Source organism: Diceros bicornis, chromosome 23 (assembly GCF_020826845.1).
Source record: "Diceros bicornis minor isolate mBicDic1 chromosome 23, mDicBic1.mat.cur, whole genome shotgun sequence".
In the NCBI taxonomy this organism is placed as follows: domain Eukaryota; kingdom Metazoa; phylum Chordata; class Mammalia; order Perissodactyla; family Rhinocerotidae; genus Diceros; species Diceros bicornis.
Genome location: NC_080762.1, coordinates 1,664,790 through 1,786,685, shown reverse-complemented (window position 1 = coordinate 1,786,685; position 121,896 = coordinate 1,664,790). Strand labels below are relative to the sequence as shown.

Sequence of the window (121,896 nt, the reverse complement as noted above, 5' to 3'; positions counted from 1 at the left end):
TTTGGTAGATAAATTACATGTGGTCACCTCGCAAATAGTACACGTTGCTAAACGTTCGAATGAATGAATGAATAAGCCCTAGTTTTCCTTAATTAGCCCGCTTCTGAGCACTTATTACTATACAATATATGTAGCGAGCATTAAAAAAAAAATCAAAAAGTTGCTTCTGATGTCTTTTCCCCCGCCTCTCTCCGCCTGATTCATCGCTGCTCTGATTATTTACCTGGGGCAGCACAGCCCTCCGTGGCTCTGGACCGCCGCAGGGTTTCAGGGTCGGCTGCAGCTTGTCTCCTTTGTAATGGTCGGAGCATTTCCCGATGGCAGCCTTTCAGAGCCCCGGGACTTACTAAACAGCACACAGCCCCGCGGTGGAGGCTGACGTGCAGAAACAGCAGCTGTCGGAACCACCTCCTAGCCTGGAATCACTGCCTCAAGTCTCACCCATCGCAGGGGCGCCACTTGTTTGTTTTGCCCAAAACAAAAATGGCCTCTCTCGGAGTCACGCCCTTTCCTTCGCAGACCAATCGGAGCCCAGCATTCGGGGCTCTTTCCTTCGCGAACCAATCGGAGTCCAAGCACAGCCTCCGGGGCCCGGATCCTCACTTCCGCCTCGCCTTCCGGGTCCCGAACGCTTCAGGGCGGGTGGGGCCGGTCGGCCCCGAGCGGCCCCGAGCGGCCGGGACTCCGGCGGCGTGATGAGCGCGGCGGCGCGGACGCTGCGGGTGCCGGGCCGGCACGGCTACGCGGCCGAGTTCTCCCCGTACCTGCCGGGCCGCCTGGCCTGCGCCGCGGCGCAGCACTACGGCATCGCGGGTGAGCGCCGGGCCGGGCGGGGTGGACGGGGTGCCTGTCAGTCCAGGGGCAACGCGGGGCGGCACGTGCCGAGGGCCGGCCCCCCTCCTGAGGCGCGCCCGGCCCACGAGGGGGGTCCCGGCCCACGGCGTCCACGGCGTCGGAGGGCGAGCGCGGGTCCCCGGCCGACGGCAGCACCCCGTCCGCGTGCCCCCCCCCCCGTGGTCACAGGACGCTGACCGCGTCCCCCCCTCCGTGGTCACAGGACACCGACCGCGACCCCCCCTCCGTGGTCACAGGACAGTGACCACGTCCTCCCCCCCCCGTGGTCACAGGACAGTGACCACGTCCTCCCCCCCGTGGTCACAGGACAGTGACCACATCCTCCCCCCTCTGTGGTCACAGGACAGTGACCACGTCCTCCCCTCTCTCTGGTCTCAGGACTCCGACTGCGTCCTCCCCCCTCTGTGGTCTCAGGACATTGACCACGTCCTCCCCCCTCTGTGGTCTCAGGACTCCGACTGCGTGTCCGCCCCCCCCCCCCCCCCCCGTGGTCTCAGGACGCCGACCGTGTCCCCCCCTCCGTGGTCACAGGATGCCGACCGCGTCCTCCCCCCCGTGGTCACAGGACAGTGACCATGTCCTCCTCCCTCTGTGGTCTCAGGACAGTGACCTCGTCCTCCCCCCTCTGTGGTCTCAGGGCAGTGACCACGTCCTTCCCCTTCTGTGGTCTCAGGATAGTGACCACGTCCTCCTCCCTCTGTGGTCACAGGACAGTGACCACGTCCTCCCCTCTCTGTGATCTCAGGACTCCGACTGCATCCTCCCCCCTCTGTGGTCTCAGGGCTCCGACTGCGTCCTCCCCCCTCTGTGGTCTCAAGACAGTGACCATGTCCTTCCCCCTCTGTGGTCTCAGGACAGTGACCACGTCCTCCCCCCTCTGTGGTCTCAGGACAGTGACCACGTCCTCCACCCTCTGTGGTCTCAGGGCTCCGACCACGTCCTCCCCCCTCTGTGGTCTCAGGACAGTGACCACGTCCTTCCCCCTCTGTGGTCTCAGGACAGTGACCACGTCCTCCCCCCTCTGTGGTCTCAGGACTCCGACTGCGTCCTCCCCCCTCTGTGGCCTCTGGACAGTGACCGCGTCCTCCCCCCTCTGTGGTCTCAGGACAGTAACCACGTCCTTCCCCCCTGTGGTCTCAGGACACCGACCACGTCCTCCCCACTCTGTGGTCTCGGGATACTGACCATGTGTGGCCCCGCTATGTTCTCAGGACACTGACCACGTCCCATCCCCACTCCATGGTTGCAGGACACTGACCATGTCCTCCCCCCTGGCTGCCCTGTGTTCTCAGGGCATTGACCATATCCCGTCCCCACTCCATGGTTGCAGGACACTGACCCCGTCCTCCCCACTCTGTGGTTGCAGGAGGACACACACACGTGCGACCAGTTGTCTGAGTTCTAGTGGGTTGTCTGGTTGGAGATTGGGTTCAAAGGTGGGCTTCCAGTCCTAGTTTGTCTTCTTTTAATTCATGTCCCGGCTGTGTTTACACACACAAGCCTATGAAACGTCACTGCATCACGTCAGCTCTCCAGAGTAGTTTTTGTTTGGTCCAAACAAAACAGCCCAGAAAATAATGTGATTTCTAAAACTCAGAGGGAGAGAAATGCTTGCTTTCTTATATTTTCCCCATTAGCCCTTAGTGCTACTGCATTCAGATTTACAAAACTCGTCTGCAAGTTAAGTTGAAGACTCGTGAGTCTGTAATGATGTTTTAAATTACATCCTTTAAAAACACTTAAAAGGAGTTGGTATTTAAAAAAAAATCAGTTGTTTGAATAGAAGAGTTTTTTCCCTCTTCAGTCCGTATAACAAATGCACCTTTTAAAATATGCAGTTCCCTTAGTAAAATAATTCATCTTTGGTAGATAACCGGTGTATTGTGTTCGCACTTTCCCACCAAGTATGTGGTAAGTTCCCCCAGGTATTTTGTTTTAAAATCCTGTGTTGACTGTATTTTAGGTTTATTGGCAGGGGAGTGTGCTGTAGGAGGAGGAGCAGAGCCCCGGGGTCTGTAGCTGATAACACCTGTCTGGGAGGTTTGTGCGCCTGGCACCCTGCGTGGCCTGAGTCTGTGCTCAAATATCCCTCCCCTTGCTAGGGCTATGTCTGGATTCTAAGCATAGTGAGATGGGAAGTTTGATATTTAGTGATTGAAGCACAGTGTAGACAGAAATGGAGAGCACAGTCCTGTCATGTTGTGTAGGTGGTCTCAGTAACTTCAGGGAGACACCTGTGTAGTAAAATTAGGTACTCAGTGCTTGATCCCTCATTGACCTTGGACGGTCCTCGGTGGGTTCAACAGCATGACCTCGATTTTTTCTCCTTAGGCTGTGGAACTCTGCTAATATTGGATCAAGATGAATCTGGGCTTAGGGTTTTTAGAAGGTAAGGTGGCTCTAACTACTAAACTTATATGTATTCTCTGTTGCTATTAAAGGTTTAATAGAATTAGGTTTTAAATCTTTTTGATCAGTAAAAGATTTTTTAATTTGCAATATAGAAGAAACGTCAGCATTTCCATAGTATAGAACTTATTTTTGCCATTAAATTGTGATTGTCATTTTTTTCTAAAGCTCTTGTCCCTTAGTGTACATTTACACATCATGAAAGTTAAACATAAAAAAAGTGCGCTAGTTAGTGTCTGGGTGACATTCCTGTCTGCTGTCTTCTTGGCGTAGTTCAGCTTTACTGTCAAGCAGCGGCCCCGTTTTCTCTATCGACCCCTAGGAGCTGGAATAATGAAAATGGTCAGGGGCACAGACTGGCCTTCAGCTACGTCCTTGGCAAGTTAACTAAGAAAAAGAAAACATATGTGCCCCCCCCCTTCCCCTCTGGTAACCACAAATCTATTTGGGAGAACTAATTTTAACCTAGCTCTGCAGGTTTCTAGCTGTATGGCCTGGGCTATTCTTTTAACCTCTCTAAACTTATTTCTCCCTCTGTCAAGTACCTGCTCTACTTATGTCCCACAGTTGTGGACACCATGTGAGATGATGTGTGTTAAAATATGTGATAAACTTTAAAGAAAACTGTAAACTTACAATTTTTATTTTCTGTTCAGCTGCCTATATAACTGGATTTTTTGTTTTAATTTTCCTGGTGTAGCTTTGACTGGAGCGATGGTTTGTTTGACGTGACCTGGAGTGAGAACAATGAACATGTCCTGGTCACCTGTAGTGGTGACGGCTCACTCCAGCTCTGGGACACTGCCAAACCCGCAGGGCCACTGCAGGTCTACAAGGAACACACTCAGGAGGTAGGAAGGAGATCTTTCTGGGCTGATTGTTTTTCTCTGGCTGAAATCCATTTGGGGATGGAAACATGGGGAAGTGTCTTCAGGGGACAAGTTGGAGCTTTAGTGTTTCTTGTACATGTTAGAAGTCACTTATTATTTGATTATTCAACATAAAGTACCTCTTGGCCTAAGGAGCTGGGAAGGAAGAAAAGGTCAGGCTTCTCCTTAGTCAGTGAAAAAGCCTCCAGTCATGAGCACATGTGGCACATTTCCTCCAAAGAGGCCCGCCGCTGTCTTCACGCTGTGGGGATATTGCCTGCTGCATGCTGCCTTAAGGTAGAGTAGGCGGACTTTTCACAGAGACTTCACAAGATTGCCTTGAGGCAGTAAGATTCCTAAGGATTTTCAGAATATGTTGGAGCAAGAGCGTCAAATACTGAATACGAGGCAGGGCTTCCTGAAGTAATTTTAAATCTAAATCTGGTTCATCTGTCTAGATATTGTGTGTGTGTATATGGGGAGCATACAAAATAGTTTGGCCTTCATTCATATTCAAATACATATATATATTTTAATGAATGTGATGGTGAAGACATTCTCTTTTGGTGTTTTACCTTAAATGTTTTAAAATTTTCCTCAAAGTAGCAATAGATCCTTCAAATGAAAATTTGTGAATTTACTTTCACATTTGTGTCTACCACAGTGCCTGGCCCATAGAATGCTTCAGTAAACACTTATTAGATGCAAGAATCGTAGTCTTTTGTGATAAAAGATGTTATGTGGGGATTCCAGACATCATTTTATAGCGATAGCCATTGAAAATCAATATTTCTATGATTTTAATGGAAAATTTTAGTTCCTCTATTTTATTGTGAAGGCTCTTTGAATAAGTGTAGTCATAAATGATCGTGTTTTCATAGAATCACTGAATACTGAGGCAGCATTGGTAAAGGAGAGCTTCAGTTTCAGGATGTTCAATGCAAGAATCTCCACAGATCACCACGTCCAAAATTCAGACGTTTTTGTGGTGCCTTCATGATTTTGCCATTTTCTTATACCATTTATATTATAATTAATGTTTTTCTTTTCTTTTTTTTGTTTTAATATTTTTCCTCTCAAAAGTTTTTTTTTCTTTGTCTTAAGTCTTTGATGCCTTATATTACTTATGTATATAACTTCTTCGGCTGTAACAGATCATAAAATAATATATCTAGTTATGTTAAATGGGATATACTGATTTAATGTTTGTCTTTAAATGAACTTTATTTTACTTATCCTAAAACAGTTATATTCATGAAACCATGGGATTGATATCTAACTTAGTATGTACATTTATTAATTTTTAATGTATGTTAAAATAAGTATATAATGAATAAAATAAAATGTATGTACCAGTTAAAATCATCTCTTGTACAACTAGTGGTCCATGTACTACTCTCTGGGAAATGCTCTTCTAAAATGTTGAACAGCATTTCATGTCTGATGATGATCACTCAGTCTTGACTTCACTCAGTGAAAGTGAATTTCACTTTCTCATGAGATAACTTATTTGACTTTTAGATTGCTCTAATGGTTAAAAAAAATTGCTCTCTTGAGCCCAAATCTACCTTCCTTATCAACCGACTGTTGCTTCTAATGCCCTTTCTCTGAAGTGGTGATACTGAGTCCATCGCCCTCTCCAGGAGAACCCTTGACGATAGCCATCATGCCCCCTTTTAGTCTTCCTTCTTCCAGACTGTGCCCTTGTAATTCCTTCAGCCTGTCTTCACATTACATGGTCTCTATATCTTTGTCCTCCTGCTAAATTCCTTCACGTACTCTCCTGTCTTTCAACACCACTTTTGATGTTGTATACCTAATTTATTCCAGAAATGTGATGGTCAGTGCTGAGCTTTATAAGACTTTACCACTGTAATCTTGAGCCTCTGGTTCTAATAATATCCTCCCGTTTTCCTCAGCCGTGTCATAGTGCTGAGTTACTTTGAGTCCACTAGTAAAGCACGTCGATCTTTGAACTGCTGTTAAACCAGCTTTATGTCATTCTGTAATTATGTAACTGGGTGTTTTGAACTGAACACATACTTTGTGGGCTTTTTTTCCTGACTCTTATTCTAGGTTGTCCTTATTTTCTTTTCAAATGCAGTTTTTCATAAGCATTTAAATCAGTTAGGATGCCTTGGCTGTTAGTGTAATAGAAAATACAGCTAAAAGTAGATTCAACAATCAGTTGATTATTTCACATAACCAAGTATATGGGGGTGGAATGGTCCTGGCTTGGTTATTCAGGGCTTGATGGTGCTGTCAGATACCCAGGTTCTCCCTGCTTTCCATCTGTTGTCCTCAGTGGGTTTCTTCTTATGTTGCTTATAGTTCCAAGTATCATCTTATCACCTTTCAAGGTCAAGAGCAAAAAATGTGAATGTCCCTGTCCTGGGACTCCTTCTAAGAGTGAGAAGGGACTTCCTCAGAGCTCTGCAGCAGACACACACCTCTTCACATCGTAGAAGAGCATCACAGGCCCAGTCCTAACGCTGTTGCTTGTGAAGGAAACAAGCCACCATTCCTGCCTCACCTGAACGGGATTCAGCCTTGGGACGAGGAAAGGACAGAGCTGTCCCTGAAGGACAATATTAGGGTTCTGTGAGCCAGGAGGAAAGGGGGTTGGCTCTTAGGGATCAGCCATCACACACATATCTGCCACCACATTACTTCTTGTCTTTCTCACAATTGTTAGTGAAATCAGACTACTCCAAGCAGAGTGATGATGTAGGATACTCATAAAGGCTGTCCCCCATGAGATTGTTGAGAGAAAGAGCTTCTCATCGACTTGAAGCCCAGTATTATAATACCAGATACTGGGCATTTTTCATTTAAGAGGAATACAGCATTTCTCCAGAGTATCTCTCTTATACCAAATACTCAGAAACACTTCACAGGATTTAAAGTCAAACAAGAGAGTTTTGAGGAGCTAATAAATATTTGTTGAATAAATTAACAAGTGAATGAGCATAGCTGATTCCCCTTTTTTTCCACGAACGTGTGCAAGAATAGCAAACAATGGGTCGTTTTCTCCCATGGGATAGAGTATAGAATAAGGATGAATAGCATGGTTTCAGTCAACCTTGGGTTGAATCCTGGCTCTGTAACTCACCTGCTCTGCGACCTTGGGCAAGTTACTTGTTTTTCCTAAAACTTAGTTTCTTCATTTGCAAACTGAGGATCATAGTAGTGTGTCATAGGGTTGTTGTAAGTGCTTAGAACAGAGCCAGCACTGAGTAACTATGAGCTATTATTATTATTAGGTCTTGGAGAAGTCCAAGACCTAGATGTATTTTAGGCCTTGAGGAAGGAAGGTCTCGGTGAAATAAAAAGAGGAAATCACGGACATTGTTCGCGGGCATGGCTTCTAAACTTGGCATCAAAGCAGGAAGCAGATCTTCTCCATATTGTTTAACTGGTGTCTGCAGAGGCCATTCTGTCTTTAGAGCCCCATAAAATGCCTTTAGCTTAGCCTGCTGCTGAATATTTAACAGGAGTGGAAGTATAGGAAAGTTTTAAAAGATTCAGAGAAGGAGAAAAAAGAGGGTGAATTGAGAATTTTGTTTCTCTACTTCATGACTTAACAACACTGTGCTTTTGAGAGTGGGTTCAAAGTGACTTTAAAGATGGCATAGACTTCATTTAATATTTATTTCAATATCTAGTTTTCAGTATGCTTATTACAGTTTTTTTTTTTTTTTTTGGTGAGGAAGATCAGCCCTGAGCTAACATCTGATGCCAATCCTCCTCTTTTTGCTGAGGAAGATTGGCCCTGAGCTAACATCCGTGCCCATCTTCCTCTGCTTTAGCATGGCTCGCTGCCACAGCATGGCTCGACAAGCAGTGCGTTGGTGCACTCCCGGTATCCAAACTGGTGAATCCTGGGCCACAGCAGCGGAGCGTGCGCACTTAACCGCTTGTGCCACCTGGCCCGCCTGCTTATTACAGTTTTTAAAAATAGTTAACATTTGTCTTCATTGTCAAATAGTGAGGTTTATCAATTTGCTGAATTTTTTAGAAAGATATTTGATGCATTTAAAGTTTTTTTTTTTGGTGAGGAAGATCAGCCCTGAGCTAACATCGATGCCAATCCTCCTCTTTTTGCTGAGGAAGACTGGCCCTGGGCTAACATCTGTGCCCATCTTCCTCCACTTTATATGGGACACCGCCACAGCACGGCCTGACAAGCGGTGCGTCGGTGCGCGCCTGGGATCCGAACCCGGGCCGCCAGCCATGGAGTGCATGCACTTAACCGCTACGCCAGGGGGCCGGCCCCGCATTTAAAGTTTTTGATCATTGCTTGTAAAATCTTATCTTTGAACTAAGTATGCAGCTATTAGTATCTTGTTGTGGAGAAAATGTATTTAACTATACGTTTCATAGTAAAGATGTGCCATATAACTTTAAAAAAAGAATCAATTATTTACCCCTTTGATAATGATAGAAACTGGAAGGTTTATAATGATGGATGTCCATAAAAACTGTTAATGCAGAATAACAACCAGTCATGGATTTAACACCAGTTTTTTCCTTTTAGAAATGCATTTACGTTTAAAACTACACAACAGATTTGTCAGCTAAAGGGATCTATCTTTCTTTCCTTCCTTCCTTTCAGGACACAATTGAACTTGATGTATTTCCTTTTGTATATTTAGTTATGCTCAGCCATTCATTCTGGATTAGGTTACTGCAGTAAGATTTTTATTACAATTTACAAGCGGTTTAAAACTTGCCTACCTAAAATTGTGATTGTAGAGAAAAATAGTTTCTAGTTATGTGTCAGTTGAATCAATTCTCCCTTTTTGGATTTTACTACAGGTAAGATGTAACATCTCTTACCGCTTTTCAATCCTTATGTTTTAAAAGTATTCACTTTTTTTGTCTTTTAAAGTTTGGACTTGTATTAAAAAAGCTAGATCTGTGTGTACTGGTAGCACATGTTGTGTGCCAGGCATGTGCTAGTCACTAAAGATGCAAATATGAAGAGGACTCAGGTGCTCTTCTCTGTTGGTTCTGGGACGTGCAGGCAAACCGTTTAATCCAATGTGGTAATGCTGAGAAGAAGTGTCTGAGAGGTACACAGAGAGGGAACCAAGGACTGTGACAAAAGAGATGCTATTGGAGTTGAGTCTTGGGCAGTTAGTAGGAGTGTGCCAGGCAGCCCAAAGGGAAAGGGCGTTTCTGGTAGAAAAGAGCATCTGCAAAGGGGCCGATCTGTGGGAGAGCATGACAGGGCCAGGCAGCCACAAGTCTTTGGTGTGACCGGAGCGTGGAGGGTGCGGGAGGGGTGGGAGACAAAACAGGAAGGTGGTAAGGTGCACATCCTCATGGGCCTTCACTGTCTGGTTGGGGTTGGACTTTATACTGTGAGTGTTCAGGAGAGGCGTGGATTGACTGTATAATTTTGGGTCACACACTGTGGGCAGAAAACAGGACGTACGTGGATGTGTAGGTATTAGCTGTTTTCTGCTTAATCCACTTTTTCAAATGTTAGGTAGGACTAGACTATAATTTAGGTATTTGAAATTTTAGTATTTGAAATGAAAAAAAGTAGGAAATGCTTGTCTTAACTCAGTGGTTCCAAAACTTGGCTACATATTAGAATCTCCTGGGGAGCTTTTAAAAATCTTCATGCCCAGGTCACAATGTCTGGACCCTGGAGCCAGGCGTCAGTGTTCGCCAGAGATTCCCACATGACCCCGATGTGCAGTGGTGTTTGGAAGCCATTGCCTTAGCTTCACAGGCGTTCAATCCAATGACCTTGATATGTATGTTGTCTAATATTTGGGGGGTTGTAGATTCAAAATGTAGCTTTAAAAAATTACTTAATAAAAGGAGTGATTTGATTTACCTTGCAAAGTGGTAACTCAGTCCATTTAACCTCGAAGCTTTAAGACTTTTATAAGAAGAAAAAGTGATGGTTTTAGGTGGATGGGAGCTGTACTGGAGTGTCTGGGTGGAGGAGGCCTTGCACGCATGCCCCCTGTTGCTGTGTCTGTGGTCTCTGTCCTGCTCAGTGAGGTCGCAGACACTGTGCCTGTCTCTGCAGCACGTTGGTGAGTGAATCGTGACTGGGAATTAGAAGCTTGTACCTCCTATTTTAGGATCTGTTAGGAAACGTATGTAGGAGAATGATGCAGTCTTATTTGATAATTTTAAATCATATGAAACTAGAAATTATTTTTAGTTTAGCTACAAGCTGATATTCTGTGAAGTGAAATGATTGGCAGAGCTGTTTAAATAGATGTAGAATTTACGTTTTATATAAGACAGGGAGGAATACAAGCATATATATATATATTTAAATATGTTAAATATGTACTTTTATATATATGTATATAATTTTTCAAAAAGAAACAGTGGAAGGATAATTTGAAAGCTAATAAAAATGGTTACCTTTAAAGTGAGTGGGGAGGAGAGCAGGGGAGAGAGGACAAGGATAAACACAAGATTTCTCCAAATATAACTTGTATTATAGTTTTGACCTTGGAGCAGTTGAAATCTTTTACATAATTAAAAATCACAATTTAAATAAAAAAGAAAAAAGCAATTGCTAAAAATTGAAAAAAAAAAAACCAGAAACAGAGTAATCTAGTGATATATCCAATTGGTGCTATAACCAGGTATTGAAAATAATTATTTCTAGTGACCTTAAAAACACAGTGTTGTGATTGTACATGTGTAATTGGATATGTCTGATAAACAAAAAGAATTGCAAAGAAGTTTCAAACTGCATCCAGAAAAATCAGTATCGTTATTTCGAAACTCTCTTATGAATATTGTAGGATAAAGCGTATCAGTAATTATGTCATTTAGAAACCAAAAGTTTTAAGTTAAGAGAAAAGTGATATGAGATTAAAGACATTAAATAGAGATATTTAATCTTAAAATTGAATGGGAAATATCCATATGGACTCATGGTTTATTTTTCTCTAAAAAAGTACATGTTTCCTAGTTCTGTGGACTGTCAAGACCTGGGAGCAATGACAGCTCAGTTACAGTGAACATCGCTAGTGTTTGGCCTCTGAATACTGCTTCTGCCAAAAGAAACAGGGATCTTTGGCGAAGTAGTCGATTCCAGGACAGGGCAGGAAACAAACAAGATGAATCCAAGACATCTTCTTGTGTCAGAAAGCTGTGAAAGGCCACTGACAAAGTTCAGAAGAGACAGCCTGAAGAGGCTCTCACTGGCCAGTGGTGGGACAATTTGAACATCAAAAGAGTGACTGCAATGGGTTGAAACACTACTCACACACAGACACGCACTTGTATGTGTATTTTCACTCGTTATATAGAGCTGTGATGATTAAAAAAAACAGCTGGTCGCCACTGAAGATTACTAGGACAACGACTCATTCTGAAAATTGGTAAACAGGTAAAGAATCAAGGTGTTTGTGCTGCCTTTCCCGTATGAATTTTATTGTGGGGTAATCAAACAGTTGATGTGGAAATTTCTTTTAACAGAATTCTAGCTAGTAAATGCAGAAGGAATAGCAGAATTAGAAAATCACCATTTAGTAGCCCCTAATGAAATAATGACTCTAGGAAAGGTCATTCACGATGCTAAAACCATTAATTTAAGATCAGCACATCTTCTGAACAATTTTAATATCACTAAAAGTGGGTCAACCAGAAATTACACACCTCCTAATACAACAGGAAGCTGGAGATTGAACTGAGTCTAATCAAGCCTCTAGATCTAACGTCCAATTTAAAGGAAATAGGACGGGTAGACATTAGGCACCACTGTGAGGAAACGATGAGCCAAAGCCAGAATGGAGAAGGTTCTACAGCACCATCACCCTTGGTTCTTCAACAGATAAATGTCATGGGAAGAGGCGGGGCAGGAAAGCCAGGTAGGGGAGCAGGACTTTCCTAGACTAGAAGAGACTTGAGAGATGTAACAGTGAAGTGGAAAATGTAGATTTTGTTTGGATCCTGATTCAAATAAACCAACTGTAAAAAGACATTTTTGAGACAATCGGGGAAATATGAGTATGGACTGAGTATTAGATGATATTAAGGAGCTGTTGTTAATCTTGTGAGGTGTGAAAATGGCCTTGTGCTTATGTGAAAAAGAAAAGCGTCCTTATCTGCTGAAGTGTTGGTGAGTGAAATGGTCTGATGTTAAAATACTCCAGCAGTCAGTCAGTCAGTCAGTCAGTGATGGGCAGAATGTTGATAATTATGGAAGGTGTGTCATGGATACCTGGGTATTTGTTGTGCTTTTATGTGCATAACAAATGTTACGTTCATACTTTTGTGTGCATTTTTAAATTTCTATAATGAAAAATTTTTTTTTAATTTGAGTTTTACGTTAAATATGTAGTCCTTTCTAATCGCTCAGTAATGAAAAGTCATTGAGTCACTTTCCTTTGTATTGATACAGAGAAGTATGAACATTCTGGACATAGTTTTTATTTGATGATTTTTAATTAAATAGACCAGCTTAAAAAGGGCAATACTGTACAGTAGATTAAAAATGAGCTCTTTGGGAATTGGCTTCAGTAATAAAATTTGTCCTCTCAAACTGTGGTTTTGATGAGGTTCAGATTTCGTAAAGCAGCACAAAATATTGTTCAGTGGTTTTTTTTTCTTTGTGCAGTTTCTCAGTTAATTTTCTTCACCACTGCCAAGAATAGTTTCAGAAGATAGGCCTTTAGAGGACCTGCTTTTTTTTTTTTTTTGATGAGGAAGACGGTCCCTGAGCTAACATCTTTTGCCAATCTTCCTCTTTTTGCTTGAGGAAGATTGTCCCTGAGCTAACATCCGAGCCAGTCTTTCTCTATTTTTGTATATGGGATGCCACCACAGCGTGGCTTGATGAGTGGTGCGTCGGTCCATGCCCAGAATTTGAACACGCGAACCCTGGGCTGCCAAAGCGGAGCACGTGAACCCAACCACTGCGCCACTGGGCCGGTTGCCCTAGAGGACCTACTTTTAAAGTAAAACTGCGTATCTCTCTTTTCTTTTTTTTTTTTTTTTGTGAGGAAAACTGGCTCTAAGCTAACATCCATTGCGAATCCTCCTCTTTTTGCTGAGGAAGAACAGTCCTGAGCTAACATCCATCTTTCTCTATTTTGTATGTGGGACGCTGCCACAGCATGGCTTGATGAGCAGTGCGTAGGTCCACGCCCGGGATCCGAACCTGCAAACCCTGGGCCGCCAAAACGGACTGTGCGCACTTAACCACTATGACACTGGGCCGGCGCTCTCTCTTTTCTTTGTTATCTTTAATTTGGCCATTTGCCATGTCCACTGTTTGAGTGGGTGTGGATGGGATTGGGGGTGGAAGAGTAGGCCACTGTGAGATGTGCTTCCCATTCACATTTGTTCTCTGTCCCTTCGTTCCTTCCAAAACTTGGATTAAGTCTGCTGTCTGCAGGGGACTGTACCAGGCCTACTGGAAAGATGCACGAGTCGAGGTGGGCACCTAGAGGTGCCCTCTCTAGGAGAGACGTAAGCTGCTGATTATCTAGGTTATGACGTGATAAGTGCTGTGAATGTGCAGAGAGGAGAGGATCTTGTCTGAGGAAGGGACAGCGAGGGCATCCCTGGATCTGAAGGGAATTAACTGTTCAGGTGGAGAGGCCAGAGGAATAGGGTCAGAGGCAAAGGAGAGTGCATCCTTGAAGGGGAAGGACTGAATCTGTGTGCCTGGAGCAGTTAGCATTTTGGCTGTGATGCTAAGATCAGTGGAAAGACATTGAGATTTTAAAAAATTTACTGTGAAGTATTTCATACATATAAAATAGGTGTGAGATGTGAAATGTGTAACGAACACTTGCATATTCATCGTCTAGCCTAAGAAATAAAACGTTACCCATACCATTGGAGCCCTGGGTACTGACTCTATCCTTCCTCTACCTCCTTTTTCCTGACTCTATTCATCTCCCTGCTTTTTTCTTTCCTCCCTTCTTCCCCCTGGAGTAACCACTATCCTGAATTTTCTATTTATATTTTCTTTGCATTTCCTTTTAGTTTTACTACATGTGTGTGCATCCCTAAGTCATGCATAGTTTTGCATGATTTTGACCTTTGGGTGATAAGCTGCAGCATGGGTAAATCTCAATGTTGAGTGAAGATGGTAAGTTGCAGGAGCTACGTAGTACGAAACCATTGAAGGGCTTTCTACAGGGGAGTGACATTTATTTCTGTTTTTATTTATAAAAGTTATTTCTTATGCAGTGTGGATATTGGATTGGAGGGAGCAAGAACTGAATGGGAGGGCAGTTAGAAGGATGCTGTGAGTCTAGGTAGTAGCTTATGGTTGTAGCCTCTTAAGAGAAATTATTCACAAACTCATAACCATGGCCCTTTGCTATCTTATCCCTCCCTGGCTGTTTGACCTTGCTGTTCTTTGAATGTGAACGTGACAAGTGTGCTTCCTGCATTGAGGTCTTCCCTCTTCTTCCACTGGAAGGTTTTCCTCTTGAATGTGCGTTATCTCTTTCACTGCACTCAGGTCCCTGCCCAGAGGTCTCCCCTGCCCACCACCGAGAGGTGACCCCACCCTTGTCACTGTTCTCATCTCCTTACTTTGCTTTATTTTGCTTTGTAGTTTTTTTTCTAGTCGTACCCTGAAATCATATATTTATTTATTTACAGCCTGTCTTCCCTGCCAACATACAAGATCGACAGGGGCTGGGATCTTATCTGTCTTGTCTAACATTGTGCCCCCTCCCTGTGCCTTGTGCATAGCAGGTGCTTAACAAATATTTGTTGAATAGGGTAGTGAGTTGACTTGAGATTGGAATAATGGAATCCAGTTGTCCCTTTTTGGCTGTCTCCCAAACATCCCTCTGGCTGTGAACTTTTTTCAGAGCTTGAGGTTAGTACCAGCCCCTGTTCCTGCTAGACATTTCCGCTTGACTGTCTTGCTGTCACCTCAAACTCAGTATGTCTAAAACTACACATTATCTTCCTTCCTCCAGTCTTCCAGTTTTGTTAGTGCCTCCCTCACGACAGTCCCCAGGCACAAAACCTTGGAGTTCTCGTGCGGTGTCGCTAGTCCTAATCCCGAGGGTGCTTTCTGTCCCCGTTGTTGCCTTTGGGGGTGTTTCTGGTCCCTGTTTTCATCTCTGCTTTCTGCTGTTGGCACTGTAGCCAGCCTCAAGGCCCTGCTAGGATCCTTCTCTTCTGGGCATCAAGCAGAGGTTCCCACCTCAGCACCCCTTTTGTACTTAGGTCTATAGTGCTTGTTTTTTAAACACCATATCCTGATTTGTACTGTTGCTTTCCCGTGTCCTAATATTTTAAACACAGTAAAACAAATAAAGCATTTACTGATTTGTCCTGGAGCTCTAACCTTGCCACCTTGTTGTGACAGAGAAGACAGCTGCCAGCAGCACTGCCAGCAGCAGTAGTAGCTTTCTTGCCTCCTGTCTCTGGCTCTCACTGCTGCTGGGTTCTCTCTGACCCTGTGGGGGCTCTTGCAGTTTTAAAAGATAAGTAAGGTTTCAGCTCCGGTGTCATGCTGGAAATGTATAGGTGCAGTAGAGTCTGAGCTGATGATGTTAGTTTTTAGGTGTATTTGTTCAGTTATCCCCTCTGAAAGGAAAACAGCAGCTCTTTATAACTACTTAGAGATACAGGTTGTGAAGCTAAATTTGGTTGGTTAAATTATTTTAACTCATGTTTATTGAGTGCCTATCACATTGCAATGGGCATAGACAAGGTGGTTTTGCTTCTGACAGGTCTTCCAAAATCTAGCAGGTATGGGAGTTATTTAACACTAACTTTAGTCTTTAAATATGGTAAATGCTGAATTAGAAGTGGGTACAAGATGCTGTTGGAGTGCACAGAAGGAAGCGTCTGGCTCACTGAGGGGTTCGTCAGGGAGGCTTGTTGCATAAAGGATGCGACGGGGTTGAGTCCTGACAGATGAGTGGGGGTCCAGCAGGTGGACAGGGGCTCTCAGTTCTTGGATGTGGATAATTGATGAAAACAAAACGGAATCAGTCTAGGCCCAAACGGAGCTCCATTAAAGGATGATACCAACAAGGGCAGGGTTTTATTTCCTTAATATCGCAGCCCATGGTTACCACCGACAAGTTCCAGTTCAGCAGTGCCCTCAGGCAGCATGCTGTATAGACAGCCTCGCATAGTGACTATGGGTGGACTCTGCAGTCAGGCTACCCAGCTTCAGATTTCCCTTCTGCAACTTACTAGCCTTGGAAATTTGAACCAGTTACTAACCTCTTTGGGCCTTGGCACAGTATCTATTCATAGAATTGAAGATTAAATGAGATAAAACATGTCAAGCGCTTATGACAACATCTGGCACACAATAGGTGCTCAATAAAGATTTGCTGTTGTGGTTATTTTTGATTGTTCACATCAGCCCAGAGGTTGGCAAACTGCTATTCGTGGGCCAGGGCCAAACCCTCCCTGCTGTATGATTTGTATGTAAAATTTTATGGGAACACGGCCATGCCTGTTCATGAAGTGTCATCTGTGGCTACTTGTGTGCTCTGCAAGGCTGACTTTAATAGTTGTGACAGAGACCACATGGCCCATAAAGCCCAAAATATTTAGTAGGGCCCTTTACAGAAGAAATTTGCTGAGCCCTGGCCTAGAGGATAAAATCAAACTCTTGAGCTCTCAGGGTCTTCAGGGATCGCTTCCGCACCTGTCTTTTGCCACTCGTAGCTCACAGACGGCCACGGCAGCTCTTTGGTTTTTGCTGCCCCTTCTCTGTCCTCTGTGAGCTGCTCTCCGTTGCTGGATTGTGGTTTCCTTAGTGTTTCAGCTGCTCTGTTCTCTTTTGCATGAATATGGGCAGCAGCAGGGCCATGCCCCGGGTGAGGTTGGTGAACCACTCACCTCAGGTACACTATTTAAGGGGGTCCCCCCAAAATCTATGATGAACAAAATATTGAAGTTTTAAGTAAAGACAGAATCAGTATTACTGATTTTTTTTTTATACTCAGGCTCCAGCATGGCTAGACATAACACTAGGCAGCAGAGAACAGGTAACCCACAACAAATCCCAGGCACTCATACTTCCTACGTAAATATGGTAGAGTTTTTAGGTTCAAAATAACCTGCTGGCTGATCGCATTTACTAACATGTACTCAGATCCATGTCAGGACTACTTTCATAAAGTGTAATTATACATGTATTTTTTGAACTGAGCTTATAGTAGTGATCTGTATATAAGCTGTTATATAAAGTGACAGAATGAAAAATATTTCCATAAGTTTTCAAATGATTCATTTGAAATGGTTCACTGAGAGCCATGGAGCATAAATCAGAATAGCAGCATTGGATAACTCAAGCTGTTTACCAAGAGATCTGAAAGGATCCCCTGGTCCTATAAGCTTTTTCTAAGAAAGGCCATATAGGGATATTAATTGAATTTTAATGCTTTCTGATAAACATTGACCCGGCAAGCTTTTTTAGATGACTAACTTTCTAATCTGCTTTGACATTTCTTCAGGGTGCTGCAAACAGTGGTTATGTTGGTAGGTTTAAAAATATATATAATTTGTTTTAGTGAAGAAGGTTTGGAAATATTCTGTAGAATTCTATTCAAGTAGAATGGAGTCTTGTCTGTAAGGAGTAAGTGTGGAGGAATGGACAAGATGACCTTTCCATTTCTCAGACACTGTGTTGAGATTTGTAGGGTTTTGTTTGATGTTTCAGTGGAGTGAATTAGTTGTTCTAACTGGCTATCACTTATAAAGATATTAAATGTAATATTGAACTTGGTGCTCTTTTGATTTCTAAATGACACTTTAAAATGTTTTTAGGTGTATAGTGTTGATTGGAGCCAAACCAGAGGTGAACAGCTTATGGTGTCTGGCTCATGGGATCACACTGTCAAACTGGTATGTCAACATTACTGTTTTCAAAACCATATATTCCCTTCCCCAAAGCTTCCACTGAATTTTTTTTTTCTTATCTAGAGTATACTTCTATAGCTTTTCAATGACAGCTAATTTTCTTTTAAAAAAAATATATTAAAGTGTTTATTAGAATTTAAAATTTTCTAATATTTTGGCTGTAAACTAATAATTAGCTCAGCATTGATTATTTTGGCCCCTTAAATACCATCTTGCTTTATATAAAAATAGACTTAAAAAAATCCTTGAGATATGTATGTATATTGTGTGTATGTATATATAAATACATATATATAGTATTTTATACATAAAAAGCATAATTTTGAATTTACTTCTGTTAAGTATTGATCTGTTAATTTATTTGTAGTGGGATCCGACTGTTGGGAAGTCTCTGTGCACCTTTAGAGGCCACGAAAGTGTCATTTATAGCACAATCTGGTCTCCCCACATCTCTGGTTGCTTTGCTTCAGCCTCAGGTAGGTAAGTGGGTTTTTACCAGAAGCCTTGCTTGTGGTGAACGTGGCCTTGCTTTCCCCAGCAGGTGGCGCTGGTCACCTTAGTTTCAGAGGAAACAAGGAGAACATGGCTGTCGTGGTGCTCTTTAGGCTGTTTCTTTACCAACCTCTGGATCGCTTTTCAATGATTCTAATCACTTGACTGAACATGTCCCTTTTGGTGAGGTGAGAGGTAGGGGACAAAGAGCAGGTGAGGGCTTGGCGTCAGACTGGCTTGAACGTGGGAGCCGTCTCTGCAGCTGGCTGGTTGTGGGGCCTCGGGGTGACCGGTGAGTTTCCTGGTCAGTAACTGGGGTTGTTGTGGAGATGAAGTAAGGACACCCACGTAAAGTGACCAGCAGGAAGCCCACCTCCCTTCCTCGAGGTTCACCCTACCTTTAGGATCTCTTTGAGTCATTGCTGCTGAGCCATCACAAGGATGTTTTTGGCATGATCTTTTTTCTGACTGTTTGCTTTTGATTAATGCTAGCAATTCTGAGGTAAAGTAGATACTTACATTTACATGTCTCTATTTTTTTGTAGAGAAAAGTCATTTTATAGAAATTTAAAAATTACACCTTGTACTGTTTGCATAAAGATTTATAAGTTTAGTTCGCTGACCAATTCATAAATCATATAAAACCTGAACAGTCTAATGCATGCGTGAGTTGTAGAAAAGCCTCGTTCAGCTTCTGTGCAGTGCCGATGAAAGCAGCAGAGTCCACTTGCCGCATGGGCCCTTAAGTAGCCATCCCCTCTTCACTGGCTCCAGCTGCTCTGGCCGTTTGCCTGCTTCTCACACCCCTGCAGCTCTGCCCTCACAGCTCTTGTGCTTTCATCCTCTCCCCTTTTCTCCCACTGTCTAGCCTGTTTCTCTTCTGTTGTCCGGATTTTACATGATCTGCAGGTCAGTGGCAGGGTCCTCCAGGAGGTGGCGGAGGGAGGAGAACTGAGACAGCAGGAACAGCGCCCCCTCTGCCCACGGCTGGAAGGTGGAATCATCCTCTGCAGTGAGGAGATGGCACTGGAAGGCATTGGAGTTCTAGTTCATGTGGTTGAGAATATGGAATAATGATTCTTCATGTATTATAATACCTGCCACACCATGACTTTTCATAATGTGAATTAGATAGAACACAGCTATTAATGAACAAGTATGGTTTGTCTTAGGCAGATCATAACTGGTTATAAATCTTTCGGAACAGAACCTAGTCTGGCTCTTTTGACTACCCCCTGAGCTGCTTTGCTTAGATGGCTTTATCCTTGGTTTGTTTATCAGAACAAAGATTGCTAAGTCTGAGTAACAGGTATAAGAATGTGTAACATGTGCTTATTAATCATAAATATTTGTGGTGATTGACAAAGCAAGATCATCACTGGTTATTTTTACTTCTTTTATAACTTTCAAAATATAGATTTATAAAGAGAAAACAAACATGGTATCCCAGATGATTCCTATTCTGACCACGTACACAGTAAGGAAATTCAAACAACACGGAAACATGCCAAATAAAAAGTAAATCCTCATCCCCTCTCCCACAGGACCACTGTTAACATTTTCTTGTATTCCTCCAAAAAAATTCGTATGCTCATTCCAGAATATGTGGTATAAAAGTTAAAAATATTAATAGGGAATATTCTTTTTTTTTTTTTTTTTTCTTGTGAGGAAGATCATCCCTGAGCTAACATACATGCCAATCCTCCTCTTTTTGCTGAGGAAGACTGGCCCTGGGCTAACATCCATGCCCATCTTCCGTCACTTTATGTGGGACGCCGCCACAGCATGGCCTGACAAGCCGTGCGTCGGTGCGCACACGGGATCCGAACCCGGGCCGCCAGCAGCGGGGCACGCGCACTTAACCACTATGCCACGGGGCCGGCCCCAAATGGGGAATATTGTTGAGGAATAAGTCAGATATCTTCAAAGGCTGAATTTGCTTAGTTGATGTTAGGTTTTATATACTTATAGCTATAAAATCTTCGTTGTTGTTGAAATTGTAAGGAAAATAATTCTGTAATTTTGAGTCAGGAAATCTCCTGTCCCACATTCATTTTCCCCATTGAAAACGTTGTTATTATGAAACAGTCTTTGGTCGTGGAGATTTCTCTTGGTAGCCTTGGTCCAGTATTATAGCTGAATTGAGTGAAGCACACCACTGTTCAGAACGAGTTCTTATAGTTTTAAATAAACTCAGTGGGAAAGAACGTCTGCCAATTATATATGATGAATTATCATATACGTTTATATATTTAAATTTATGAAATTAAAACATTTAAAATAGAAGAAGAAGTACAACACGCTTCTTTTATTTGATGTACCACCAATAAACACTTGGCTAAAGGTAGTTTTCTGAATGTTGTTTCCTTCCTAAAAGCTCTGACACTTTAATATATATTGCTTCATTTTTCTTTGAGATAATTTGTGTAATGTATTGAGTGCCATTAAAACTGTAGAAAATGTAGAAATAAAACAAAGGTGAGCAATTGGATCGGCGCAGGCAAGGTCAAAGTTGCTCCTCCAGGCCGCCTCCCTGAGCCACTGTCACCCAGCCTTGTAGACATGGGTGGGAAGGATAAACTGATGTCTGTTCAGGGTATTCCAAGGGGAGGAATTATTAAATTAGATCATTTGGGGAATGTATATATAAATATAATGTATATGACACTAATTATTTTCAAATGTGTTTATTTTAGAGCAGCAACACCTTATAGATTAAACAAAACAATAGCAACAGCCTTCCCAGTGCAGATGATGTCAGTTAATTCTAATAGAGAGAATTCTGATAAAGGTAACAGTTATTTTGTTTGGACCTTGAGATGGTAAACAGATGCAGCTCTTTTAAATGTTTTGCCAATTTGATGAATGAAAGGTGATATCTAACTGTTGTTTTGATTTGCATATTTAATTACTAGGGATAGTGAATACTTTTTATATGTCAACTGGCCATCACAATTGTTCTTTTGTGAATCGCATGTTCATGTCTTTGGCCCATTTTTCTACTGAGAAAAATGTTGTTGTTTTTCTGTGTTGATGTATGAGCTCTTTTTATATTTAGGAATTAGTCCTCTGTATCTTACATATGTTACTAATATTTTCCTAATTTTTTGTCTGTCTTATAATCTATTTATTTTATTTTATTTTTTACTGTATAAGCGTTCAAATTTTTTGGTAGTCAAAACTATCAATTTTTTGCTTGATAGATTTCTGGCTTTCATTTAGGATGAATAAGGACTTGGCTCAGTGAAAAGTGGGAGGCCTTGGATGGCAAAGAAAGAGAGAACATTCCAGGCAGAGAGAATATGATGTTCAAAAGTAAGACTTGATGCATTTGAGAAACTGAAAGAAGACTGTTGCTTAAGAGGAAAGGGTAGTAACAGTGAGGTCAGGGTAGCAGGCAGCGGCCCAGATCACACTTTGTGGGGTGGATTCATGATTTTGGATTTTATCCTACGGACAGTGGGAAGGCATTGAAGAGATTTAAGCAAGGGAGCGATATGATTAGGCTTACATTTTTAAAAACCCACTCTGGCTGTCATGTAGAGAATACTTTGGAGGTGAGCAGAAGTGGGTACAGGGAGACCAAGAAAGAGAGAGACAGAGGCATGGATAAGGATGGTGGCAGAAGGGATGGAAGAAAGTAGGCTGATTTGAGTGGTATTTAGAGATGATAAGATGTGGAAGAGGTGAGAGGGAGGGATGAGTAAAGAATAACTCCTAGATTCCTGGCAAGGACAAATTCATGGATGGTAAAGTCATAACTGAGAAAAAGTATGTTTGAAAGAGAAGATATTGAGTTTTGTTTTGGAGCACTTTCAGCCTGTGGACACACATGTGAGCTTGTCAATGAGCAGGTTGAGTTTGGAGCTGAGAATTCTGGCCTAATGGATAAAAATTGTGTCATAAATGGTAACTAAAGCCATGGCAGTGAATCAGAGCACCCAGGAAAGACTAAATAGAAGAAACCTTAGATTAGAGCACAGATTGACAAACTACTGCCCTCAGATCAAAATGACCCACTGATAGTTTTTGTAAATAAAGTTGTCTTGGAACACAGCCACCCCCACTCATTTACATATTGTCTCTCTACGGCTGCTTTCACACTTTAGTAGCAGAGTTGAGCAGTTGTGACTAAGACAGAATCACTCTCGAAGCCAAAAATGCTTATTGTTAGGCCTTTTACAGGAAATGTTTGCTGACCCCTGGTGTAGAGTCTTGAGGGGAGATGAAGAAATGGAAGCTCTTTTGTGCAGTTTAGCTGTCGCAGGGAGGAAAGAAGACAATAGCTAGGGGAGGAGGTAGGGTGCTTCTAGTATTATCTCCTCGTTTAATCACCCAGCATCCAAAGATAGGCGGTTGGTAGGGCAATGGTTCCTTTCTTGCTAATAAACTACACTGGTGCCTGGAGCTGTTGAATTATGTTGAGTGGCTTCCACAGGAAATACAGTCACAGAAATCCTTTCCATTTGTTTATTATTTTTTTAATTCTAAAAATTAAAAATGATCAAATGTTCCTGAATTCTGAAGTATTATTAGATTGAAGACACTCAGAAGTGGAAACCTTCAGATAAATTGTGTACAGACAGATATGTCCATTTAGATGAAGCAACTTTTTAGATCCTAAGATAATAGTGAATAATAGTAACTTATGTGTATAGAGGTTCAGTTAATTCAAAAAATGTTTTATTCACTGATTAAAATTAACAGCATTGTTTTCTAGAATGAAGAATGGTACATTTATAAAATTATTACTATTATTTTTAAAATTTGTAAGTTGTCTAAGTCATAGTTTTTTGGTCCATAATCTGAATCAAATCTTTTCCAAAATATCAAGTCTTTTGATGGACCAGTAATATATTTTTGCTGTCACCTTTCCTTTTCCAAGCCTAAATTTCTTCTTTGATTTTTTTATCTTTCTGTGGCACAGCTAACCTAAGGCTGGGTGTATATTAAGTAAATGATAGCGATATTCATACACTTGTTTGTATTAACTAACCCTTTAGCCTGCGTACGTAACTTGAGTTAGTCATCTTTTGTGCTTTTAATTTAGTGTAAATGCTAATGAGTTTCATGCTGATAGTGAATCAGATCTGTAAGATGACCACAGTTCAGCATAATGGTTATAATTTCACTATTAGTGAAAAGCCCTAACAGAGGGTATTAGTACAAGTTCAATTAAAATTCTTGTAAGGATGTATATTAGATTTACATTAGCATCATTTTCAAAGGATTCATTTCAAACCCGGGATGGAATTAGTGGTACAGAATAGGTCCATCTTCAAAATGAGCTGAAATATGCTTCCCTTGTGGTGAAACAGTGAAGACACATCTGCTGGGAGCTCTGATTGGTACTGTTTATAATCAACTGGAATAAATAATGAGATAATTTTACATATTTGGAAAAGTATTAGTAAGTAAAACTGCTTGAACTACTGATAGATTTTTAAAAATTCCTTTACAAGCCTTAGTATTGTATGTATTTTCGTTAATTTATATTATTATTTAAAGTTCTAAAATTGTCTTCATTTGTTTTTAATCACTGTTCTTTTTGTGACCATGACCAAGTGTGAAATCTGATATTGACAAAATCGTAAACTAATACAGCTGCATTTATTTAAACATCAAACAGAGTTATGTGTATTAGCCCTTTATTTGGGCTGAGTCACACACTCTTCCTCCTCCATGGGCCTTCTTTGGAGCGTAGTGTACATAATATTGACTCTGGATGTTGCATGTAGAATATTCACTATGAGACTGAATAGCAGAAAAAGATGAATTGTGTGTAGAGTTAACAGTATAATCACAAAACTTAACTCCCTGTACGTTGTAAATAGGTGGTATATAAAAAGTCTTTTATCAACAGAATGGCCATTTGCTTTAATAGAAAAAAAAGACCATCTGTTTAATGACATTACCTTCATGTGTTGTATTAGAAATGAATATAAATAGTCGTCATATCAGCCAGGACTTCTTTGGTTGAAAGTGAAAGAAATTGTGACCGAAACTGCCCTAAGGAAGAAGATAATGTATTTGCTCACATAGTTGGAATGTCCAGAATTACGTCTGCCTTTATAGACATGGTTGGATGTAGGGATCAAAGGATGTTCTTGCCGTCTCTTTTGTTATGCCTTCTTTTGAGTTGGTTTCAGTATCAGGTACCACATGATAGCGAGATGGCAGTAGCTCCAAGCCCTACATCCTTTCTGGTTTCTGTCCAGTAGGAAAAAGTGAGAGGTTCGTTCTCAGACATCTAGAAAAGTTTCGTTTTCTCTTATTGACTCTGATTGTCTGTGTGGATGTTCCTAAATTAATCACTGTGCCTGGGAGAGGGGATGTAATGTGTTGATTGGCTTGGGCCTGGCCTGGGAGATGGGAGAGGGGGTGGTACGTCAACTACACACTGAGAATGGAAAGAGTGAGTCCTGATTAGGTGGAAGGAGATGGATACATTCCAGGGGGCCAGTATTCACTAAATTGTCTGCACATCCAAGGCTTAAAATCACAAGGGATTTGATGAAAACCAAGCGCTGGACCTGTAAGCTGTAAAATATGTTCCTGTAAAAAAAGTTAGATACATTAAAGCCGTTTTCTGCCAGCTTTTATGATTTTGGAAACTCATTGGAAGGTTTATTTACTAAGCATTTGCCATTTTCTTGACATACTCCTTCATGATGGTTTTCAAATATTAGCCTCTTAATAAAGTTGAAAAGATTTAAAGTTTTTCTTCTACTCTACAAAAGAGGGTTTGTGGTGTAGTGAATGTTGGGGTGAGCTCTGAAGCTCTCATTGTGCCTTTGCCATTTCAAGTGAGACAGGAAACTTGGCTTACAAGCTATGGACGATGCACTAGTAGGAAATGAACAACTTTGCATTTTTTCTTTGCTTGACTTGTTTTCATACATTACCTCTAGGGCGTGTATGTTCTTTTACATAGCTGAGTGCCTTACATAGGCAAACACTAAAATATTTTTGATGATTATTATATAAAATATGGAGTAACCATCTTATTAGAATTTTAAAATCATATCTAAGTCTAGTTTTGATTGTTGGACATTGTCAGTGAGTCAGTCAGAAATTTAGTGAATGTCCACTGTTTTCTGGGCACTGAAGATACATCAAGGAGGAAAACAGACAGGGTTCCTGTCCTCTGAGAGCATATGGTCCAGTGGGAGAGATGCTAAGAGAAAAACTAGCAGCGGATGAAGAGGAGGAGGGTGATGTTCTCTGAGGGAGAGTGATACAGCACAGTGGTTAGGAACGTGGACTCTGGATAGAGCTGGACTCCCTGGGGTCAAATTCTGCTTTCACAACTGTCATTTGATAACCTCTGTCTTTTCATTCCTCATTTGAAAAATAAGGGTGGGCCGGCCCCGTGGCTTAGCGGTTGGGTGCGCGCGCTCCGCTACTGGCAGCCCGGGTTCGGATCCTGGGCGCGCACCGACGCACTGCTTCTCCGGCCATACTAAGGCCACGTCCCACATACAGCAACTAGAAGGATGTGCAACTGTGACATACAGCTATCTACTGGGGCTTTGGGGAAAAAAAAGGAGGAAGATAGGCGGTCTTCCTCAGCAAAAAGAGGAGGATTGGCACGGATGTTAGCTCAGGGCTGATCTTCCTCACAAAAAAAAAAACAAAAAAGAAAAAAAAAAAGAAAAAGAAGGGTGATCATAATGCCCACATCATGGAGTTTTGACAAGGATTAAGTGAGTCGGTGTATGCAGGAGGCTTAGAACAGTGCCTGGCACAGAGTAAGGGCTCCATAAAATGCCTCTTACTATTAACATGTGTGCTCAGAATTCTGTGGAAACAGCTTTGACATGCTCAAGAATCCTTTGCTATGTGTATGTGCTGTAAGAATGAACAGTTAGTGCTTATCTGCAAACTCAACTCTGAGAGCAGGGTTTTAAAGTAACTTGCTCCAGGTAGACTCTGGAATGCATGGTTGTGTAATAACATCCTAGTCCAGTGATCCTGAACCTGGCTAACCATCAGAATCTTTTTTGTTTTGTTGCTAGTACCATGGAGTGGATTCTGACTCCTAGTGACCCTGTGGACAGCAGAGGGAACCCTGCCTGGTTTTTTTGCGCCATCCCCTCACCTTCCAGTGCTCTGTCAGACAATGCTCCACTGCTATTCACAGGGTTTTCATTGCCAATTCTTTTGGAAGTGGGTGACCAGGTCCTTCTTCCTAGTCTGTCTCAGACTGGAAGCTCCACTGAAACCTGTCCACCATGAGTGATCCTGCTGGTCAAATACCAGTGGCCTAGCTTTCAGCATCACAGCAACACGCAGGCGCCACAGTGTGACAACCAACAGATGGGTGTTGTGCTTCCCTGACCTGGAGACAATCCCAGGCCACAGAAGTGAAAGCACTGGATCTAACCACTAGACCACCAGGGCTGGCTATCAGAATCAGGAGGGGAGCTTAAAAAACAACAGAATTCTGGGCTCCGTCTTAGTCCTACTGAATCAAATCCCTTTGGGAGGTACATTTTTTAGTCACCCAGCTGAATCTAGTGATCCGCCTGACCCAGAAAGCACTGTAGTAGTCTGTGGTGTAGCTCTGTTTGATGTGCCAAATTAATAGCTTATTTCTGTTGATGTAATGGGATTTGCATGTTTGTTTGTTTTAATTTTTCTAGCTAGTCAGTTCTCTTTTAATTCCTTTTTATGTCAATATCAACAACCATTTTACAAGGAATTGCATGTTGGTTTTAGTAGAAATATACTTATCTCTTTTTTAAAAACTCACAGAATGGTTTCAGTGCTGAATTCAGAGAGGAAGTGGTTTCTTAAGTTTGAGAACTGGTTAGTTTTTTTCTCACTTTTGTTGTAGTTTGAATTGTATTATGGTTTTTATTAATTAATTTTCTTACTTAATGTTCTTGCTTGCAGGCAAGAACTTGCTATAAACCATAGTATAATCTTTGCATAAAAATCATCTCAACTGCAAAATTTGTGGATATGGAACCCAAAGTTGTAAAATAGTTGTTTTTACAAATATTACAAGTGGTAGAAGCTTATATGATAGGCAATCAAGATGTATTTTTGTGTCTAATCCTGTGGTGCACATATAGTTAATTACGTAATTCAACTGCTTATAACAGTTTATATTTTAAGATTATATTTGAGAATATAGCATTTCAGTTATTCCAAGAATTTAGTCACCTTCAAAGCTGTGTGGTATTTGCAAACCTAGAACTCAATTTGTTATCATTAGCTAAGTGAAGACGGGCCAAAGAGGGGGATTTTTAGATTTGGGTCTAGGTTCACCTTTCATAGGAGAGGTTCTGCGGACGTTGAGTTTTGTTGTTCATGAAAGTTGTATAGTACTCAAGTCATATTTCTAGATTATATGAGATAGAAGGGGAGAGTATTTGAGCTCCTTACATAGGGAGGATTAATATGAAGTAAACTTTCTTTTGAACCGTGGAAACTAAATTACTGCTGTTACAGACTCCATGTACTTGTGTAAGTTGTAGCCATGGCTGAATGTGTGGGTCCAGTAGTTAAAAAAACCTCATTCTGCTCTAGAAAAAAGTCATGTTACATCTGATAGGCATCTGGCATTTCAATTAAATTATTTGGGCCCAATATGCATCCTTTTGCTACTCATTTCACTTCACAGTTTCAGATTCAACGTTTACACTCATTCTCCTCACCCACTGCTGCGATCTGAAGTTAGACGGAGTGGCAGCCAGCACTTCCTCTTCCGTGGTGTGCACTTCAGTCCACTGGTTCTGCTCCAGTGGCAGGTCTGCAACTGATAAGGGAAGCTGGTAATGCAGGTGGGTCTGTGGCACCATTACAGGCCCTGGTAAATGTCTGGCTGACAATGACAGGCCAGTTGTCTGGAAAATGCAATTAAAAAACAACATAAATGCAGATGTCCTGGTGGCTGAAAGAGTTGAGTGAGTCATGGTACCATTTGGCCAGAAGGTCTCTCTCCTACCTGGAAAACAGAATGATGAGGATGAAGTGCCAAATGTGTGCAGCAGAAGCGACTGTGAGGAAGTGGAATCCTTAGCTCCTTCAGAGCAGCTCTCACTCTTTTGTGCTCTTTAAATCTTTAAATTAGCTGCAAAAGGCGAGAACCTAAGCCATGGCTGCTTTTTTTTTTTTTAAATGCTGTTTGAATATGATAGTGAGGAACCAGAATATCGTCCCAGAGAAATTTGGAATAGCCATCCACCCAGCCTTTGTGGTTGTTTTGTTTAATCATTTATTGAAGTATAAATACAAAATAGTGCATAATCTCAAGGGTACAACATGGTGAATTTTCACAACGAACACATCTGTGTGCCAGCACCCAGATCAAGAAACGGGACTTTCCCAGGCTCCCCCCACATTATTCCAGTCATCACCCCCCGCCCCCACTCCAGGGTGACCACTGTCCTGCCTTCTAATAACACGGGTTAATGTTGCTTGTTTTTATTTATTTATTTATTTATTATTTTTTTTTGTGAGGAAGATCAGCCCTGAGCTAACATCCATGCCAATCCTCCTCTTTTTGCTGAGGAAGACTGGCTCTGAGCTAACATCTGTTGCCAATCCTCCTCCTTTTTTTTTCTCCAAAGCCCCAGTAGATAGTTGTATGTCGTAGTTGCACATCCTTCTAGTTGCTGTATGTGGGACGTGGCCTCAGCATGGCCGGTCAAGCGGTGCGTCGGTGCGCGCCCAGGATCCGAACCCGGGCCGCCAGTAGCGGAGCGCGCGCACTTAACCGCTAAGCCACGGGGCTGGCCCTGTTGCTTGTTTTTATACTTTTGTGTCTGGTTCCTTTTGCTCGACATTATTTTTTGTGAGATTCATTCATATTGTTGCTGGAATAACAGTTACTTCTTAATCTAGTCCATGTTCGCTGTGATGTTTTGGCACTTTAAATCATTCACATACCCATAAAATGTAATTATTAGGATGAACACAACCTCACTGAACTTTGAAGAATGCTTTAGTCATGGCTATAGCAGACTTTATAGTTTCAGACCTGATATTAGATATCTATTTTTGAAAGCTGGTGTTCATCATTTAGGCATTTCCCATGTTTTAGTGGAAGCCTTATGCTGAATTACATATTCTTCTCTGGGGCTAGACTTTTTGGAGACTGAAGCTTCAAGTGAATTCCATTCACTCCTTCCGAGGTGATAAGGGATCTCCTTTGCCTATAGGCGATAGAAGTTGAACTATCTTAGGTCTTGGTAGAATTTATTGAAAGGGAAAGGATGCTTGAATGGCTGCAGGAGACATTCTCAGTCTCTAATCTGGACTCTCTGTTTGTTGACTTGACTCTGCGGGCTGGCGTTCTCCATACAATGAAACACATGGCCACCAGCAGCTCCTCAATTTTATAATCTGTAGATTCTATTATAAGAGAGGGACTGACATTATTTTTTCAGTTATGGTTCAGAAAATCCCAGGTGCCTACCTTTGACCTGTCAGCTGTGGTACTATGGCTGGCCTTGCTGGGACCTGTCCCTGGCTGGTCAGCTGTGTTGAGCCATAGGTCTTTCTAGAATCACATGGTGAGAAGAGGATGCTGTTCCTAGAAGGGTGTTGTTGAGCAGACCAAACGCTAGACAGCCACACTCCCCTACTTTACATTCTGAAAGATCATTTTATCAGAGCTGTTTAGAATTCTGAAACAAATTCTACTGACTGGTGGCTAGACCACTGACAGTGATTATAGTTAGGGCCCCTGAAGATATTTGAAGCTCTAGTCTGTACCAATTCTGAACAATTTCAGTTTGTTACTTTCAAATTCACCATTCCCTCTTATCCCTGCCATCCTTAGCTAGATCCAAAAATGTTAATTACCCTTCTATCAGAGTTTTCAACCTTCTGTAAAGTAGGAGGATGGTGTTTTTAAATAAAAAAATTCAAAAATCCCACATACAAAGCAATAGTACTTACTTATGAATTCATAAAAGTGTAGTAAAATATTACAACAACACAGACTAAAGGGATGCATACCAAATTCATGACCATAGTGGCCTCTGGGCAAGGAGGATGGGGAAGGGGGTTGGAAATACAATAGAGGTTATCCGCCGTGTTTTATTACTTTTATTTCTAAAATAACTGAGGGGCAAATATGACAGAATGTCGTGTGTGTGAGTGTGTGTGTGATTAAATGTTTTCTCCCCAATTTGTAGAAACAATTAACATATAAATTACAAGAATAGTTCCTCAAGATTCAGCCAGCATTGGTTGCACGGGCGCTTCCCTCGGGCAGCGTCCGAGGCAGCATGGTGCAGATGTAGAGCTCCCAGCCTGGGAGCAGGCTGCCCAGCTAGCTTCTGGTGCCAGACCCTGACCCCTCGCTTGCTGTCTTGAGTGAGTTATTTCATCAAAGATTACTTTTTATGTTATCAAAATTTCTACCTCACTTGTGATATTTTTAAAAAGTTAATACATATAAAATGCTTAGAACAGCGTCTGGTACATAGGAAGCACTCGGTAAATATTAGCTATTATTCACGTTATTATTAATAGGGACAGGGATGACTTCTAATCATGGGTGTGTTTTCTTGTTTTATTTTTTAAAACCTTATCTCATTTCAACTTTATAAGGTAGATATTTCATCATGGGGGGAAAATGAGAATCAGGGAAGTTAAGTTACTTGATTAAACATTAACAGCTACCAAATGACTGAGCTGGATTAGAACTAAGCTCTGGAACTCCAGAGCCCCCGCTCTTAAACTCCTCATTCATTACCACCAACAGTTGAGTTCTTATCTTTCTTAAGCAACTTCCAAAGGAATCAGAAAAAAAGTTGTCGAAAATTGCTAAATTTAGCTTAATGACATACGATTTAGAATTGGGAATATAGGAAAATATATGCAGTTAAGCAAAGGATAATTTGAAATTTTAGCATTTTTGTGTACAATATAAAGTATCTACTGTGTGCTAGAGACCATGCTAAGTGCTTTACAGAAACTTTATTACACCAAATTCTTGTACAACCCTGCATCTGGGCGTTCTATTTCTTTTTTAGAAAAGAGAAATCAGTCTCAGATATTGTATAACTTGTGCAGGGTCACACAACTGCTAAATGGAGTTCAGAACCTTGACTGCCATCGTGCCGTGACCACATTCTCTTCATTCAGCTGAACCAGCTTTCTTCTATGATCGGTTGTTGTTTGTGATTTACTTTTGTTGTAGATACATATATCCTGAGTTTTATTCATCTGGTCATTTTGTGGTTTCCTCATAGTTTACAAAAATTGAAGGCCAGTAGCATATAAAACATTTAATCGGGGTGACTTTATGCAGCTAAGCAATGTAAACCATTTTGTAATAATCAAAATATAATCCTTAAATTTTTTCAACTTGTGTTTCCTAAGAAGAAAAATATACCTGTGTCTGGCCCATTAAAATGCAGTAAACATAAAGACTAAAGTTTAAAAATTGTCCATTTTGGCTTGGTAGACTTTGCCCCCATTTAACAGTAAAACTGTTACCATTTTGTTTCTCGTAGAATGTGCTGGTACAAGACGCTAACTTTATTTACAAAATGAGGATTTTCAGGACCTTTTCCGATCCTGAAGGAAAATGCCCTGGTGTGCATTTCGTCACCACTGTGCTTGGCTCAGCGTGAGATTCAAATTTTCCTGCTTTGAGTGGATCTAAAAACATTATCATGGTGCAGCACTCTTAGTTGTTGCTACGTGTTGTTATAGTGAAGACAGTATACGTATGTGTGTGATACACAGAGGGCAGCGTCCTCGCAGGGAAGCAGTGTACGCTCCCTGATTTATCGTCATGAGTACAGTGTGTCCCCGAGCATCCAGGTGGTGTGATGGAGAGTGATCGCATCTTTCTCTTTCCTCAGGTGATCAGACTCTGAGAATATGGGACGTGAAGTCAACAGGAGTCAGAGTTGTGGTTCCAGCACATCAAGCAGAAATTTTGAGTTGTGACTGGTGTAAATACAATGAGGTACCCTGTCCAGCTCTGTCCTGAGCTGCTGAGCCCTTCCTAATGTTGAAATGTTCTAGATTTTATTTCATCATTGTTTATGTAGACTTGGGGAGTGTTTATGGGCCATTAAGTTAAATTCAGTCCCTTTCATTTCTAATTGATGGTTGTGAGTGACCTGCATTAGCATTAATTGGATTTAAGTGCACATAAAACAGGCTTAATAAGAAACAGAAATTCTCAAAGTTCAGCAGGGCAGCCTTACTTGTTTGCTTGGCAAATTGCTTTACAATTTGTGTAATTTTTTTATTGTTCATAACCTCACCGATTTGTATCATCTTTTTCTTTCATTTCTTGTTCACTTTGCTGGTCAGGCTGCTGAACTGTTTGTAGCTTGATTTTTAGCTTGATACTTCATCAGTTTTTAAAATGTTCTGTTTCATCTTCCCATATAAGCCTAACCAAGCTTCAGGCTTCTGTAAGACAGCAGTGTCCATTTGTAACTTTTTGCACAGCTTCAGTTAACCACATGAGCACATGAATTAGAAATAGAGATGGATTAAATATGTGTTGATCCACTATTTATGTACCTGAAGTGATCTGTTGACTTTGATGCTTAGGTAAAACATATGCCTTGTTTTTTCCCAGTTTAAATTAATTAATGAAAGTTAAGAGAACATTGTATTGACAGAGTTCTTTAAATAAAAAGAAAGAGAATATCTTACAAGACAATATAGTACATATTCAATAATAAACTTTAAATAAAAATGTCAATGCTGATAACTACAGTCCTAGTCTCTCTCATCATAAATGAATTTTCCATTTAGGAAAATGAAATGAAATTGTGGACGATATGTTATACTTTTTGGAATTCTAAAAAAGATGCTGTTATACACTTGAGAGTGGTTAAACATTTTTTTCATTCTAAACTATTGAAACTTCTCTTCAAATGAGCTTATCCTGAAGCCCAGCACACTCAAACAGTGAAGTACTGTGCTGGTTGACGTGGGATGGGGCTGAGTGTGGCCCCAGCGCTTGGCCTGTTCAGTCAGGAACTCTGGATTCACCTAGGGTTCCACACGGCAGAATTTGTAAAACCTGACTTAGCACTGTTTGCATAGCTTCTCAGGTATGATTAGATATTATATTAAGACATGGCCCATGAGAGTTGGGAACAAGGATTGATTTAGAGTTAGAAAAACAGAAAAATTTAATTTATACCCTTTGCTCTTTGAAATATTCCTAAATTAACAGGGCTCTTGCCTTTTAATGCCTAGTAAAATCAGAGCATGCTGAAGAGAAAGGGGAGCTCATTTGTAAGACATCATTTTTAATCCCTTACGTACTGATTTATTACTACTACTAAAGGTGGCTTGGAGAGTCCACCTTGCTGTTTGGGCCTGTGCCTTTTTCTGCTGTGTGTAGTGTTCCATCAAATGCACAAAGCATATTGAGTTCCTTTTCTCTCAAATCGTACTAATTTTTGCTTTTTGATATGTGTTTTGATTTCTTTCCATACTTGTCATATAACTTCTCAAGAATGACTCCTGGGTTCAGATTAAATAATTACTAGAAAATAGATCTTGTTTCTAGTAGGAGAGCCTGGGTACTGCTTAACTGAAAAAGAGTCACTGTTGACTTGTCTCTTGTTTCCAGAATTTGCTGGTGACAGGGGCAGTTGATTGTAGTTTGAGAGGCTGGGACTTGAGGAATGTGCGACAACCAGTGTTTGAGCTTCTTGGTCACACCTATGCTGTTAGGAGAGTGAAAGTAAGTTTTTATCTTTTATTTTTATATGTAGAATATAAATATAAATATAATCAATGAAGTATATGTAAAAGGTGTTTAGGGGTTGGGATTGTTGATTCTTTTTAGGAATATTTTTGTTACCCAATTAATGATGATAAACATTGAAAGCTAAAATTAGGTAAAATATTTGAATAATTATTGAATGAATTAGCACAACGTAGCCAATCAGTACTTAAGGTTAAATAAAAATGTTTTTCATGCTGTCATCCTCAATCTACTATTCCTTTTAATATTTAACTATAGTAATTGACTTTTGGTATTATATTCTTCATAGTTTTCTGTTCAATGAGAAGTCTCTCTACTTTGTTGAAACTCGTATAGAGAGATGGTTAATTCTTTCTTTTCTCTAACATGATAATATATATGAATGTTCACAAACGTTGGGGGTGTAGAAAACTTTTCACTCCACAAACGGCAGAAGGTGAGGTAAAGAAAACTTTTTTCTGCTGCTCCTGAGAAATTTTCCTGGTTATAAGGTGACTTAAGTTAGTTTCCCGGCTTTTATGTGGTAGGTTTTGCTAAGTCACTGTGGAAAACATCTTATTAAGTGACATCTCCCAATTTCATTCTTCATTTTATTACGTTAAGGGTAAAAAAGTACCTTATTGATCTTTTCAATAATATAATTATGTTATTCCTATTTCAAAAATTCTAGATTTCAGTTAAATAAATATTTTGAATTTTACTGGCTGCAGTTCAGCATATGAGACACAGTGCCCTGTTTTTTTTAATGGCACACAGGTTTTAGTAGCTGAAAAATATTTTCTGTATGTGTTTCATAGTGCTTCTGAGACTGAAATTGGGTAATGTAGTGAAAATATTTTGCAAACTATAAAGTGTATTCAAATGTAGTTGTATCTGTGTATATAACTATTAAAGTACTGGTGAGAAAAACACTGAAGACGTATAATTGTGAAGGGCAGCCTATTAAAGTATGTTTATTGCTTATCCAAAAGATATTATTTGTCTTTATATTTGCAACTTTTGTCCTTGATATCATTTTTTTGTTTGTTTTTTTGTGAGGAATATCAGCTCTGAGCTAATATCCGATGCTAATCCTCCTCTTTTTTTCTGAGGAAGACTGGCCCTGGGCTAACATCTGTGCCCATCTTCCTCTACTTTATATGGGATGCCGCCACAGCATGGCTTGACAAGCGGTGTGCTGGTGTGTGCTGGGATCCGAACCTGTGAACCCTGGGCCGTCGAAACGGACGCTTGTGCGCTTAACCACTGCGCCACCAGGACGGCCCCCTTGATATCATTTTTCATGAGCTGCAATATACAAATAACAAAAATTCTTTTACAGATGTTTTTATTTAACATTTAAATGTTTATTTCATACTTGTGTGTATAGCAATCATAATATGTATTCATAAAATTTCTAAATTATATATTTGTACTATCACATACTTAAATCCTTTATATTTTGTAGGAGTCGTTTTAGGATAGCCAATGTGAAATTGTACTTAATTTTTCCAGAATACAATGCTTTGGGAATATTTTATTCTAAATAAGCTCTAAAAAGCTTGAGTAATGACTTTTCTTTGGAGAATGTAAAAATAAATGTTTTTTCTGTAGATGATACTTAAAAGGCCAGAAGATTTTTGCCTTGAATTAAAGCATAAAGGTTCAGGAAAGCATAATTTTAAGTGACAGCCCTGACTGAACTTTAATTTATGGTGATGTTCATGGGAATGACCATGTGAAGTAGGATGTTATAGTCACAGCTAACTTCAAAAAGGTTGTTTTTGTTTCTTGTAGTTTTCACCATTTTATGCTTCTGTGCTGGCCTCGTGCTCCTATGATTTTACTGTAAGGTACAGTGGTTTTTGATAAGTTTCATTGTGAAATACCAAGTAGCATTTGCATCTTTGCAACTTTTATGAAAGAAAATGTGTTTATCTTGCTAATATGAAAATAATCTGAGCTGGGCATATTTGAATATTTGCCACTGGGATTAATACTACATTTTTTCTGTTTTTATGATCCTGTTACATATATGAGTAAATTCTTTGCTATTTAAGGATTCGCCTGGCTGCTCTGTTTAAAAGCTGTTCTTCTTGAGTTTTTTGTAACGCATTCCTATGCTATAGATTGCATAGCCAATATGTTTTAAATTTAGATTTTAGAAATTGTGAAATTTCATTTATTCGGGTATAATTATATGAATCTTAAGGCTAAGATTGTTATAGGTGAAAAAAAAACAGCGTGAGTAAATGTATTATTGTGAATGTGTATATGTGAATGTGTGTGTCTGTGTGTATCTGTGTATGAATATATGTGTGTGTATGTGTATCTTTATCCATACCTCCTAATTCTGATCCCACACTACACAGGGTTCATTCTATTTTTTCTTCTTTCCAAGTTTATAACTCCTAATTCCCATTATCCATAATATATTTACTTATATGCTAACTCCTAGAATGCTCAGAAATTAGTTTCAGAATTGCAAAGCCATGCCTCTGTTAAAAAGAATCTTATAATTAGAGTTCAACATTTGTTTAGAGCTTTTTTTTCTAGTCCAAATACTGTGTTTAAAAGTTAAGTTAGTTCTGCTCACCTCCATCAGTGTGGTTATATTACTCATTCGAAACATAGTCTGATTCGTTTCTGTTTGTATTCAATTTTAGGGTTTTCTTCCCATCCTTGTGCGTTTTGTCCATTTTTCTGAGCAGACATTTCTGAGTAACATTAACCTGGTTCCCGAAGTCAAGATGTGCTTAAAGGTATATTCAGAAAGGTGTTGCTCTCCCCCCTACTTCTTCTATTCTTTCAACCCATTCTGCAGGGTCCCACACTGTGTAGATAACCAATCTTGCTCATGTAAGTAGACACATGTATATTTTATTTCCCCTTTTCTTACACAAAAAGTGGAATACTCTGGATACTCTTCAATTTTGCTTTTTCACTTAAAATATGTCCTAGAAATCACTCTGTATCAGTTCCTACAGATCTTTCTCATTCTGCATAATACACCAATATGTGGATGTACTATAGTTTATTCATCTACTCTCCTACTTATGGGCATTTAGCTAGTTTCAGATATTTTGTAAATAAACAATGCCACAATGAATGATAACTTTGTTTGTATATATGTTCACGTTATTAAAGCATTAACTTCAGAGTGTATTCCCAGAAGTGGGATTTACACTTAAATCCCACTTAAAAGGTAAACATATGTATAGTTTTGTTAGATATTACCAAATTCCCATCCATAAGGAATATACCAATTTCCATTACAAGCAGCAATGTTTGAGAATGCCTGTTTCTCTACCATCTAAAGATCTTGATTCTTTAGGGTTTTCCAGGTATATGATCATATCATCTACAAATAAAGACAGTTTTACATCTTCAAGTTCTAATTCCGATGCCTCTAATTGATTTTGAATTGCTTTGGCACATATCTCTATTACAATGTTAAATAGTATTATAGAGAACAGCTAGTTCTTGTATTAGTGAAAATAGCTCTAGTGTTTTCCTGTTAAAAGTAAGCTGGTGGCTTTAAGACAGAGTATATATGTTTATTTATCATGCTAGCAAAGTATGCATCAATTCTTGTTTTCTTGAGTGTTTTTTTTAGTCAGGAGTGGATCTTAAGTTTTGTTGAAGGCTTTGTCATTACCTGTGGAGATTATCATGATTTTTCTTCTTAGAGCTGTTAATATAATGTATTCTATTAATGGATTGAACTAACCTTGCCTTCCTGAACTAAATCCCTCTTGTCCTTTGTATCACTTTCTTACTGTGGTGCTGGATTCTATCTGCTAATATTTTATTTAGAGCTTTTGTATCAATATTCATAGGTGATATTGGTCTATACTTTTTCTTTTTTTTTGGTTTACGTGTCAATGTTTTACATGCTTCATAAGAAAGAATTAAGAAGTTTTCCTATGTTTTCAAAGCTCTGAAACAATTTGTGCGACGTTGAGGCTATTTAGTCTTTGAAGCCTTGGTAGAATTCCTCTGTGAAACCATCGGGCATGGTGCTTTTGTGGAGTATTTTATTTATTCTAAGGAAGTTGGTCTGTTTAAACTTTCTATCTCTAATGAGATCAGTTTTGGAAATTATCCTTTGCTTATAGGTTTTCAAATTTATTTGAACACACGTCTGTGAAGTAGTGTCATGACTTTTTAATTTTTTCTGTTTCAGTGATTATTTCACTCTTGTCATTTCTATTTTGTATATTTGTGATTTGCTCTTTGATTAAGTTATCTAATGGTATATTTATTTTGTTATTTTTCTTCAGCAAATAAGATTTTGATTTATTAATTAGAACTACTGGTTTTCTGTTCACTACCTGGTCAATTGCTGCTTTGATCTTTGTTATTTCCTTCTTGGTACTTTCTTCTGGCTTTCTTTGTTCTTTTCCTAACTTTTGAGCTGGGAATTTATTTATTTTTATTTTTTTATGTAGTTAATAGAGTATTTAAGGCTATGAATTGTCTTCTGGTTACTATTTCAGTTGTAGCCCATAAATTCTGATATATAATATTTTCATTGTCATTTTTAAAAATTTTGTAACTTCTATTTGTTTTTCCCCTTTCTCCCAGAAGTTGTTTAATAGGAAGTTATTTAATTTCCACATGAAAGTGCCTTTTACTTTTTAAAAATTTGTTAATAATTTCTAGTTTTATTGCATTGTGATTAGAGAATACTGTTTTTAGCCATTCTGTTTTATGGAACATATTGGTATTTTTGGGGGGAGGATCTAATAAATGATCAGTTTTTGTGAACATTTCATATGCAATTGCAAAGAAGGTGTATTCTCTATTATTATGCTGTGAAGTTCAATATATAACTGTAAGCTCTACTAATTGTTATTTAGGTCTTCTGTATCCTTTTTTATTTTTGGTCCACTTAATCTGTTTTGTGCTAAGAGTGAGATGTTAAAATCTCCTATTATCCATGAACTTCTATCTATGTCTGTCTGCATCTTTTGTAGTTTTGATTTCATAAGGGTAGATGGTGTGTTATTTGGTGCATAGATATTGACAACATTTCACATAATGCATTGAGACTTTTAGCATCAGAGTTAATGCTTTTTGGTGTGTGTGTCTGAGGAAGTTTGGCCCTGAGCTAATATCTGTTGCCAATCTTCCTGTTTTTGCTTGAGGAGGATTGTCCCTGAGCTAGCATTTGTGCCAATCTTCCTCTATTTTTGTATATGGGACGCCACCACAGCATGGCTTGATGAGTGATGTGTAGGTCCATGCCTGAGATCCAAACCCATGAACCCTGGGCTGCCAAAGCAGAGAGCGTGAACTTAACCATTATGCTACCGGGCTGGCCCCAAAGTTTATGCTTTTTAGTTTTAATTGTGCTTGGTCTCTTATCAGTATTGTTGCTCCTTCTTTCAGATTTTCTCTGCTTTCCAGGTGTGCCTTTTCTCATACCTTTATTTTCAGCTTTTTGAGCCATTTTGTTTTTGGTATACCTCTGTATAGAGCATATATCTGGGTCTTGGTGAACTAAATCAAAAATCTTTTTATTTTGACCTATTCATATTTCTTGATAAAAACATGTTTGGTATCAAGTCTGTTATATTGTTTTATGTTATGATTATTATGTGTTTTATGTTATATTTGCTCTTTTGTGATGTATTTTTGTTGTGTTTTGTTTTTTTGCTCCTTTAAGCATTTGTTTATATTTAGGTATGTGTTTAATTTTTTGTTTTAGTGGTTGCCTTTGATTTTGTAACTTTTTTAATGCCTTTATTCCCTTGTTTTTAAAATTTAACCATTTGTTATCTGATTTGTGAGTTTTAATGGTATTTATTTTAACTCCTACTTACTGCGTATACAACAACCAGTGAGCTTATTCTACTTTCCTTTTTTCCCTCGCCCTTCTGCATCAGATTTTGGGTCGTTTTATTTATAATTTGTCAGAAGATACAACGTAGAACATACAGCACACACCATATGATGTATTCTTCTTCCTCTTGTTTTCACCTTTGTTTTAGTCTTAGATACATAACTAACCATATTAAATACTCATCATCAATCATTTTGCTGAGATCTCCCCGTCATCTCTTGGTTTGATGAAGTTTATCTTCTGGTAGATTCCTCACCAAGAGCTTATGGTTACAGAATTCTCAGGGGCTCTTGCATGTTTAAAACTACTTCCCTGCAACCTTAATGCTTGAAGGACAGCTTAGGGGAATATAAACTCTTTGACTGACATTTCTTTTCTGGAGTTCTTTGAAAATGCTACCTCGTTTTTGCCCTGCTTTCTATGTTGTTTTGAGAATTCTGATGCCTGTCTCATTCTCTTGTCCTCGTAAGTTATTTGATCTTTCTTCCTGGGGATCCTGATTGTTGCATCCCAGTTTTCCCTGATACAGGTTAAAGAGTTCAGTGGGTGCTTTGAAAACGTAGATTTAGGTCTTATTTTATTTTCAGAAAGTTATTTTGGATTATAATTTTCAGTATTCTGATCCATTGTTTTATCTCTATAGGGACTCCAGTTATACACAAATTGAATCTCTTTTACCTGTCTTCTGTGTCAGACACCTTCTCTTTGATATTCTTTACTTCTTTCTTTATCTCATTTTCATTCTCTTGGTTATTTTTCTGCTATCTTCAAGGCCCTTATGTTTCTGTATAAATTTATTCTTCGGGCACTATGTAATGTTGTGTTCATTTCTGATATGATTTTGCCATTTTTCTTCTGTTTCTTGTGTTTAATCAGCTCTATTTCACTTCTTTCTGTTTTTGTCCACTTCTTTTCTTTGTGTTTGAATTCTTGATTGTAAGGGGAAACTGTTTTTCTCCTCTACTCTCAATACCTCTAACACCAGATGTGTGTGGGGTTTTCCCACACCAAGCAATTCTCCAGTTCTCAATGGCTGTCAACTGGATGTCCTACAAACCTAATTCAGTTCTGACACAGTCTACCTGGAGATAACCTCAGATCCCGCAGGTTAGAGGCTCGGTTCCACACACTGCCCCCACTTCAGATGCCAATTGCAAGTCTAGGTTGTCACCTGTACTTCTGACTGACTAGTTATAAATTGGGGTTCCCATGATTCCCTCCTCAGGTTCAGTAATTTGCTAGGATGGCTCACAAAGCTCAGGGAGATATTTACTTACATTTACCAGTTTACTGTAAAAGATATTATAAAGGATATAGATGAACAGCCAGAGGAAGAGATATACAGGGCGAGGTCTGGAAAGGTCCTGTGCACAGGAGCTGCTGTCCCCGTGGAACAGGGGTGCCTCACCCTCCCAGCTCATGGATGTGTTCGCCAGCCTCGAAGCTCATTTGATCTTCTTGTTCAAGAGTTTTTATAGAGCTTAATTTCCAGGCCTCCCCTTCCCTGGGAGTTCAGTGGGTGGGGCTGCAACTTCCAACCCTCTCATCACTTGGTCTTTCTGGTGGTCAGCCCATCCTGAGGCCGTGTAGGGACTCCATCCTAAGTCACCTCATGAGGGTAAACTCAGGTGTGCTCAAAAGGGGCTCCTTATGAATAACAAAAGACCCTTCTGTCGCTTCAGAAGTTCCAGGGGTTTTAGGAGCTCTTTGCTAGAAAGTGGGGACAAAGATCAAATATATTTGTTATACCACTCCGGTCAAAGTCAAGGTTTGTTTTTTTATTTTCTTCACGTCCCCAAATGCTTGTTTGAAGATACTTAATGCAGCTTAGAATGTTGTATTACAATTATCTTCCACTTTGCTGTTTGTTTTTTTGAGGTGAATCTTTTGTCAGGTGAATTATTTTAATTATTATATTCATTTCATTTTTATGGTGATTTTTTTTTTTTTTTTTAACAGATGACGACTTGACGTGTTTCTGCATATCCAGGGACAGGGTTGATGGTTGGGGTGGGCACATTTCCTTCATTTTAATCCTCTTTTCCCCCTAAATTTTAACTTTCTAACATACCTTCTTGTGTCCTGTGCACTTTTAAATCTGTACTCTGTGCTGTACTTTTTCAGTATTTTCACTCGTAGGGTGGACTTTCTCTTTCTAGTGGTGGCTTTAAGTCAATTTTAGACCTGATCCCAGCTCTTTGTTTTGTTCAGTTCTTCCTAAACTGCCCTTGCTGTCCAGTGAGGCTTACAGCTAGAACATGGGAGATAGCTCACTGGGATTCTGTTTTTATTTTTCTTTTTACATGTAATTAAAAGTTTGGATGTGTTGAAGCCTGAGTTTTGTCTAGTTTTATTTGTTTTTCTTGTTCTGTCTTGGGTTTTGTGAAGATACACTGAGACTTTGGATTTATGTGGCCTCGTTGGCGCAGCTCCCTGGAACCCTCTCTCCTTTACATCTGAGTCAGTGTTTGCTGTGGCAGAAGCTGCATGACTTTGTCTGTGTGGAATGTACTCTAGTAGGGTAAATTACAGCATGCCTTGAGAGAAATTACATGCCCTAACTTGGTTTTTTTGAATGATCCAATAGAAGCAGGCAGACAAACATAATCACACTAAAGCTTCCAGCTCTCGGTTAAAAGGATACCGTAACCAGGTTTTGTTTTTTTAATAGTCTGTATAAAGTAGTAATGAGTGATTATAGAATTTTTAGTATGGGAGCTAAAGAAGGGCAACATGGCAGACACAAAGAAAACTTGTCAGTTGCTTACCATCCACCTCAAACTTTTCCAAACTGGAGCTGTGCAGACTTAGGCTGTAAATATGGATTTGAAGGTCATTAACTTACTGAAAATTCAGTCTATAAGAAAGAATAAGCCAAAGGGAGATAAGTTTAGAGAAAGAAGAGCAAAAGCACATTATCTTCTGGAGGAAATTCATGTTGGAAGGAAGAAAGGAACAGGCCACCCAAAACAGGAGGAGACCCCAGAGCGTGCAGTATGTCACAGAAACTGCAGGAGAAGACTTCAGTCAGAGGTGAACGGCCAGTACGGTGAGATCCTCCAGATAGGCTGCGCAGGATGAAGAGTGAACTGTCGGTCTTCTGTCTTACGTGGGGTCACTGGTGGGCTCAGAAGGGATTTCTGGATGTAGAATCTAGTCCTTGGATTTCAGAGACCTTTCCGGTGTTTGAAACTGATCACTGGAGACTTGATCCTCTGAGATGGGGTATTAATCTTTTGATGATCTCACTTTTAGTATCCTTAACAAGTTTTAATTGGGTCTTTCTGATATTTGGATCCTGTCGCTCAAGGGGCATGTTAAATCCATTTCACTGTTCTGTTTCTAATTGAAAGGGGAAACCTAGTGACTGCCTGTACTTTCTTTCCAGAATTGTCATTATGATCTTAGTCCTAGGGGCCCTCTGTCTTATCTACATACTAAAATATCCCTGAACACCCAGTTGGGAAATGCCTTACTTTGTAGATGTGGATTTGTCTCAGGAATGTTTGTTGAGACTGGGCTTTTGAGTGTGAACTGCACTCTCTGGTGTCTTGCAGGTGCCTGACCGTGCTCAGGAACCATCACAGTTTGTGGCTCACAGTCTTACTGTTCTCTCCACTTTTAAGAATTAGGTTTTGCTTCCTTCCTGAATCCTAAGCAAGACTGGAGATTGGGGGGTAGATGTTTAATGCTTTTGGGGAGAGAAATGGCTGAGGTCATGGTTCTGTGACATGCTACAAGATCAGAAGTGTCGTAGTTGTATTGGTAATCATTTGGAAAAATTGAAATTATAATTAAATAATATGAGATCTTTAACATATAGTTGAAAAAGACACTCTAATAGACAATTTTCCTATATAACTTAGTCCAGGTTTCTTTTTTTTTTTTTAAGATTTTATTTATTTATTTTTTCCCTCCAAAGCCCCAGTAGATAGTTGTCTGTCATAGCTGCACATCCTTCTAGTTGCTGTATGTGGGACGTGGCCTCAGCATGGCAGGAGAAGCGGTGCGTCGGTGCGCGCCCGGGATCCGAACCCGGGCCGCCAGCAGCAGAGCGCGCGCACTTAACCACTAAGCCACGGGGCCGGCCCAGTCCAGGTTTCTTTATATGTAAAATGGAATTAGTAGTATCTGTCCTCACAAGCTCACAAGATGATTATAAAAATCACAGAAGAGAACGTACTTGAAAATACTGTGCTAACGTGTCATTGCTCCCTGCCTTTGCTTTTCTTCTCAGGCCACTTCACAACCCTATTCCCTGCACTTTCAGTAAAAGACCTTGTGAAAAAAGGTAATTGTAGGGCTCAAACATAAATTATCTCAGTTTCCACTGCAGGCCTGCAGATTTATCTACATCTGTACCTATCCGTTTCTCCTCTGCTGCCCTTGGACATGCGTGCTCTCAGTCCCATACACTCTGGTGTCCTGCCAGATTTTGCTCCTTGAAACTACCTCTTCCCCTCCTGTGTTATCAGTCTCCAACTCTATTGACCTTCTCCTCAGCCTGCAACTTCTTCCTTTATTCTGTATTTTCCTTAACTCCTCTCTTACGTTTTTCTCTCCTCTCTAGCCAAGCTCTTAGTGTCACCGTCAGCTTCCATTGTCAGGGCCATTTTAGGGCCATCACAGCCCCAGGGGGCTGTACTTGGGAGGTCTTACCCCATGTCAGTTGAATCTATAAAATGGATCAACATCACTGATTAAACAGGGCTGATTATGTTGAAGAGATTTTTATAGTTTTGCTTTTGAAGTGATTTGGCAATGAGTGACTTGCTTATGATTATTTCTTGGCAATCATTATGCTTATGTAGGAATTTCTGTGAAGTAGGAAAATCTAACCTAGAAATTGTTTTCAGGTGGACTGATGTTTAATATAAAATTCGTCAGTTAATTTAACTAATTAATTTTAAGTTTCAGCTCTTAGGCGTTTTTGCAGGCCCTTGAAAGCTTGTAGTCCTAGGCACTTAAGGCTCTATGTCCATTTGCTCCTAAATGCACGGCTGGCTTCAGCCCCACTTCTTTACTGAAATTGCTCTGGCAGAAGCCACCAGTGAGCTCAGCAATGTCACATCTAGCTCACTTGTCAGCACTTGTCATGCTGGACCATGCTGCTGTGCTCTGCACTGTTGATGAAACCTTCCTTCTGGAAACTCCCTGTCTCAGGGATTCTGTGTTCTTCTTGTTTTGTTTTTCTCATCTCCTCTGATCCTTCCTTCTTATGATTCATCATGGAATCTCCTTCTCTTCCCCTTAAACTTGGTGGTCTTGGCTTAGTGCTCTTTCACTTATCTGTTCTAAATGATAGTTCCCAACCTCCTGTTTCTGGCTCTGACCTCTCGGGAGATTCGGGCCTGCATGTTCAGCTGTCTGCTGGACACAGGCCCCTGAGCATCCACACAGGCATCTCACGCCGGACTCGGTTTCTTCCCTTCCCTCAGTCTGCAAGTCTTGTGTATTTGTCTATATTGTTTGTCTCAGTTAATGGGAATGTTATCCCTAGTCAAGTCTGAAACCAGGAATGCCTTTCTTTTGCAAAATTGGTAAACATTTTCCCAATATGGCATGGAATAAAAAACTTAAAAACCAAATTTCTTCACAGGCAGTATATAGAAGCAACATCATTTTTTTTCCAGAAATAGAATTTTAATTTTAACATACATCATGGCAACTAAATTACGGTTTCCCCTCTGTACTAAATGTAACTGGAGGCTAGTAATTATGTGTTTCATTATAGGATTATCAAGGACTTCTTTATGAAAATGAAAGTAAATGGAAAAGGAAAACAAAATCACTTAAAAAGCTTTCATTTTTTAATATATGTATTATACATATGTGTATTTGTAGCTCTCAAAACGTGTTGAGAGCACGACTTGAACTGTACTAATGCCAGTGTGAGTTCAGTCTCTCATGTGTGTGTGGTGACCACTCACTGGAAAGGTCAGAAAAGGTGCGTTTTTGGTTGACTTTTACCCCATGTGATATGAGTTAAATTTATCCTCTGAGGAATTTTAAATCTTATTGGATTGATGATATTTTTAGTGCCAGAAAAAGCATTTTAACAAAAAGATTTAACACGTAAGACCAGCACTGCCCTGTTTCGTCTTTAGCACTGGTGATTAGTCAGATATATCACCTCTCAGTTCTGGAGGGCTAATTTTTGTAACCTACGCTCTTCAAATATAAGTTTTCACTTACCCATTTTTGTATTTTGTTTAGTTTTTTAAGCCTTTAAATTTTATTTTAAAATAGTTCATATGGTGGGCGTTATATCAAAACTGATGATATGATGGATATTTTAGTATTATAAAATGCAAGTTTCGTATTTTTGTTCTATGTGGATATATTATCATATCTAATAGAAAAAGCTTTAACGCCTTTACTTGTATAGTAGATCATTATGTTTCACTGAATAAGTAATAAAAATCTAAAAAGTAATATGGAACATAGCATTTGAAATTATTTAGTATGGTTTAGATTAAGTAAAAACTCCAATCTTTATGAAAAATATCAGAAGTCCTTTCAGTGGATGGCCAGTATACTCTGTAAAGATATACATTGATTCTTTTTAAACTTCACTCAAGATAGTGCTAAATCTAGAATATTTCATAGTGAGTTACTTCTGTTCTTCTATGAATGTTACTGTCATAGATTTCAGCATATTATCTTCTCCTGATAGGCTCTCCGTTAGGTTCCTTCTCCTTCTGCTGAGCCACGTTTGCTGTGCCAGCCACACACAGGCAGGATTTGAGTCCTGAATGCTTGTGTTTGGTTTCATACCAAGTAGATAAACAGTCAGAAATCAACAAACCGGGTATCTGACAGCCAAATGAAAGTAAAAGCTGCCATAATTAAGTTTTTTCATTAGGAAGAGCAACGTTTTGTCTCTTCCACATTGTAGCAACTATTTCTCAGATATTTGAAGATATGACTTCCATAAATTGATATCGCTAAAATGATCAGTTTAGCCTCAGAGTAACACTCGTCACTTTCATGATACTTTTATAAATATCCTGACCTTTAAAACATTTCTTATCAGTGGTCTCTGGTAATAATAAACCAAACAGCAGTGGGTTTTTTTGGACTTACAGAATTGTTGGCAAAAAAATATGCAGCGAATTTCAATTCCAGTGTTTTCAAACTGTACTCATCCACAGCTTATATGATGTGAAATCTCTCTGCCTGTACAAAATGGTACAGCTGTCCTCTGCTTTAAACTTATGACACCTTTATAGAATGTCTGTTACCCGTAGCCATTGTCATAGACAGTGGGAGTATCTAGCTGAGGAGATGAGGACAGTGAAGGTGTGGAGAGAAGTAGAAACACACCTAAGGGCCTGAGTGTCCGTTGTGTTGGTGTCGTGGGAGGTGTCTGGTCACAGAGGTGAGTCTGGCGGAGTGGACGATACATGCTGAATGGACTCACTGTGGTTGGCACAGGTCCGGGTGACACAGGAGTTAGGGCCATAGGCTGGAGCCAGACTGCCTTTGACTATATGTATAGACTTGAGCAGCTGTTTTAAAACAGTGTGGTTCAGTGTCCTCCTTTGTGAAATGGAGATGGTGATAGAATTGCCGTGAGGGTCGGATGAGTTAATGCACACAAGTGCTGGCACACAGTCGTGCTGCAGAGGCATCTGCTGCTGCAGTCGTCACCCTTCCTGCCGGGGTGGGTGCTGATGGAAGACTGTCTCTTTGGCTTTGGGGCCCCTTTCAGCTGTAGGCTTCAAGGGTGAGGTAATAATTTTTATTTTATGGCAACAGAAGCAGGCAGCCTCAGCCTGGCCTTTTGTTGTCCTCTGCCTTCTTGGAGTTCAGTTTCTTGGTGACAATGTGAAACTTTTTGTCAGCCTGTTTTCCAATACATAACTTGTGAATTTGCAGTTCTACTTCTGAGTTCTCCAAGTATAAATATAAGGTAATAGTATTTTCATCAGTGTTCTCTTGTTTATAAGACCTGATAATGACACGCTTTGAGTTCTGTTAACAATTTATTATTCAACATAGAACACAATGAGGGCTGACCAGGGATGTGCTGACACGTGTTTAATAACCAGCTCTCCAGGTGGATGGGGGAACCTGATTTGTAGTGTTTGAAATATGAGTTCAGCGGTGTAAATACTCCCACCGTGGCCAATATCAGCACAATGTGATGTCAGTAAACATGGGTTGGGAAGAGATGTGCGCAGTCAGCTCTCACAGACAGTACGAGCTGGCTCCAGCATGCCACTGGGGCTGAGACCTAGATGACTGCTGTCTTAGTAATTACTGATTTTAAAAACCTTCTGTAATTATAATATGTGCATGTATATGCATTTTCATTGAGAAATGTCTGGAACGTATAGACCCTCCTCTCCTTTCAGTGGCTTTCCACTCCCTGGGCACGACATTTTCCCTTTAACGCATCTTAGCTGCCTAAAGCTTCCATATTGTCTCCATGGGCTCTGATCCATTTATTTGTATGGAGGTAAAAGGGCCTGAGGCTTCATGTGTATGTTTCCTGGTTACATTTACACTTTAAGTTAAACTTGCAGTAGTTTTTAGTAGGGACATCTCTGCTTTTGTGGCAATGGTGGAGGACACTACTGGCATTTAGTGGGCAGGGACCAGGCATAAGGTCCTACGATGGCCATGACCGTCCCTACCGTTAGGAACTGGCTCCCCTTTCTCAGTGTCAGTAGTGCCCCTCTTGGATTCTAGGCAGTAGGAACACTGAGAGGAATAGGTCCAAGAGGAGAAGCATCTTCACTGTGTCTCAGACTCTTCCACATCATCATCTCTTCTCACATTTAACTTCACATGCAGTGTTTCCTTTAATCCGCACAACACTACTGTAGGGGTGTGCTCATTTTGTCCAGAAGACAGTCAACTCAGACAGGTGGGAGGGCAGCCCATGTCACATAGCTGGCAAGTAATAGAGCAAACTTGAGCCTAGATCCTCTATTTCCAGATCTGGTGCTTTTCATATTACTTGATACCTGAAAACTTCTTGTAAGCCCACGCCTTTATGTATTCCCAAATATGTATAATTTCCCCTTATTATGTAACCATTATCTCCATGGGACTAATATTGTATTTCCAAAATACAATATTGCCTCTAATATCTATAATCATTTCAGGATTGAAGTATTCCACCTAAGTGAGTCTTGACCATAAAGGATGCATAAAAGGTTATGTGCCATAACTTTTATCTTAACAATTATGGATTTAAAAACCATTCAGAATTATAATGTGTGTGTATGCACATATCCACACATATACATATGCGTATGTGTGGACATGTATACGTATATGTAGATACACATATGTAAATATATATACACACAAACATACACATATGTATACACATTTTTATTGAAAAATGTTTGGGAAGATATAACTAGAATTTAAAGAAGATTACTGGTGGATGGGATTTCAGTTTTCCTTAGCATAAATTTTTTTAACTTCTTTGTTGGGGTATAACCTAGGTACACAGTCTTAAATCTTTCTTAACAGAAGTCTAACCTCCTCTGACCAGGTCTGACACTTTGTAATGTAGAACTATCCTGAGGGACTGTGGCCCCAGCAAGTTTTACTCTATAGTTTCTTTCCTTTCACTTTTTGTATGTTTTCCCTGTGCTGCTTCTCTGCCAGCTTCATATTCTCCTGCTTCTGTATGTACTGTTTTTAATCTGCTCACTTAATAAAATGCACGTTCACTCCTCAATAAAATTCACAGACTTAAAAATAGCCATTTATCACATATATACACTTTTCCATATTTTTTCGTTCTCAATTTTGGGTTATTGTTCCTCCCAAAAGTCAGATTCCTGAATAAGTGCAATGTTACTATGAGAAATACATGTCAGATGATCTGTCACTGAGTGAACTATGTTACTGTTATTAAAGTATATTTGAGTCCCAGGTTACAAGTCCTGAAAAAACAATATAGTGTAACTTAAAATTATATAACTTTAAGGTGTTATTGGGAAAGATTAGAGTAGAAAATCTAGGACCAAGACTTGGTAACTGTTTCATTCAGAAAGAATATTTAAGTGCAAGATACAGTAGAACTGCTAACTTTTTCTAAATCTCTACTCATAGATTATAATTTAATAAAACTCCAAATTAATGAGATGGTAAGAGAGAAGTTCTAAGTGGGGCTAGAAGGTTATCTAGAGTCAGCCCTGCCCCTCCCTGTCCCTTGCTTTCTGGAGACGTGTAGGGAAGTTCCACTGGTTAGAAACCTGTTGTGTGGTGGGGTGAGCGTGTTAGCCTTGGTGTGAAGGGCTGGCTCCTCCACTTACCAGCTGTGGCATGCATGCGGTGAACACCTACCTTGCGGGCATGTTCAGAGCATTCAATGAAACTGTCTGTCATACTGTTGGCACCTGATAAGTGCTCAAAGAGAGAACAGATACTTTAAATGAGAATATTAATAGTAATAATGTTTCCTGTTTTAAAATGTAAGTGCCATAAGGAGAGGTAAGATATTCGTCCTTCACGTCTTACCTAGCATTACTTTAAATAAATGAGTATGTTGCTCAAAGCCGCCGAGGAGCTCTGTGAATGGGCATTCTTGTTCTGTTGTCAGGATGAAGGGGGAAGCACGAACTGCACAGTGGACACACCATACAAAGTTGAGTACGTGTGGATCCTTTTATTCAAATCCATGACCACGTGACCACTTCACTTCAATTCAACCTATATTTTCCTCTGAATTATTCTATATTATCTATATATTTGTTTAAACAATTATTTCTTAGGGAGGCAGCATAATATAATAGAAAACAAGCTATAATTTAAAATCCTGGACTTGCCATTAGGTGCTATTGTTATATTAATCTCTTATAAAGTCATTTGACTCCCTGAGCCATTGTTTTCTCAGTCATAAAACTTATGAGATTTAAATATCAATATGTGCAAGGCTGTTCACATAGTGCCTGGCCCATATCAAGCACTCAATAATTTTAGTTTCTTCTCTTTTTCATTCACATGTATATTCCTCAAACTTTGTACTTAGTACCATATCACTACAAATATATGCTCTTATATTTCTGATCAAAATTGCTGAGAACAGACTCACAAAAAGACACTCAAGGTCATGATGTCTGCGATTTATTTTTAAATGGTTCAGCAAACATATTATTTTCCATATATGTGTGTAGAGAGAAAAACATAGGAAATGTGGAAAATTTTAACAATTGGTGAATCTAGATGAAGGGTATATGGGTGTTCATTATATTAGTCTTTGAATTTTTCTGTGGGTTGGTAATTTTCAAAATGAAAACATTTGAGAAAAAAGTAAGCTCTGTTTGCTTATGTAAAATAAGACACTGAAAATGTTTCTAATACCTTTTAATAAATGTGATATTTAATGATACTGTTTAATATCAAGATAAATTTTAAATTTTAAGATAAAGATAAATTTTATATTTATGTATTTAATATTAAGATAAATCGCTTTATTATATTGAACAAGCAGGAAAATGGTCTTTTATTGGATTGTAGTAAACACAGACTCTTCACACGGCCGCAGGTACAGAAACACCTTTATCTGTGTCACATTTGCTCTCATGGGATTTGCCTTTACATAGCAAGTGTCTTAACTTGGTGTGGTTGATGGGCCTTTTTGATCCTTGTGTTTATTAGCACAGAGATTTCCACGGGTAGATACTTCTCTTTCTTCCCCTTCCCCATAAAAAAGGTCAGCCAGAGTAAACAGATGGTATAGCTGAATGTGTGCTCTGTCTCACAGCCTGTGTTTCAACCTTCCTGAGTCCCCCTTCCCCACAAAAAAGGTCAGTCAGAGCAAATAGACGAGAAACACGGCCGAATGTGAGCTCGTGCACAGCTTCAGCTGATGGTTCCGCCTCATCTTTTAGGATGGCTGTTTTTAATTCCTCTTCATTTGTTCCTCAAACCACCAGAAATTATGTGGCTAATGATATGATACTAATTGTTAGAATTTGCAGGAACTATGACTGAATTCTTAAAATGATCAAAGAGTTGTTTAATGTTCTGTGCCTTTCAGATGTCATAGATGTAAATGTCTCTGTAACTCTATTGCAGTTTTTGCTTTGTGGCAAAGGTTCCCCAGACTTCTCCACGGATATTAGGAAAGCATCTTAATGTAGTTGTCTTTGGTTTCTTTTTTATGAATGAGAATATTTGACTTCACATATTTGTTTAATACCTATGAGGCTGTATTAATATTGAATATATTTTGTGTTAATGAAGCACATTGCCTGATTATGGGTAGGGTTGTCTGTCATTGCTTTGTTCCTGGCACCTGGGACATGGATATACTAAATAAATGGTTATAAATGTAAGTAAATTTAAATTATTTAAAAAATCGTGATACCCTTTGGTCACTCTGACTGTAAAAGCCTGCAAACAATTGTATTTTAATATGGTTTTCAATTTAATTATGTTTGAAGTAGTTATTAATAAAACTGAATTTAAAGTCTTGTTGGGATAAGAAAGTGGCATTTTTCAAGGAGAAAACTTGCTGTTGTATTGTGTTTAAGTCAGTACTGACTAGATCACAAAATTTTACTATTTAACAAATTTGGAACCATACCAATACAATGGTATTGGTATCCTGATTGTTAACTAAAGTTACAGATAGATATTTTTGTTTTTTATACAATGAAATTATAAGGTACAATTTACTTATAAATCTCTTTGAGTCTTGTATACCTAATGGTTAGGATATTTGTCTGTATGAAGCAATAACTCCTGAGTTTGTTGATACGTCAGTGTTTTTATATATCCCAAAAGAGGTTTTCCATTTGACTCGTTTAAACTAGAAAATTCTTATGTTAATTATTGTCATACTGGAAAGATCTTCTGATGAAGTGAAGTGCAATTTTGCAAGGTAAACGCCAGGTATAAAATGAGAATAATTGCCTATGAAGTGAAACAACATACGTTAATTAGAAAGAAACTTGTAAGGCTTTTGATTTTAAATAGCTTGATTTATAACTGCAGAACATTTTAGGAGTTATTTAGTACTAACATTTTTCTTTAAGAATCTAACCAAATCCATGTCTGATTCATAACCTAACACAAGCGCATGAAGAACTAGAGCTGAAAGGAGTGAGGAATGTTAAGCCTTAACTTAATGCCGTATAAGTCACTGCTTTGAACTTTGAATTGTGCTGATTAGTTCCAACAGAAAATTTATGAAGTTTGTCAGTTAATTTGCATTATAATTTTCAAAAAATTCTGTTGTGCAGTTTCAGTAAGGCAACGGAATGGATTTTGTTGTGTGTTTATATTTTCTAATGTAGATATTGCTTTGCCACTTCCATAGTAGGAAGTCAGAAGATAATATTTGAAAATGAAAATAATCAATGAATTCTATGAGCATATTGTTTAGAGATACAGAGTAACGTATCAGAAGAAACAGCTAGAAGAATTTGGAGTGATTGCCTCTGAGGTGAAGGGTTGAGGGAGTGCTGCAGGAAGCTGCTGTGCTCTGTTATAAGCCCTGTAGAATTGGTGGACTCTAATCTGTGCAATTACAGTTTTTAGGAAAAAGGTAATCGAGCAGAAAAATCTCACTGTTTCCCTCTCTTAGTTATTTGCACATGTAGTAAGCCTGTTTACTTAGATCAACTGGGTCCTGCCGGTCAACTGTTAGCAGTTTACTCTGACCTCTGAGAACTTGGGGATACATCATTCAGCCTGAGGTCTGTCCTGAAACCCCACTCTAGACAGTGGCAACACTAAATAATACTCTAAAATGGAATTCTTAGAGATTTGACCTAATGGAATAAACCATACAAAGAATGAAAAACAATAATTATTAGTCTATTTTCATCTTCAACAAAATTCAGCAGAGTCCTTTATCTTTCTCCACTGAATCATTTAGGGCACACCTCTGTGCATGCCTGCACCCTCGTGTGTAAACAGAAACCATCTTGAGCCAGCTTAACTAGAAAGGGGAAATATTTCTCAGGATGTGGGAGCCCCAGAGCCCAAGGGTGGGAGTGCGGGGGCTTCAGGGAGACTGAGGCTGCTTCGCTCTGAGTGTCTGCTTCATCATTCGTCCCCTTGTCCCCTTTCTGCAGGCTGACTTTTGTTTTCTTTTTCCCCTCCAGCTTTCAGGTGCAGTCACAGAAAAGAAATAGAAGTGTTTAGTTTGCTCTGTCTGTCTCTCTCTCCACCTCTGTCGGTGTCTGTCCCCTTCTCCACTCACCCCTCACTGAATCTGTCCTCTGATGAGGAGAGCATTGGTCAGTCAAGGAGATCCTCACACGCTGTGCAGACGTTTATTCATAACCCACTCTGCTGAGCTGCAGAGATGAGGACGTCAAGTATCTCGTGGTGACGTGGCTGTAAGTTCAGTGTTCGTCAGCCTGTAGGTGTGAGGTGGAGTTCTGCTGCACCCTCCTGACCACGTCGTCATCTGTACATCTACGAATGCTCTTTTGCTCTAGGGAGCCACGTTTTGGTGCCAGTTACAGTTCAGATGTACATGGACTATCCTTATCCCTGAGACATTGATGCTATTTCATATGTAGATAGAGTTCTTACTGTTTTGTTTATTTTCTAGTCAGATATTTGTTTGAAACTTCATTGCAAAATTATTTCATGGTTCTTCACTCTGTGCCAGTAAGCAGTAAACAAACCCTATGGGAGTTTTTCTTTTTTCCTTTTTCTACTCTTGTTGATGTGTAACATCCTTAAGAAAGTCATCCTGCATCCCTGTGGACTGCAGCCATAAACACTCCCAGAGCAAGCCTTCCATCAGCTAATGATGTTCTTTAATTTGTCAAAGTACGCTAGGCTTTGTGGCGTGTGGTTCCTGGGCTTACTGTCTATTGTGATGGAGTGGAGTCACCCTCTAAAATACTGATCTAATTAAAGTTTTAATTGAAATATTATAATTAATTCATTTTGATACAGAAGCTTAAGTCTAGAATTTTATCATATTTAACCTTGAAAATTTGTAAATATGATATGGTTTCTGGATATTTGTTATTGAGTGTACTAAAAGTCATCTTTGAAAAATATTCAGTAATCCTTCAAAATTAATCATATATTCTTCATTTAACAGGCAAGTGTTTTTCTGTTTTAAACTTTATTTTTGTTATTACCAGTTCCAAAAGCAAAAAACCAAACAACTCTCCAATCCAATCGTGCAAATAAATGAGCATTAGCACTCATTAAGTATTTTTGAGTTAATGGATGAAAGTTTAGCTCTTTATAAAATTGCTTTGCTAGTCTACAATTTCTATTTTTTAATCCCCTCCAAAAGCAATACAGACGATGAAATATTAAGCCCATGATTCCACGTCTTCTACTTGGGGGATTCACTTCAAAAGGGTGGGAATCTGTGAGGTTACAGAAAGAGCTGATCAGGTGAGTGATACTAAGTCAGGAAGAGGCTGAAGGTAGATGAAAGGAGGCAGTAAGTGTGTATAAAAGTATTAGAAGAGAGAAAGGAAAGTTCCTAGACTCCAGACTTATTCTGGCTCGTAATTTCCTTAGGTATTGGTTTTAAATGTAAGTTGGCAGACTGATGGAGTCTTGGCGTGGGCTTTGCCTTGTGGAATTTTCTATGTAGTTTGAAGAGTTTGAGGGAAGCCTGACATGGTCCAGGTCCATCTGACCTTCCAGGGTGTTAATCAAAACTGCATGGGCCGGCCCCGTGGCTTAGCAGTTAAGTGCGTGTGCTCCGCTGCTGGCGGCCCGGGTTCGGATCCCGGGCGTGCACTGACGCACCGCTTCTCCAGCCATGCTGAGGCTGCGTCCCACATACAGCAACTAGAAGGATGTGCAACTATGACATACAACTATCTACTGGGGCTTTGGGGGCGGGGAAGGAGGAGGATTGGCAATAGATGTTAGCTCAGAGCCAGTCTTCCTCAGCAAAAAGAGGAAGATTAGCACGGATGTTAGCTCAGGGCTGATCTTCCTCACACACAAAAAAAAAAACTGCATGAAGAATCCCAGATCCTGCCCACGTATATTCCAGATTCCCTGGCATGGCCCAGGCCTAGAGAAGAAGTAAATGGCAGCATCAGTAGAAAAAGTACTTGACATGATGCCAGTAGAGTCTGTGCTTTGGGGCTGCCATTTATTAGCTCTGTCACCATGGATTGCTTAATTTCTTTGAGCATATTCTCCTCATCTCTGGAATGAGAATAATCCCTTTGGATCTGATCAAAAGTGTATAAGATAATGGGAGAGCACCATGCAGACTGTGCTGGTCTTTCTTGCTGAAGATGGGTTGTGTAAAGTGAGAAACTCAGTTTTGGGTCATCTTTGTCTTTTATTTTTGGGAAGCTGGAGCTAACACTGATACTGTTTTGTTGTTTTTTAGCAATAAAGAAGATAGCATCCTTTTATACCTAGTCTGCTGAGTTAATCAAATTATATGAAATAATAGTGTTACTTTTCCTGTGAAAATCATTGCCTGTCTTTTGCTTCTAATATGTTTGTCCCTCCCCAAAGTTTTGCCTTCGCTAGTGGCTAGAGCCATAGTGTATTCGTAAATTCTTCCCAGTAGCAACTGTCAAGATCAGTGGTTTTCAAAGTGTGGTCCTGGGACCAGCAACATCAGCATCTGGGAACTTGTTTGTAAAGCAAATTCTAGAGCCACACTCCGACCTTCTGAATCTGGCTGCACGTTACAGTCACTTGGAGGATATTTGAACCTCCCAATGCCTGTGACATACGCCAAGCCAATTAAATGAGAATTTCTAGGGGTAGCATTCACACATCAGTGTTTTTTAGTTTCTTAGTTGATTCCACTGTAGTCAACGTTGAGAACCACTGCCCTATCAGTTCTTCCCTTCACCTCTCTCTCTGCCTGAAATCACTGTTATTTCTAATGGGAATTTATCAAATCTGTGTCTGTTGAGATAAGGCTGAGAAGTACTGCTTTAGATGGTGATTCCCAAACCTAGCTCTTTCAGCATCAGCATTTCCTGGGAAGAGATTTCTGGATTCCATACAGATCTACTCAATTGGAATTTTCGGGAAAAAGTTCTTCAGCAAAGCTGAGGACTGTGTATGTTCTACATGTCTGATATAATGAGTCTTTGGTCCATCATTTGGAAACCATGTCTGTAGGTGATTTAAAAGGTACCTTATTTGTTAGATTGGCCTTTTTATTTATCTTGTCCTTAATATACTCATTTATTTTATTTATTTGTTCATTCATTCATTCATGAGACATTCTTTGTCCACTTTTATACATGCAAGAGACACAAAGAAGACCAGGATACTGTCCCAGAATTCAAGGAGCTTAGTGCCCATTAGAGGAAAATACGTCTGTAAATAAATAAATGCATGCAAGTGTTATAAGTACTACGATAGGAGCCAGAAACATGGGAATCATTCTTGACTTTTTCTGTTCCATTAATCATTCTTGATTTTTCTGCCCTACTAATTCTTTCACCTAAATGTATTTCAAATCCATCTACCTTTCTTCATCTTCACTGTTACCACCTTAAATCCAAGCTGCCGTCTCCTCTTTTGGGACCAATGATCTCCCCACACCCACTCTTGATCCCTCAAGTTCATTCTCCCCACAGTGGCCAGGGACACGTTTAACAGGCAAAGCTGACCACACTGTACGAGGTCATCCTGTATGGGAATTCTCTGTACTATCTTCACAGTTTTTTTCTGTAAATTTAAAACTCTTCGAGAATAAGAAAGTTTATTAAAATTTTTTCAAAGAAGGCAAAACTGACTATATAAATCTGCTTAAAACCATTCAGGGTGTGTGTGTGTGTGTGTGTGTGTGTGTGTGTGTGTGTGTGTGTGTGTGTGTGTGTGTGTGTGTATCTGTGTGTGTATTTTACACAACAAAATCCCAAATTCTTCACATGGCCTACAAGACCTGTGTGACCCTGCCCTGCTTCCCCTCCCCTGCCCCAGCTCCCGGGCCCTCTCTGTTACGCTGTCATGGCCTCTTTGTCATACCCTCAGGCCCCTCTCTGTCCCATCGTCATGGCCTCTCTGTCACACAGTCAGTCTCCTCCCTGTCACACAGTCAGGTTCCTCTCTGTCACAGTGTCAGGCTTCTCCCTGTCACAGTGTCACGCTCCTCTCTGTCACATCATCGTGGCCTCTCTGTCACACAGTCAGGCTCCTCCCTGTCGCACAGTCAGGTGCCTCTCTGTCACACAGTCAGTCTCCTCCCTGTCACACAGTCAGGTTCCTCTCTGTTACAGTGTCAGGCTTCTCCCTGTCACAGTGTCAGGCTCCTCTCTGTCACACTCATGGCCTCTCTGTCACATAGTCAGGCTCCTCCCTGTCGCACAGTCAGGTGCCTCTCTGTCACACAGTCAGTCTCCTCCCTGTCACACAGTCAGGTTCCTCTCTGTTACAGTGTCAGGCTTCTCCCTGTCACAGTGTCAGGCTCCTCTCTGTCACACTCATGGCCTCTCTGTCACATAGTCAGGCTCCTCCCTGTCGCACAGTCAGGTGCCTCTCTGTCACACAGTCAGTCTCCTCCCTGTCACACAGTCAGGTTCCTCTCTGTTACAGTGTCAGGCTTCTCCCTGTCACAGTGTCAGGCTCCTCTCTGTCACACTCATGGCCTCTCTGTCACATAGTCAGGCTCCTCCCTGTCGCACAGTCAGGTGCCTCTCTGTCACACAGTCAGTCTCCTCCCTGTCACACAGTCAGGTTCCTCTCTGTTACAGTGTCAGGCTTCTCCCTGTCACAGTGTCAGGCTCCTCTCTGTCACATCATCGTGGCCTCTCTGTCACACAGTCAGGCTCCTCCCTGTCACACAGTCAGGTTCCTCTCTGTCACAGTGTCAGGCTTCTCCCTGTCACAGTGTCAGGCTCCTCTCTGTCACACTCATGGCCTCTCTGTCACATAGTCAGGCTCCTCCCTGTCACACAGTCAGGTGCCTCTCTGTCACACAGTCAGTCTCCTCCCTGTCACACAGTCAGGTTCCTCTCTGTTACAGTGTCAGGCTTCTCCCTGTCACAGTGTCAGGCTCCTCTCTGTCACATCATCGTGGCCTCTCTGTCACACAGTCAGGCTCCTCCCTGTCACACAGTCAGGTTCCTCTCTGTCACAGTGTCAGGCTCCTCTCTGTCACACTCATGGCCTCTCTGTCACAGTGTCAGGCTCCTCTCTGTCACATCATCGTGGCCTCTCTGTCACACAGTCAGGCTCCTCCCTGTCACACAGTCAGGTTCCTCTCTGTCACAGTGTCAGGCTCCTCCCTGTCACAGTGTCAGGCTCCTCTCTGTCACACTCATGGCCTCTCTGTCACAGTGTCAGGCTCCTCTCTGTCACATCATCGTGGCCTCTCTGTCACACAGTCAGGCTCCTCCCTGTCACACAGTCAGGTTCCTCTCTGTCACAGTGTCAGGCTCCTCCCTGTCACAGTGTCAGGCTCCTCTCTGTCACACTCATGGCCTCTCTGTCACAGTGTCAGGCTCCTCCCTGTCGCACAGTCAGGTGCCTCTCTGTCACACAGTCAGTCTCCTCCCTGTCACACAGTCAGGCTCCTCCCTGTCACAGTGTCACGCTCCTCTCTGTCACATCATCGTGGCCTCTCTGTCACACAGTCAGGCTCCTCCCTGTCACAGTGTCACGCTCCTCTCTGTCACATCATCGTGGCCTCTCTGTCACACAGTCAGGCTCCTCCCTGTCACACAGTCAGGTGCCTCTCTGTCACAGTGTCAGGCTCCTCCCTGTCACAGTGTCACGCTCCTCTCTGTCACACTCATGGCCTCTCTGTCACACCGTCAGACTCCTCCCTGTCACACAGTCAGGCTCTTCTCTGTCACAGTGTCACGCTCCTCTCTGTCACATCATCGTGGCCTCTCTGTCACACAGTCAGGCTCCTCCCTGTCACACAGTCAGGTTCCTCTCTGTCACAGTGTCAGGCTCCTCCCTGTCACACAGTCAGGCTCCTCGCTGTCACAGTGTCAGGCTCCTCCCTGTCACACAGTCAGGTTCCTCTCTGTCACAGTGTCAGGCTCCTCGCTGTCACAGTGTCACGCTCCTCTCTGTCACACTCATGGCCTCTCTGTCACATTGTTAGACTCCTCTCTGTTACACCGTCAGGCTCCTCCCTATCACACAGGCCCTTCTCTGTCACACCATCATGGCCTCTCTGTCACACCGTCAGCCTCCTGTCACACTGTCATGGCCTGTGTGTCACACCGTCAGACTCTTCTTTGTCACACACCATCAGGTTCCTTGCCGTCACACTGTCATGGCCTCTCTGTCACACCGTCAGACTCTTCCGTGTCACACACCATCAGGCTCCTCTCTGTCACACCATCAGACTCCTTTGTGTCACACTGTCATGGCCTGTCTGCCACACCCTCAGGCTTGTCTCTGTTACACCATCAGGCTCCTCTCTCTCACACTGTTGTGGCCTGTCACATCGTCAGTCTCCCTGCTGACAAGGGGTAGGCTGCTTTCTTTGCTCTCCACCTGGCTAACTCCTCAACCCTCAGATTTCAGCTCGGTGTCACTTCTTCAGGGCATCATTCTTATGTCATCCTGCATTGTCTTTTGGGGCTCTTGTCAGTTGCGATTACATTTGTATTTTTGTGATTTTTAAAAATGTCGGTATATCCCACCAAGCTGTGAGCCTGAGGCAGGAAGGCTGAGGCCTGTCTCTCTTGCTCCTGGTACTCAGCACAGTACCTGCGCATGCTAGGACTCAAATTGGTGAAGGAATGAGTAATCAAATGACGAGAAGCTCTTGTGCAAACAGAGGGAATTACGATGGTGCAATTTGCTTAAAATTTAAAGAACAGAAGATGACCACGAGGCACAACTAGAGGACCTAAAATACCTTCTGGTCCCTGAAAAATTAAATTACGGGCACTGTAAACAACAAAAATAACAAACCCACACACGTAAAATTAATGTACATGTAAGGCATTGAAAAGTAGCCAAAACATTTCCTCATCTTTTTTTTCTAGTTAGAAAAGACTCACTAAGAATTAATGACTAACTCATAAGTTGAGAACAGGAAAGGAAAAGGAAGAACTTTGAAAAATATTTTAGCCTTCTGCTGAATTCGTCTATTGGCTAAATTTCAAAAATGTTAGTATAGAGATTTCAAATTAAAGTAAAAAATGATTTGAGCTTAATTTTTGAAATAAGTTTTGTTTGAAATTTTTTTTGTTTTATTGAACATAGTGCCACATACTTGCTTTGTTAAAGAATTGTGGAGTCAGAAGGCAAAATGGAACTCAACCAAGACTTTATGTTATGATGGATTTTTCTCTCTCCATCTCCAATTTACATGAAAAATGTTCCTACAATTCTGTAATATTTTTAATCATTGGAGGCCTGTCCAGTATATTTACTTCCCATGAGAGAGCTTAAATAGTCCATGATTTCATCAGCAAAGAGACAAAAAGGCACCAAATAGAATATGTGCTGGACCAAAACAAACATTTCACTTAAAAATAATATGTCTTATTTGACTACTTAATGATGTATGTAGCCTGACTTCTCCCAATAAAGAGGAGCCTGTGTGACTTGTGTGATAGGCGCATCATGGGACCCCTGCGTCCAGAAGAAGATTGCAGAGAGACCTTGCCCGCTTTCTTAACTGCAAACATGAGAAAACCTGGAGAAACGCTCACTGCCTCCTTGCAACTCACCCCTTCCTGGTGGAACTTGGGTGAAGATACACAGAAATATTCCAGAAGTGTACACATCAAACTGTAACAGTGTTGCCATTAGAGAGTGGGAATGAGGAAAGAAATACATATATTTCTTTTGTTATTAAAAAAGCCATTAGGTTAAAAAAGAAATTATAGACGCGTTGCTTAGCTTTTGGTTTTCTCAGCTTATTTAGGTTGTGTAGTTTACTGCATTTAACTTGATATTGTTGATAAGATATTTTAGTTTACTGAAAATTATTTTTATATGATTAATATTAAGTTTTCTGGTTTTCCTGGCTCCTTGTCCCCTTGCGGTTAAGAAAACTGAAGCTTGAGATCTCCCTATTTAGCAGATCCTCTCAAGGCAAAAGCTGGCGTCATTGTTCCACGTACTGCTCTGGGTTTCTGTCTAAACAGTTTTTTCCTGAGTGTTCCTCACTGATACTTTCAGGAAGTTTTTGTGGTGGTGTTTGTTTGTTTTTGTGTATTATCTAGGATTTTTAGCGTTTCTTTTAGTAAGAGTGCCGGTCTAGGCACGTAGTCAGCCATCCTGCTGGAAATGAACCTCTCATAATGTTTGCACCATAATACACACTTTGCGTGTTACATGCTTTCCTTCAGAGCCAAGAGCTTGCGTAACAGCCAAGAGCGCTCTTGTATCACTCACTAGACTAATGCTCCCTTCACCAGGTAGTATCCCTCGAGTTTTAGCATGTGTTTTGGCTGATGAATTTTTTGTAGAATGCAGATAAATACTTGCTAGCGTTTCCCAGGGTACCGTTATGACCGGGATGACCCTGTGGTGTGGAGCTGGGGGGACCCTGACTGCCCATTGAGTGACTTTTTGAATAGACTCTCAGCCCTCCTGCACGTGTGACTTCTCTGCTCACACTTTCAGGCTGAAGTTGGATGATTTCACCTGTGTGTCCTTATCAGGCATCCTGATTTTCAGAATGCCTGCCTGTCTTGTCCCCAGTGCAGCCTTAGCCTTAACTGGCTTACAATAACAGAGTAACAGCAAAAACAACATTCCAGGAACTTGTCAGGAGGGTGTAAACGAATCCTTGTTGCTTTTTATTATCCTTAAAAAGTTCTACTGAAAGAAACCAATTTTTATGGTTTGTCTAAAGAGTATTTAGCCCATCTACTCTGTTGAAATAAAATCTAAATCTCGAGTGAAGTCAGAGCGCTGAATACCTGCATTAACTTGACCTTCCCGTGGAATGATTCCACCAGGCTGCTCTTTGGGGTCATGCAGTTGACTCATGAGGAGCAGCCTGTGAAACAGCATCTCCGTGTTTCCTTAAGAGACGTGAGGGTGCTCTTCATTCCGTAAGCAGAGAGTTTCTTCTCCGTGAACTCCCACGGGGGAGTTTCCTTCTCAGATGTTCAGGAGCAGTTTGGTTGCGGACAGTATGAATTCGGGGCTCTTTTTCCTTTGGCTGCTGGAAAGCTCAGCATCTCGAGGTCCTCTGTCCAGTGTGTACAGCTTCCTGGAATCTAGTTTGTTTACAGTCTCCTTTCCTACCCTCACTGTTCCTTTAACTCATTTTTTTGCCATATTAAATGCATATTTTTAAAACCATTTTGAATATTTCTTGGAACATAGTGGGTATATACAAAATCATTTGATTATTGTTTCAAATAATGCAAATCAGTGAATAACTATGTTTTAGAAATGAAATTACACAATTACATGTTTACTTTTGCTTATGTAAACAAAATCGAGATTAAAAAAATTAGATTTCAGTATAGTTCACTATCTCTAGACCCAAAGGAGCAAATATGCAAAGACAGTGGAGACCACTGTTGCGACTGCTGATAAGGGCTGCAGCTTGTTCCATCACTTGTTTGAACAGGCAAATTTTCAAAAGTAAAATCACTCTCTCCTTAAATATTTTGTAGGTTTCAGTAATCTGATAAATGAGCTATTTATTCATTGTCTTCCTGTACCCACACAGTGGATTATCCATAGCAACAATCCTTTTCAAACTTAATAAGACCAACTCTGTATTTATTAGGGAAATAATACCACCGGGTTAAACAAACTGTGACTGTTGGTTCTGTGTATTTACTCTCTTTCAAAGAGATCTGCCAAACCTTCGCTGTGTTCCATGTTGTCTATCATTAGGGAGGCTGAATTAGGGTATGACTCTATGATTCTGAATGTCCCAATTTTATGGTGTGTTTAGCTAAGTCAAGTAAGAAAGATGATGAGCAAATAAAGCTTTAGCAATAAAATAGTACTTTGTGTATTGAAAATAGAGCCAAATTCTTCTCTGTACAGTAGAAATCAGAGGTATATTATGGCAAATATTACCACTCCCAATCTATAGAGGATAAATAGACTACTTAATATTGGCCCGGGAAAACATATTTCAATTTTTGTTGACTCTAGAAATTACATTGACATGGACTCTATAAGAAAGGCTGTGTCTTAAAAAAAGATAGTTTCAGGATTACAGCAATTTTCAAAAGAAAACAGATTCTTTTTAAAGAATTTGAATTGCTGTTGAAATTTAAATTGAACCTAAGATCTTTTCGTATCAATCCTTGAGAAATGAAGTAGTATTTAAAATCACAAAATGTTAGTTCATGTAATCCAATATCCTTATTTTACAGCCATGAATGCTTTTAGAAATTGCTGCAAAAGCCTTAGTGTCTCTCATCTCCAATGTCCTCATGCAATATTAAAAAAATTTTACTGAAATGTGTTAAGCTTCCATCCTAAAAGGTATACTAAAGGGAATATAATATTCTTTTACAAGAGCATATTGATTAATAATCCCATTTTGTTTTGTTTGTTTATATGTAATAGAATGAAGTACATTTTTTTCTTAATTAGATTTTTTATGTAGATCAGTAGTGGGGCTCTGCATTTATGAATTGATTGAATCTGTTTTGATAAAATCTTTGTTACGTTAAAGATCTATTTTTCTTAGATAAATTTTTTGGTAGTTTTGGCACTTATTTCTTTTTGCTTATATTCACAGATTCTGGAACTTTTCCAAGCCTGACCCTCTTCTTGAAACAGTGGAACATCATACGGAGTTTACTTGTGGTTTGGATTTCAGTCTTCAGAGTCCTACTCAGGTAATGGGCACCATCTCATGATGCTTTCCTACCCACACAGTTCACAGATAGCTCTGTGTGTGACATGTGTTGTTGCTTTTATGAACAAAGTGGGTGCCTTTAGGGCAGAACAAAGGACACTTACTTAATCAACCTGACCTCTTTTGCTATATAAACTTGAGCATTTGAAATACTAGAGAAGAGGTATCCAGAAACTTGACGTGCCTCTCTCCTCTTGAAAGACTGACTTTTCTCAGAGGGAAAGGAACCTTCCCCCAAAATGTTGTGCTTGTCATGTTGAGGGCTCTGAGTAGACCTCTCCCAATGGAAAGGGTGACGAGAGAAGAAGGGACTGGGGAAGGCTTGTCCCCAGAGGTTGGTGGGAGTCAGGAGTGTGTGGTCCTAGCTCCAGCGGTCCCACTAGGAAGCTGAGGTGACGGGAGGTCATTTCCTTCCCAGGGCAGTCGCCCTCATCTCTACATCCCATGTTGGAAGAGAGGGAAGCTTCAGATGGGGAGAAAGTAGAGGAGAATGGCTCCTGTTTTAATGAATAAACTTGATATTTTCCCCTTTCTGTTCTCTTGAGGACTTGAGAGTCAATATTTTGGATTGTAAATATTCTTCAGGGTATTTTTTTAAGCTGTTTCAGTTTTGGAAATTGTAAACTGAGGTCAGAAACGCTAGAATATGTGGAGTGATGAGGCACTTTATAGCACAGACTCTGCGAAAGCAGCAACGTATCAATGAAACAAATAATATGTGGAAATTCTAGAGTATGACTAAGAAAATATGCTTTTATCATAAATTTTAGAAGTTATACAAAAGGCAAATCCCATTTCTCATTACTGTGTTCTTAAATTTAAATGAATACATGGGTTTCTTTTTATTTTAGGAATTTAAGACATAATTCTTTAAAATATTCTCATTAGATGTTAGAATAATCTCAGTAACAATAGAATAATTGTTAAAAATGACTTAATAGCATCTAAGAAGAGAAGAAACTGAAATAGTGATGGGTGCAAAAGCATTATCTTTAATGTAAATACAATGTGCTTCAAATGAGCTAGTTCCCTTTCTGAGAAATACATTTATTCTAGATGATTTTTAATAAAATAATCTTACCTGTTTGCTATCCCAGTTAAATAAAAAAGTTGTGATGTTCCTGTTAAAACGTGGTGATACTGAAGAAAGGCCCCTAAATAAAGATTTTCCTACTCAATGTTTCTGTCAGCCCAGACTCCACAAGTCTAGGACTGTGGCCCGAGGCAGCGTGCGTGCCTCCTGGCCTTCCACAGTCCCAGTGGGGCCTCACCCGGGTCTGAGGACTACCAGATGTTCTCCAAGTCCTACACACATAGACCACCCTATAGAAAGGAACTTTGTTTTGAGAGGGTTTATTAATCAGATTTTATGCATCCTTAAATAATAAGAGATTTTATTACAAGGCCATATTTTTTGTTTGTAGTCTGCTGACTGCCACCCACTCCTTCCAGTTGAGTAACCAAAATCCATTTATACTAAGGCAATAGTTGCTGTTGAGAGCAAATGGGAGTGGAGAGCAGGGGTCTTCAAGCTCTAAATAAGCAGCAGGTTCACTGGTATAATGTGTAGTTCAACTGTGCCAGAAAGCTCCACTGAGTTCATTCAGAGTGGGACAGAATCTTGGGATTAGGAGGGTCCTTAGAAACAAGACCACTCCCTCTCATTCATTTATTCTTTCCCCAGATATTTTCCTATGTTAGACCTTGTGCTAGGTACTGGGGATTCAGTGGGAAATAAAAATTAAACATGGACCCTGCCTTCATAAAGCATATAGCCCACTGTTATATCAAATAATCTCACAAATGAACATCAGCAGACAGCTGTGACAAGCCTATGAAGGAGGAGCACATTGTTCCTCGAGTTCATAATCAGGATAGCTATTTGACCTATTTAAGAATTCAGTAAGGAAGTGAGGCTCATCTGAGATATGAAAAATGAGTAGACGTTGATGGTATGAAGAGACAGAAGGAAGATCATAAACAGGCAAAAGTCACAGCATGCCACAGCCCATGATGGAGGAGTGGGGCTGTACCTGAGAATGAAAGAAATTGCTTCCTCCTTATTTATGGCATATTATTCAACATTAGAACTTGAGAAAATATATTTGTTTACTTGTCATATTTTAAAAAATTGAGGGCTGAGATTATTAAGTAAATTTTATGTTTCTCCTACTCTTCAATGTTAGTCAATTTTTCTTTATAATTTTTTGCTATGTGTTGTAGGTCATACAAATGAAATATTGAAGAGTTTTTATTATTTAATGCATCATTCATTATTAATATATTTTTAATCTTTTAAAAGTATTATTGCATAGTTACTATTTCTTTTAATACTCTTTTGACATTCATTGATTCTTTCTGTCATATTCATTGAGTATCTACTACAGCTGTGTGGGACAGGTACTTACAGTGTAGCGTGATAAATGCTAAGATAAAGGGGAGCAAAGGATGCTTAGAGAAAATATGCATTCATTCCTTTATGATGTGATATGCATCACATCATTCATAAACATTTGTCAGGTGCCTGCTCAGTGCTGGTCCTTGTTCTAGGCACTAAGAAAAAGCAGTGAACAGAACAGACTAAATTCCTGCTCTCATGGAGCTTACATATTGTGAGAGAAATCAAATGATAAGCAAGTAAACAAACAAGAGGATTTCATGTAGTAGTAAGTGCTCTTCAGAACTGGAGCAATTTGATAGAGAAGCGGGGAAGGGGTACTTTTGCTTGAGTGGTCTGGGGAAGGCTCTCTGAGAAAGTGAAATTTGAGCTGAAAACTAAATAATGGAATGGAGCCAGCCAGCCAAAAACCCAAGGGGAGAATGTTTTTCACAGAGGAAACAACAAATGTCAGTCCTTGAGATGGCAGTGGGTTTGGTAGGATGAGGGACAGAGAGAGGCCGGTGTGGCTGGAGCCTCGTGAAGGCGGGGAAGAGAATGGAACTGGGTGGGGGCCAAGTCGTGCAGGCCCTGTAGACCACACTGGGTTTGATCTTTGTAATCGCATTATAAAGCCATTGGAGATTTAAAAGGAGAAGAATGATAGAAATTGATTCATGGTTTTTTTTTTGTTGAGACATAATTGACATATAACATTATATTAGTGTCAAGTGTATAACATAATGATTTGATATTTGTATGTATGTGAAATGATCACCACAATAAGTCTAATTAACATCCATCACCATACTGTTACAAAAAAATTTTTTTTGCTGTAATGAGAACTTTTAAGATCTACTCTCTTAGCAACTTCCAAATATACAGGATTATTAACTATAGTCACCACGCTGTACATTACAGCCCCATGACTTATTTATTTTACAACTGGAAGTTTGTACCTCTTGACCTTCACCCATTTTGCCGGCCCCCACCTCCTGCCTCTGGCATCCACCAATCTGTTCTCTGAATCTATGAGCTTGTTTATTGGTTTTGGTTTTTTGTAGATTCCACATGTAAGTGAGATCATACGGTGTTTGCCTGTCTCTGTCTGACTTATTTCACTTAGCATAATGCCCTCAGAGTCCTTCCATGTTGTCACAAATGACAAGATTTCATTCTTTTTTATGGCTGAGTAATATTCGATTGTATATATATATACCACATCTTCTTTATTCATCCATCAGTCGACACTTAGGTTGTTTCCATGTTTTGGCTATTGAAAATAATGCTGCAATGAACATGGGGGTGTATATATCTGTTCAAATGAGAGTTTTCATTTTCTTTGGATAAATGCCTAGAAGTGGAATTGCTGGATCATATGGTAATTCTATTTTTAGTTTTCTGAGGAACCTCCATACTGTTTTCCATAGTGGCTGCACCAATTTACATGCCCACCAACAGTGCACAAGGGTTGCTTTATTCCACATTCTCACCAATACTTGTTATCTCTTGTCTTTTTGATAATAGCCATTCTGACAGGGTGTGCAATGATATCGCATTGTGGTTTTGATTTAATCTTCCTGATGATTAGTGATGTTGAGCATCTTTTCATGTACCTCTTGGCCATCTGTATATCATCTTTGGAAAATGTCTATACAGATCTGCCTATTTTTAAATTGAGTTTTTTTTTTTGCTATTGGGTTGTATGAGTTCTTTATATATTTTAAGTATTAACCTCTTAGCAGATACATGATTTGCAAATATTTTCTCCCATTCAGTAGGTTGCCTTTTCATTTTGTTGATGATTTTCTTTGCTGTGCAGAAGGTTTTTAGTTTGATGTAGTCCCACATGTTTATTTTTGCTTTTGTTACCAGTTCTGAAAAACCATCCCCCAAGACCTGTGTCAAGGAGCTTATGGCCTATGTTTTCTTCTAGCAGTTTTATGGTTTCAGGTCTTATGTTCAAGTCTTTGATCCATTTTGAGTTAATTTTTGTGTATGGTGTAAGAAAGTGGTCCAATTTCATTCTTTTGCATGTGACTGTCCAGTGATTTGTGTTTTTAAAAGATTATTCTGGCTGCTGTGGGAGAACAGACCATAGGCAAGATTGGAAGCTGGGAGGTTACCTTGGAGTCTCTAGAAATAATCCAGGCCAGAGACAATGGTGACTTAAAATCCAAGAGATGGAAAGATTTAGAATATGAGGTTGAACCCTATGAAATTATTGGAAATTTCATAGGGTTCAACCTAACATTTTGGAGATAGTGATAGTAGGATTTGCTGGTGGATTGGAAAAGGACTGAGAAAAACAGAAGAATCAGTGATTCCTCCTAAGATTTGGGTGTAGAAAACAAAGTGGGCAGTGGTCTGATTACTGAGATAGGGGAAGAGGAGATGATTTGGAATAGGAACAATCAGGAGTTATGTTTGAGATGTCTCCTGTTAGACATTCAAGTGGATCTGTCGAGTAGGCAGTTAGATATGGGCTTGTCCACCTCAGGGAAGAGTTTAGGGCTAGAGGTACATATTTGGGAGTTTTCGGCAAATAAATGATTTTAAAAGTTTTGAGGCAGAGTGAAATTATCTAGAGAGAGTATGTAGATGAAGAAGAGGCTCAGAAGTCTGAAAGAAGAGAATTCCAGCAAAGAGGACTGAGAAAGAATGGCCAGTGAGGCAGAAGAAAAACTACAGAAGTATAGTATCTTTGAAGTTCAAAGAAAAAAGTAGTTCAAAAAGGAGGAAATTCCCACATATTGCTGGTAGGAATGTAAAATGTTACTGTCACTTCGGAAAAGTTTAACAATTTCTTAAAAAGTTAAATGTAAATTTACCATACGTCTCAGCAATTACGCTCTTAGATATCTACCCAAAAGAAATGAAAATATATGTCCTATAGAAACACCCACAGCCAGGGTCATACTCCATGGTGAAGGACTGAAAGCTTTTCCTCTCAGGTCAGGAATAAGACAAGCATGCTTGCTTTTACCACTTCTATTCAGTGTAGTATTGGAGGTCCTAGCCAGAGCAGTTAGTCAAGATAAATAAATAAAAGACATCTAAATTGGAAAGGAGGAAGTAAAATTCCCTCTGTTCACAGATGACATGATCTTATATGTGTAAACTTTTAAATCCAGCCATTTCAACAATTAGATTAAATGTAAATGGTCTAAACACCCAAATTAAAAGAGAGATTAAAAGTGATGGATTTGTGAGAGACTTTGAGAAACTCACTAGGTCAAGATTTGTGACCTATTGGATTTGGGATTTGAGGAAGAGGTTTTCTAACTCCAAGTCCTGGGATCTAGTTACTTTCTGTAAGATTTTTTACAGAAATATTCTGTAATTTCTGTAATAATATTTTCAGTGATGAGTTTGTACCATTCTTCTCCCTGTAAATTTATCTTTAAAAGTTTATCCTTTTTTTCTCCATTTTATTTATATTCTGTTTTGGACTTGAAACTTTTATTCCTTTCAAACTAAGATGATAATCTCAACCAATTTTTTTATTTTTTATTTTATTTTTTTTACCTATCTAACATTAACACATTTTAATACAGACCTTAGTATTATTTATATTATTAATTTATGTTTTTACCAAGTACCATTAAACTCCTTTCTAGGGGAAATAAGAATCAAGTTCTTGGTGCATCTCCCTATTTTTCTCTCACTTATTATTTATTACTACATAACAAACTCCCCAACAACTTTGTGTCTTAAACAACAATCTTCTTTGCTCACAGTTCTGTGAGTCAGCAATTTGGGCTGGTCTCAGCCGAGCAGTTCTTCTGTTGGTCTCTCCTGGGGTCACTCATGTGACTCTGATCATCTGGTGGCTTCACTAGGGCTGGGTGGTCTAAGACGGACGGCCTCACTTGCACGTCTGGATATAGTGCGGGTTGTCTCCTGAGCCACGTGTCTCCAGATGAGCCCAGGCTGCTTCACTCGGCAGGTGTAATTTCCAAGAGGGTGAGAGCAAAAGCTGCCGGGCATCCCCAGGACCAGACTTGGAGGCCACACAGCATCCCTTCTGTTGCAGAAGAAGTTACGAGGCCGCCCAGACTCACAAAGTGAGAAAGAGACTCCGCCTCTTGTCGGAGCACCACAAAGAATTTGTAGCCATTTAAAATCTACCACAGTAACTAACCTTTTTTTGGTATTGTTGGTAGTTTAAGTTATTTTTGACGTATTTATACTTTATTCTCACAATATGTGGTCAAGTTTACTGATTGCATGTTAATTTAATTTCACCCTTTGTTCATAGTTTCTTGTCTTAGAACCTACCTTTCCATCTGCCTTCGCAAATTTGCCGTCTCTTGTGGTGATCTTCTCAACTCTAGGACTTTGCTGACGTTACAGAGCTTCTGTGTCTTAATATATTCTCTGTCTTGAAAGAGATTTATCTGAGTTCTTGTATTTATCATTCCTTTTTCTTTTTAGCTTCTCCCTTCTTAGAGATCTGAAAAATGAGATCCAAAGGCATTCTTATACCTTTTTTTCTTCTCGACAGAATGTAAGATCTTGTCTTTAAAGGTCTAAAACTTGACAAGTACGTGTCTGGGGTCCTTCTTTAAGGATAATTGCTGAGAAATACCCTATGCCTCTCTTGTTAACCAGGCTGAAGTTATCTTTCACTTCAGAAAATTTTTCTTTGACTTTTTTTCCCTCTGATCATGATTTATACAGTCTTGGCATTTTTCTCTTTTCTCTCTTACCCTTATTATTTCTAAATTGGATCTCCTTTTTCTGTTTTTAGGTTTATGATTCTAGACCTGTGATATATCCAATTATATAATTGGATTTTCTGTATTAATGTATTTTTAGAATTCCTGACTGTGCTCTGCAGCATCAACTCTGCCCTTTTGAATGCTCATTGATATTTAGTTTAGTAGTTATAAGCTGGCTGCAGGTTTACATATCGTTACACATTCCTTTTGGCAGATAGTTATTTCTCTTTTTAATCTCTTTTAAGGTAGACATTATTAGTTCATTCCAAGATATCACCTCTGTATGTTTAATAAATTTTATCTTTTTTCCCATGACGAAATTGGGAAATTACAATAAAGAAAAAAGATTGCCCATCGTCCCACCACTCCAGAAAGAATCTCTCTTATACCATATTAATATGTTTCTTTTCAGTCCTTTTTTTAGAAATTTTTATTTGAAGTGTAACATCCATATTGGAAAATGCACATATTTTAAGTGTGCAGCTCAGTAAGTTATCAAGCACTGACCACACGTTCAGGTTAGAGTGTGGATCACCACCAGCATCCGGGAAAGCCCTCCTGTGCTCCTTCTCGAATCTCAGCCCTCTCTCTTCCCAAAGGTAACTACCCTTCCAGCCGTTGTCTGTGTGTGTGCGTGTTTTCCATAGTTGTGGTTGCATATATGACTTTATCTTCTGGGATGCCCAAAATGCTTGGTAAACGTAATCTTTAATGAATGAATATCCTAGTGTATTCATGATAGGAGCATGTAGGTACTATACAGCTTTTTCCTTAAAACAGGGCAGAAGAAATTTTGTATATCTTCATTTTGTTTCAGTGGAAGATGCTTAGATTTGGTTCTGATTTAAACTAGTTCTGTAGAGGTATTTTTAAAAGTATCTTTTGGGGGCCAGCCCAGTGGCGTAACGATTAAGTGCACGCGTTCTGCTTCGTCAGCCTGGGGTTTGCAGGTTCGGATCCCAGGTACGCACTGATGCACCGCTTGTCAAGCCATGCTGTGGCGGCGTCCCACATAAAGTAGAGGAAGATGGGCACGGATGTTAGCCCAGGGCCAATCTTCTGCAGCAAAAAGATGAGGATTGGCATCGGATGTTAGCTCAGGGCTAAGCTTCCTCACACACACAAAAAAAGTATCTTTGGCTTTGTTGATGTTTTAGTAAAAAAAAAAAAATAATAATATATACATATATTGAATCATTATATTGTAAACCTGAAACTAATATAATGTTATATTCAGTTATATATCAATTTAAAAAAATAAAGAAACAGCAACAAAAAATTAGGTATCATTTAAAAATTCAGCTCATGTTTTGATTCAAATCCCTATTCTCACAATCCCAGATATCAGGTTTAAAGGTTGACAGTGGATAAAAATGTTTTAAGATTCTCTTTATGATGTTGGAAAATTAGATTTTAGAAGACTAGCATTATTGATAGGATATCTGTGTTCACCTTTGATCTGGGGTGATGCTTTCTGCATCTGTCACAGACTCTCTTTAGAGTTCAGGAATGTGTGCCAGAAGCATCCGGTGTCCTCAGGCATTAGTCTCTGCTGTTTCCTCTTTGATGCTTTCATAATTGTGTAATTTTTAGCTTAGAATTATGTAACAGGTGCTTGTTTTTCCAGCCATAAAACTTTCCCTGGGCCGTGCTCTGCAGGGTCTTGGTGTGCTCCTGAAATGGGTATGTGTCTCCTGCCCTCTGCACTCGGTGCACAGCCCTTGCAGCCAGAGCTTCCAGGATTGTTGACACTTTAGCCTCTGCTGCCTCTGGGTCCCATTCCCGAATCACCCACTCTCTCACTCCTCTTCCTTTCTCTGGACTACAGAGCATTGCTTCTGAAAAACCAAGCAAAAATGCTGACTCGGCACACTTCAGATTCCTTTCTCAAAAAGACTTCATTTGGGCTCTTGGTCCTACCCAACTCACCTCTGAAGTCTTTTTGATTTTCCAGCCCATTCTCCACATTATCTTTTCTTAGCCTTCATAATATCATTAACTCTCTGGATATTTGACCTTACCTCCTACTTTATTGTAAAAATAGACAAGAATGGCTATCTTCTTCCATCCCTGTCACCTCAAAATATTTATGTTCTATCTGTTTCTTTCCCCTTTCCAGTGGGTTCCTAATTTTCTCACTGGCTTCCTTATCTAGGTCTTTGCTTCCTCAATTATCCACTGTTTTTTTAGATCTTCAGTCAGCCCTTTTCTCTATTTTCAAACCTCACTTGATGCCACTGTCCTTTCTACCAGTAAATTCAGTTTCTCTTCTATTATTAGACATCAAGAATTAGTAGATTTACCTGTTGCTTTTAGTTTTTAAAAATCAACACTGTCTTTTAAGCCCCTGTATCTGTCTCACTTTCATCATTCGATTGAAGTTAAGCCCAAAAAGGTCACCCGTCAACTCCTGAAAACCAAGTTAGCCTTCTCTCAGACTTCTTTCTTTGTTAGCTGTATAATTTTGATTTTTTTAAAAGAAAGATCTTCCCCTGCTATTGCTGTAATGCTGACCATGCTAAGCTCTCTTCCTTATCTCCTTGCTGAATGTCTTCATCTCCTTTGCCAGTTCCTTCCTTATCATCCTTCCAAAAGTGGATATTCTCCAACATCCAGCTCAGAGTCCTCTTACTTTTATGCACCTTCCCCTGGAAGGTCTCATTTAATTATGTGCTAGTGATGCTTACCCATGTGTCCAGTTGCCTTTACTGTGTGATCTCCATCGGTGGCTTACTTTTCCTCCAATATTCCTAACATGGCCAACTGATTTGCATAATGGGGCCAGACTAGATACCTGGCAATGCATCTTAGTTTCCTTGTCTCTTTGCACCCGTAAATTCAACTGGGCATCAAGTGTATGAATTTTTCCTCGCCAATATCTCTGAAATCTGGACCATGTCCTTTTAGCCCCACTGCCTTAGGTAAGCATTTATTAGTATCTCCCACTATGAATTACTGCAGTAATCTAACTGGTCTCTGAGCTCTTCCCATCATTCCATTGACTCTCAACGCTGCTTCTGGGGAGAGCTTTCCGTAATGCAAATGTGATTTTGTTAGTCCTTGACTTGAAATATATCAATGGCCCCATTAAAGGCACGAGCAAGATGAGAATTAGCACCATCACTACTGTTAATCAACGTGATTCTAAAAAGTGTACCTAATTAGTCATAGAAGGAAACAGATGGAAGAGAAATGTTTTTAAAAGGTAAAAAATTTTATTGTCTTTTGTACTTCATATGATTGTGAATTGTTATAATCCAAGAACATCAACTTTAAACCTATTAAAAATAATGAGAGTGACGTCAGCGTCATGGCGAAGTGAGGTTTCCTGTAAACTTTTCCCCCGATAAAATACAACAAAAGGAACAGTCATAGACCAACAACGGACTCCTAGACAGCAAAAAGGAAGATTGGAAAGATCCACACTGCCGCACATCTGAGAGTGGAACGTGCTGGGGCCTCTGGAGGAGGTGGGGAGAGGTAAGGAGAACTCCTCTCCCTCCACATCAGGTCAATGATCCCGGTCCGCGTGGCTCCCAGAGAAGGGGGAGGGGCGACCCTCTACGGGGAAACCGTAGCTCTTCAGGCTCTCTCACCCATTCGGAAACTCCCACACAGAAGACTCAGAACTGCTACAAGGGTACCATCAACATCTGAGCACCCCAGGAGAGGGGATAACGAGGAGCGAGTGAGAAGCCCCCCACACCAGGGACCCAGTGGGCAAAAGAGAGAGCCTCCCCGCTCCCTGCATGCCAGACATTGCAGCTCAGCCCACTAGACCAGACCAAGCGGCCGGCCGATTGCAGCGAGCAGCCAGGGCAGAGCATAGGGGGCTCAGATTACACAGCCCTTAATCCCCACACGGTGGCGGTGGGTGGAAAAAAAACAGATATTTCCAGGATGGGGAAAAACAAAGCGAATACAGGAACCACAATGCAAAGGTACATGAAATCACCAGACCAGAAGGAAAATGACAGGCACCCAGAAACCAACCCTGAAGACACAGAAATCCATAACCTAAATGACAGAGATTTCAAAACAGCTATCATAAAAAAACTCAATGAAATACGAGGTAACACAAACAATTCAATGAGATTAGGAGTTTCTTCACAAAAGAGATTGAAATCATAAAGAAAAACCAATCAATACTGATGGAGATGAAGAACACAATGGAGGAGATAAAGGAGAATCTGGAATCTTTAAAGAACAGAGCTGACAATATGGAGGAAAGAATTAGCATTATAGAGGCTAGGAATACAGATATGCTCCAAATGGAAGAGGAGAGAGAACTAAGACTAAAAAGAAATGAAGAAAGTCTCTGAGAAATATCTGACTCTATTAGGAAATGTAACATAAGAATTATAGGTATTCCTGAGGGAGAAGAGAGGGAAAGAGGAACAGAGAGCCTATTCAAGGAAGTAATAGCTGAGAACTTCCCAAATCTGGGGAAGGAGCAGGAGATACCAGTAAGTGAAGCCAACAGATCACCTAAATATATTAGCAGACAAAGGCCCTCTCCACGACACCTAGTGGTAAGGCTGGCTAAAGTCAATGACAAAGAAACAATATTAAGGGCAGCTAGACAAAAACAAAAAATAACGTACAAAGGAACTCCCATCAGGCTCTGGATTTCTCAACGGAAACTTTACAGGATAGGAGAGACTAGAATGATATGCTCAAAATACTGAAAGACAGAAACTTTCAGCCAAGAATACTCTATCCAGCAAAAATATCCTTTAAATATGTTGGAGAAATAGTAGCTTTCCCAGATAAACAAAAGCTAAGGGAGTTCATGGCCACAAGACCCCCACTACAAGAAATACTCAAGAAGGGCCTCAGGCCTGAAAAAAAGAAGAGAAAGGGAATACAAAGCTTGGAGCAAGGAGAAAAATAGATAGACAAAATCAGAAAAATAGTAGATCTTTACCGGAATAGGTTAGCAACCACTTAAATACCAAAATCAAAGATCAAAGGAAGGAATTCACCAAAAATAAATATAACCTCATCACTGTAAACACACACCCATAACACAAGATAGAATAAGGTATAACAAGAATGACTTAGAAGGGGAAGAGGAAAGAGAGTGAATTGACTTAGTATAAGGAAATAAGAGGCCATCAGATAATGGACTATCTCATACACAAGATTTTTTATACAAACCTCAAGGTAACCACTAAACAAATAATCAAAACAAAATGACATGTGATAAACAAAGAGAAAACTAGAAGAGTCATAAGACAGAACAACCAAACTGAATTGGCAGTCCGAAACAAATGAGACAAGAAACAAAGGAAATGCAAAAGAACCGGAAAATAAGTGACGAAACAGCAACATTAAGCGCTCATATATCAATAATTACCCTAAATGTAAATGGATTGAACTCTCCAATCAAAAGATAGAGAGTGGCAGGATGGATTAAAAAGCAAGACCCACCAATATGCTGCCTCCAGGAAAACCTCTCAATTCTAAAGACAAGCACAGGCTCAGAGTGAAAGGATGCAAGACAATACTCCAAGCTAATGGCAAACAAAAGAAAGTGGGTGTTGCCATACTCATATCAGACAAAGTAGACTTCAAGATAAAACAGGTTGAGAGAGACAAAGAAGGTAAATATATAATGATAAAAGGGACACTCCACCAAGAAGACATATCAATTATAAATATATATGCACCCAACATAGGAGCACCAAAGTACATAAAGCAACTATTAACAAACCTAAAAGGAGACATTAACAACAACACAGTAATAGTAGGGGATCTTAATACCCCACTTACATCAATGGATAGATCATCCAGACAAAAAGTCAATAAAGAAACAGTGGACTTACATGAAAAACTGGATGAGATAGACCTAGTAGACATATACAGAGCACTCCATCCAAAAACAGCTGACTACACATTCTTCTGAAGCGCGTATGGAACATTCTCAAGGATAGACCATATGTTGGGAAACAAAGCAAGCCTCAATAAATTTAAGAACATTGAAATCATAACAAGCATCTTTTCAGACCATAATGCTATGAAACTGGAAATCAACCAAGAAAAAAAAACTGGAAAAGTGATAGCACATCTTCTTTATCTATTCATTTGTTGATGGACACTTGGGTTGCTTCCAAGTCTTGGCTATTGTGACTAATGCTGCAATGAACATAGCGGTGCATATATCTTTTTGAATTAGTGTTTTCACGTTCTTTGGATAAATATCCAGCAGTGGAATAGCTGGATCATATGGTAGCTCTATTCTTAATTTTTTCAAGAATCTCCATACTGTTTTCCATAGTGGCTGCACCAGTTTACATTCCCACCAGCAGCATATGAGAGTTCTCTTTTCTCCACATCCTCTCTAATACTTGTTATTTCTTGTCTTTTTAATGGTAGCCATTCTGACGGGCATGAGGTGATACCTCGCTGTGGTTTTGATGTGCATTTCTCTCATAATTAGTGATGTTGAACGTCTTTTCATGTGCCTGTTGGCCATCTGTGTATCTTCTTCGGAAAAATATCTGTTCAGATCCTCCGCCCATTTTTTAATCACATTGTTTTTTTTTTGCTGTTGACTTGTATGAATTCTTCATACATTTTTGGATATTAACCCCTTAAAAACCAGCTTATTTCAATTTTTTACATTAATAAGTAAAATTAATCAATAAATTAATTTATTAATAAACTTTTTACATTAATAATATCAAATACATTTAATATTGATATTAATAATTATTATTTACTAATAATACATTTATTTTACATTAAGTAAATAAATATAACACTTTGACAAACCATTTTTCCTACACTGTTGATAATTTTTTGTGTGTGTGTGAGAAAGATCAGCCCTGTGCTAACATCTGCCAATCCTCCTCGTTTTTGCTGAGGAAGACTGGCCCTGGGCTAACATCCATGCCCATCTTCCTCTACTCTATATGGGACGCCACCACAGCATGGCTTGCCAAGCGGAGGGTTGATGCGTGCTGGGGATCCAAACCGGCAAACCCCGGGGCGCCACAGTGGAGCGCACGCACTTAACCGCTTGCGCCACTGGCCGGCCCCCACTGTTGATAATTTTAATTCTGAGTTTTAATGAAAAAATTTGCATTTTGATCTCAAGTTAAAGGAGATTCAGAGGCCCTAGGGATGAGGTGTACTACAATGGGAGCTTACAGGTTAAGAAACCAGTTTTTTGCGGCCGGCCCGGTGGCGCAAGCGGTTAAGTGCGCACGCTCCGCTGCGGTGGCCCGGGGTTCGCCGGTTTGGATCCCGGGCGCGCACCGACACACTGCTTGGCAAGCCATGCTGTGGCGGCATCCCATATAGAGTGGAGGAAGATGGGCATGGCTGTTAGCCCACGGCCAGTCTTCCTCAGCAAAAAGAGGAGGATTGGCAGATGTTAGCTCAGGGCCAATCTTCCTCAAAAAAAAAAGAGAGAGAGAAATCAGTTTTCCACTTTAATATCCTTGGGCAGAAGAGGTGGAGCCTGGAGGCTCCTGCCCTGTGGTGTCCACACACACACTCACCATAAGGGCAGAGAGTCAAACAAGATCTGCCTTGGCAGCCAGCCTTCAAGAAACCCTAGACGGAGTCAGACAGGAGTCAGGAAAAAGCTGCTCTCAAAAGATGGAGAGTTTCATCAGAGGAGTCATAATGCAGTTTAGGTGCCTTAAAGCTAGAACTTTTAGTTGTTCATTTAGTCTTAGTTATTCCACTGCCTAGAACACTTTCCTTCTCTCTATCGTGTCCCTGCCCAACAAAGAGTAACAAGAATACACGCTCTCTGGCTAAGGCATACTTCTCCTTTAAGCCACAGCTTAGATAATATTTCCCTGAAAGTGTCCACTTTCCTCACGTCTGGTCATGTGACCCCTTCCCTACTTCTGCTGGACCCTGCACTGCCTGTCATTGTCCATAGCCCTCTGCATTATGGTGTCTGTTTACTTACCCGTCTCTCTGCTGGTCTCCATATCTGTGGGCAGAGACCAGGAGCATCTTGTCTACTGTAGTATTCTCAGCATATTGCTTACCCAGAGGAGGAACTCAGTAAATGTGTGTGGAATAAAAGAATGTATATATATACGAATATGTTTTAGATAGCTTTGTAGAGCAGAGAAATATTTGACTAACAGCTCCTGGGACATAAAAGAAGCTCCCTGTGAAACCTCTCTAAGTGTTCATGGCACTCAATAATCCCATATGTCCCCCAAATCCCATAAAATCTATTGCCTTTACCAGGATCTCTGACCTCACCCCAATTAGGAGCTCTAACCATGTGTGGGGCTCTACTCAACAAAGTCTTTCCAGGAGGAAAACCACTGCTCCTACATGGATTCACTCATTCGACAAGCATTTACTAAATACTATATACAGAACACGAGGAATACAGATTTGATCAAGACATATAATTGCTGACTCTAAAAAAAATTCTGTTCAGGTTTAGTTGTATGCAGGTGTTTACATCCACATTTGAATGTTGTTAGAAATGGACACTACAGTCCCCAGCCTGCCTTCACCTTCTCCTTAGTTACCGTAAAGCATGGAGCCTAATTTGTTGTGCAAGTGTTGTAACATGCTCAGCTCTGAGACCTGGAGCTTTTACTCCATTTGTTCTCTTTAGAAGAGATTTTTAAAAAAATCTGTATTTACTTTATTTGGCCTTGTGGGTTAATCTGTAAACCACTTCAGCCCGTTTAGGACTCAACAGGGTGCAAATCTCAAATAAAATAAATAAAATAAAAATATTGTTTTTAACCATAGCTTAAATGATTAATAAAATGTTCTCATTTGTTTAAGTAGAAGTTCTGGATACTGGCTTATGTAGAATAGGATCAGGAAGCTACATAAACTTCTGTTTGCAATGCTGTGGGTAGGGCCAGCGTTCTTCTTTAAAGACAGTTCAGTCATGTGTCTTTTTTCTTAGTCCTCCTCCCAATTCGCTGTCTTCCTACCACATGTCAACCTACCAGAGTTCAAACTTAGATTTTAAATAAAAATGTGAAAATATGGCACAAGGTGTTTTCCATTAGTGGCAAATTAATCTCTTCTTTCTCCTCAAGAAAGGAAGAGAATTCTTCCTTAAGAAGAATATTTGAATCCTGCTAAATTTTGAATTTCTTTTTAGTCAACAACAAAAAATGCCTGCAGAGAGGGTACTCCTCAGGAACTCCAGGTTAGTGTGCGTGACAGAAGCCCAGTTGGGAAACTGATAGACATCAGATGTCCGCAGTCTGGCTGCAGCTTAGAAAGTTCCCTATGTGAGGATAATGCTTGGCTGGATGGAGAATGCTCTGGATTCGCTTTTTTGGGATCAGGGCTTGAAAATCTGAAGGAAATGATTGGTTCTCTCTTCCCTCCCCAAAAATGTGTATACACACAGAAATGTTTCATTTATGGACTTTCTGCAGGCTGTCTGTGGACCTTGGTTTACAGACCCTGGGCTGTGGACCAGCCATAGGGGACACCAGTAAGGTTGATGCTGGGACCAGACTTGAGGACCACTGCCCTGTAAAAATGCCTCCAGGAAACTATAGTTTAATGTAGCTTTTGGCTTATTTGAAGGTTGAGATGTCTTTTAAAAAAGCAGTCATATGAAGAATGACTTTGAATTTCTTGTAAAACCACTCTTTTGGCACTGAATTCTTTTTGTAATGGAGGCATATTATATATTCTCTTAGAGTCAAGTGCTAGGAAAACTTTACCTCCCCTGATGAACTGGTAAATTGGTCATGATGTTGTGTTACATTATTGTTTGCCTTTTTCACCTGTGCTGCCAGGAGGTGTGAGCTCAGTTTCACGCCAAATTTTAGCAATTATTTATTGCCTCTCTTTCTGGTATAATTATCTGCCCCTTCTTCCATTTCATGTTTGTTCTTTTAATGAAATGGCTTTTCTGTTGCTGTGTTGTCTCCTATGAGAAAGCAAGGGCTAGTATGTTCCATGGGAATAATGGTTACCCTGTTGAGCAGATGAGCTCTTTCCCTGTATGTGGCCATGGGAAAGGGTGATTTTCAAAATGGCAACCATGACTCACTCACACACAGAGAGCCTGAACATTTGTCACAGGTTTTATGTAGTTCATGGGGACAGCTAGCTCAAAGGGACCAACGAACAGACATATAGGCAATCACTGGGTGCTGAAGTGAATTTACTAATAGGTGCAAAACAGGTCAGTATCCACAGGGCGGGAAAATGTGCTGTTTGGAACCATCTCCTGGGGCAGGGGTGACATCAGTTGCACCTCCACAGGACAGCATTCATTTGCAACTTTAATGGCTGAGAATTGTTTGATTACTATCAGTTTTTTATAACTTGCAGAGTTGTAAAGTAATCCAGTCAAAGACAGTGAACGGCGGAGACCCCTGTAGAATCAGGTGACCCTGGCCAGGAGAGAGCCGGCACTCCACTGAAAGAACACCTAGCCGTCTTTTTGCTGACTGCAGTCTTCCAGTTTTTCCTGACAGCAAGGTAGTGAGCAAAGGAGTGAGTCCTCATTTAGGACACTGGAACTGAGAAAGAGGATCTTCGGTAGAGGAGAAAGGAGATGCCCTGTTATCGGCTCCTCAGTCTCTATCCCGAGTCTGGCCTTGAAGGAGTCTTCATGGCCACGAGCACCTTCCCGGAGAGGGGAGGGAAAGACGCCTTTGTCTTGAAGAAGCAGGATGGGAGCTAGGAAAGACTCCTTCTTTGTTTGACAAGCTGAAGAATGAGTGGATCTTATCCTGTAAAGCAGATTGTTTATTTTCATGTCATTCGCTTTACCTATTTATTTTTGATCTTTTTGTTAACGCTTATTTTTAGCAGAGTCTTTTTTGTAGTGTCTTTCAGGCTGGCCTCAGATGAGTGGTAGATGACATTAAGAGCCCTGTGTTTACTCTCAGTCATGGAACTGAGTGGGACACAGTGCCTCCAGAGGCCCCTGGAGTGGTGATGATAATTCATGAGAGCCCTCCCCCACCCTGGGGAATGCACCTCATCTCTCCTCAGCTGGAAGTCTCACAGTGCCTACCTCGGAGAACAGGAGCCTCTTGGTTAGTTTAGTAAAGTGCTTTTTCTCTTATTATTTTTTATTGTAAGCTTTTTAAAGCTTGTCGCACTTGATGAGTTTAAGTAATTAGTTAATGGAGAAATATTATTTGCATTAATTTGAATCAGTCTGTTCGTAATTCTGTATCATTGCAGTTTGAGGTCTTTCTCATATTATCAATTAATTTAAGTATAGATTTATGAACATTTGCTGATTCAGTGGCCTTGACATTTATTAGTTATTGTAAGTTCTGAGAAATAAGCTGGATTGAAGAGTGCTGAGTCAGGATTCAGAAACATAATTTATGGATACCTTGTGTTAGAAACCTGGGTCTGATTTCTCTGATTCTCGTCTGCATAGTAGGTGACACTTAACATACAGAAAGGCCCAGCACTTGAAAAAATACATGTAGATGAGACAGGTAAACTGATATAATGACCTTTGTGTCCCAGGTATAGAAACTTACACTGCGGGATTAGGCAGAGAATGAGTGTCAGTCTGCCTGTTATGAGGCACTGTTTTCAGTGGACAGACTGCACAGATTTAGGCTCTGGTTCCAGCTCTGCGACTGTAGTGTGAACATGAGAAAAAGTTCATCTCTGCAGTCTTCATCTGTAAAATACAGTTTGAGCTAAGGTTTATTGAGTTGTTGTTATGTTATAGGAAGACGTGGTCCGTACCCTCAAAGAGCTGAAGACACACCTGTCAGTAAATAAGTACAGCTGAACATTATGGGTGCTGTGAATGACTTCATAGAGGAAATGAGGCTGACACTGATTCTTCCAAGGAGAGCTCTCATCTCCAGGCAGAACCCGGCTGAGGGGCAGGGGAAGGGCGAAAGAAGAGAGGTGATTCAGGGGAGGGTGTCAGTAAGAGGACAGAGCACAGAGGCATCGACGAGACGCCTGGACTGAGTGTCTGAGCCCGTGCCAGGAGAAATGGAGAAGTAGGTGGCAAGCACATCTTGAAGAGTCTGGTTTTTAATGCTTAAGTAAAGAAGTTTGACTAAAAGGTCTCTAATGTTCTCTCTAGCTTAGATTCTGATCTAAGATATTGTTAGTGGGTGTAAGGAGTTTACATGTTCTGGTTAATCTGAGTGGGTGTTGCATTCAGTTAGTGACAGCCGAGTAACTAGACTGACCACGAATGCCAGTTTCCGTGTGACTTTCAGCTTTTGTAACCACTGAAGGGTGGGAACAGAGTGCAGAGTTCTTTGCCAGAATCTCTCTCCTGCTACTCATCCTTCATATTACTGTCGACATTTTTTCTTTACTTCCTTTTTTTTTAATTGTGGAAAATTCAAACGTATAAAAAATAAACAGACTAGTATAATGAACTTCCATTACCCAGCTTCAACAATTATCAACATTCTTGCTTTATTTATTCCTCTACTCACGACCCACCCCTCATTCAATAATTATTATTATTGTCATTATTATTTTTACTATTTAGGTATTGTTTACTTACCTTGAAATGTACAAATCTTAGATATAGGTTTTTGACAAACATCCCATCACAATACAAAACGGTTGCATCTTCCTCCAAAATTCCCTTTTATCCCTTCCTAGCCTCTCCCTACCCCCACCCTACCTCCAGCTGAAACAACAAAATACAACATTGCCCTCATTTTTGTTTTTGTAGATTAGATTTGCCTGTTCAAGGACTTATGTGGTGGAACCCCCTGTATGTTCTCGTTTCTGGCCTCTCTTGCTCGGCTTGTTAGTTGTGAGATTTGTCCGTGCTGTTGAGCCTTGTCGTTCCCTCCCTTGTATGGCTTAGCGGCATTCTGTTGTATGAATTTACTGCAATTTGTTACCCATTCTTTTGTCAAGTGACATTTTAATTTTTCCACTTGTGCTGTGAATGAAGTTGCTGTGAACATTCTTGTATGCATTGTTTCATAAAGATGTTTTTGTTTCTGTTGGATAAACTCCTAGGAGTGGAATTACTGGGTCTAGAGATAGGTACATGTTTAACTTTATGAGAAATGGCCTGACAGTTTTCCAGAGTGGTTGTACCAGCCATGTATGAGTTACAGCGCTCTGTATCCCTGTCTGCACTTGACATTGTCTGTCTTTAATTTAGCCATTCTTGTGGGAATGTGGTGGTATCTCAGCATGGTTTTTATTTGCATTTCCCTGGTGCCTAATAATGTTGAACATTTGTTCAAGTGCTTATTGGTCATTCATATATCTTTTTTTTTTGTCTGATAAAGTCTTTTGCCCATTTCTAATTGGGTTGTTTTTTCATTATTAAGTTATAGTAGTTCTTTATACATTCTGGATACAAGTTCTTTGTCAGATGTATGTTTTGTGAATATTTTCTCCCACTCTGGCTTGCCTATTAGTTTTCTTAACAATGTCTTTTGATGAGCAAAAGTTTTATATTTGATTGAGTCTAAGTTGTCAACTTTTTATGGTTATTGCTTTCTGTGTCCTCTCTAAGAAATCTTTACTTACCTTCCGATTGAGAATATATTCTCCTGTGTTTTCTTCTAAGAGCTTTAGTCTTTCAGCTTTTATATTTAGATCTATGGTCTATCTCAAATGCATTTTTGTTTATGGTGTGAAGTTGGAGTTGAGGTTCATTTTTTTTCCATACAGATATCCAGTTCTGGCACCATTTCTTGAAAGGACTTTCCTTTCCCTATTGAATTGTTTTGCTACCTTTGTTGAAAACCAGTGGTCCCAGTGTGGGGTCTGTTCCTGAGCTCTGTTCAGTTCCTTGGTCTCCTTGTGTACCTTACCCCAGCACTGCACTGTCTTGATGATGTAGTTTTATGGGGAGTCTTGAAGTCAGGCATGTAAGCAGTACGACTTGGTTGTTCTTTGTCAAGATTCTTTTGGCTATTCTAGGTCCTCTGCATTCCCATGTAAATTTTAGAAATCACCTTGTCCATTTTTATTGAAAAGCCTGCTGGGATTATGAATTATCTATAAATTACTTTGGAGGAGAATTAACTTCTTAACAGTATTAAACCCATGAACATGGTACACATCCCCATTTATTTAGGCCTTTAATTTCTCTCAGCAATGATTTTGAGCTTTTAGTATGGATGTTTTCCATGTCTTTTGTTAAGTTTTTTACTAAGTATTTTGTTATTTGATGCTATTGTAAATGTATCTTTTAAATTTTTATTTTTTAAATTTTTTCCTACTAGCATATAGACATAAAATTGATTTTATATATTAATCTTATACCCTGAGACACGACTCCCCTGACTGAGTTTTTAGCACACAGTTCCTGAGCACCATGGACTGTCTTCCCTTCATGTTTTTATAGGCTTTTTAGACTTGACCGTCCTTGTCTTCCAAGTGGCCCTGAGGAGGGCCATTGTGACGGCCGCGGCACTCGTGGAGCCTCCTGACAGTGCCCCACTGGGTTCAGATGGCCTCCTCTGTGTGTCTCTGTCAGGGAACTTCCCACGTTGGTCTTGAGTCAGCCCTTCTTGGAGCGCGAGGAGTGCGGCTTCTCAACAATTAATAACTATGGGCGTTATGTTGCTCTGGGGCGGGGTGGGGCTGGGGGAAATCCTTCAGTCAGTTAGAAACAATCCCTGACTTATATCTTAGAAAGGGAAAACAGGCCTCTTATCAAAAACGTATCCCTGTGTTCTTCCTATTTAAAGGTGCATTTACTAGTGGATGATCTTTCACAATCTAAATGACTTAAGCTTTTGCTGCTGATGTTGAATGTTTGTAGATTATGTGTCTTATTCCTTTTTGTTTTCCAGGTGGCTGACTGTGCTTGGGATGAGACGATAAAGATCTATGATCCCGTTTGTCTCGCCATGCCTGCTTGAGGCACCCCACTCCGGTCAGAGACAGCAGAAGAACACAGAAGAACCACTTAACAGAAAATCAATTAACTATTGATAACATAGACATTAGGTTATCTTCAGATTTCAAATTTTAAAAATTTACCCTGGAATCAATTTTGAGGCAGCTGATAAAGGTGTTGGCTCACTATTTAAGCCTAGTTCATAAGCCATATCTCTTAAAACCCTAAGGAATAATTGATGTTATGGTATATCTTGTAGTATCTATTAAAATGTAACCTCTGTATTGTAAAATGGATTAAAAAATGGGAGATCCATAGACTCTATTGATAGTGATACATTTAATTTTTAATTTGTCATTTTTGATGTAAAATATAATCATTGCTGTTGATAAAAATCAAAATAAACTGCATCTCTTGATCATTTATGACTGTATGACATCCCCAGCGAGACTGCTTTTTCTCTGTAGTGCATATGTGAATATAACACTGTATATGACGTAGATATGTATCTGTGGTGCAGTAACAGGCACTGAGACAGAGCTTACTTACTCAGCAGCTGTTCACTGAGCATCTGCTCTGCGTGACGTACACACTGACTGAGGCTCTCCAGGGTGGTCCCGTGCTCCGAGAACGTGGAATGCTGTGAGTTAAGAGCTTCCATGGTTTTTACATTTATTCAAATCTTTTTAGATATTGTACTCATGACCCTATATTTCTCTCTGCCTACTTCCCCACTATCAAATTTTTAAAAAATTAGTCACTGGGCAAAAAGTCTTAGATCGTGCTTAGGTTTCAAGCAATTGCCCTTGAAACTAGCCCTAAGTAATGCTGTAAACCTTCCTTGCTACCTCCCTAAGTCTCCTCAAAAAATCTCCAGGGCTGGGGCTGGCCCGGTGGTGCAAGCGGTTAAGTGCGCGCGCTGCACTGCGGCGGCCCGGGGTTCGCTGGTTCGGATCCCGGGCGCGCACCGACGCACTGCTTGGTAAGCCATGCTGTGGCGGCGTCCCATAGAAAGTGGAGGAAGATAGGCACAGATGTTAGCCCAGGGCCGTCTTCCTCAGCAAAAAAAAAAGAGGAGGATTGGCGGATGTTAGCTCAGGGCTGATCTCCTCACAAAAAAAAAAAAAAAAAAAAAATCTCCAGGGCTGATGATCTGTAAAAAAGTAGGGTAAAAGGGAAAAATTAGTAAAACAACTTTTCACAATATGTATATTTTTATATATTAGTAAAATAAAACATGTTATAAATGGCAAAAATTGTCATTAAATTTTTAACAAGTTTTTTGAGAATTTTTAAAGAGCAAAATATACTTTTTTGTAGTAATCAGAAGAAAAATAAAATACATGTTATTGTCTTATTTACATATTTCTTTGTTTACTTTTTCCAGAAAAAAATTAAGACAGCTTACAAAATACAGAAACATGACAGCATAAAAGGTAGGACAGGAGGAGACAGAAATGGAACCAAGAGGGGGCCTGAAAATATAGGCCTCAGAGGCCTAGAAGGTTGCTCCTGGCAGCAGAAAAGGGAGCCTGGTCAGAACACAATTCAGTGGCCAAGACCTCGTCCCAGTCCCAGGCATGGCCGTCGCACCATGCTGGCGATAGAAGGTGCTCCGTAGATGTTGCTGAAATGTTGAATGGTCTCGGGGAAGCACAGCTCTTTGGTTCTTAGACCAGTCAATACTAATTATTTTTGAGAGGCCCTGTGAAGAGGACACAGCCTGACACGAGCGTGTTGTAAGGAAAGGTGCTCCAGCACATTCCAGAGCCGGCACTGGGATGCTGTCCTTACACTGTTCTCATTGCTTCTCTCCAGAACCTCTGGCATCACTCCAAGTGTGGCTCAGTAAGAGGGTTTACAGGGTGTTCTCTGTATCATAGAACTTAGAAAATACCTAACCCAGATCATATTTACAATGAAATGAAATTACTTACTTATTTTCCTTTTAGAATGCAAGAGATTTTATTAAAATAATCTACCATGTATCTTTTGAAACAGATACTTGTGATTTAAAAACTAACGCCTCTCAATTATTTTCTCCCTCTATTTCGGGGATGCTATAGATGATTAGAACACTAACCTCAGGTTCTTGGAGTCTCTCAGTATGAAGGAGTGTGGGTGAACCTTTATCCAGTGGGCTTCCTGGAGCTGGGATTGGAAAACTGGAAGGAAGGGAGCTAGAGTCTCTCCAGAACGAGAATGTGCAAGAGTTTTGAATTCTTGGTAGTTCACAAGCCAGCCAACCTCTGGGTTTTAAGAGGATGACCAGACAATCCCTCCAGGTTGGGAAGATTCACGTTTGTCTCCAGGCCATGGAGCTCTTAGCTTCCACCTGCCTGCCTGCCCAGGTCCCTCCTGCACCTTCAGTGACGCACAGCACTGAACAATGAATGCAGGGCATCCAGGGCCGCGAGCATCCTTATGATCAGGGCATGAGGTGAGAGGCTTTCTCTGTGTCACCCTTTGAATCTTATAACGTCCCTGCAAGGAGGCCCTCCCAGTTTTCCAGATGAGGAAACAAAGGCTCCCAGGAGTCCTAATAGCCAGGAAGTATGGAGCTGGAATTGGAAACCTGCTATGACTGGATCCAAACCCATGGCCCTGCCACATGGCCTCCTTTTCCTGGAAACAACAGAAATTGGCCCATGGAGAAACAGTAAGGATGTGGAACTCTTCTGGTGACTCGATCCTGATCATTCCTGAGGGGACTGACAACACTGAGTTTCCCAGTCCTAAGAGCTAAGCAGCTGGCTCTGGGTCTGGAGGGACCCTACCAAGACCCGTCACCTGGGAGGTCCAGGCAGAGAGCCAGCTGTCCCTCCTGCCTTTGGCACTTGACTGTGTATCTTAGCTGGAATTCGGCTCTTCCCAAAATGAACTCATTAATTTCTTACTTAACAGGCCTCTTCTTGAATGAGATAATCCACTTAAATGTTTTTTACTTCCATGTTTATACTGAGTACTCCCAAATCTGTCTCTCCTGCCTTCCCCACCTGGGTCTCCCCCAGCCTTTGCACACTTTTTCTTCCAGCCAAACTGCTGGTGCTCAACAAACTGACTCCCCCTGAACATGCCTCTTCATTTGTGCCCGTCCTGTCCACCCAGGCACTCAAGCGGAGACCTAAGTGCCATCCTGTTTCTTCCCTTGTTCCCGCCTCCACTCCAAAACACATCAAACAGGGCACAAAGTCGTGTCCCTCTTACCCCTGAATACTTCTCCTTTCTGTCTCTTCCCCTCAGTCTAACTACCACTGCCCTGGTCAGGCCATCATTAGCTTTTCTCTGGGAGATCACACAGCTTCCTAAATGATGTGTCTGTTTCTAGGTCTGTGCCCTCAGAGCCACCGTCCTCAACACAGCTGCCGGAGACTGATGGAAAATGCAATCTGATTACATCAATTTCCATGTAAAACCTTTCTCTGCTTCTAGGATTGCCTACAGGAAAAAGTTCAGGCTCACTGACCAGGCAGCCGAGGTCCTTCGGGGCTGGTCCCCTGCCTCTCTCCACATCGTCATGAACTCTCTGCCCCAGCAACACCAGCATGCTCACCAGCTCCCCATGTAAATATGCAGGTGTTCATTTCTGTCTTTGCTCAACCTCGTCCCTGTGCCTGGATTGCCCTGCTCTTGCCTTGGCAAATTCTTACCCATCATTTGGAAGTCACATGAAATGACTAAGGAGAAAGATTGACAACATACAAAAATTAAAATAGCAAAACTCATGGTTAAGAAAGTTAAAAGATGGAAGACATATTGGAAGGATGTATTTGCAACTTATGTAACAAATGGCTTAATATCCAGAATTTATGAAGACTTTTAAAAATCACTGAGAAGACAAGCAAACATGAAAGTGGACAAAGGATACCAGTAGATGATTCACGAAAGAACAAATACAAGGTTTGAAGATGTCAGTCAGACTTTGTCTCATTGATGACAAAGAAACACAAATTAAAATGAGATACCATTTTTTTGCTTATCAGTTTGGCAAACATTTAAAGTATTGATAATATCTGATGTTAGTTAAAAGTGGGAGCACTGCAATACACCTTTTTAGAAGACAATTTGGCAATAAAGATTTTAAATTACCTGCAGGATTCTCTGCCTGCGTCCCCCACCCCAAACCTTAGAGAAGTCTAGGTAAGAGCAAGTGTCCACAGGTATTCAGTGCATCACTGGTAAAACCTAGCTGCCTGTCTACAGAAGAAAGGTTCTACTAACGAACAGTCACTTAAAAGACTAGGTAGGACTGTGTGTCCTGACATGGAAAAATACATTGCTATTGATATGTGTATCAGTTGTCTATTTCTGTGTAACAAATCACCCCAAAACTTAGCAGCTTCCAACAACAAACATTTATTTATCTTACAGTCTGGAGGTCAGGATTCAGGAGGGGCTTCGCTGGTTGTTCTGGCTCAGGTGCTCCCGTCACATTGCAGTCAAGCTGTCCCCTGGGTCTGCGGACTTCTGAAGCTCAGCTGGGGCTCAAGGATCAACTTGCAGAGTCACCCACATGGTTGTTAGCAGGCCTCCAGGACTCACAGGTGGGACCCTCCATAGGCTGGCTGTGTCCCCACAACATGGCATCTTGCTTCCTCCAGACTGAGATAAGAGAAAGAGAAGATTCACGATGGAAGCCTCAGTCTTTTATAACCTAATCTCAGGAGTAGCTCCCTCACTTCTGTTCTGTGCTTCACACAGACCAATTCTGGTACAGTGTGGGAGGGTTAACCAGGGGTGTGGGAGGGTTAACCAGGGGTGTGAATACCAGAAGTGGGAGATCTTTGGGAACTATCTTGGAGGCTGGTTACCACTATATGCTTTTAAGAATAGCAAACTATAGACAAATGTGTATGATATCCTAATTTTATTATTTTTTTGAAAGGGGGGATTATGTATGTATAAATATAAGAAAAACTGAAAAGTTCACATCAAACTCTTAATGGTATCCAGCTCTGTGTAGTGGGGGTGGGGTGGGATGGAAGTGGGCAGTATTGAAGATCGCATGTTCAGTTATTGTTTGTAAAGTTTGTTTTCCTTTTATAAACTATAATGAGCATTGCTACTTTTACAATGAAAAATAATGGAATGAGATCGTATTTCCTTCTCCAGGAAGCCTCTCTGATGCCCCCTCCAGCTGATTTTATTGCCCTCCTGTTTTTGCCTCACCCACGCCTGTGAATCCCTGAGGACTAAGATGATGCTCATCTTTGACTCCTCTGTGGCTCACAGACTGCCTGGCCACAAATTACTTGCTCTGTATGTTTGTTGAATGAATGAACTAAAGGTTTTATTTAATGCCATCAATATTTTTTAACTCCAAAAATAATGGATCTTGAGTCTAGACCCTTGATACCCGGAGATCAAATAGCTTTTTGACTTTCAGATCTACATTCTTGCTCAATTAACCTTGCTAATCATAGTATTCTTATTTCTCCTATTTTTTCAGTAGGAGCTTATCTAGTAACTGGTGTGGGAGATGGCATTAATTTTTTGGAAATGAAAGCCCTAATGGAAAAGAATTATATGCAGTAAAGTGGAGAAAATGTATGGTTTTATGCCAATGTAGGTTTCAAATATATTTTTTTTTTTGGTGAGGAAGATCAGCCCTGAGCTAACATCTGCCAATCCTCCTCTTTTTTTTTTTTTTTTTGCTGAGGAAGACTGGCCCTGGGCTAACATCCACACCCATCTTCCTCTACTTTATATGGGACCCCGCCACAGCATGGCTTGACAAGCTGTGCGTTAATGTGCGCCCAGGATCTGAACCAGCGAATACCCGGCCGCAGCAGCAGAGCGCGCGCACTTAACCGCTTGCGCCACCGGCTGACCTCAGGTTTCAAATATTGAAGTAAATACTGTTGCCTAAATGAGAAGGGGAAAACTGAATCAGCCTCAAATCTTGTACCTGCATTAGTGTCATAAATGGAAGCAGTTATAATTGCTGGCAGGAACGAATCATTCCATAGCTAGGTCTGTGCGGACGCTTCTTGATCGTATTCACTTAAGATGGCAGCACCGTTTCATTGCGATGGTCCCCAGAAACAGAAATCTGTTATTTGCTGATGTCTTTGAAAAGTTAAATTTCTAACTTTTTTATCTGAGTATACTTAGAAGAGTCTCTTATACCACACACACAGACATCATTTGAACTGTGCCTCAGACCTCATTATTTCCTCAAGAAAGAACATCAACACCTGAAAAACAAAGTCCCTGAAATAGCCAGTAGTGCACAACCAGAGATTTTAGCAACAAAAACCACGAGTTCCCCAGGGAACTGGAGCACGGGACTCAGTGTGATGCTTTCCAGTGTTGTTCCTGGAAAGCTGGCACCGTGGGCCAGCTGTGAGGGCTGCGAGGCCCCGGTTACAGGAGCCGCGCTCCCCCACCGCAGCGAGCCCCGCACACCCGCTGCCGGCCCGGCCCCGATGCAAGTTGTTCTGCTGCTGCGGTCAGGATCGCGGCTCAGGCCTCGGGGATGGAAGTGGCGCGTCCAGCACAGAGGTGAAAACGGGGAGGAGAGAACCGCGAGAGAAATGGGTCGTGTGTTGGGCAGTGTGGGGCGGCGTTTAAAGGGTACGGGCGGGGGGGGGGGGTGGGGGTGGACACGAGCCGGGAGCCAGCGGTTTCCAGCTTTTTTCCTCGCCCCCAAACCCTGGCCGAGCCATCATGTTTAAGTAGCGCGAAAACTGAACCGTGTCCAGCTCAGCGGCGACCTGGGCTAAGCTTGCCCTGCAGGGGCGACACCCAGATAAAGAGCTGCAGATGTCCTGCGCCCGCAGAAAATAAGCATCTCCCTTTTCTCTTAGCCAGATGGGAAGTGAATGTTCACGAGTCCTGCGGGGCGCGGACTTGCGGGCGGGGAGGCGGGAGGCAGGGGTCGTCCTGCCCGCAAAGCGGCCCCGGCGGCCCCGCGCCGCCCCCACCCTCCCTCCTCCCCGCCACCCCCGCCCCTCCCCCCGTCGCCCTCGGGACCCGGGAGAGACTACTGGCTCCTTGGACTCAGTTTCTGCCCTTCCGCTTTTTTCACACCTTCGGCTTGCGCGGACCGTGCGCCCCGCCCCCGGCTCCGCAGCCCCCCGACCCCTCGGCGCCCCCAGAAGGTCCCTCGGAGCCGCGCGCGCAACCCCAGTGCCCTCCTGGAGGAAGGCAGACGGGGAGCGTGGCCGGGACGGGAAGGGGCAGCCTTCGTGCCCCAGAGCGGGCCTGCGCGGGGTCCTGGGGCCCCAGGCCCCTTCGAGGTTGGGGGCGCTGGCGCGCGAGCCTCGGGGAGCCCCGCAGCCCCTGGCGCCGACATTTCCCTTCCCTTCCCTGCCCAGCGCCCAGGCCCCGCGGCCGCGCCGGGAGGGACCGTGGGTGGAAGAGCCGCTGAGCTCGGGGGCGGGGGCTGGGGCGCCGTCACTTGTTGGGCTCAGACCCGGAGCTCGGCCGGGAGCGCTGTCGTTCCCAGAGCCCGCCTCGGCTGAGCCCGGGGCACCGAGCCCGCGCCCCCGGCTCGGCGCCGGGGAGAAGGGCGAGCGCGGCAGCCGGCCCCGCGCGAGGAGAGGGCCGTCGAGAGCCGCCGGGGGGCGCTGGGCCGGGGTCGGGGGCCGGGCCTGGCCGTCCCTCGGAGCTGCAGCCGCGGAGCGAACGTCCCCGGTGACGGGGACCGCGGGCGCACGCGGCGAGGCTCGTCGCCTACTTAAAGCCGCCGCCGCCACCGGGATCCCCGCCACTCCTCTCGGACCGGCCCCCCACCCCTGCCACTTTTCGGAGGCCCCCGCCCCCGCCTCCGGAGCTGCGGGGCAGTCGGACGCGGAGCCGCGCGCGGAGAGGACGCCGGCGGAGCTGCCCCGGCCGACCGGCGCCCCCTGCTCTGCGCGCGGCCGGGCGGACTCCCCGCTCCGTCCCTGCGCTCCGTCCCCGCGCTCTGCCCGGTCTGCCCCCGCTCTCCTCCCGCCCCGTCCCCGCGCTCCTCCCGCTCCGTCCCAGCTCCGTCCCCGCGCTCCGCCCGCTCTGTCTCCGCGCTCTGCCGGCTCTGCCCCCGCGCTCCTCCCGCTCCGTCCCCGCTCTGTCCCCGCAGGCCCGGGGCGCCGGGCGGCGCGATGCGGCACCTGTGCCGGGGCCGCGTGCTGGGCATCTCGGTGGCCATCGCGCACGGGGTCTTCTCGGGCTCCCTCAACATCCTGCTCAAGTTCCTTATCAGCCGCTACCAGTTCTCCTTCCTGACCCTGGTGCAGTGCCTGACCAGCTCCGCGGCGGCGCTGAGCCTCGAGCTGCTGCGGCGCCTCGGGCTGGTCGCCGTGCCCCCCTTCGGCCTGAGCCTGGCGCGCTCCTTCGCGGGGGTCGCCGTGCTGTCCACGCTGCAGTCCAGCCTCACGCTCTGGTCCCTGCGCGGCCTCAGCCTGCCCATGTACGTGGTCTTCAAGCGCTGCCTGCCCCTGGTCACCATGCTCATCGGCGTCCTGGTGCTCAAGAACGGCGCGCCCTCGCCGGGGGTGCTGGCCGCCGTGCTCATCACCACCTGCGGCGCCGCCCTGGCAGGTGAGGGGCCCCGCGCCCACCCCGCCCACCCCTCCCGCCGGTCGGCGGCCGCGGGCATCGCTTCCAGATGGGGAGACTGAGGCAGAGGCGGGGAGCCTGGACGCGGTCGCTGGCTCGCAAACGGGACTCTAGACCCCGCCGAGCCGCCCCTGCGCTTCGGCCCCTCCTTCGGAGCCCCCGCGGGTCCTGGCTTCCGACCCCCGCCCACCCCCGTCGCGTATCGCCCTTCTCGCCCCCCCCACCCGTCTTCCCTTCACCGCTTCCTTCCTCCGGGAGCGGGGGGAGGGGCTGCAGCCTCCCCGGGTCACGCGGGCTGGAGCGGGGGGACGAGGGGCGCCGCGCGGGGGCCGCCGGGGCTGCTTCGAGGTCTCGGGCAGAGGCCGGGCGTGGACGCCGGAGCGCGTGGGGGGCTGGGGAGCGAGAGACCCTCTTGGGGCCGAGGGGAGGCGCTCTTTGCCCCGCCTGCCCGCCCGCCCGGGTCAGAGCCACCAGCTGGGGGTCCTTCTCCCTCCTGGCGCCCGCGGAGGGGCAGGGGCACAAGCGCCTGGTGACCTCGTGGCCAGCCCGGGAAGCCAGAGCGCCCACCCTGAGGGCACCGCGCTCCCCGGGGCCCCGTCCTGGCCAGGGGTGGCCAGAGCCTGGGGGCGCTTGGGGAGGGCGCCCCTCCTCCCGCCCGAGCCGGCCTCGGCTGAGCGCGGCTCTCCGGTTCGTGCCCGAGCGCAGAGCTGGGGCGCGAACCCCGCCCCTGGCCAACCCGACGTCTTGTCTTTTTCCTTCCCGCCCGGATCGGCCGTCCCGGCGGCGCAGGAGCCGGCGACCTGAGCGGCGACCCCGTGGGGTACGTCACGGGCGTGCTGGCCGTGCTGGTGCACGCCGCCTACCTGGTGCTGATCCAGAAGGCGAGCGCCGACACGGAGCACGGGCCGCTCACCGCGCAGTACGCGGTCGCCGTCTCCTCCACGCCGCTGCTCGTCGTCTGCTCCTTCGCCAGCACCGACTCCATCCGCGCCTGGGCCTTCCCCGGCTGGAGGGACCCGGCCATGGTCTGCATCTTCGTGGCCTGCGTCCTGATCGGCTGCGCCATGAACTTCACCACGCTGCACTGCACCTACATCAACTCGGCCGTGACCACCAGCTTCGTGGGCGTGGTGAAGAGCATCGCCACCATCACGGTGGGCATGGTGGCCTTCAGCGACGTGGCGCCCACCTCTCTGTTCATCGCCGGCGTCGTGGTCAACACCCTGGGCTCCATCATTTACTGCGTGGCCAAATTCCTGGAGACCAGAAAACGAAGCCACTACGAGGACCTGGGGGCGCAGCCCGGGGGCGAGCAGGCGCCGCCGAGCCGGGACCGGCTGCCGTTCGTCCTGGCGGAGCTGCCCGCGGAGGGTGGAGGTGGCGGGGCGGCAGGTGGGGCGGCAGCAGGTGGCCCCGCTTGGCGGAGTGGGCCGGAGGCCAGGGGCGGCCCCGGGGGAGCCCTGCTGGGGGCTCGGGGCGCGCGGGGCGCGGGCAGCCCTGAGGAAGCGAGCAAGAGGTCGTTGAAGGATGCTTACCTCCAGGTGTGGAGGCTAGTTCGGGGAACCAAGTACACGAAGGAGGATTATTTGATAGAAAATGAAGAGTTACCCAGCCCTTGAAAGGAAATGCCTGTGTGTATATATGTACATACGCTTATTTTATAAGAGAGAGGGAGCATATTTTCATGAGGGCCGTTCAGTTTTATTCTTTGAGGAGTGGGGAAGGGAAGCAAGGAAAGGAGCTGAAACGGACTGGCAGCCACAAAATGAGCGCCTGTGTGAGTTGTTACTCAGCGTGGGGTGGCCTGAGGCGTCCCAGAGACAAAGGGTCGGGAAGGTGCTTGAGAAGTCAGTCTCGGGGCAGACTCCGGGCACATGACTGTTTCTCACGATAACCATGGCCGAGTGTCTGCGTGTGCCAGGAGTCCTCAACCCCGCTCCAAAGATGGGGTGTAGGTATGCTGGCAACACCTGAGCAGCTCACAGATCACACACAGGGGCATGTTTCTGATGACAAAACTGCAGTTTTTATATGGCCAGCTGGGCAAAGAGTATATTATTGAAATGACGTATATACATAAATACACTGCATTGATGTTTACTCTTTGTAGTCATCTGAAATGTGTTTACTCTCATTTTTCTTCACTTGTCTTTTTTTTTAAAGTGCTCTATTCTATTATATACTGGTAGAAAATGTTAAAGCTATTTTGAAAATATGAGTTGTTAGCTTTAATCATGAAGTTTAAAGTTGGCTTTTAGTAATTATAAAAATATTTTAAAGGTTGTTTTGGCTCAGTGCTTTATAATATTTATTATTGAATGCTGTAGCCTTTTTAAAAACCAGTTTTACTGTGTCCGATATTCTGTCAAGCAAATGCGATGGCTGAAGTAGAATTGTCTTAACTGAAGCGGAAACAGAGGGAGACCATCCTGCGAGCCAGCCCTTTCCATCCCTCCACACAACCCCAACCATGTGACAGCAGGAGCAACTGCTGTATTCACTTGATATTTTTCTATCTTAAATTTGTCAAAATAAAATATGAGTCTATCTGCTAAAGACACATTGTTAGAAATTTGTTTCAGACACATTCATGTTCTGTTCATGCTGTGTGGCTTGTGTGGTTTGCCTTCAGTGTGGCGTCTGTCTGGTACGTAGGGCCCAGGCCTGCGGGAACTTCCTATGTCAGCGTGGCAGCTGAGGTTAAAACACCACCAACCACCACACTCTCATTTTCCAGTCAAGGAAACAGTTATGGAGTAAAATGAAATACTGCCTCCTGTTTCAGCATGAAAACCGTCCCAGCTGACTGCAGTTTCTCTGGAGTTTGAGCCGCAGGGGTTGAACGCCCCCGGGGCAGGGCTTCCTGTTGCCCCTCAGGAGAGGGCTTGGAGAGTGAAGACACCCTCATTATTTGCCAGCGTGTTCCGAGACTCTCAGATGGTCACATCCTGTATTTTTCTTTATTTTCCAAAAATCAAAACAAAACGAAGAGCAGAGGAAAAATGAAGTTTCCCCTCCATCGGTTTGGCTCCACAAGCTGGTGAGCACCTGTAATTGTGGTTTGCGATTGGTTCTGGTTGACTGGTTTTCATGGGCAATTGATGGTTTCCACAGGCACGTCCACGAGCCGTTTCAGATGGAGGAGCCCTCGTATGGCTGCACTTAGAAGGGGTTGGCTGGGGTTGTAATGACTTTAAAAATAAGCGTTAGTTTTATTTTTTTTTAAATTTTTAAATTTATTTTTTATTTTTTTGTGTGAGGAAGATCAGCCCTGAGCTAACATCCATGCTAATCCTCCTCTTTTTGCTGAGGAAGACTGGCTCTGAGCTAACATCTATTGCCAATCCTCCTCCTTTTTTTTTTCCCCCAAAGCCTCAGTAGATGTATGTCATAGCTGCACATCCTTCTAGTTGCTGTGTGTGGGACTCGGCCTCAGCATGGCCGGAGAAGCAGTGCGTCGGTGCGAGCCCGGGATCCGGCCCCGGGCCGCCAGTAGTGGAGCGTGCGCACTTAACCGCTAAGCCATGGGGCCGGCCGAAGCGTTAGTTTTAATGTCAACATGCCAGAAGGCAACATCCTGTTGCAAGTCTGTGTAGCTGAGGATTAATGAAAAGCAGCAAAGATGAGTGAGGTGTATACTTTTTTGTTAATACTGCTGTCAGATAAATGGATAGAATGATTGTTTTTCACTGAAAAAATTCCCTTTTGGTTAAAACTGTGGGTTTGCATTTATTGCAAAAAGATTAATTCTTTTCTGTAGAGGCACTGTATCAGTTAGAGTTCTCTAGAAAAACAGAACCAAGAAGATATAGATATCTTGTTATACGTTCTATAAGTGACCAATAAGATTATACCTATATAATCTATATCTATATCTAATCACAGAGAGAGAGAGAGGGGGAGAGAGAGAGAGTTTAAGGAATGGGCAATTGTGGGGCGAGTCTAGAATCTGTAGGGCAAGCTGGCAGGTGGGAAACTTGGTAAGGTTTTTATGTTGCAGTCATAGGGCTGAATTGCTTCTTCTTCTGCAAACCTCAGTTCTTAAGGCCTTCAACTGATTAGAGGATGCCTACCCACATTATGGAGGGTAGTCTCCTTTACTCAAAATCTACTGACTGTAAATATTAATCACATCTAAAAATGTCTTCACAGCAACATCTAGACTCCTGTTTGACTGAACAACTGGGCACCACAGCCTAGCCAAGTTGTCACATAGAAGTGACCATCACAGACACCTATGCTGGGAGAGGACAGGGGGAAGTATGATAGGGTAGAAAAACCCAGGAAGATCAGAAGTGGACGTTCTGTTGCATCCATTGGTTGGGCAAAGCTTAGCAAGTAAGGGTGGGAGGGCAGGGCAGAATGGGCATCAGCGCCTGAAGCCCAGCCCCAGGAGGGCAGAGCAGGTGGCTTCCAAATCTTTCCTCCATCGTCAGTAGACCTTGAGCCCATCCGCAGACTCAGGTCCACCCTGACCTTCGGGCTCTGGCAAGGCCTGAGTCAGACAGGAAGGAGGCTTGTGAGATGCTCCAGCACGTGACCGTGGAAGGGACTCAACTGGAAGTCACCACTGTTTCTTGACTGACCCCGTCTTTGTGCCCCATTTCTGACAACTTGATTCTCCCTTTTTCTGAGATTACGCCCCCAACCTTGTACCCACCTGGGTGTCTGGTCCCCGCCCTGACAGTCTGTTCCTCTATCAGTTCTTCAGGATGGAGGCCCTGCCTCACACTCACTGGCCACTTCTCGGCTGGAATCTGTCTGCTGGTCCCCTCCCCTAAAAGCCATCGAGCCCTCTGTTACTACCTGAGGCACAGGTCACTCAGAAGCACGGGGGCACGTGACTGCCCAGGACGTGCGGTTGAGAGGGTGCATGCTGCTGCTGAGCAGAGCTGGAGCTGTGACCTCAGCTCCTGCAAGACCAGCCGTCCTGCAAAAGTGGTCCCTTGTCAGAGGGCTAACAGTCTGTGTGGCTGATAGCCAGACTTCACGAGGACAGAGCTGGGTGAAACTTGCAGGTCCTTAACTGACTGAAGGTTTTGTTGCATCTCAGGATGGCGAGTTTCTGTTGACCTCTCTTTAAGCTCACTGGGTCTCTCTTGGGCCATGTCCAGTCTGCTGATGTGCCGGTAAAAGGCCTTCTTCACTTCTGTGAAGTTTTGTTTTTTCTTAAAGGTCTAGCATTTCCTTTTGATTCTTTCCTAGAGTTTCCATCTCCCTGGGGACGTCACCCGTCTGCTCTTGTGTGTTGTCTGCCTTTTCCATTAGAACCGCTAGCGTATTCATCATAGTTCTGTTAAGCCCCTGTCTGATCATTCTAGCACCTGCGTCACACCTGAGGCTGGTTCCGGGGCTTGCTTTGTCCATTCAGACATGTTTTTTCCTTTTTACTTAACATGCCTTATACTTTTTTTGTTGTTGAAAGCCAGATGATCTTTGGGACAGTAGGAACTGAGGGGAAGAGGCTTCCCGTGTGCGATTTCATGTTACTGTGGCTAGCACTTGGGTTCTCTCATGTTTGCTGCAGCTGTAGGTGCTGAGGTTTCCAACTCCTTGAGTGTCCTTGTCGTCATCTCCCTGTTGTCTTGGGGCTTCTGAGAGCTCCTCGTTAGACGGAGTCTGACACACCACAGCTCCCCCAGCTGTGATCCAACTCTGACTGTCCCGGAGCTTGTGGGTGTGCTGGTCCAGTGCGGGGAGGGGAGGGTTCCACGATCTCATTAGTGCATCTCAGCCTTTCAGTGGCCTGTGTCCCTGGGCTGTGACCTTCACAAGTGTTTCTTAGCCTTTTATTTTTCCTCCCCTTAGATGAGACAGGAGGGCCAGAGGGGCCTAGACTGGGAGAAGTGCCTCTTCCCAGGCAGGACAGGCCTTGCTTATGGAGCACCCACAGGGCCCGCTTCACAGGGATACTCTCTCCCTCCCTCTGCCAGAGTGCCAAGGTTCCCTGGAAGTCAAACCCATGCAAACGTGGGTGCCCCTCTAAGACTGTGACCCCCAGGACTTTCTCACTCTCGTGATAGACCACATTCAACCTCCAGAAATTTATAAAATTTGCCATTTAAGTGTTTCTACTAATTTATAGCTCCAGTGGCTTCTGCTCCGGGTAAGGAGGTCTCTGCTGCCACTTTCTGGATTCGCCTGTCCATCCAGATTTGGGGGTGGCAGTTTGCCCTTTGACCTCAGTTCTCTGAGGGGTTCTAGAAAAGTCGTTGGTTTTCAGTTTGTTCATCTTTTTCTTGTGGTAAGGATGGGAGTGATAACTTATAAGCTGTTTACAGGTGGGAACAGGAGCCAGAAGTCCTGGCTGAAGACTTGTGAAAAGCCTGCTCAATTTCTGCAAAGACAGAAGTCGTGAAGGGAAGCTAGACAGCCCTAAGGAAGGCTCCAAAAGAAATGAAAGCACCCAAAGTTACTGACCCTTCTTGTAACTCCTGCACTCAGGCCGCAGTGACATATACACCTGAGTGTGGGCAACTTTTGAGTCCAAGTGCTTTGTGAGCAAGAGGCGATGCACGCCGAGGTTTGCACGCCGAGGGTGGTGTGCCGTGGAAGTCGTCGTTAGGATCCGTCTTGGAGTGCTTCCCTTCCACATAACAGAAACTTTTCCTACTCCTGGATTTCCTCTGACTGTGTTCCGGACGCTGGGGTGATGCCCATAACTTTCCTGGGACCTCTGAGTGATGAGTGCTGACCTGACTCTGCTGCCGCCTTCCTCTCTAGACACCACGTCAGGTCTGCCAGGCCGGATGCACCGCAGCATCTGCTGAAACTGCCCTCTCCTCGCGCCCCACCACCCCGCCCCTTACACACATAAGGAGTACTTCTGATTCTGGATTTTTCCTCTCCGCATCTGCTTTGTCCTGCTCCTGAGATGAAACAGCAGGTTTGGAAGAGAGCCTGTGAGCAGAACAGAGTAGAACATAGGATAGCAGGATGCACAACTAGCAAAATGGACTTCAGATCCCTCTTGGGGAATCATCCCCTCCTCGAGTCTGTGCTCACGTGGCTCAGCTGGTGTGGATGCCATCTTTCCACCCTCGGTGTGCAACTCCAGCAGCCCAGTCAAGGCACGTCCTCCACTTGGAAACTCGATTCGTCCAGGGATGGTCGTGGGACCTGGTCAGAGCCAATGAGGTGCAAGGATATTCTGGCAAGATGCAAGTTGCGTCTTTGTGTCCTCCTGGACTTGATCCCAGGAGGATGGGGTGGGCAGACAAGACGTGCAGCCATTTTGCCGCCAGGAAAAGTTAAGATCTAATAGAAAGGAAATAACACAGAGAGGTGGACCAGGGGGCAGAGAGAGAGAGAAACTGAGTCCGTTTCTCACCTGGCCTCACCTGGCCGTGGTATGAGCTGACTTTCACTTCAGTCAGCGCTGTCATTCAGATTGTCAGTTATGTAAAACAAAGCTCTTTTGGGTGTTGTTATTCGCTTAAGTCATTTGACGTTGGGATTCCTGCCACTTGCAACCCAAAGAGTCCCGAGTGACACAAACATAAATTAATGGTTCTCAGGCGGGAGTGGTGGTGGTGGTGGGGGAGGACCAGAGGGGGTTTTTCTATTGTTTGTTTTGATTTGGTTCTTGATTTTCACCACACAAGCTGGTACCCTCACCCAACTAGGGATTAGATACCCCTCCCGAGTCTCTCACAAATTTCCGCCTGGCGTGCGTCACCGTGGGCTTAACAGCCCGTGGTTTCACCCATCATCTTTCTCTTCAGTTTACAGTTCAGTGGATTCCTACGTTCCTGCCTCACGAGTTCACCGGCTGTTGCAGGAATGTTGTGTGTTGCACACTATCATAAATAATAATACCTGGGGCTTATTATTGTAGTGTTGCTATTTGCCAGGTGTGGTTCTAAGTGTTTCACATGTGCTGAATCATTTTATCCTCACAGCACTCCTGTAGGTCAGCATTAACATCATCCCGATCATTCAAGGGGTAAACTGAGGTACAGAGGCTGAGGACCGTGCCCTGGCCTCACAGCTGGTGACTGTAGATTGAGGATCTGGTTTGAACTGGGTGGTCTGGCCCCGGGCCCATGTGGTCCCCACTCTGCTGCTCAGCCCCCGGGTTTGGGGCGGTGACGCCTACATCACAGAGTGGACACCTGGGCGTGGAGGTGGCACGTCCAGGGCTTGTTAACTCTGCAGCTCAGGGAGGACCTGGGCTCTGTCCATTATTCCCTTCTGTTGTCCTCAGCAGGGAAGAAGACACAGCTTTATTTCCAGAAGCATCCTATGTGTGTGTATGTGTGAACAGTTTTCTGCCCCCCGGGACTCAGGGACCCGGAGGGCAGCTGATGTGCTGTGAAGAGCAGAGTAGAGAAAGGAGCTCGATTGCTTTTGGGTCAATCTCTCCCCTAATACTGACATAAAATAACTTACCCCTTGCCCTTAGAGAACCTTGGAGGGTACACGCCTCTCCTGGGGTTTCGAGGACTCACTGAGCATGCTCAGTGCTGCTGATTGCTTCCCGCCCCCACTGCTGTGTTGATCTTTTTTTTAAAGAAAAACTGCTTTATGGAAATGTAATGTACATACCATAAAATTTGCTCATTTTACGTGAACAGACTTTAGTATATTTATAGAATGGTATAGCCATTGCCACTGTCTAATTTTAGAACATTTTCATCATCCCCAGAGGAAATCCTGTGCCCATTAGAAGTCACAGTCCACTTCTTCCCCGTCCCCCAGCCCCTGGCAAACACTCATCTACTTTCTGTCTCTGTGGATTTGCCTGTTCTGGACTGATCACTTCTGGCTCTCCTGAAATTGCTTTTCCGGACTGCTCTTCCTAACCTGTTCCTGAACTCCTTTTTCCGCAGGAGGTATTGCTAACATAAAGCGGACGTTGGGGTGCAGTTGACAAGATTTACTGAATGCTTCAAGGTGCCTGTCCCAGGGCATCTCAGTGCAGAAAAGGAAGACCAGAAAGTCGGCATCAGAAGCCCCTGCTCTTGGCGTCTTTGAGTGTCCCTCTCCTCGGCCCTGCCTGCTGCTGTGCGGAGGGCCCTCCCCTGCTACAGTGGTCTCTTTTCCTGAGTCACCCCTACTCTGGACTTACGCCTCCCATTTCCTTGTTTTCTCAAGAAGTAATTGGAAGGGCTTTAACACTGTTCCTACAACAAAAGAGCGGTCATCCTGCAATATAATCCTTCACTACTTCCTCGAATGTGGAAAAGCCTACTGATGAAAACATCACTGCTGTTCTGTGCCCTACACAGAACTCTCTCTCTCCATGTACACACACACACCTATGCAGAGAGAGAGAAAGTTACTGTGGAAACTTTTATAACTAATGCAAAGTTGATTGTCCCCCTCCATTCTTCCTTGCACATGGGATCTAAATTTATTCAGGTACAAGCAACAGCGTGCTCAGGGAAGGTGGGCCAGCCCCCTCATGGATTCATCACCATTTTTCTAAAGCCATCACGGTGGACCCCTGTCTCTTTGCAATGGTTGGTTTAGGGGTGGGCCTGTGACCCAGCTAGTGAAGGGCATGAATGGGTAAGTGTGCTGGGGAAGGGGTCCTGGGCAGGGTCTCCATGATAAGAAGAGACTCTTCAGAAGAAGCTCCCTGTGTCCTGTTTCTGCGTGCAGTTGGTGAGGAGGTGATGTGTGAAACCACGGTGGCCACTTTGCAGCCCTGAGTGGACAATCCTCAGGATGAAGGGCAGTGTGCTGAGGGAACCCAGAAGAAGGAGGGAACTGTTCCTGGAGCCTTCACTGTGCAGCTGAGTTAACACCGGAGCTGCCAATTCCTGGAGTCTTGTTACGGGAGAGAATAAATTCCTGTTCTAAACCCACTCTTAGTGAAGCATTCTTTTTCTTTCAATCAAAAGCTTCCCAATGGATGTAATTTAAATTTGATAATGAATTTTGTTTCATAAAGAAAATATACTTGAAAAGCAAAACTTTTTTCCATTACAACACCAGTTTTCATCTATCCATCCATCTATTCATTATACATTCATTCAACAAACATCCATTAAGTGCATTTACATTCCAATTTCTGAACAGTTTGTTTCCTCTTTTTAATATTTCTTTATAGTAAATGTAATTAGTGATTTTATATACATGAAGGATTACTTCCAGAAGGGCTAGTTTGATGATAAATACTAGTCAAACATTCTTTGAAAGGGCAATACAAACTCTGAGTTTCATCTTCTGAAGTTTATCCGAAAGACCAAACTGGATGATGTTTCCCATATTCACCAAAGTTTAAAAAACAAACCAGAAACCCTATAAAAATGGGCAAAAGGTATGAATAGAAAGTTTTTAGCCAAGGAGATCAAATGGCCCTTATACACATGCAAAGATCCTGAACCTCATTTAAATAGTAGAAAAACAAATTAAACTACAATGAAAGCACATGTCAATAAGGCTGTGGGGACGTTGATGCCCATAGGTTGCTCATGAGTGAGTGTGTCAGTGTGACCTCTGCAGAAGGAAAACAGGACAATAAGCAATGACCTTGTTATGGACTGAATGTCTGTGTCTCCCCAGAATCGTACATTGAAATCCTAATCCCCATGGGATGGCATTAGGAGGTGGGGCCTTTGGGAGATGATGAGGTCATGAGGGTGGACTCCCATGAATGGGACTAGTGCCCTTATAAGAAGAGAAGGTGAGCTTGCTCCCCTCTGCTCTCCACCATGTGAGGACACAAAGAGGAGACGACGGTCTGCAAACCAGGAATAGGGCTCCCACCAGACACCCGATCTGCCGATGCCTGGACCTTGGACTTCCAGCCTCTAGAACTGTGAGAAATACATCTCTGTTGTTTTTAAGCCACCTAGTCTGTGGTATTTTGCTATAGCAGCCCAAACAGAGCAAGACAAAGATTTTGTTTTGGACAAATATCTCTGGTGGGAACTGCGGTTCTCCCTGGGCGTCCCCTCCCCCATCTCCCTTCTGGTCCCGGGGTGCCTGCGCTTATCTGGGCACCCGGCCACTGACCTCATGCTGCCCTCCCCAGGCTGCCTGCAGTTAGCCGCAGCTGGTGGAAGGTGAGTGGAAGGGATGTGGACAATGCCCATTCACTTGTTTAGAAGAGACCTACTTGTTGATGAAAAGGTTTTGGAAATACCTTTTCCAAAGGTATTTGGTTGCACAACCTTGTGAATGTAATTAGTGCCATTGAATTGTACACTTAAAATGGTTAAAAGGGCAAATTTTATGTTATATATATGTCTTAATCGGCTCAGGCTGCTATAACAAAGTACTATAGAGGTGGCTTGAACAACAATTTATTTCTCAGTCCTGAAGGCTAGAAGTCCAAGATTCACGTTCCAGCATGGTTGGGTTCTGGTGAGAACCTGCTCCCTGGCTTGTGGACAACCACCTTCTCACTGTGTCCTCACATGGCAGAGAGAGCTCTGGGCTCTGCAGCCCTTACATGGGCACCAGTCCCATCATGGGCCTCCACCCACAACCTCATCCCAATCCCATCACCTCCCCAAAGCCCCCCCTCCAAACATCACCACATGGGGGATTAGGGCCTCAAGATAGGAATTTTGAAGGGACACCTTCAGTCCATAGCAATATATTTTACCGCAATTTAAAACATTAATAATATAACGTACCCAAATCCATTGGGTATTATACACTTTAAATGGGTGAAATGTGTGGTCTGTGAATTGTGTCTCAATAAAGCTGTTTTAAAAAGTAAAACCGCCGTCCTTTCCTTCCTCTCTGTCTGGTCCCACGACTAGGCTAGGATGTGGCACTGAGCTGGCCGTGTCCGAGCCACACAGAGGAAAATGGGTCCTGACCAGCCCTGCGAGCCAGGCCTCTCGCCAGCCCTGCACCCACCTGCAGATGCTGTGACAGAAGAGAAGTAGGCTGTCTGCCGAGCCTCGCACTCAGGGTTCTGTTAGTTCAGCAGCTTAGCCAGTTTCTGACCACGACAGTCCCCTCACCTCTCACACTGAGAAAGACAGTGACTTTGACAAACCAGAGGCAGGCATGAGGGCTCTGTCCTGCCCTCTTCCTTCAACACCTTCCCCCGCTTGGCCTGACCACACGCAGCTCCACCCAGTGATGCCCCAGGATGCCCCACTCCCGCACCCGCTATGTGATTTCACTTTCCAGTTACAGAGCCGCTGATGGTGCAGGACTGTGTACAAGAACAGACTACCACTGTTCCATTGTTTCCATTGATTTCATTTACGGCTGATAGAGTTTCAAGGAGGACAATATTCTATAGTAGAAGTCAAGTTAGAATTCATTCATGGTTTATGCCAACGGAGAGTCGATTGATTATACAAGCTATGTTCAAAAGAGCAAAACAATCTTTTCCCTAGCTATCTGAGTAATGGCTATTTGTCATTTGTTCCTTTTATTCCACTACAGAAAACATTTTAGAGCATGAAAGCAAAAGGGTAGAAGTCGTCATTTTTCTCAAGTCCCACTTTATTGGAAACTAATTGGGTAGATCTTCAAAGCTTGCAAGAATTTAACAATGGATCAACCTCAGGGATATGTTCTGAAAATAATCCATAAAATAAACTTGATGCAACGGAGAGAACAATTTCTTATTAGCAAAGGGCATGCTTTTGATTTTGTCCCTCCACGTGACGTAATTCCAGATGTGTCTGATCTCTTCCTGCCCCGGGGATCAACCTTCTCCTTTGGTGTGATGGAAGAGAGAAAGTTTGATTTTTATCGTTCAATGCCAAAACACTTGGGTGAAAAAATTTGAAAACCCAATCATCTTGATGTTTTTGTACCTAGACACAGAACACCTCTTTTAGAGATATCTGGACAGGGACCAAATTTCTTGCTTTTTGTTTGGCTACTTGGCTTCATGTAGAGTGTGTGTGTGTTTCCTTGTAGCAAGGATCTCTTAAGGAATGAGAGGTGCTGTTGGTCCTGGGCTGGCTTTCCATGAGTCCAGAGTGCTAATAATCTATGGTGCAATTTAATACACCACCACCAGCTGTAAATCTCTGCTGTAGAGCACCCTGCCTGGGTCAGCGGGAGTTAACACAGCTTGTGACTGAGGTTGGGAGGGCTGGCTGTGTGTGGGTGCTTTCATACTGATTGCCCAGTTCCCCACGGGGCCCCCACTCTTTCTCATCCATAACTTCTGTGCCCAGTGACCCTTGGAGCAGCCATAATAAGCAACCCAGTTTGAAATGCTGGTTCCCTGCTTTTCTTTAAGCAACAATGTTCAATTTTCAAATGAATTGGGTAGGCAAATAGGGAGAAGTTTTACATTTTGCAATTCATGTAGTGGCTGTCTTCCAAAATCTGCAATTTATTTCATAAACTTTATCGCCAACTTGGTAAGCAGCCATTTCCGTAGGCACTTACTGTCACTGCAATGGTATCAAGGGATATTCACTTTGCCTAATGTTACCTAAGCCTTCCAGAGCCGCTGTAATCCTCGGATGGCACTACCCCCTTCATGTGATGAGTGACTTTGTGAGCAGGTGCCGTCCCCTTCAATTCCATAACCATGTGGAGAGACGATTGCAGAAAGGGAGACGGTCGGCCAGGGGTTCACCGCACAAAGGCAGGCATTGCACTGTCTTATCTGCTCTGCTACTGCCCGCTGCCCAACACTGTGCCTGGACTGTGGTCTAGCACTCAATAAATACTTGTTGACTGACTGACAAAGAAATCAAAGTCATGAAATCAAAGCACAACTTCAGTTTTCTGGTTCAAGTGGAAACTACAGTGGATTATGAGCTCCTTTTAAGAGGTCCTGATGAGTGAGCCTAATTTCCCTCTAGTGCCGTTCTTGGAAAATAAAACGCCATAAATTGATTCTGCTGGATAAGGAACGGGCCGTGTGATCTGCACGAAGGGCAGAGAGGCAGGACGGCCTGGCACAGGCGGTTTGGGGTCCACTCAGCGAGGAGAGCTCCTGCCAAGTGCCCTTTGCGCCCCAGGTTCCATGCTGTCAGGTTTTAGGAGACCTGCTCTGCCTCAATCCAATAAAATGTTCATAAACTTTTTTTTTTTTTTTTTTTTTGGTTAGGATGCTTGTCTTGAAAAATAATATAGAACATTGTTAACTATTCAGACAGGGAAGGTAGAAATAGGTCAGACAAAAATGAAGGGTGAAGTTGTCCTGGCCTTTCTTTAATCTTTTGAACAGTGTTTGAAAGAGCTCTTGGCAGATGAACAAATTTGTTCTGTATTGTGGAGTTAATATCTGTGCCAGGATTTCTGTCGTCCCTCTGGGGGTGGTGATCAATATAACTAATAAGTAGGAAATGACTAGACTGAGCCCAGTCAGTCTCCCTCAGGGGGCCCCGTAATAGAAGGCATCCTGGGAGACCAGCCACCCCGAGTCTGGAGAAACGTGGGTCTTGACAGAACAGTTAGCAGCCACTAAGATAGCCCTGTGTTACCTCAGCAAAGCTGGGCAACGTCCAAGGACGACAGTAAGGGAAAGAGGCAGCAAGAAAGTGAACGAAGGGAGGGAAGAAGGAGCCATAGGCGAGGGTGAAGGATTGAAAACAAGGGAGCCCTTTTCTAAAAAAAGACTTTTCCTATGGAGCAGTTTTAAGTTCACGGTGAAATGGAGGGGAAGGTACAGAGATTTCCCATACATCCCCTGTGCCCACACATGCACAGCCTTGCCTGTTGTCAACATCTCCCACCAGATGGAACGTTTGTTAACTGATGAACCTACGTTGATGCGTCATCATCACCCAGAGTCCACAGTCCACATCAGGGTTCACTCCGGGTGCTGTACCTTCTGTGAGTTTGGACAAATGTGTAAAGACACGTATCCATCATTCTAATACTATACAGAATATTTCCACTGCCCTAAAAATCCTCTGTGCTCCATCTATTCATCCCTCTCCTTCTCACCTCCCAACTCCTGGCGACCACTGATGTTTTCACTGTCTCCATAGTTTTGCCTTTTCCAGAATGTCATGTAGTTGGAATCATACACTGTGTAGCCTTTTCAGATTGGCTACTGTCACTTAGTAATATGCACTTAAGTTTCCCTGTCTTTTCATGGCTTAATGGCTCATTTCTTTTTAGCACTGAATTATATTCCATTGTCTGGATGAACCATAGTTTATTTATCCATACACCTACTGAAGGACATCTTGGTTGCTTCTGAGTTTTGGCAATTATGAATAAAAAGGTTATAAACACCTGCGTGCAGATATTTGTGTGGACACAAGTTTTCAACTCCTGTGGGTAAATACTAAGGGGTGTGATTACTGGATTGTGTGGTAAGAGTATGTTTAGTTTTGTAAGAAACTGCCAAATTGTCTTCCAAAGTGGCTGCCCCATTCTGCATTCCCACCAGCGATGAGTGAGAGTTCCTGTTGCTCCACATCCTCACCAGCATTTGGTGTTGTCAGTGTTCCAGATTTTGCCCATTCTAATGGGTGTGTAGCGGTATTTCATTGTTGTTTTAATTTGCATTTCTCTGATGACATATGACGTGGAACATCTTTTTATATGCTTATTTTTCATCTGTATTTCTTCTTTGTTGAGGTGTCTATTAAGGTGCTTGGTCCATTTTTTAGTGGGGTTGTTTGTTTTCTTATTGTTGAGAAGGGAGCCTTTTTTAAGGACAGCAGAAGAGTGTGCCGGTGTTGGGAGTGAATCAGTGACCCCAAAGATGTCTACGATGCACTGTAGGGGCCCCAGTGCTATGTGGTATGTATTCACTGCTAACACAGTCTAAGTCACAACCAAGGGAACCTCTGATTAGAACAACGCTAAAGAGAAAAATATGTAGTCACTGACTCAAATGCAAGGGGAAAAGGTACATATGTTTAACGGTATTATTTGAGAATCCAACAGAAGTTCTAGGTCCAGGAGTACTCTTCAGTTGAAGGTTTCAATAAGAAAAATTAAGAAAGTCTTTCCCTTTAGAAGTCAGTTGACTAATTGCTGAAAAGAGAGTCAGATCTAATTACCAAGTCCTCCACCATGTCAGAAAGAGGTAAGAGTTGTATGATGAGCTGTAAGCCATGGGCATGTGCTCTGCAGCAGATTCCCATGGTTACCCAGGAGGGCCTCAGTTTTCCTCTCTGAAAACTGGGTTGTTCAAAGAGCTTCAGGAATCTGTTGTTTTTTTTTTAAAGAATGATGCATAAACCTTGGTTAATTTTTTAAAGCTTAATATGTGAAAATGTGACTAACAAAAGAAAGAAATGACTTGCTTTACAGAAGCATCCTAAACACGGTTTCTCTAGGAGAGAGGAAGAGGCTGTGCAGCTTCCTCGAGTCGACCGTGGAAGGGTCTGCTTCCACGCCTGTGACAGGACTGTCACCCTGGGCCGTATTTTTATTTACGTCTGTGTTTTTCTGTCCCCATGAGACTGGGCCGCCGTGGAGCAGGGCTGGCTGCTCCTTTTGTGTTCCCAGGGACTGTGATTTCCAGCACCCCATTGGCATTTAGGAAGTGTTTGCTCCATGCATGAATCCCTTCTGGTGCACTGAAAATATGTTTTGGCTTATTGAAATGAAACAAATTCTTTAAACGAAACTAAATTTCAAAACCACATTCATCGTGAAAATCAAAGAAACCCTCTTCATGAGGGAATTCACAGGCCCTTTAATGGCAGACCTTGAAAGCAGGTGATGCCTTGAGAATCGTCCCTGAATTTCCTGCTTTTATACTGTTGTCAAAATAGTAAAACCAAATTATACCGCAGACATTCAGTTAATTCCTTTTCTCTTTTTATTAAGTTGGCCATTAGTCTCTTACTTGCAAATTATGTTGTTCTCAAACCTGGGCCAGTCATTGTTATGTAAGCTGGCCAGTTAGGGACAAAAGACTTGGTTTTGTTTCAGGTTCAGTAGTGGAAAAAGGTGCTTGGGGAGACCAGCAAAGTTGGACAAGCAGAAAGAGTCCAGCTATGGGACGGTAGTAAAGGTGGCTTTCCAAAAGTGGCCTATTCGATGGAGCTGCTTCTATGTGACTGAGGATGCATTCAAATGCCTGCTAGGGCATGCTATTAGCTCTGGATGAACAATAAGAGCTGTAATTTTTATTGGCTTAACTTTGAGGATTTTCCCAAAGCTGGCAGTACTCCATTTAAATCTCAAAACTTTTAATTAACAAACATTCCTAAGCAGGCTAAAATTTCTCCTGATTAAACCCTCTTAATATACAACATAGAAGTGCAATATGCCCTACTAGATAATTATTTAAATGAGGTGCCAAACACTTGTGTTGAACAGACATCCTAATTAGCAAAACAGATATATCCATATTTTGCACTTGAAATACTTAATAATACCACCATTCAAGATTTATAAAGACTGTCTTCCCTGAGAAGGTCAATGAAATCCCCACATTGTTCATTTACATGCATCCCAAAGTACCTTTCTCACCTCCTTCTATTCATGTCATCTCATGGAGTTGCTTAGGAGGGGTTGCACTCGGCTGAGAGAATAATTTTCATTGTCAGATAGGTAAAATGATGTTTTCCTGAGACTGTACAAATTGGTAAAGCTGAGAATAAGAATATAATCTAAAATATTTTGTAGAGAAGCATTTAGCTTGTTTGTGCTGCTTTTGTTAGCTGCTCGTGGGGGAAAAGTCTTATCTTTTCTAAGATGAGTTATGATTGGTCCTCATCTGAACCTATTATTAAAATTATTCAAGGAAAGGTGTTGATCTCTCTGAGCGATACTCAACCTTATCAGACAATTGATTTGTTTATTGCCTGCAACGGTGATTTAAATTGGACAAAGACTCTCCATTTATTATAACTACTATGACAGATCAAAATTAGGTAGTATATTCCTAAACCTAGAAAATATTAGTATGGTCTACGAGGCTTTTTCTTTTTCCTTGACCAACCATCCAATTAACAAATATTTCTTATGCATTATGTTGTGTAAGGCATTTGGGACATCAAAGAAGTATGAGACTTATTTCCTGCTCTCAAGGAGCTAACATCCTCCTGGGGAAGATGAGACATATGCACATGGCAAGTGACCTAACAAGTCAGCCAGTACCCAAAGCAAAGCAAAACAAAACAACAGACCTTTAATTTGCAAACTATCGGTGTTTGCTCCAAGGCAGAATAAAGTCAGTAACTACAAAGCTGGGCTAAATTTTATTCTTTGGCTAAGTCTCTAAGCTTGAAAGACAGGAGGCATATAATTTGAGAATGAGATCTATTTGTCTACGGAGAGTACAAATCTAGATTGTGAGCCAGATCTTCCAGACAGGTAGCAAGTAGAAGAAAAACTAACACCCCAGAAATGACGTCAAGTGACTAGATTTATCAAAATAACCTGGAAAGGGGACAATCATTCCAGCAGTTCCCAGCCACGCTGGACTGACTGGACACAAGGTGTGAGTAGATAGAAATCATATTAATGAGACCCCTTTTCAGAGCCATGAGAAGCATTATTATTTCTCAGTTCATATCGTTGTTGAATAACCACAATGGGTGATATGTGTAGACTTTCTGGGACCAAATCTTGTACGTTTAGTCAACCTTTCTTCTTGCTCTTCTCTCTGGGATTCTCTAGATTTCACCGTCAGCGTCCTTGTCACATCAAGTGTTCTCCCTTTCCCTGGTTCCTTGAGGAGCTAGAAGCATGGTCCTCAAGAGAAGTCCGTTGCTTCCCGCTCACTCCTCCACACTGAGATGAGTCGTCCTGAGCTGTTTCAAAGCACGCCCCTCCTGATTAGAGGTGACCTAGAACAGGGTCAGACTCGGAAAGGTGGTCCACGCCTGGAGACAGTTAGAATCAGAATGTGGCTTTGTCCAAAACATCATTAACAATGCCTGAGACCCAACAATAGAGGCTGAGGACCAGTGATAGCCAACCGTGGCCAAGTTGTGATACACGGACGCTTTGGGGACCACCATTACTTTCAAACACAAAATTTCCCGTTGCTACAGAAAAAGCAATGTGGAAAGAGTTATGGGAAGGGAAGGAGGCTGACTCAGAGAACTTAAACAGGAATATTTCAGGTTAAACCCGCCGATAGTTTAAAAAATTCACAAGCCTCCATTAAATTGAATTTCAAACACATCTCTTTCGTGATCTGTTAATGAGGACAGTTTGACATTCTCCCAGGTGAAATAATTTAAGTAGGAACCATGTGACATTATAGTCAATTTAAGCAGCTCTCTAACTACTTCAAGTTTGTCAAAGCGTTTCACCGTTAAAGCTATAATTAGCTAGCCCTTCTAAATTCACCGTGAGGGAGAGAGTTGAACTACCAAGTATGCTTTATAACTGTGGAAACAAAGAACATACAATTTTCAAAAAGCCTCGACCATTTGGGTGCTGGTTACCTGGATGTACTCATCTTGTGAAAATTCACCACGCCAAATAAATACTTGGGGTGTGTGCACTACTGTGAATGTATGTTACATGGCAATGAAAATTTAAAATTGAAATATATATACTAAGAAACCCGGTACAAAGAGAAAGAAGGGAGGTCTCCTCACCAGACTAGCCCTTCTGAGACTACCCGGAAGGGCATCTGTGTTTATCGTAATGGCCGACCACCTACGGTGCTGAAACTAACTCAATCCTCCTATACCTAAAGCGGAGTTTGAAAATAATGGAATTGTGTGCTCAGGTGTGTAGATGGGAGTTAAAATGGCAAGAAGATGGACAGATGGATTTTCACATGCTTTGTTTACCGAGCGGTCTGCTTCTTCGACGGCACACCTGGGTCTTGACTGCAAGTGCTAAGAGAGTGGTGACCGTGACCTCCTCGTGCAAAACTCTCCTGTCACAGAGAAGGAATGGGCTCCTGAGGGTGGAGTAACCAGACAGTGGCTGACCCTCTCCCTCCAGGGCCTCAGTGCTTTAGAGTCAGATGGACCTGGACAAAACTCCAGCTCTGCTGTTCACATGCAGTGGGCGGTGGGCAAACCAGTGACCCTCTCTGACTCAGTTTCCTCAGTAGTTCCGAGGGAGACATTAGGATCTGTCCATGTTGTAGAACTGCTGGGATGGCAACAAAGGGAACTACATGAAGCTTCTTATGAGCGGTGAGTGTTCCGGAGATTCCTGCACCACGCACACCATCCTTTTTTTATGTAAAATTCGAGATTGTATTAGATTAGTCCCAGAGTTCTCACCAGGCAGGAAATGGAAGATGGCACATTCTTAAAGCCAAGCTCAAGTGTCTCTCTCTCTCTCTCTCTCTCTCTGTCACACACACACACACACACACACACACACACACTCCTCCTTGGACCTGGGTCTCTTTCTGACTATTTTCTGTCCCTTTTTCCTATTTGCTTCGATGTCAAGCCTCCTGAAATTCAAGTGTGTGTTGCTGTGTCTGCCTCGCCTCTCCCATTCAGCCTTCAGTCTTTGCCACCTGGGTCTGGCCCGACCTCCCCACTGCTCCGCCATGACCTCACAGTCATGCTTACACAGGGCAAGGCCCTTCTTTAGCTTGATCTTATTACTTTTCTGTGGCCTTTGTCCCTGTTGGTCACTCTATCTCTGAAACACATTCCTCCCCTGGGCTTTTACATGGCTCTCCTGGTTTGTGTTCTGCCCATTCCTTCTCAGTCTCTTTCTCAGGGTCCCTTAAATGCAGGTGTTCTCGGGGGCTCCACCTCTCTCCTCGTCCACCTCATCCCAGCGTGACTTCTCCTACTCCCGATGGCACCCACAGCTATCTTTCTACCCTGCCCTGTCTCCTGAGCACTAGATCCCTATCTCAGTTGCCCATGGGATGTTTCCATTGGTTAAACTCATCTCATCTCAACTGTGCCCACATTGCCGTCCCCTGCACTTGCCCTCTCCATGAGGTCCCCTTTCCTGAGCCCTGAATTGCACCACCATCTATGCTGTTCCCTCAGCTTTCCCTCATCACCAGTATCCAACCCATCAGCACGTTTGTACCCCTCTCTTACAAATACTCTTGAATCTTGTGTTTCTTTGTCCTCACACTCACTGCTTGAGCCTTGCCTTTTATCCCAGTTGGTTTTCCTAATTTGAGTCATTTAGAGAGGATGTGACAGCCTATGCACAACACTGATGCTGTGAATGCAAATTGGATTATTCTCTTCTTAAAAACCCTAGGCCTCGCTTCCCATCTACTTCAGAATGAAGTTCAAACTCTTAGTAAAGCCTCCAAGACCTGTGTGATTGCCTCTGCTTTCTTTTGTAAACTCAACTTCTGCATTCCATGTCTTCTGTCCTGGGATTGGGCAACTGGGATGGCCAGGAATGTCCTTCCCCTCTCCTGAACAACTCCTGTCCATCTTTCAAAACAGTCAGCGCCCCTCTCCTCCGGGAAGGCTTCCCTCAGCCTCCACACCCCATCCCTGCTGGGCTGGGTGCCTGGCTCCTGGTATCCTGCTCACATCAGCAGACTTCCGGCTCCATGTTCTAATCGTTTGTCTCCTCGTCTGACTTTCCCATCAGAGGCAGAAAATATGTTCTTTCATCTGTTTTCCCAGGGCATAACATGATGCCCAGATGTGCCAGTCCCTCCATAGGTGCAATCTGAGTGAATGACCAGCTGGAGGGAGTCTGGGGAAAACTGCGCTGTGGTTGTGGGGACGTGGAGGGTGAGGTGTGTGAACTGGGCGGCTTATCAACTCCTCCACAGTCTAGAACTAGCTCAAAAGTAATTTAAATAAAAATGAGAAGTTCATTTTTTTCCTGATCCACCCACGTCATCATTTCACTGCTACCTGAAGACTAAAAACCATATAACTTTCTGTTGCTGGTGTGACCGTGTCAGATGATCTGAAACATGTCATGTTCCAGCAGCGTCTCTGGTGGGGCTGACACCCACGGGATCAGATTCCTCCCAACCTTTGCGTCTTCCTCCTTGATTCTTCTGAAACACATTACATATTCCTGCTAGCTTTTTCATCCCGGAACGATTCTCCTCTGATGAAAACATCCCCTTCATCTTGCTCCAACCTCCCGCGCCCCCAGTGAACTTTCACGGACAGAACAAAGGTGACGACTTGTTAAAAATCTCCATGAGGCACCTAGAGGAGTGGATAGAATGAGATTTAATATTACACTTAAAAGAAAAAACAGACAATTTGTCTGAATCTTCCTTTGGAAATGCATCAAAGTAAAATCTTTGGAGTTCAAATGTAAACTGTAAAACAGAAGACAGAGTGTCCATTATGATACAATTGATGCTGAAAAGCAGCCCAATAATCCCACAGAAACAAGATTTTTGTTCCTTTGAAGTAAAGTAAATGCTAGTTACACTATGTTTTTGACTTCCTTCTAGTATAATGGAAGATAAAAATCCAAAGGCAAATGACTAAACTTAATTTTATCTTTATTAATAAGTCCCTTCATTGTTATTTTACATCAAAGTCTAGATCAACTTAATTTACAAGGAAAAGAATATTTATTCCACGACCTTGTGATGAAGGAAAACCGTCAAGCTGGAAAGAGTTACTGGGTAGAGGGAGCGTGTAACACCGAGGAGCTTCTGTACCTTCTGTGGAAATCAGTATCTGAAGCAGATGCCTTAGAATAACAGAATCCACCTTGCCTGGGTGAGAGACAGCCTCTTCGAGTTACTAGTCAGTCAAAGATTCCCTCCATTCTTAGTGGGTGTTTTACTAATAAAATGGGAAGGAAAGTGTGATTTTTTGAGCAAAAATGTGCATCACTGCTGATCGCCAGAAGCCTGATTTTTCTCTACAGAGTTAAGATCTCTTTAAATTCTTTCGCTCTCTTTTTTTTTCAGTAAACACAGCCATTAATGCCTCAGCTGCTGTGGCCAGGCCCCCGTCACCATCACCGGCTGCTGTTGAGATGATTCAGCAGGGAGGAACAACGTAGAGGAGAGATGGGAGTGGGCAGAGGGGTCTCTCTATGACTGTCACTGTCTATCAGCGAGGGCGCCCTTTCATGGGGATGTTGTATTTACTCCCAGTTTTACACTCTTTGTTCTGTAGTCTAGACAACACCCTTTCTGAAGGATGAGGTCGTTGGCTGGGGCTGTCATTAGAGGAAAGTCTGCAGCACTGGGATGCTTACGGAAAGTCGAGAGAAGAGAGTCCCAGGAGGGCTGTGGAATGGGAGTCTTGGGGGTTTGACCAGAGGGTCTCAAGGTGTCCAGGAAGTGGCTCCCAAATGCTGAGTCATAAGACGGTGGTCTCCGCATGGAACCAGGCTGGGAGCAGAAGAGAAGGGGGTTTGCGGCTCTGGGTTTGCCTGGGAGGCTGGACTAGACGGCAGAGACTCCAGAGGCAGGAGGAAGCTCTGCTACGTCAGCTCTGACAGGGTCACACACGGAGGTCCAGGGCGGAATGTTCGTGTGCTTATTTTATGCTCTGTATTCATCTCCACTTTGTTTTCTGAAAATATTTAATAAAGTCTTTTCGGAAGTTTGAGCCTTTTCCAGATACGCTAGGGGAGCTAAGGGAGGGTGCAGACTTGGGTTACATCTCAGGACCGGGAGTCAGTCTTTTTTCCTAAAGGATCAGACAGCAAATATTTCAGGCTTTGTGGGCCACATGGTCTCCATCACAGCTGCTCGACTCTGCTGCTGCAGTGCGAAGGCAGCCACAGACAACGCAGAAACGAGTGCATGTGACTGGGTTCCGATAAAGCTTTATCTACAAAAACAGGCAGCAGGCTGGCCTCGGCCGCTGGCCTCAGCGTGCTGCAGGCAGGTGAACCTTCACCAGGCTTCTCACGGAATCATCCATCGCACCCACGCGGAGGCCAGCCTTCCTGAACATTCTCACTAATGACGCCTTTCTGGAGACCATGCTGTCAGGTCATAACACACTATGTTTAAAGTATTGTGTGGACTAAGCGCTTACGTCTATGCTTGTCGCAGAGAGAAGGCGGGTTCCTTGCCCTTTCCAGGTTTGTTTCAAAAAACTGGGACATTCCTGAGCACAGAGAGGCACAGCTCAGTGTTAGCAGAGGTGCGGGCAGTAAGGACAGACAGGAGGAAAGCCCCCACCTACCAGCCCCCCGGCTGTGTGTGTGTGTGTGTGCGCGTGCACATGTGTGAAAATATTGCCTCCCCAAGGGCCTTCTACAATCAAGCCTTGTGGGCATGATAATCCTCTAAATCCTTCAGTATTATTGCCTCATTAGGAATCAGTTTATCAGAGAATCCTCAGTGTCAGCAGAGCCATCTATTGACTGGTGACACAGCCGGGCTCTTTGCTAAGTACTCTGTGTGTTCTCTTCTTTAATCCTCCTGCCCACTCTGTAAAGCAGCATTGTTCTCCCCACTTACTCCTGGGAGGCTCAGAGAAGCTAAACAACGTACTGAGATCACTCAGTAATAAGTGGAAAGGACTAGGGCGAGGCAAGAGAGGCACCTAGCGTGCAAACTTTGAGACAAACTCTCAGGGTTTTTGTGCAAGGGCAGGCTGACACTTGCACGAGCCTGGGCGCCTGGCCCGCCTCCCCCAGCCCCCCGCTAGTCTAGGTCCTCCTGACTAAGAGCACACGCTCTTGACCAGTGCACCACAGCTGAAAGCAGAACATTCTGGATGGAAATGCTGGGGAGGGAAGAGGCGAGGACTGGAGGGAGGTAGATCACTGGTCTTCAAACTTTCTGCTTACATATCCCCACAGAGAACTCTCAAAAGCCATGTTTTCTTTGTCCATGTGTAAGTTGATATCTAAAAACTTTCACCTTAAGTTTATGTAATTGCAAAGGATGTAATTTCCACTTTTATTTTATTTAAAATAAAATTGATACATAATTGTTAATGTATTCAACGAAACCTAGATCCCACAATGATAAGAAAGACATGGGCATACACGAGGGGAAATTTTACATCATCTTCCTTTTCCCTTAATTTCTCTGAAGTCATATTTCTATCCCATTCCCCCATAGAAATCTTATCCTAGTGTTTCCTATGCTTGAAAGTCTTAAATATTTTTCCGAAACAAAAACAGCTATATAAATTGAAATTAATTTTTTGACAACAGGACCCTGCATGTTTAAAGATTTTCTTCTGGAATTGAGTTATCATTATAATTAGTACTCAATTGGTCCTCAACTTCATTATATTACAAATGTTAATAGTTACTAAATATAGAAATAAAATTCTATTAGAACTGAATCTCTTAATGAGATAGATAGGGTATTTAAATAGTTATTTCATCTTTCATGGATGAATATTACTTATGGTCAGAAAAAGACAGGGTTCAACTCCAGTTCTCATTTTATTTGTCATTTTTATAGATGTATTGAGAAATTTTGTTCACTGCATAAGTAGATGGTAATGGAAAGAGTTTTGCTGTAGGAAAGCCAGTCACTTCTCCAAGATATATCCTAACAAAACACGTAGTGACCTATTGTGAAAAATTATTTTTATTGATTTATCAGCTCCTCTTTCAAAAGAATCAGAAGCCACTTGACTTGCAAAAGGATTTGTTAGCCAGTCATTAGAGTTATTCATGGTCTCTATAGCAACACCATTATTTCAAATTGATTTTATCTTGCGTGTGTGAGAGGGTTTTAACACCTCTGGTAATCTCTGTAGTGAGTCCTGACAGGTGACAGGTGTGCCTGTGAGAAGTGTGCCTGTGAAAGGGGAGGTGGGAACAGAGAACCAGAAGGGCATCTGGACCACAGGCTCTTTCTCAGGTAGGATGGTTTTACTAAAGAGCCCATATGGATGCTGAGGGTCTGGGAACTGAGTCCCATAACACTAGCTGTGCCCATTTTGAGGAGCATTGGGACAGGGCACGGTGGACGTTAATGAAAGAGTTGATAAGAACTCCTTTGAAGGATGGGATGGACAAGGGTGGGAGTGGGTGTACAGAGGGCAGTGGGGGGGGGAGGCAGTGTAGCCGCACAAAATTGGGGTTCTCTTGCCCCATTTGAATTAAAAAAGCCAATTATTAAGGCATCAACTTTTGGGAAATGAAGTGTACCTTTATTTTGCAAGATCGATCTGCAAGGAGACTGGGTGCATGTGCCCTCAGAACCGTCTCCCCGATCCAGGGCTTGGGGCACAATTTATGGGATGAAGGGCAGGACAGTCTGAAGCATGGAGATAGATGATTGGACATAAGGAGGAATGAGGTAATTGGTGATCTGCACAAGCATAGTCAAGCTTCATGGCTCTTCATAGGACACATGTTCACAAAATGGCAGCGTTAACACGATCTGAGGGTGGAGTTTTTAGCTCTTTGATGTCAAAAAGGTCACTTATCCAGCATTTTCGCAGGCCCAGTTGAGGGGTTGGTGGTCTCAACCAGCCAGAACTGGACAAGGGGTCTCAGGTCCTAAAAAACCACTCTTAATTACTCTGTTGATAAGATGGGGTCAGTGAACTGGTCCTGGAGGGCCCGAGGTTACAGCAGCACCAGTCAAGTAGGGAGATAGGGCATGAAAGAATTAATTCCCATTTTGACAGTGGCTGGCCCTCTGTGTTATAAATTGGGCATGGACTCATCCTCCTGTGCACAAGATTTAGAACCCAGTGTTTTTGTCTCGTGTGTGTTGGACGGGCTGATTTTTATTTAGGGTTTCAATCAAAAAAGGAGTTAAGAGTAAGATCAGAATGAGAAGTTTACAAAACAAGTCAAGATTAGGAGATAGAAAGGGTACAGTTTGGAAGAAGGAGAGAGGACTTAAGATAAAGACTGGGCAGGTTGACTCCATGTCCCTGGTTTCTGTCATTAGCACTGTTTTAGCAGCAGATGTTGCTTACTCTTCTCAAATTAAATTTAAATGTCCTTAGAGCCGGAACAACACAGTTCAGTTATCTTTCAACCAGAATACACTCTCTCGACACATTCAAAATTGCTAAGGGTCTTTATTCTGAGTGCAACCTTTATTCTGTGTGTAATACA

At 42.4% G+C, this 121,896-nt stretch overlaps 2 protein-coding genes across 3 annotated transcripts; both read left to right on the top strand.

Moving 5' to 3' along the window:
- Positions 1-669: 669 nt before the first annotated feature.
- PEX7 (peroxisomal biogenesis factor 7) lies at positions 670-87,032 on the top strand. Of its 2 annotated transcripts, none has more exons than XM_058566198.1 (10): positions 670-813; positions 3,187-3,244; positions 3,965-4,115; positions 17,889-17,966; positions 18,349-18,457; positions 32,306-32,412; positions 34,048-34,161; positions 35,962-36,017; positions 64,599-64,698; positions 82,119-82,246. In XM_058566198.1, exons 1-10 carry the CDS (start codon positions 696-698, stop codon positions 82,176-82,178), a joined length of 951 nt encoding a protein of 316 aa, XP_058422181.1. In that variant the 5' UTR covers positions 670-695; the 3' UTR covers positions 82,179-82,246. The 2 variants fall into 2 exon arrangements, with proteins under 2 accessions (XP_058422181.1, XP_058422180.1); XM_058566197.1 differs by lacking the exon at positions 82,119-82,246 and adding an exon at positions 86,561-87,032 and having other exon boundaries at positions 672-813.
- Positions 87,033-94,691: 7,659 nt separating this feature from the next.
- SLC35D3 (solute carrier family 35 member D3) lies at positions 94,692-97,685 on the top strand. The gene is made up of 2 exons (XM_058566815.1): positions 94,692-95,130; positions 95,938-97,685. The coding sequence occupies exons 1-2, from the start codon at positions 94,692-94,694 to the stop codon at positions 96,765-96,767; spliced, it is 1,269 nt and encodes a 422-aa protein (XP_058422798.1). The 3' UTR covers positions 96,768-97,685.
- Positions 97,686-121,896: the final 24,211 nt, after the last annotated feature.

Coding starts and splice junctions, on each gene's coding strand:
- SLC35D3 (XM_058566815.1), top strand. CDS start 94,692: ATGCGGCACCTGTGCCGGGGCCGCGTGCTGGGCATCTCGGTGGCCATC. Junction 95,131..95,937: donor CTGCGGCGCCGCCCTGGCAG/GTGAGGGGCCCC, acceptor CCGGCGGCGCAG/GAGCCGGCGACCTGAGCGGC.
- PEX7 (XM_058566197.1), top strand. CDS start 696: ATGAGCGCGGCGGCGCGGACGCTGCGGGTGCCGGGCCGGCACGGCTAC. Junction 18,458..32,305: donor TTGCTTTGCTTCAGCCTCAG/GTAGGTAAGTGG, acceptor CTCTTTCCTCAG/GTGATCAGACTCTGAGAATA. Junction 32,413..34,047: donor ACTGGTGTAAATACAATGAG/GTACCCTGTCCA, acceptor TCTTGTTTCCAG/AATTTGCTGGTGACAGGGGC.